This window comes from Calliphora vicina, chromosome 4 (genome assembly GCF_958450345.1).
Source record: "Calliphora vicina chromosome 4, idCalVici1.1, whole genome shotgun sequence".
NCBI classification, from domain to species: Eukaryota; Metazoa; Arthropoda; class Insecta; order Diptera; family Calliphoridae; genus Calliphora; species Calliphora vicina.
The window spans coordinates 113,312,700-113,456,878 of NC_088783.1; the positions used below are offsets into that span (position 1 = coordinate 113,312,700).

General features: G+C 29.4%; 3 protein-coding genes across 3 annotated transcripts; 1 reads left to right on the forward strand and 2 right to left on the reverse strand.

Annotated features, from left to right (window-relative positions):
- Positions 1-16,089: 16,089 nt before the first annotated feature.
- On the reverse strand, positions 16,090-65,372 carry vex (vexed). The gene is made up of 3 exons (XM_065509586.1): positions 65,342-65,372; positions 38,775-38,969; positions 16,090-16,218 (listed from the first exon to the last, which is right to left on the reverse strand). Exons 1-3 carry the CDS (start codon positions 65,370-65,372, stop codon positions 16,097-16,099), a joined length of 348 nt encoding a protein of 115 aa, XP_065365658.1. The 3' UTR covers positions 16,090-16,096.
- A 316-nt stretch (positions 65,373-65,688) lies between these two features.
- LOC135958697 (protein TsetseEP-like) lies at positions 65,689-68,278 on the forward strand. The gene is made up of 4 exons (XM_065509587.1): positions 65,689-65,723; positions 65,983-66,052; positions 67,681-67,851; positions 67,940-68,278. The coding sequence occupies exons 1-4, from the start codon at positions 65,689-65,691 to the stop codon at positions 68,276-68,278; spliced, it is 615 nt and encodes a 204-aa protein (XP_065365659.1).
- Positions 68,279-75,798: 7,520 nt separating this feature from the next.
- On the reverse strand, positions 75,799-76,325 carry LOC135958698 (uncharacterized). Its single transcript, XM_065509588.1, has 3 exons — positions 76,314-76,325; positions 76,107-76,237; positions 75,799-76,042 (listed from the first exon to the last, which is right to left on the reverse strand). Exons 1-3 carry the CDS (start codon positions 76,323-76,325, stop codon positions 75,799-75,801), a joined length of 387 nt encoding a protein of 128 aa, XP_065365660.1.
- Between the last annotated feature and the right edge of the window lie 67,854 nt (positions 76,326-144,179).

The window sequence follows — 144,179 nt, forward strand, 5'->3', positions numbered from 1 at the left end:
CTGTTCTAGTTCTGTTCTAGTTCTGTTCTAGTTCTGTTCTAGTTCTGTTCTAGTTCTGTTCTAGTTCTGTTCTAGTTCTGTTCTAGTTCTGTTCTAGTTCTGTTCTAGTTCTGTTCTAGTTCTGTTCTAGTTCTGTTCTAGTTTTGTTCTGGTCTTTTTATTTTCTTCTTAACAAAAATCTGTTGTCCGCCATAAAAATAAGGAAGAAAACAATCTGCTATAAGTTATAAACATTTAAGTTACAACTTATTACTTGAACTTTGTTTTCTGCAACAAAATAGTATCGATTCACTTGTGCTCAGACACAAACTATAAATCTCTATGACATAATAATATTAATCCGAAATGTTTCTGTTTTATTTTACTATCATTTATTACTGCTATTTTTCCTGACAACACGCTTGACAGATTTTATTTGAATTCCGATTTTTTTCTTCTTACTTTTTGCTGTAGTTGTTATGAATCTTTGTGTGGCATCATGCATGAGTACAAGTATTTAAAAGTCATAATCTTTTCATGAGATTTGCACAAGTTAAATATATAAATATATGATATAGGGGTTGGTCAGAAAAGCATAGAGGAAAGTGATAGAGGAAAAAAGGGAAATTGTTGGAAGAGACTCTTGGAAAATGTCGTTGCACTAAGTATTTTCTTGCTGCTATCCTTGGCTGTCTTGTTTATTTTCCTTTATAACTGTCATAAACGTTAAAACCTCATAAAAAAGTCATTCAGCCAACAAGCTCATGAATATACATTTCGTACACATGAATATTCTAGCTAGAAAAAGTTTTTTTTTTTTCGTTTTCAAAAACAAGTCATAATAATCGAAGAGTCCATAAAAACAACAAAACTTTTGTCAATCTTTTTTATGGTCATTGCAAAAACTTTGCATTAAACTCCCCTAAAAAAAATGAAGACAAAAACTTTTAGAGACAAAAAGCTTTTAATTAGACTGTAAAAAATTGAAAAACATTTGCTTCAATGTCTGCTGCTAAATGAAAATAATGAGAGTAAACAAACAAACATAAAGATTTAATTAAAAACTACAAAAAGTAATAAAAAAAATATAAGCCATATAGCTTTAAGAGACCGATAAAGGAGTTTTTATTTTTGCTGTGATAAGAGGGGAGTATGCAGGTGAAATTGTTATTGAAATAATAAAAAGTTAAATGGCTGCTTGAAAACATTTTAAATAACAGAAGTTCAGTTGTATTTACATTTTTTTTGTTTGCAGGGGAATACTGGCCAATTGCTTTTATTGCTGGGAAAGTAACATTTACATTTAATATTGGTAAATGAATATATTTATGCTGGTTTTATTTTCACTTATTTGCTCAATTGCCAGCATTGATGGTAAAAATAAGGGTTTTTTTAAATGACAAAAAAATAAGCAGAAGGGACAAACTTTAGCACGAAGAAAGGTAAAGAGGATTTACAATCATACAATATTTTTAAAAAGAACTACAAATCTTAGCTTTAGTTTACTTTTTAAATGAGTTCAATAACTTTATTGGTTCAAAAGTTATAGCGGTTTATTTAAAACAACCTATAAATTAATCATACGCCACCTATTGAGATCAACCATAAATATGGTAATTTGTAATATTTACTTAAACTATTGTTTAAATTGAAAAACTTTGTTTTAGACTATTATAAAGCAGGACATAAGCTAATAGAAAATTTAATTTTGCAACCACTGTGTTTGAATAAACATAGAGTTACACTGTAACCAACATGGCCTTCTTGAGTGATAGAGAAAAATATTGAAAATTTTATAAATTTTATGAAACTTAAAGGATTTGTTTAATTTTAATTGTAATTTTTAATATTATTGCTGTAATATAAAGAAAACTTAAAATAATTTTATATGTTTCACTTAATTTAAAAAAAAATAAAAAGAAAAAAATTTTTAGGATTCTTTTAATTTTAATAAATAATGAGTTTTTTAATAAATATTGAAATAACAACTATTATCTATTGAAAGCCAAATGTTTTTAGTTTAATTTTCATTTTCATTTATTTTAATAACTATTTTAATTAAAAAATTATAGCTATTTATTTAGCATAACCTCTAAATTAATATTAATCATAGGCCTTGTATCTTTAAATTACATTTTTAATAAATTTATATATTTATTGTTATTAGCTAGAAATGTTTGCAATGGAAAACAATTACTTAACGTTATTATTACTTAAATATAAATAAAACTTAAAAGGATTCCAAATTCCTTTTAAAATTTAAAAAAAAATAAATTTAAAATTTTTTTTAATTTCTGTATTCTTAACAAAAAAACAGGTTTTTACTAAAAACTTAAAACAAAAACTTTTACTTATTTTAAGCCTAATGTCTTGGCTTTAATTTTCAGTTTCATATATAATAAAATGATTTATATTTAATATTAAAATTTAATTTTTTTTAGAAATTTAATTTTTCAAAAATAAAAATTTTTCCAAAAACTAAATTTTTTTCGTTAATTTTGTTAATGATTATTAATATTTTTTTAAACTCAAATAGGGCCATAGGTCTTGGCTTTCATTGTTTGAAGGAATTTAATCACTAGCTGTTTTAGTTTAAAAGTTATAACGGTTTTTCTAACACAACTTCAGAATTATTATTAATCATACGTCCTGGTGTTTAAAAAACTAATTTTTAATTTAGCTTAAATTCGGTAGAACAAATTATATTAATTGTTATGAAATGTCAATATATGTTAATTTCTTCGTAATTTGGTGTTTTCTAAATGATAATTTTGCAAAATTTAAGAAGATTTTTTTGCCATAAAACACTGTTATAAAGGACTCAATTTTAAATTCTAAACTGTATGTCTAAAAAACTAAAGTTTCTCTTTTAAGAAACGTCTTGAGTAAATTATTGTTAAAAATAAAGGTTAATACATTAAATTGCTTTATGTTTGGAATTTAAATTTAAAATTTTTTAAAATTAAAATTTTCAAAAAATTAAAAAATTTTAAAAATGAAATTTTTTCTTAATTTTGTTAATGAGCTGTAATAATTTTTTTTACTAAAATAAGCTCTAAGGTCTTGGCTTTCATTAATAAAACGAATTTTATTTGTAGCTCTTTTAGTTCAAAAGTTATAAGGCTTTATTTAACACAACCTCGGAATTATTATTAATCATACGTCCTGGTGTTTTAAAAACAAATTTTTAATTTAACTTAAATTCGGTAGAACAAATTATATAAATTTTTATGAAATGTCAATATATGTTATTTTCTTGGTAATTTGGTGTTTTCTAAATGATAATTTTGCAAAATTTAAGAAGATTTTTTTGCCATAAAACACTGTTATAAAGGACTCAATTTTAAATTCTAAACTGTATGTCTAAAAAACTAAAGTTTCTCTTTTAAGAGAAATCTTGAGTAAATTATTGTTAAAAATAAAGGTTAATACATTAAATTGCTTTATGTTTGGCATTGAAATTTAAAATTTTTTAAAATTTAAATTTTCAAAAATGAAAAATTTTAAACAAATTTAATTTTTTTCTTAATTTTATTAATGAACTGTTATAAATTTTGATACTAAAATAAGCCCTAAGGTCTTAGCTTTCATTAATAAAACGAATTTTATTTGTAGCTCTTTCAGTTCAAAACTTATAAGGCTTTATCTAACACAACCTCGGAATTATTATTAATCATACGTCTTGGTGTATTAAAAAACTAATTTTTAATTTAACTTAAATTCGGTAAAACAAATTATATAAATTTTTATGAAATGTCAATATATATTAGTTTCTTGGTAATTTAGTGTTTTCTAATTAAAAGTTTTGCAAAATTTAAAATTATTTTTGTCGAATCTAAAAATTTATTTTTTTTAGTTTGCCCTTTTCTGTATATTGATTTGTATATTGTCCTCTAGGTAACTGATAACATGTTTTTTTCTTTGCTGTTTTGCATTTATTTGGAGTTTATCGAACACAGCTGCTAGTGACACCATAAAAACATTTTGTTTTATATATTTTGTTCTGCGTTTTTGTTTGTATTTAATTGAACTCATAAAAATTTGAAATTGTAATGTTTTTGTTGACAAAATCATATAATTTTTTTTTAAATGAATTTTAATTCTATACAAATGAAAACAAAATAAATCGAAATTATAAAAACATTTGGGGTACGTAAAACAAAAACAATAAAGAACAGCAGTAAACAGTGTTAAATGTTGTTAAACAATTTATTTAACAACTTTATGGCAGTTATTGTTTTTTAAGTCCCTGGAAAATTAAAAACAATTAAAGAAATATGGGTAATAAAGGCAACCAAAGGGGGAGAACTTAATATGGCTTTATTTTCAGTCACTTTTTAATTTAATATTTTAATTTCTAAATAAAATTTCTGTTTTATTTTTGAGCTTAAATTATAATGGCTTTAAGTTAGTTTAGTTAGGATTTTCAAGATGAGTTTGTTGTCTAAGTATATTTGTATTTATATTTGGCAGAAGATGATATATGGCTTCCGGCTTTTAAGTATATTAACTAAGTGAAGTATATAAATATACCATAAACACGACAACATGTTGTCTTACTTGCAACACATTTAAACAGTGGCAGCTACAGATTTTTTTTATATTTTCCTACTAAAACAGATTTTCTTATTTTGTCCTTTACTGTTTCATTTTCCTGTTTAATATCTGAGTGTGTCAGCTTAGCAAATCTTTGTGTGTGTTTTTCTACATTTGTTAAGTTTCTTTCTGGTTTCATTTTCTCTGTATCATTTGAAAAATTGGGTCATCCTTAGGGAAAACTTAAATACCAACATCTTGTTTAATATTTACAAAAAAAAAACCCAAACCCAGTTTATTATAATACCCTTCAGCATGAGTGATAAGTTTGTCAGGCCGTTTGTAATTTCTACATTTTTTTTTTTTATAGAGCCCTGTTTTTCTGGCCGTCTGTATGTTGAAATCAACTTTCCGTAGTCCACAAATTACTTATATACATGATTAATACATCAATATATCCGCTATAGTTCAACTTAGATTGCTATTGAAAAATCGAGAAAATCGTCCAACAAATGGCTGAGATATAAGCTAAAAACTGTGACTATCATGATTTCAAAAAAAAAAAAAATTCATCAACATTTTTTTTTCACCAAAAATGATCAGAGAATTAATTTGATCTTTTTAAAAAAATAATCGAATAATTATTCGAATAAAAAACCGATTAAGTTGAAAATGAATCGAATAAAAATCCAAATAATAGAAATAAATTATGAAAAAAGCTAAAAACTGGGACTACCCAAATTTTTCACAGTCTAATTTGGTTTTTGAGAAAAATAACCGAATAAATATTCGAATAAAAAACCGATTAAGTTGAAAATTAATCGAATAAAAATCGAAATAATAGAAATAAATTATGAAAACTTATTTTCTAATTTTCCGAATAAAATTATTCGAATAAAATTTTTTTTCCAAAAAATAGCCGGGAAATTTTTTTCTCTTTATTAAATCATGAGAATTATTTTGAATTTTGCCAAATAACCGAATAATTATACGAATAAAAAACCGATTAACCGATTTTTTATGAAATTAATATTCGAAGAAAACCGATTAATTGTGAAAAATTGTGAAAACAAATATTTTTTAAAAATTTATTCGTATTAAAAACCGAATAAACGAATATTTATTGACGCTTCTATTCAATTATTATAATTTATCAATTCTATTTAATTCTGCATTGTCAGACAGAATTAATTTGGTTTTTTAAAAAATAATCGAATAATTATTCGAATAAAAAACCGATTAAGTTGAAAATTAATCGAATAAAAATCGAAATAATAGAAATAAATTATGAAAACTTATTTTCTAAAGCTTATATTATATAATTACTCCCATACAGATTTTTTTTTAAAAAAGCTCTTAAAATTATTCGAATAAATTTTTTTTTTCGAAAAAATAGCTGGGAAATTTTTTTTCTCTTTTTAATTTCTTTATTAAATCATGAGATTTTTTGAATTTTCCCTAATAACCGAATAATTATTCGAATAAAAAACCGATTAACCGATTTTTTTTATGAAATTAATATTCGAAGAAAACCGTTTAATTGTGAAAACAAATATTTTTTGAAAAATTTATTCGTAAAAAAAACCGAATAAACGAATATTTATTGACGCTTCTATTTAATTAATATAATTTATCAATTCTATTTAATTCTGCATTGAAAGACAGAATTAATTTGGCTTTTTAAAAAAATAACCGAATAATTATTCGAATAAAAAACCGATTAAGTTGAAAATTAATCGAATAAAAATCGAAATAATAGAAAGAAATTATGAAAACTTATTTTCTAATTTTCCATACAGATTTTTTTTTAAAAAAGATCTTAAAATTATTCGAATACATTGTTTTTTCGAAAAAATAGCTGGGAAATTCTTTTCTCTTTTTAATTTCTTTATTAAATCATGAGATTTTTTTGAATTTTCCCAAATAACCGAATAATTATTCGAAGAAAAAACCGATTTTTTATGAAACTAATATTCGAAGAAAACCGTTTAATTGTGAAAAATTGTGAAAACAAATATTTTTTGACAAATTTATTCGTAAAAAAAACCGAATAAACGAATATTTATTGACGCTTCTATATAATTATTATAATTTATTAATTCTATTTAATTCTGCATTGAAAGACAGAATTAATTTGGTTTTCTAAAAAAAAATTATCGAATAATTATTCGAATAAAAAATCGATTAAGTTGAAAATTAATCGAATAAAAATCGAAATAATTAATATAAATTATGAAAAAAGCTTATATTATATAATTACTCCCATACATATTTTTTTTAAAAAAAGCTCGTAAAATTATTCGAATAATTTTTTTTTTTTTAAACAAAAATAGCTGATCAATTTTTTTTCTCTTTTTAATTTCTTTATTAAATCATCAGAATTTTTTTGAATTTTCCCAAATAACCGAATAATTATACGAATAAAAAACCGATTAACCAATTTTTTCATGAAATTAATATTCGAAGAAAACCCTTTAATTGTGAAAACAAATATTTTTTGAAAAATTTATTCACAATAATTCAGAAAAGTAGTCGAAAATTTATTCGAATAATCGAAAAAAAATTTGGTTTTTTGAAAAATAATCGAATAATTATTAGAATGAAAAACCAATTCGGTTGAAAATTAAAGTTTTGCAAAAAATGTCTCTTCTAAATTTTTATTTGTTATTTAAAAATCATAAATTTTTTATAAAAATATTATTCGAATAATTTAGAAAATACTCGGAAATTTATTCGAATAAAAACCGAATAATCAAAATTTCCTAAAAATAACCAAATTTTTGTATAGAAATATTATAATTATTTTGATAATTTGCTTAAAAATCTCAAATAATTATTCGAAATAAAACCGAATAATCGAACAAATTTAAAAAAAAAATTAAAATTTTTTTTCACCATATTTTTTTAGACTCAATTTTTTTCTACCAAATTTGTTTTTGTTCATCTAAAAATATTGTTTAATGTGAAGGGTATATAATATTCAGCACTGCCGAATATTCTACTCTTACTTATTTTTATATTTGTGAAATGTGAAAATATTTCGTTTTTTTTCTTCCTTTTTTAAGATTTCTTTTTCCCTTAATTTCACTTTTTAATTAAGATTTAAGTTATAATTTCTGTGGGGCAATATTTGGTTTCTTTTATTGCGGTTTTAACAAGAGATTTCATTGTTTTGTTTTAAGCTTAAAACAAAGTAGTTACTGGGAAAAAGGAAACAAAAAATTTTCTTTTTGAAAAAAGTTATTAGTACAGAAAAAACCTCTTAATGAAAGTGTAATAATGAGAGATTAAAAATATATTAAAAAACGAATATTTACAAAGGCTGGGAAATTAATAATAAACAATTAAATTAGCTATATAAAACCAATTTTTTTTTGAAAACAAAAGAAGCAGAAATCTTGGCAATAATAAATATTATACACAATAATTACTGAATTAAACGAATACGGATATTTTTATTGGTCTATTCAAATTCAAAGAAATCCGAATAATTATTCAATTATTTATGAAAATTCAAAATAAACAAATCTTTTATTATAACACAAACAATGAAAATATGTTTAGGTATTTTTTTCAATTAAATATTCGAATAAATTTCCGACTATTTTCCTAAATTATTCTAAGTATTTATGATTTAAATATTACAAATAAAAAATAAAATTTTACGATTATTCGGTTTTTCATTCGAATAATTATTCGAGTTTTTTTTTGTGAAAATTATTCTGAGTATTTATGATTAAAATATTACAAATAAAAAATAAAATTTTACGATTATTCGGTTTTTCATTCGAATAATCGGATAATTATTCGAATGAAAAACCAAATTATTTTGTGAAAAATCTGTATATTTTTAATTAAAGAATAAAAAAAAATTTCATAGTTTTTTTTCCATTATTCGGTGTTTTATTCGATTAATTTTCAACTTAATCGGTTTTTTATTCGAATAATTATTTGGTTTTTTATGAAAAAATCTAAATAAATCAAATCTTTTATTATAATACTAAAAAAGATAATATTTTAAAAGATTTTTTTCGATTATTCGAATAAATATCCGACTATTTTCTAAATTATTCGGTTTTTATTCGAATAATAATTATATCGTAAAAAAGTTTTATAGTTTTTTTTTCATTATTCTGATTTTTATTCGATTAATTTTCCAATTAATCGGTTTTTTATTCGAATAATTATTTGATATTTTATGAAAAAATCAATTTATAATTTATATAATTTATATATAAAACAAAAAAATATATTATTTTCAGCAATTTTTTCGATTATTCGAATAATTTTCAAACTATTTTTCTAAATCATTCGATTTTTATTCGAATATAATTGTCATAAAAAAATATAAATATTTTTGATCTAAAAGTTACGTATAACAAACTAAACTTTTTTTAAATTTTAAATTTTTTTTCGATTATGTATTCGGTTTTTTTATTCGAATAAAGTTTTGAGTTTTTAAGCAAATAATCAAAATAATTATACTATTTCCATATAAAAATTAATAATAGGTTATTTTCAGGAAATTTAGGTTATTCGGTGTTTATTCGCATAAATTTTCGTGTATTTTCTAAATTATTCGAATATTAATTTCTCAAAAAAGATAACTATTTTGCGAAGATTTTTTGAAAAGCTTTAGAAAATAATAGAATTTATTTCTATTTTTTGTTTTTTTATTCGATTAATTTTCATTCGAATAATTTTTTATTCGAATAATTATTCGATAATTTTTTTAAAAAACTTTTTAATTCTGTCTTTTAATGCAGACTTAAAAATAGAGCTGTTTAGAACAATTGTAGCAATATATTTGACAAATTATAATAATTGAATAGAAGCTCATGCATTCGGTTTTTTATACGAATACATTTTCCAATCTTTCAATATAAAAAAATATTTGTTTTAGGAAATTTTTTGATTAATTTCTTTTCCTTTGAATAAATTTCTAAGTATTTTCTCAATTATAAGGATTTTATTCGAATATTATTTTCATAAAAAACCGGTTAATCGGTTTTTTATTCGAATATATATCCAAGTTTTTTTATAATTAAACAGAATATTTATAATTATAAAATATAAGCTTTGAAAACTATTCGAATAATTTTAAAATTAATCGGTTTTTTTATTCGAATAATTATTCGGTTATTTTGGAAACATTTTAAATAATTCTGATGATTCAATATGGAAATTAAAAAGAGAACCTTTTTTAAATTTTCCAAAATTTAAGATTTTTTCGATTATTTTTTTATTCGAATAAATTTTCGAGCTTTTTTGTAAAACAAACTGTATAGGTGTAATTATATAATGTAAGCTTTAGAAAATATGTTTGAATAATTTATTTTTATTATTTGGTTTTTTATTCGATTAATTTTCAACCTAATCGGTTTTTTATTCGAATAATTATTCGATTATTTAAAAAAAAAACCCAATTTAATTCTGTCTTTAAATGCAGAATTAACAATTTTTCTGAATAATTATAATAATTGAATAGAAGCGCCAATAGTTATTCGTTTATCCGGTTTTTTATACGAATACATTTTTCAATCATTCAATATAAAAAATATTTATTTTAGGATTTTTTCCGAATAAATTTCTAAGTATTTTCTCAATTAAACGGTTTATATTCGAATATTATTTTCATAAAAAAATCGGTTAATCGGTTTTTTATTCGAATAAAATTTTTACAAAAAATATTTGTTTTATGAAATTTTTTTATTATTCAGTTTTCATTTGAATAAATTTCTAAGTATTTTCCCAATAATACGGCTTTTATTCGAATATTATTTTCATAAAAAAACCGGTTAATCGGTTTTTTGTTCGAATATTTATCCTAGTTTTATAATGAAACTAAATATTTATAATTATACAATATAAGCTTTGAAAACTATTCGAATAATTTTAAAATTAATCGGTTTTTTATTCGAATAATTATTCGGTTATTTTGGAAAAATTTAAAATAATTCTGCTGATTCAATATAGAAATTAAAGCGATACATTTTTGGCAGAAAAATTTCCCAGATAATTTTTCGATCGGTTAATCGGTTTTTTATTCGAATAAAATGTTTACAAAAAATATTTGTTTTATGAAATTTTTGTATTATTCAGTTTTCATTTTAATAAATTTCTAAGTATTTTCTCAATTATAAGGTTTTTATTCGAATATTATTTTCATAAAAAACCGGTTAATCGGTTTTTTATTCGAATATTTATCCTAGTTTTATAATGAAACTGAATATTTACAATTATACAATATAAGCTTTGAAAACTATTCGAATAATTTAAAAAGTAATCGGTTTTTTATTCGAATAATTATTCGGATATTTTGGAAAAATTTAAAATAATTCTTCTGATTTAATATAGAAATTAAAATGATACATTTTTGGCAAACAAATTTCCCAGCTAATTTTTCGATCGGTAAATCGGTTTTTTATTCGAATAAAATATTTACAAAAAATATTTGTTTTATGAAATTTTTTTATTATTCAGTTTTCATTTGAATAAATTTCTAAGTATTTTCTCAATTATAAGGTTTTTATTCGAATATTATTTTCATAAAAAAACCGTGTAGTCGGTTTTTTATTCGAATATTTATTCTAATTTTATAATTAAACAGATTATTTATAATTATACAATATAAGCTTTGAAAACTGTTCGAATAATTTAAAAATTAATCGGTTTTTTATTCGAATAATTATTCGGTTATTTTGGAAAAATTTAAAATAATTCTGCTGATTCAATATAGAAATTAAAAAGAGAACTTTTTTTAAATTTCCAAAATTTAAGATTTTTTCGATTTTTATTTCGTTTTTTTATTCGAATAATTTTTCGAGTTTTTTTGTAAAAAAACTGTATAGTTGTAATTATATAATATAAGCTTTAGAAAATAAGTTTGAATAATTTATTTTAATTATTTGGTTTTTTATTCGATTAATTTTCAATTTAATCGGGTTTTTATTCGAATAATTATTCGATTATTTTTTAAAAAAACCAAATTAATTCTGTCTTTCAATGCAGAGTTAACAATTTTATCTGAATAATTATAATAATTAAATAGAAGCGTCAATAGTTATTCGTTTATCCGGTTTTTTATACGAATACATTTTTCAATCATTCAATATAAAAAATATTTATTTTAGGAATTTTTTGATTCGGGTTTCATGCGAATAAATTTCTAAGTATTTTCTCAATTAAACGGTTTATATTCGAATATTATTTTCATAAAAAATCGGTTAATCGGTTTTTTATTCGAATAAAATTTTTACAAAAAATATTTGTTTTATGAAATTTTTTTATTATTCAGTTTTCATTTGAATAAATTTCTAAGTATTTACTCAATTATAAGGTTTTTATTCGAATATTATTTTCATAAAACAACCGGTTAATCGGTTTTTTGTTCGAATATTTATCCTAGTTTTATAATGAAACTGAATATTTATAATTATACAATATAAGCTTTAAAAACTATTCGAATAATTTTAAAATTAATCGGTTTTTTATTCGAATAATTATTCGGTTATTTTGGAAAAATTTAAAATAATTCTAATAATTCAATACAGAAATTAAAACGATAAATTTTTGGCAAAAAAATTTTCCAGCTAATTTTCGGAAAAAATTATTCGAATAATTTTTCGAGCTTTTTTGTAAAAAAAAACTGTGTAGGTGTAATTATATAATATAAGCTTTAGAAAATAAGTTTGAATAATTTATTTTTATTATTTGGTTTTTTATTCGATTAATTTTCAATTTAATCGGTTTTTTATTCGAATAATTATTCGATTATTTTTAAAAAAAACCCAATTTAATTCTGTCTTTCAATGCAGGATTAAAAATAATTTAATTATTATAATAATTGAATTGAAGCGTCAAAAAATATTTGTTTATTCGTTTAATTATACGAATAAATTTTTACAAAAAATATTTGTTTTATGAAATTTTTTGATTATTCTGTTTTCAATTGAATAAATTTCTAAGTATTATCTCAATTATAAGCTTTTTATTCGAATATTAATTTCATAAATAATCGATTAATCGGTTTTTTATTCGAATAATTATTCGAAAATTTTCGAAAAAAATTCAAAAATTTCTGATGATTGTAAATTTTTCATGTTTTCCATTTCTTTAAACATATCCTTTAAACTTTAATTTCAATCCACTTATTCAGCTGGCTGAATATGCTATTAAGTTGTGTTTTATCAGCTTTTCATGTTCCTGATTTTACAAGAAATTCTAATACAGTTGTATCTTTTCAAACCTAAATAGCAAAAAAAACTGATTTTACGCCAATTAAATTTCAATTTGTTTTGGTCCTTCGCTTCCTTGTATTTTTTTTTGTTGGTTGGTAGGTTCTACAAATATTTAAAATCTCCTTAGAGACAACAGGCTTAAATTATATTGTGTTTAATATTGTGACAAATAAGAAGGGTCAGTTTAAAGCCTCATTAAGGAAATATAAAACAGAGGAAGGATTTTTTTCTCACAGAAAATAAGCAATTTATTTTCAGTGATTTAAACAAATGTACGCAATTATTGCTGGCAAATATTTTCCGGTAAATTTCCAAATGATTGTGTATCCTTTGTATATCAAATAATAAAGTCTTGAGTGTATCCTTTCCTGGAGTATTGGCTAAGTTATAGCTGGTTACTTGTAACTTCTTTGCTTTTGTTTATTCTTTATTAAGCATAATTTTTTTGTTGAAAGTTTTTTTTTTTATCATTTTTTTCTTGTTGCAACATGTTGCATGTTATTATGGCTGTCGGTGCTAAAGCAAAAAAATATTATGAAGAACTTTTTAATCTAAACTGCTAAAAACAATGCAGTAAGAAAACTATTTGCATGATGAAGATGATGATGATGATGATGGTAGAGAGTTAAGAGCAGACCATATGACATTATGACAGTTTAAGTTTCCAATTGTTTGCTACAGATAATAAGAAAAAAAAAACTAAAAGTAATGTATGGAATAGGGGGACAAACGTTGGGTCATTGCAACAAATGGTAAAAGTTTTACATGCTATTGAAGAGGAAAACAAGACAGTGGAGCTGGAATTTATGAATATAAGAAAAGGATCTTAAATTTAGTGTGACAATAACTCAGTATACTTTAGATAAGATTGAAAAATTTTTTTCGGAAAAAAATTTTTTTAGTGAAAAAAATATGTTTGTTGTTTTCTCAAATAACTTGAAACATGTAAAATGAATGTGACATGGTTTTGTTGATATTTTCACCAAGAATTTATATTGTAGATCCTTTAGATAAGAAGTTGGCCATATATCCTTTTTTGGTACTTAAAGAAATTTATATTTTTTTTAATATTTTGAGATCTTTCCAAACGAATATTTAAAATTTTAAGAACAAACAAAAATTAAAATTTTTTTGAAAAAATAAAGTTCTACAAAAACTTTATTAAAACTTCAAATCACTTAAAACTAAGAATATAAATGGCAAATGGTATCATTAATATGTTTACCAAATTTTGTGCAATTTGGCCTTATACATAAAAAGTTTGTCATATATCCTTTTTTTGAAAATTTTGAAAAATTTTAAAAAATGGTTTTATATTAATTTTATTTTCATTTCTAACATGAAAACATTAATAAATATTTATTTCTCTTTAGATGTTGCCCAGTAAATTTGGTTTTCAAATGCCAGCAATTGCTTTGGTCCTTACTTTCGTTACAAAAGTAATTAAAAATTGTTATAGAATCCTTGTTCTTGTCTCAAATAACTTGAAACTTGTAAAATGAATGTGACATGGCTTTGTTGACATTTTCACCAAGAATTTATATTGTAGAGCCTTTAGATAAGAAGTTGGCCATATATCCTTTTTTGCTACTTAAACAAATTTTTATTTTTTTTATATTTTGAGATCTTTCCAAACGAATATTTTAAGTTTTAAGAAGAAACAAAAATTGAAAATTTTTTGAAAAAATAAAGTTCTACAAAAACTTTATTAAAACTTCAAATCACTTAAAACTATGAATATAAATGGCAAATGGTATCATTAATATGTTTACCAAATTTTGTGCAATTTGGCCCTATACATAAAAAGTTTGTCATATATCCTTTTTTTGGACATTTTGAAAAAATTTAATAAAATGATTATATATTATTTTTTTTTTAATTTCTAACATGAAAACACCAATAAATATTTATTTCTCTTTAGATGTTGTCCAGTAAATTTGTTTTGAAACGCCAGCAATTGCTTTGAGCTTGCTTTCATTACAAAAGTAATTAAAAATTGTTATAAAATCTTTGTTGTTGTCTCAAATAACTGGAAACTTGCAAAATGAATGTGACATGGCTTTGTTGACATTTTCACCAAGAATTTATATTGTAGATCCTTTAGATAAGAAGTTGGCCATATATCCTTTTTTGGTACTTTAACAAATTTATAATTTTTTTTAATATTTTGAGATCATTCCAAATGAATATTTCAATTTTTAAGAAGAAACAAAAATTAAAAATTTTTGGAAAAAATAAAGTTCTACAAAAACTTTGTTAAAACTTCAAATCACTTAAAACTAAGAATATAAATGGCAAATGGTTTCTTTAATATGTTTACCAAATTTTGTGCAATTTGGCCTTATACATAAAAAGTTTGCCATATATCCTTTTTTTGGACATTTTGAAAAATTTAAAAAAATGATTATTTATTAATTTTATTTTCATTTCTTACATGAAAACATTTATAAATATTTATTTTTCTTTAATTCTCCCACTGTTTCTCTTTAAATCAAAAAACTTTTTGTTTCATTTCCTTTTGTTCTGTTTTTTTTTTACTAAATTTAAAGTTTCATTTGCAAGTTTCATGCATAAAACTGTCTCCTTATTTCTGGTAACTTCTTGCAGTAGTAGCTTCTTTCAACACTAGTGTTATTGTTGTTGTATTTTTTGTCTTTTATAACTTTTTTGATTGTATTGTTTTTTTTGTATAGTTTGCTCATAAAATTGCAAAAAAAAACTAGAAAAATTTTCTACAATTTGTATTGGTTTTAACTTCATTTCTGTTTTTGCCATTGTAGCCGGCTAAGTAACATTCTAGGGATTTTTTTAATTTTTTTTTTACTTTCGTCCACTGGTTGCTGTAAAAGAGTCCAATTTTTTTTGCTTTAAAATGTCTTTCAACATTTTACAACAGCATTGATTGCTTGTTGCAATTTTGGTTTCAAGCTTATTGAAGCTTAACCCTTATAGAGAATTTTATATGACAAAAAAAAGGAAACGGATGCTGTATAAGAAAGCATGAAGAGACAGGGAAGTTGCTATTTTTTTTGTGTCTTTTTTTGATATTATGATTATTTGAAATTGTTTTTTAAATCCTTTTTATATGTAGTTTTTCTCTATTTCCATTTCCATTTCTCTATCTCTATTTAATAGTGATTCCTACAATTAACCTTATTTTTTTCTATTATTATGTTCTGTTAAGCAAATTGTTATTGTAGTTTTATATCCGTTTTACAGTAGTTTTCGATTTTATTGCCAGAAATGAAAAATTATTGTTACATTTATGGGATATTAGAAATTGTTTTCAAATCCTTTTTAAGATGTATTATAAAGGAAATTAAAAAAAACATTTAAAATACTTACTCTTGCTCTCTGTTATGCTGGTAGGTTTCTCTGTAGTGGTTGCGTAAATTGCGTCTGACACTGCTGTCATTTACATGATGCTGGTGAGTCAAGGAAGCCGGCAGCAGTAAAGCAGTTTCTAAAATTAATAATAAAAAAATACACAGAAAACCTGGTTAGTTGCAAACAAACTAATTTTCACTTCATTAAATTTACATGTCCCTCTTTCCCTCTCCCTCTCTCTTTCTATCATATTATAATAATAATGACTTTCTAAAGCAGGCTGTGCATTATAGTGAGTTTGTTTATTTCTAACCACAACAAAAACCGTTCTAATAATATCCTTAATGTTTAAAAAGAAAACCTCTCTATCGTTATATGCTGCTCATCATCTGATATGCATATTAATATGCAGTTATATTTATGGAAATTTGCATATATACCACCATTTGATTACGTTTTTACAAACACACCCATTTACCCATGCAATTTTCCACAATATTTACTCGCTCTCCCGCTCCTTTTTTCCAGCTAAAATGCTAATTTTGCCAACGACATTCAATTTAAATGTCATAAAATACAGACATGTTTTTGTCATGTGCTAGAGCGTAATAATAATACAAAAATAGCTGTTAATTTCAAGGAAAATTTAGAAAAAAAATAGAAAACCTTTTAAATAGCTAAATAACAATGGCAGTTTTATAACAAAACACTTAATTTAAATAACAAATTATTAAAAAAAAAATAGCAAAACTCGAGTTATATTTATAAATATATAACAAAAATGTTTCTAAATTGGAAAAAAATTTTAATAAATTTTTTTTTAAATTTTGTTTTAAAAAAAATGCTTATAAAATCTTTGTTGTTAACTCAAATACTTTGAAACTTACAAAATTAATGTGCCATGAACATATTAACATTTTCACCAAAAATTAATGTTGTAGGTTCTTTAGTTCAAAAGTTGGCCATATATCCTTTTTTGGTACTTTACTTAAATTTTCGAAATTTTTACCTGAACTTTAATGAATTTTTTTTTTAATTTTTATAAGATCTTTGTTGATATAATTTTAGAAATTTATGAAGAATTTTTATTTTTTTTTTACTTTTTTACCTCTAAACAATAGTTATAAAATTTTTGTTAATATCTCAAATACATTGAAACTTACAAAAAGAATGTGACATGGTCATATTAACATTTTCATCAAAAATTTTTATTGTAAATACTTTAGATAAAAATTTGGTCATATATCCTTTTTTGGTACTTGAACAAATTTTAAATTTTTTTTTAATATTTTGAATCTTTTTAATAAAATATTAAAATTTTTAGAAGCAAGACAAAAATCCAAAGTTTTTTGCAAAAATAAAGTTTTACAAAAACTTTGTTAAAACTTCAAATCTTTTAAAACTAAGAATATAAATGGCAAATGGTCTCATTGTTATGTTTACCAAATATTGTGCAATTTGGTCATATACATAAAAAGTTTGTCATATATCCTTTTTTTGGAAATTTTTAAAAATTTACAAAAATGTTTATAAATTAATTTTATTTTCATTTCTTACATGAAAACACCAATAAATCTTTATTTATCCTTAGAGGTTGTCCCATAGATTTGTTTTTCAAATGCTAACAATTGTTTTGATCCCTGTTTTCATTACTAAAGTAATTAAAAATTGTTATAAAATCTTTGTTGTTGTCTCAAATAACTTGAAACTTTAGAAATTAATGATACATGGTCATATGGACATTTTCACCAAAAATTTATATTGTAGGTCCTTTAGATAAAAAGATGGCCATATATCCTTTTTTGGTACTTACAAAAATTTATATATTTTTTAAAAATTTTTAAAGCTTTCTTAAAGAATATTTGAATTTTTAAGAAAAAAATAAAAATTTAATTTTTTTTCCGAAAATAAAGTTCTACAAAAACTTTGTTAAATCTTCAAATCACTTAAAACTAAGCATAGGAATGGGAAATGGTCTCATTAATATGAATACCAAATTCTGTGCAATTCGGTCATATACATACAAAGTTTGCCATATATCCTTTTTTTGGAAATTTTTAAAACTTAACAAAAATGGTTATATATTACTTTTAATTTAATTTTTAATCCAATAAATCTTTATTTCTCCTTAGAGGTTGCCCCATAGATTTGTTTTTCAAATTTCAACAATTAATTTGATCCTTGTTTTCATTACTAAAGTAATTAAAAATTGTTATAAAATCTTTGTTGTTGTATCAAATAAGTTGAAACTTACAAAATTAATGAGACATGGTCATATGGACATCTTCACCAAAAATTTGAATTGTAAGTCCTTTAGATAAAAAGATGGCCATATATTCTTTTTTGGTACTTTCTTAAAGAATATTTAAATTTTTAAGAAAAAAATAATTTTTTTTTCGAAAATAAAGTTCTACAAAAACTTTGTTAAATCTTCAAATCACTTAAAACTAGGAATATGAATGGCAAATGGTCTCACTAATATGTCTACCAAATATTGTGTAATTACGTCATATACATAAGAAGTTTGCCATATATCCTTTTTTTGGAAATTTTTAAAAATTAACAAAAATGGTTATAAATTAATTTGATTTTCATTTCTTACATAAAAATACCAACAAATCTTTATTTCACCTTAGAGGATTCCCAAAAAAAATTGTTTTTCAAATGCCACCAATTGTTTTGATCCTTGTTTTCATTACTAAAGTAATTAAAAATTGTTGTAAAATCTTTGTTGTTGTCTCAAATAACTTGAAACTTAAGAAATTAATGATATATGGTCATATGGACATTTTCACCAAAAATTTATATTGTAGGTTCTTTAGATAAAAAGATTGCCATATATCCTTTTTTGATAAATAAATAAATTTATAGTTTTTTTTTATTATTTTGATGTATTTTTAAATGAAGATTTAAATTTTTAGGAAAAAAATTAAAATAATATTTTTTTCCGAAAATAAAGTTCTACAAAAACTTTGTTAAAATTTCAAATCACTTAAAACTGGGAATACGAATGGCAAATGGTCTCACTAATATGTCTACCAAATATTGTGTAATTACGTCATATACATAAGAAGTTTGCCATATATCCTTTTTTTGGAAATTTTTAAAAATTAACAAAAATGGTTATAAATTAATTTGATTTTCATTTCTTACATAAAAATACCAACAAATCTTTATTTCACCTTAGAGGATTCCCAAAAAAATTTGTTTTTCAAATGCCACCAATTGTTTTGATCCTTGTTTTCATTACTAAAGTAATTAAAAATTGTTATAAAATCTCTTTTGTTGTCTCAAATAACTTGAAACTTAAAAAATTAATGATACATTGTCATATGGACATTTTCACCAAAAATTTATATTGTAGGACCTTGAGATAAAAAGATGGCCATATATCCTTTTTTGGTACTTACAAAAATTTATATTTTTTTTAAAAATGTTTAAAGCTTTCTTGAAGAATATTTAAATTTTTAAGAAAAAAAAAAATTAATTTTTTTCGAAAATAAAGTTCTACAAAAACTTTGTTAAAACTTCAAATCTTTTAAAACTAAGAATATAAATGGCAAATGGTCTCATTGTTATGTTTACCAAATATTGTGCAATTCGGTCATATACATAAAAAGTTTGTCATATATCCTTTTTTTTCGAAATTTTTAAAAATTTACAAAAATGGTTATAAATTAATTTTATTTTCATTTCTTACATGAAAACACCAATAAAGCTTTATTTATCCTTAGAGGTTGTCCCATAGATTTGTTTTTCAAATGCTAACAATTGTTTTGATCCTTGTTCTCATTACTAAAGTAATTAAAAATTGTTATAAAATCTTTTTTGTTGTCTCAAATAACTTCAAACTTAAAAAATTAATGATACATGGTCATATGGACATTTTCACCAAAAATTTATATTGTAGGTCCTTTACATAAAAAGATTGCCATATATCCTTTTTTGGTACTTACAAAAATTTATATTTTTTTTCAGATTTTTAAAGCTTTCTTGAAGAATATTTAAATTTTTAAGAAAAAAATAAAAATTTAATTTTTTTTCGAAAATAAAGTTCTACAAAAACTTTGTTAAAACTTCAAATCACTTAAAACTAGGAATATGAATGGCAAATGGTCTCATTAATATGTCTACCAAATATTGTGTAATTAGGTCATATACATAAAAAGTTTGCCATATATCCTTTTTTTGGAAATTTTTAAAAATTAACAAAAATGGGCATATATTAATTTCATTTATCTTTATTTATCCTTAGAGATTGCTCTATAAATTTGTTTTTCAAATGCCAAAAATTGCTTTGCTCAATTTTTTCATTACTAAAATAAATAAAAATTGTTATAAAATCTTTGTTGTTGTATCAAATAACTTGAAACTTACAAAATTAATGAGACATGGTCATATGGACATTTTCACCAAAAATGTATGTTGTAGGTCCTTTAGATAAAAAGATGGCCATATATCCTTTTTTGGTACTTACAAATATTTATATTTTTTTAAAAATTTTTAAAGCTTTCTTGAAGAATATTTAAATTTTTAAGAAAAAAATAAAAATTTAATTTTTTTTCGAAAATAAAGTTCTACAAAAACTTTGTTAAATCTTCAAATCACTTAAAACTGAGCATAGGAATGGAAAATGGTCTCATTAATGTGAATACCAAATATTGTCTAATTTGGTCTTATACATAAAAAGTTTGCCATATATCCTTTTTTTTGGAAATTTTTAAAAATTAACAAAAATGGTCATATATTAATTTGATTTTCATTCTTTTATAAAAACTTCCACAAATCTTTATTTCTCCTTAGAGTTTGCCCAATAAATTTGTTTTTCAAATGCCAACAACTGTTTTGATCCTTGTTTGTGGAGTAATTACGTTTGGCAAATTATAATTTTAAATAAGCTGTTTTAAGCTGTAATCATGTTAGTTAAAATCCTTTCATTGTGCGGTTTAAATCATCTAACTTTTGATGATTTTTATCCTTATAAGAAGTCAACTTAAGCCACCAAAATTATAACATTTAATTACATTCTTACCTAAAAACACACGTTTAAATTTAAACACACATACAGAGGCCAAAGGAAGACAATAATTTTTGGTAAATATGTCTTTTTGCCACAAGCGAAATATGTCATTTTATAACACAAACACATACATTTTATTAGGGTGGCTGTGTGTAAGTTTTACAAAAAAAAGCTATTACTTTTTGCAGATTGTTAGGTGAGTAGGTGGAAGTGTGCTGTTACACATGCTGCTTTAATATGTGTATGTAGCTAAATATTTGTAGGTCTATTATATAAAGTAAATGTCTGTGTATTTTTTATGGGTCTCTGTGTGTGTGTGCGTTCGTTTGTTTATATGTTGATTTAACAATTAATTTTATGACGTTAATGAGTCCTTTTTTTTCTGCAAACGTTTCAGTTTTTCTCTTACTAGCCACATAGTAGTAGTTGTTGTTGTTGTTGCTGTTTTATATGCTTAACTCAAACAAACGCTTTTAGTGGTTTTTAGACCTTAACGTTAATTATAACTTATATGAGGTCTAAAAACAAATGCTTATTTATTTATACATACACACACGCATACATGTCTATCCCTCTCTACGCCAGGAAAGCTTACTAATTGTTTGTTTATTTGCCACAGCATGTGTGTGTGTGTTTGTTTAAGCTTATAAACTTAGCCAGCCTTATAATTCGAGTATTAACTCATAAAATTACCATTTTGTAATAATCAGGCTCATCATCTACAAGTCCTTGCTTTTGTTTAATAATGTTTATTATAAAACAGCAATGAAATGTTTATCTTATTTGCTTGTTTGTCAGCAATTAACTTAAAGTTAAGATTGCCTATTTTATGGCGCTGGGGGTTTACACGAGATTTATAAATCTTTAATGGCTAGTGTGTGTACGAATATATGAATGTAAGCGCCACATAACTTTATATATTAAAGTAATTTAAGATAAATATAAGAAATGTATTTAGCAGAATTGCTATTTTCACAAATATTTTACTAATTCAGCTAGCTGAATTGCCGGTTTGTTAAAATTTGTTTATAATTTTGATAGAGTAATGCATTTGAGAGCTAAATTTTAATTTTCAAAATTTTACAAACAAAAGGATATATGGCGAGCTATCGTTCCATAAGACATTTTTTCAAAATTTCTTTTGGTACATTCAAAGCGCCTGATTTGGCATTCGTTTTCATAATTTCAAAACTTTTGCTTAAGGTTTATAAAATTTATAGCCGTTTTTATACTAACATTTTATGTATTTGCTTCATTCATAGTGTTTATAAACCGGATAACCGGTTAACCGAAAAACCGGTTTTTCTTTGAAATCTCGGTTTTTTGCGAACCGGTTAATTTAAAATGTTGATTTTCGGTTAACCGGTTTATCCGGTTTTTATCACTCGGTTAACCGGTTTTTAAAATTTTATATTCAATTGTCAAAATAATCAAATTCAAAACTCAAAATTCAATAGAAAATATCAAGAAATTTTGTTTTTGAGCAAATGAATACTTGATTTAATTATGAAATAATTGAAACCAGTTCAATATGTGACAAATATTTGAATTGAAACGGTTTAAGAAATAGTTTTTTCTGTGTATGTATCTCAATTCCATTTGACGGAGATAATAATTTTGAAATTTTTACAAAATGGACTTTGCACTTTTGTATATTTATAGTTATTTAATATTAACCATTATTCCTGGCTACTAAAAACTAAAAATTTCAAAGTTGTGTATACTTTATTGGACATTTAATGTTTTCTACATATATATGACGGTTAACCGGTTTAACCGGTTTTTTCGATGTCGGTTAACCGAAAAACCGGTTTCCTAAAAAATGCCAATTTTCGGTTAACCGACAAACCGGTTTTTTAAAAAGTCGGTTTTTTATAAACACTATTCATTCATTTTAAATATGTATTTATTAATGTTTCATTACCGCATTTGTAAGCTATGTTTTTATTTTCAAGATTTTATAAAAAAAGGATATATGGCGAGCTTTTTTTCCATAAGACATTTTTCCAAAATTTCTTTTGTTACATTTAAAGCATCTGATTTGGCTATCGTTTTCATAATTTCAATACATTTGCTTAAGGTTCATAGAATTTACAGCCGTTTTTATATTAACCTTTTAAGTATTGGCTTCAATCATTTTAAATATGAATTTATTAATATCTCATTACCACATTTTTAAGTTTAGTTTTAATTTTCCTGAACTTATTAAAAAAGGATATATGACGAGCTTCTTTCCCCTAAGACATTTTTTAAAAATTTCTTTTGTTACATTAAAAGCACCTTATTTGGCTTTCATTTTCATAATTTTAAAACATTTGCTTAAGGTTCATAGAAATTACAGCTGTTTTTTTACTAAACTTTTAAGAATTTGTTTTAGTCCTTCCAAATATGTATTTATTAATGTCTCTTTACCACATTTGTAAGCTAAGTTTTAATTTTCCAGATTTTTCAAAAAAGGATATATGGCGAGCTACCGTTCCATAAGACATTTTTTTAAAATTTCTTTTGGTACATTTAAAGCACCTTATTTGGCTTTCATTTTCATAATTTCAAAACATTTTCTTAAGGTTTATAAAATCTACAGCCGTTTTTATAGTAACATTTTAAGTATTTGCTTCAATCATTTTAAATATGAATTTGTTAATGTCTCTTTACCGCATTTTTAAGCTAAGTTTTAATTTTCCAGATTTTTCAAAAAAAGGATATATGGCGAGCTTTTTTTCCATAAGACATTTTTCAAAAATTTCTTTTGTTAAATTTTAAGCACCTTATTTGTCGTTCGTTTTCATAATTTCAAAACATTTGCTTAAGGTTCATAGAAATTACAGCCGTTTTTATACTAAACTTTTAAGAATTTGTTTCAGTCCTTCTAAATATTTATTTTTTAATGTCTCTTTATCGCATTTTTAAGATTATTTTTAATTTTTAAGAACTTTTTAAAAAAGGATATATGGCGAGCTTTTTTTCCATAAGACATTTTTCCAAAATTTCTGTTGTTAAATTTTAAGCACCTTATTAGGCTTTCATTTTCATAATTTCAAAACATTTGCTTAAGGTTCATAAAAATTACAGCCATTTTTATATTAACCTTTTAAGTATTTACTTCAATCATTTTAAATATGTATTTATTAATGTCTCTTTAACACATTTTTAAGCTAATTTTTAATTTTTAAGAACTTTTTAAAAAAGGATATATGGCGAGCTTTTTTTCCATAAGACATTTTTCCAAAATTTCTTTTGTTAAATTTTAAGCACCTTATTTGTCGTTCATTTTCATAATTTCAAAACATTTGCTTAAGGTTCATAGAAATTACAGCCATTTTTATATTAACCTTTTAAGTATTTGCTTCAATCATTTTAAATATGTATTTACCACTAACACCACAATGATTTTATTGATTAAAAAAAATTTTTTTGTATTTTTTCATTTTTAAATTGACAAATATGTACATTTTTGCTTTACAAACCACTATTGTTGAAGCTGTTTGTGTACCAAATAAATAAATACCGAATATTGAAATATAAAAATTGTTGTGTACGCATTCATATATTTACAAATAAATATTTTACATATAAATAGTCTTATTGTTTATATTATTTACATTGTTATTATTTATTTACTTTAGTGGTTTATGAACATAATAAAGAATAAATTTTCTATACAATAAAACACACAATCAGAAAAAAAAAAACAATTTATATACAAACAAACACATGACACATACTCGCAAAATATGTAAAATAATAAATGCTAATACTCCTACACATTCCTTCATATACATACATACATACCTACACTCACTTAATGGTAAATATTTGAAAAACAAACCAAACCAAAAAAAACTGTTATGAGAAATAGTGGGAGAGGGAGTAAAGATGGCGAAAGCAGTAGAGAGGTAATAAAGTAAACAAATGTTATTTTTACATGCAAATAATTCGTAAACAATCACTTATATACAAACATACCTACATATGTAAACACACGTGTTTGTAACTGTTCAGTGTTCACATGGTAGAGAGAGTGAGAGAGATAGTGAGAAAGCGAATAGTCATGAAAATATTTTTATTTGTTTGTGGTTCTCTTTGGGTTGATTTTTATTACATACTGCTTACGTTTCTGTTGTTGTGATGATTGCAAATAAATGTTTACATTTATTTATTTATCATACTCGTGAGTATGTGTTGTTATATTTGTTTGTATATAAATGAGAGTTAGTATGTTTGTGCTACAAAGTGAAAGTGTTGTTAGTGTTGGTCTATTAAGCAACTGTATGTAAAAGTGTAAGTTAAAAGGTATTGTTGTTGTTGTTATTATTATTGTTGAGTTATAAACAGTAAAAATATGCTGCTTATTTGGCTGCAGGTTCAGAAAGAACTTGAGGCTATTTTGGTGTGAGGTAAGGTTGGCAAATTTCAAAACAAAATCATGCGTGTCTGAAAAGAATCGTGTAAACCATGTAATTGTCGCTAACACACAGGGATTTCTCAAGTAAAAAATTAAAAAAAAATAAGATTTTGTGAGAAAGTGTTTAAAATAAATAATAAGGAATTTTTTTAAGGATTTCAGGGAAATAAAAAGAAAGTAAAGTAACTGGAACATCATAAGAATAATATAAATAATCTCTAAAATTTACGTAAAACATCATTGTACTTTCAAATATTTTCAAAGAACACTAAAATTTTAGGTTTTTAAAAATTTTCCAAAAAAAGGATATATGGCGGGCTACTCCACTTTACAACCTACATTTCTAAATCTTAGTAGATAAACTAAGGACATGATTTTCTAAACTTTTTAGTAACAAAACTCTAATTTTCATAATTTCCATAAAAAGGATATATGGCGGAATTCTCTAATATTGTAATTACCGTAATAATTTTTAACAATTGCACTAATAACATGATTCTCTAACCATTTCCATAAAAAAACTATTTTTTTTCAAATTTATGAATAAAGGATATATGGCAAAATTCTATATTATAGAATTTTCCAAAAATAATTTTCTGTGTGAACACTAACTATTTGTTTTTATAACCATTTTCATAAGAAAATTTTTAATTTTGATAATATTCAAATAAAGGATATATGGCGAAATTCCTTAATATTAAAACTACATTAACATTTCTTAGCAATCACACTAATGACATGATTTGCTAAACATTTCCATAATAAAAATTTAATTTTGATGATTTTCAAAAAAAGGATATATGGAGAAATTCTCAATTTGTTGAACTACATCAAAACATTTTTATAGGCACTCTAATGACTTGATTATGTAACCATTTTCATAATAAAATTCAGATTTTTGTTAATTTTCAAAAAAAGGATATATGGCGGAAATCTATATTATTGGAGTTAAGCAAATCATTTTTGGCAGACATACTAATGACATGATTTTCTAACCATTTATATAACAAAAACGTAATTTTGACAATTATCAAAAAAAGGATATATGACGAAATTCTCTATTTGTTGAAGTACATCAATACATTTTTATAGGCACTCTAAAGACTTGATTATGTAACCATTTTCATAACAAAATTTGGATTTGGTTAATTTTCAGAAAAAGGATATATGGCGAAATTCTATAATATTAGAAATACACTAATATTATTAAGCATATACACTAAGGACATGATTTGCTAACCATTTTCATAAAAAAATTAATTTTGATAACTATCAAAAAAAGGATATATGGTGAAATTCTTTATTTGTTGAACTTCATCAAAATATTTTTATAGGCACTCTAATGACTTGATTATGTAACTATTTTCATAAAAAAATTCGGATTTTGTTAATTTTCAAAAAAAAGGATATATGGCGAAATTCCATAATCTTAGAACTACACTAATATTTCTTAGCATACACACTAAGTTAATGATTTGCTAGCCATTTTAATAAAAAAAATTTAATTTTGATGAATATCAAAAAAAGGATATATGGCAAAATCATCTATTTGTTGAACTACATCAATAAATTTTAATAGGCACTCTAATGACTTGATTATATAACCATTTTCATAATAAAATTTTAATTTTGAAAAATTTCAAAAAAAGGATATATGACGAAATTCCATAATATTAGAACTACACTAATATTTCTCAGCATGCACACCAAGGACATGATTTGCTAACCATTTTCATAACAAAAATAAAATTTTTAATACTTATCAAAAAAGGATATATGGCGGGAAGCTGTACTATTTGATTTACAGAAATAATTTTTTTACTGGCAGACTAAAGGCAAGATTGACTAAACATTTTCATAACATAAATTAGAAAAAGGCTACACTAAGAACTATTGGCAGACTGTTTAAACATATTAAAAAACGATATGAAATGAATTCTATAATATTTTGAATGTAGTATATAAAGGATATATAGAAAGCTTTCTTGTTATTGAAGCAATATTAAAGATATCTAATATTATGATTGATTACACCATAATATATTCATTTACCAAATTTTGTAACAATTGATCGAATTTTTTTTTTTTTTTTTTTTAAATTTTAAAAAATAAAATTAAAATTAATAAAAAGTAAATATCATGAGATACCTTTATAAAGCTGTAGGTGTAAGTTTTTCTTAAAAAACTTGAATTAAAGCAGGTTTCAAAAAAAGGATATATGGGAGGATTCGTTGTCATTGGTGCAATTTCAAAAATATTTGGTATAATAATAGAGCACACCATGTGCTATTCATATACAAAATTCGGTAACATTTCATAAAGTTTTAGAAATTCAGCAGAAGTTTAAAGAAAAACAAAAAATAAAAATAAAAAAAAATTATGAACAAATTGCTTATTATAAGTTATATTTTGTATTTTTGCATAAAAAAAATTTAATTTTTGTAAGACTGAAAAAAAGGATATATGAAGAGCTTCTTAGTTATATAAGCGATTTACATGAAATTTGGTAAAATTAATCAGGTCATTTTAAGGTATTCATTTGCCGAATATGGTTTGAATATATCAAATATTAAACATTTTATTATAATTTAAACAAACAAAAAATATAAATTTTTAAAACTTTTATCTTTAATTAAAACCACTGTGCTTTATATTGTGTGTATCACATCCCCTCCCCCCCTAACACAGATTTCCAGGCATATTATTATACGCGAATAAATAAAATATAATTGAAGTTAGCGAGCTTTAGCATTGTATCAAGCAAATCGACTCGAAATGGGATTTTAAGGTAAAATTGATGATAAATTTTGTGGCATTATTATTAGACTACTCGTACATATATACGCTTAAAATGGTAAAGCTGTAAACGAGTGTTTATGTGTTATAGATTTGAAAATCATAACAGGCTTTGGTTAGAGGGGAATTTTCATATAAAATTTTTATAAACAAACTAAATCTTATTTGTCTACTCATTTTAATATAAATAAAAATAAACGTGCCAGCTTAAGGGGTGTTTATTTTGTATGTGCTAAATGGAAAAAATAAAATATATTTGTTTAAATATCATGATTTCAACTATAAATTGTTAAAAAATCTAAAGAAAAACGTTTGCTATCATTAAACTCCTTAAAGTATGCTTTATTATTTTAAATTAATATTTAATATGACTCAATAAAAAAGAGCATTGTTATTAAACAACCTTGACTTAAGCCTTATTTATCTAGACATATGTTTTCCTTTAAAAATATTGTTTTCAAGCTCTTTAACACCTTTATTATCCACCATTTTTAAATAACATTAAACTTTAAATGCCTCATAAACATTAATTGTTTTTCCTTTTCTGGCAAATTGTTTTACTTTAATGTTGTTTGTGTTGTGTTGTTTTTTTTCATAGCCTACTATTAGGCTTTTATTTGACGCAATTATCATTAGCTGAAATGCTCATATACAAACACAAACACACAAAAAAACAGCGAAATTTCTTTGACATCAAAAACAAGCTGAAGCAAGAAAAGGTAAATATGTATGTCAACATATAAAATTAGCATAATTTTCTAAGCACAAGCTAATTTCTTAAACACCTTAGCTGTAGAGGGGAATGAATACAAATAATAAAAACAAACAAGCAACTAATTTTCTCTGTGCATTTTATGAGCGAATTATTAAAATTTAACATGCACACAATGTAGTGTTAAGGAGAGAATGGTAAAAGAGCATACAGCTAATAACATTTACTACAACTTAATTTGCCTAAAAGTAGGCTATGAAAACAATGGTAAACAATAAAGCAGGTAAGTTTTTATATTCCAATTAAAGTTAAAGGAAAATAATACTAATGAACTTTTTGGCTAGTCTGCAGTCTAGTCAAATCTATAGTCTATAGTTTCGTCTATAACTCGTCTATAATCTTGTCTCTAGTCTCGTCTCTAGTCTAGTCCACAATCTTGTCTCTATTCTCGTCTATAATCTCATCAATAGCCTTCGTCAAGATTTTCATCTATATTTTTGTCTCTAGAATTGTCTATAGACTTCTCTATAGTCTTGTCTATAATATTGTCTCTAGTCTCGTTGAAAATTTCGTTTACAGTTTCGTCCATATTTTAATTTTTGGTCTCGTCTATGGTTTTGTCTATAGTCTCGTCTCTATACTCGTCTATAATCTAATATTTAGTGGTGTTTCTAGTATCATAAATTCTCTATAGCTTCGTTGATAGTCTTGTCTATAGTTTTGTCCAGAGTCTTGCCTATAGCCTCTTCCAGAGTCAAGTCTAGAAAGCCTCGTCTATAAAGACTCGTCTATAAAGTCTTGTCCATAGTCTCAACTATACTCTATTCCAGAGTCTCGTCTAATGTTTTGTCTAGAGTGTCGTCACTAGTCTCGTCTCTAGTCTCGTCTCTAGTCTCGTCTCTAGTCTCGTCTCTAGTCTCGTCTCTAGTCTCGTCTCTAATCTCTTATCTAATCACGATTCTAGTCTCGATTCTAGTCTCGTTTCTAGTCTTGTCTCTAGTCTCCCTAATTGCTTCGTCTCTAGTCTCGTTTCTAGTCTCGTCTCTTGTCTCGTCTATAAACTCGTCTCTGTTCTCGTCTCCAGTTTCGTCTCTAGTGTCGTTTCTAGTCTACTCCAATCTCGTCTCTACCCTTGTCACTAGTCTAGTCTCTAGTCTCTAGTCTCTAGTCTCGTCTCTAATCTTCTCTCTAGTCTCGTCTCTAGTCTCGTCTCTAGTCTCGTCTCTAGTCTCGTCTCTAGTCTCGTCTCTAGTCTCGTCTCTAGTCTCGTCTCTAGTCTCGTCTCTAGTCTCGTCTCTAGTCTCGTCTCTAGTCTCGTCTCTAGTCTCGTCTCTAGTCTCGTCTCTAGTCTCGTCTCTAGTCTCGTCTCTAGTCTCGTCTCTAGTCTCGTCTCTAGTCTCGTCTCTAGTCTCGTCTCTAGTCTCGTCTCTAGTCTCGTCTCTAGTCTCGTCTCTAGTCTCGTCTCTAGTCTCGTCTCTAGTCTCGTCTCTAGTCTCGTCTCTAGTCTCGTCTCTAGTCTCGTCTCTAGTCTCGTCTCTAGTCTCGTCTCTAGTCTCGTCTCTAGTCTCGTCTCTAGTCTCGTCTCTAGTCTCGTCTCTAGTCTCGTCTCTAGTCTCGTCTCTAGTCTCGTCTCTAGTCTAGTCTCTAGTCTCGTCTCTAGTCTCGTCTCTAGTCTCGTCTCTAGTCTCGTCTCTAGTCTCGTCTCTAGTCTCGTCTCTAGTCTCGTCTCTAGTCTCGTCTCTAGTCTCGTCTCTTGTCTCGTCTCTAGTCTCGTCTCTAGTCTCGTCTCTCGTCTCTAGTCTCGTCTCTAGTCTCGTTTCTAGTCTCGTCTCTAGTCTCGTCTCTAGTCTCGTCTCTAGTCTCGTCTCTAGTCTCGTCTCTAGTCTCGTCTCTAGTCTCGTCTCTAGTCTCGTCTCTAGTCTCGTCTCTAGTCTCGTCTCTAGTCTCGTCTCTAGTCTCGTCTCTAGTCTCGTCTCTAGTCTCGTCTCTAGTCTCGTCTCTAGTCTCGTCTCTAGTCTCGTCTCTAGTCTCGTCTCTAGTCTCGTTTCTAGTCTCGTTTCTAGTCTCGTTTCTAGTCTCGTCTTTAGTCTCGTCTCTTGTCTCGTCTCTAGTCTCGTCTCTAGGCTCGTCTATAGTCTCGTCTCTAGTCTCGTATCTAGTCTCGTCTCTAGTCTCGTCTCTAGTCTCGTCTCTAGTCTCGTCTCTAGTCTCGTCTCTGGTCTCGTCTCTAGTCTCGTCTCTAGTCTCGTCTCCAGTCTCGTCTCTAGTCTCGTCTCTAGTCTCGTCTCTAGTCTCGTCTCTAGTCTCGTCTCTAGTCTCGTTTCTAGTCTCGTCTCTAGTCTCGTCTCTAGTCTCGACTCTAGTCTCGTCTCTAGTCTCGTCTCTAGTCTCGTCTCTAGTCTCGTATCTAGTCTCTTGTCTCGTATCTAGTCTCTAATCCCGAATCTGGTCTCGTCTCTAGTCTCCTCTCCAGTCTCGTCTCTAGTCTTGTCTCTAGTCTCGTCTCGTCTCGTCTCGTCTCGTTTCGTTTCGTTTCGTTTCGTTTCGTCTCTAGTCTCGTCTCTAGTCTCGTCTATAGTCTCGTCTCTAGTCTCGTCTCTAGTCTCGTCTCTAGTCTCGTCTCTAGTCTCGTCTCTAGTCTCGTCTCTAGTCTCGTCTCTAGTCTCGTCTCTAGTCTCGTCTCTAGTCTCGTCTCTAGTCTCGTCTCTAGTCTCGTCTCTACTCTCGTATCTAGTCTCGTCTCTAGTCTCGTCTCTAGTCTCGTCTCTAGTCTCGTCTCTAGTCTCGTCACTAGTCTCGCCTCTAGTCTCGTCTCTAGTCTCGTCTCTACTCTCGTCTCTAGTCTCGTCTCTAGTCTCGTCTCTTGTCTCGTCTATAATATCGTCTCTAGTCTCGTCTCTACTCTCGTCTCTGGTCTCGCCTCTAGTCTCGTCTCTAGTCTCTTTCCAAAACTATAGAAAATCTGCCATAAAATGAATTATTCAAAATTGATTTCTTTCCCCTAGTTTATAATAAAACTGACACATTTCACTTGTCATCATTAAATATTACTCATATGTACTTTGCTCTCAAATAAAGCAAAGCAAAAGCACTAACAGTGAGAAATATTTGTTCTTTTCAACATTGTCCATTAACTGAAAGTGTAAACAATTTGTAAAGCCATCTATAAATGTTATTTCTCCCCTACTTGGAAATAGTTGAGGAGAGAAAGAGAGAGAGATGAAGAACACTTAAGCTGTTAAGAATAATTGCACTGAAAGCAGTATCTTGGAAATACTTGCACAATTTCAAACACTTTTACTCGCCAGCAACCAACTGACCTTTATAAATATTCAAAGGACAATTGCCAGATAAGTGCATTTAAAGTTTAAAGGATTTTTCCTATAAAAATCTTGTATATATAAAAAGGGGAAGTCTAGAGAGAGGTGTTTAATTTCCTGCAACATTTTAGCTTTCAACAAAAAAAGAAACTGACAAGATTATTAATGTCTTTGGGGGAGGAAAATGAAGACGCCAACACAATCCAGTAAAAAATGAACAAAAAGTGTAGTAATCCAATCAAGTAAATATCAATAATCTAACACAAATGCTTCAACAAAAGCTATACAAATTTTAAAGGGTAAAACATAAAGAGTGTTAATCTAAAACTGAAAAATGTTACGATAAAATCTTGAAGTAAAACACCTCATATTTCAACCTCCTGTAGAACAACAATTACTGCAAAAAAATCCCTATAATATTTATAATGGCTTCAAGCTAAATTAAAAAAAATACACATACACCCCTTCAACAAAAATCAACATTTACTCCCACATACTCTACCAAAGACTCTCTTCTATATATAAATGTGTATGTGACCGGATAAGAACTGAGTTTATAGTGTCAGTGTTAGAAAATTTTAAAGCCAAACAAAACACTAGAAGAAACCATTTCAGTGAGTGAGAGTGTGTGCATTAAAAAAAATTACAAACTCAACTTTTTTCTTTACTTTAAAAACATTTCTAGTATAAAACGTTTTATTGCTACATCTTGTTAACTCTTATTCATACAATAATTTACTTGAGCCAAATAGTCAGACAGTTAGACATAATAATAGACTGAAATTCTAACACAATGTGTTTGTTCGTCGAACTAGTTAGACGTTTGTTCATTTAAAAACATTCATTCATTTACTGCCAAGACAGAGACTGTTATTTTTAATGGCTTCATAACTGCAGGCATTAAATACTGTTTCAAGACTTCTATATTATATTTGTGCTTTTACAAGTTTAAGCTAAATGTAGCAGTTTCTTATGGCTCAATCAATGAAAAGCAGAAACTTGAAGGTGCGAAAAGGTCTAAATATTCAATTCTAGTCATAGTCTAGTCATAGTCTAGTCATAGTCTAGTCATAGTCTAGTCATAGTCTAGTCATAGTCTAGTCATAGTCTAGTCATAGTCTAGTCATAGTCTAGTCATAGTCTAGTCATAGTCTAGTCATAGTCTAGTCATAGTCTAGTCATAGTCTAGTCATAGTCTAGTCATAGTCTAGTCATAGTCTAGTCATAGTCTAGTCATAGTCTAGTCATAGTCTAGTCATAGTCTAGTCATAGTCTAGTCATAGTCTAGTCATAGTCTAGTCATAGTCTAGTCATAGTCTAGTCATAGTCTAGTCATAGTCTAGTCATAGTCTAGTCATAGTCTAGTCATAGTCTAGTCATAGTCTAGTCATAGTCTAGTCATAGTCTAGTCATAGTCTAGTCATAGTCTAGTCATAGTCTAGTCATAGTCTAGTCATAGTCTAGTCATAGTCTAGTCATAGTCTAGTCATAGTCTAGTCATAGTCTAGTCATAGTCTAGTCATAGTCTAGTCATAGTCTAGTCATAGTCTAGTCATAGTCTAGTCATAGTCTAGTCATAGTCTAGTCATAGTCTAGTCATAGTCTAGTCATAGTCTAGTCATAGTCTAGTCATAGTCTAGTCATAGTCTAGTCATAGTCTAGTCATAGTCTAGTCATAGTCTAGTCATAGTCTAGTCATAGTCTAGTCATAGTCTAGTCATAGTCTAGTCATAGTCTAGTCATAGTCTAGTCATAGTCTAGTCATAGTCTAGTCATAGTCTAGTCATAGTCTAGTCATAGTCTAGTCATAGTCTAGTCATAGTCTAGTCATAGTCTAGTCATAGTCTAGTCATAGTCTAGTCATAGTCTAGTCATAGTCTAGTCATAGTCTAGTCATAGTCTAGTCATAGTCTAGTCATAGTCTAGTCATAGTCTAGTCATAGTCTAGTCATAGTCTAGTCATAGTCTAGTCATAGTCTAGTCATAGTCTAGTCATAGTCTAGTCATAGTCTAGTCATAGTCTAGTCATAGTCTAGTCATAGTCTAGTCATAGTCTAGTCATAGTCTAGTCATAGTCTAGTCATAGTCTAGTCATAGTCTAGTCATAGTCTAGTCATAGTCTAGTCATAGTCTAGTCATAGTCTAGTCATAGTCTAGTCATAGTCTAGTCATAGTCTAGTCATAGTCTAGTCATAGTCTAGTCATAGTCTAGTCATAGTCTAGTCATAGTCTAGTCATAGTCTAGTCATAGTCTAGTCATAGTCTAGTCATAGTCTAGTCATAGTCTAGTCATAGTCTAGTCATAGTCTAGTCATAGTCTAGTCATAGTCTAGTCATAGTCTAGTCATAGTCTAGTCATAGTCTAGTCATAGTCTAGTCATAGTCTAGTCATAGTCTAGTCATAGTCTAGTCATAGTCTAGTCATAGTCTAGTCATAGTCTAGTCATAGTCTAGTCATAGTCTAGTCATAGTCTAGTCATAGTCTAGTCATAGTCTAGTCATAGTCTAGTCATAGTCTAGTCATAGTCTAGTCATAGTCTAGTCATAGTCTAGTCATAGTCTAGTCATAGTCTAGTCATAGTCTAGTCATAGTCTAGTCATAGTCTAGTCATAGTCTAGTCATAGTCTAGTCATAGTCTAGTCATAGTCTAGTCATAGTCTAGTCATAGTCTAGTCATAGTCTAGTCATAGTCTAGTCATAGTCTAGTCATAGTCTAGTCATGATATAATTCATTTTCCTTGCAATTACTCTGTCTTGCTTTAAGTTGTTCTTTAGTGTCAGTTGAAGTGTAACTGTTGTAATTTCAAATTGAACTGCTGGTGGCTCTACTCCTGCTGGCACCCCTTCCATTTTATCTTTCAGCTCCATATAAGTCGACAGCCCGGCAAATATTTTGTTTACGAACGATATGAGCAGCTATAAAATTAAACACAAACTCACACGGCTGCACACCATTCAACATTAATAACAATTGCAACGAATTTATACAATTTGCACTTTTAGTTTAGAATAACAAAATGTGCTTGAACGTTACACATTCACCCAGTCAAACACTCATTATTGTGGAGGATGTTTCGGTTGGTGTGTGTTTGTGTGTGAGTTTTCCAAACATCTCATTTTAATTCATCCCTGTTTATAGATTAAAATACATTCAAGCATAAAAGCTTTAACAATGTTGACTCAGTGCTTTTACGTCAAGGTTCCTTTGGTGAACAAGCGTGCAACGAGTGAGTCAGCCAACCAGTCCAATGATGATGATGATGATGATGATGATTGTTGTGTTAAATTTTATGGAGGAGTCGGAGATGGTTGAGCTGTTGTTGGTTGTACTTATAATGGTTCAAGGTTTTAGTGTAAATATATTGGTGAAATAAAAGACGAATTAATTTAAATTTCAATGATTGAGTGAAATTTTGCAGATAAGTATAAGACAGGTTAGAATGAAGGTAGGTTTCAAGGAAATATGTAAGTATTATTGAAGGATATGAATGTTATTAAAGAAAATTTATGTTAGAAATATAAGTTGGAGGAACATTTTAATGAATAGAGTAGAGGTTGGAAAATGCTTGATTAATTTTAGTATTTCTTAACGTTTTCTTAAGTATTTCTAAATGGCCCGCCTCAGAAATTATTATTTTTAATATCGATTTTTATGATCGATATCGCATTTTGTTCCTATTATATGTGACTTTGCGATAGAGTAATAAATCTTAACAATTTCTGCAGTTTTCGATTTTTTATGATTTTTTTAAAACAAAAATTTTTTTTATTTTCACATAAAAAATATATTTTTATCTTCAAATTTGTTATTATAACTCCGAAATTACTAAGCCGATTGAAATCCAATATATAAGTGAAAATTTGTATATAACATGGGGAAAATGCTTTCATTATTCAATTTATCGAAAGAAGAACATTAACTACTCAATTTTATGTATATCAAACAAAAAACTAAAATTTTGTGAAAATGAGCGAATTCACTTAATTGTGAATAAATTCGAAGAGAATTTATCGATTTTTATGATCGATATCTTATTTTATTCCTATTACATGTAGTTTTGCGATAATGTAATAAATTTGGACAACTTTGTCCGTTTTCGATTTTTTATGATTTTTTTAAAACAAAAAAAATTTTATTTTCACATAAAAAATATATTTTTTTCTTCAAATTTGTTATTATAACTCCGAAACTACTGAACCGATTGAAATGCAATATATAAGTGAAAATTTATATATAACATCGGGAAAATGTTTTCAAAATTCAATCAATCGAAAGGAGAACATTAACTACTCAATTTTATGTATATCACACAAAAAACTAAAATTTTGTGAAAATGAGCGAATTTACTTAATTGTGAATAAATTCGAACACAATTCATCGATATTTATGACTGATATTTTATTTTGTTCCTAGTACATGTGGCTTTGCGATAAAGGAAAAAATTTGTACAACTTTGGCCGTTTTCTATTTTTTATGATTTTTTTAAAACAAAAAAATTTGCTATTTTCACAAAAAAAATATATTTTTGGCTTCAAATTTGTTATTATAACTCCGAAATTACTGAGCCGATTGAAATGCAATATATAAATGAAAATTTGTATATAATATGGGGAAAATGTTTTCAAAATTCAATCAATCGAAAGAAGAACATTAACTACTCAATTTTATGTATATCAAACAAATAACTAATATTTTTGAAAATGAGCGAATTCCCTTAATTGTGAAAAAATTCGAAAAGAATTCATAGATTTTCATGATTGATATTTTATTTTCTTCTTATTACATGTAGCTTTGCGATAGAATAATAAATTTGGACAGTTTCCGCCATTTTCGATTTTTTATGATTTTTTTAAAACAAAAAATTTTGCTATTTTCGCATAAAAAATATATTTTTGGCTTCAAATTTGTTATTATAACTCCGAAACTACTGAGCCGATTGAAATGCAATATATAAGTGAAAATTTATATATAACATCGGGAAAATGTTTTCAAAATTCAATCAATCGAAAGGAGAACATTAACTACTCAATTTTATGTATATCACACAAAAAACTAAAATTTTGTGAAAATGAGCGAATTTACTTAATTGTGAATAAATTCGAACACAATTCATCGATATTTATGACTGATATTTTATTTTGTTCCCATTACACGTAGGTTTGTGTTAAGGTTATAAATTTGCACAGTTTTTGCCGTTTTCTATTTTTTATGATTTTTTTAAATCAAAAAATTTTTTTATTTTCACATAAAAAATATATTTTTGGCTACAAATTTGTTATTATAACTCCGAAATTGCTTAGCTGATTGAAACGTATTATATATGTGAAAATTTGTACATAGCATCAGGAAATTGTTTTCAGAATTCAATTAATCGAAAGAAGAACATTAACAACTCAATTTTATGTATATCAAAAAAAGAACTAACATTTTGTGAAAATGAGCGAATTCACTTAATTGTGAATAAATTCAAAGAGAATTCATCGATTTTTATGATTGATATTTTTGTTTTATTCCTAATACATGTAGCTTTGCGATAAAGTAATAAATTTGAACAATTTCCGCCGTTTTCGATTTTTCATGATTTTTTAAACAAAAAATTTTGCTATTTTCACATAAAAAATATATTTTTTGCTTTAAATTTGTTATTATAGCTCCGAAATAACGGAGCCGATTAAAACGCAATATATAAGCGGCTTAAAGGCCATACATGTAGCTTTGCGATAAAGCAATAAATCTGAACAATTTCCGCCATTTTCAATTTTTCATGATTTTTAAAAAAAAAAAAAATTTTTTATTTTCACATAAAAAATATATTTTTTGCTTCTCCTCAAGAAACACAAATATATATTTTTTAATGATTTTTTTATTAGTTTTCTGTTCGAAAATCACACAAATTAAACGTTTTTGGAAATTTATTTTTCTATTTTTTCATTAGCTCCTTGTTTTTTTTTTCGCTTACAAGATTTAATAATAGTTTTCCATTATAAAAGATTTAATTAAAAAATACATTTATTAAATGACAACCACCCGCAGAGCCTGACATTTTTAAGTGTGCCAGCAAATAGCAACAACACCTTTTCAACTGTTTACCACACCCTGTACAGGAAAATTTATATGAAACAATTTTAATAATATAAAAATAAGTGGCATTAATAACACGCAACATGGCTGTAGAGGTGGTTGCTGGTATGTTTTTATAATAGAGCTGACGATAATGACTCTAACGTTGATGACTCGGATGGCTTAATGACACAATGCCTGTGCTATCAGCAAACATGTAGACACCAATGTTAAACAGTGAAGCAGCTCGATTGAACAGCGATTAATGTCAGCCTTGTTAATAATTGACAGTTTTGTTACGCTTTATGTATAATTGTGGCTTTTTTTTACTCCGGCCAAATTAAATTTAATTGTTTTTTGTGTTAGTTAGTACTTACCACGTAATATTTTCTTATCATGATGGCCATGACAGTGGAAACCTTGACAGCCACGTTTTTGTATTAAGACAGGACAATGTTTGCCACCATTTTGGGCCGGCTGTAAAACTTGACGTGTGCGCGTCATGATGCCAGAGCCACAGGCTAAACTGCAGTCACTCCACTGGCCCCAGTCGCTGACCTGGCAGTCAAGTACTAAAAAGAAATGTAAAGAATAAGAATAAAAATATTAGTTTGAAATCAATATTAAACATTTTTAAGTTCTAAACTATAACAAGTGTATGTCTAAGTATTGGCTGGTGTTTTGCTTTAACTTTTAACAAGTTTTTTTCTTTGTTAGAAAATACAAAGAAAACTCAGTTTAAAAGCTAATTGATTTTAATACCCTACACCCTTAATATAAGTTTGCCATTCAGTTTGTAATATCTAAATTTTTCATCGTTATAGAAAGTGGAGTGGACATAGAAATTTTTAAACTGTATGTTGAAATCAACTTTCCGTAGACCCCAACTAACTTACATACATGATTTATACATCAATATAACCGCTATAGTGCCGGTTCGGTTGCTATTAAAAATCGAGAAAATCGGCCAATAAATGGCTGAGATATAAGCAAAAAACCAGGACTACCTCGATTTTGGAATTATTATTGATATATGGATTACTTATTAATATACACAGTTAATATGGATATCTACTGATAGGTATTTCAAAGACCTTTCCAACGACGTATAAAACGCCCTAGTAATTCGGCCCGACAATGGGTCAAAACCGGGAAAAATATTTTTACTCCGATTTTTTTTTTTAAAAAAAAAATTTTTTTTACCTTAACATTTTTTCACCCTCATTTTTATACCCTTCAGCATGAGTGGCAAGGATATATACAAGTTTGTCATTCCGTTTGTAATTTCTATTTAAAGGATTTTTAAAAAAAAAACTTTTAAGTGAAATTACAAAATTTTTTTAGACATTTGTTTCTCCACATAATTAATAATAACTTAAAAAGGGTTAGTCCCATATTATTAAAATAAACTTAAGACAATTTAAATTTATATAGCCTTTAATTCCCTTATATACTGCATTTTAATCGGCTTAGTAGTTTTGGAGTTATAATAACAATTTTAAAGCAAAAAATATATTTTTTATGTGAAAATAAAAAATTTTTTTGTTTTAAAAAAATCATGAAAAATCGAAAACGACAAAAATTGTTTAATTTTATTGCTGTATCGCATAGCCACATTTAAAGGGAATACAATAAAATATCAATCATAAAAATTGATTGATTTCTTTCGAATTTATTCACAATTAAGTGAATTTGCTCATTTTCACAAATTTTTAGTTTTTTGTTTGATATAAATAAAATTGAGTAGTTAGTGTTCTCTTTTTGATTGATTAAATTTTGAAAACATTTTCTGCATACTATGTGCAATTGTTAGCATAGATATTTCGTTTCAATCGGCTTAATAGTTTCGGAGTTATAATAACAAATTGAAGCAAAAAATATATTTTTTATGTGAAAAGCTAAAATTTTTTTGTTTTAAAAAAATCATAAAAAATCTAAAGTGGTGGATATTGTTCAGATTTTTTACTTTGTCGCAAAGCGACATTTAATAGGAACGAAATGAGATATCGATCATAAAAATCTATAGATTATTTTAAAATTTTTTCACAATTAAGTGAATTTGCTCATTTTCACAAAATTTTAGTTTTTTGTTTGATATACATAAAATTGAGTGGTTACTGTTCTTCTTTCGATTGATTAAATTTTAAAAACGTTTTTCCCATGCTATGTGCAATTGTTCACGTATATATTTCGTTTCAATCGGCTCAGTACTTTCGGTGTTATAATAACAATTTTAAAGCAAAAAATATATTTTTTACATGAAAATAAAAAAAATTTTTGTTTTAAAAAAATCATGAAAAATCGAAAACGGCAGAAGTTGTTCAGATTTATTACTTTATCGCAAAGCTACATGTAATAAGAACAAAATAAAATATCGATCATAAAAATCCATAGATTCTCTTCGAATTTTTTAACAATTAAGTGAATTAAGCTCATTTTCACAAAATTTTAGTTTTTTGTTTGATATACATAAAATTGAGAGGTTAATGTTCTTCATTGGATTGATTGAATTTTGAAAACATTTTGCCCATTTCATATACAAATTTTCACATATATACTGGATTACAATCGGCTCAGTAGTTTTGGAGTTATAATAACAAATTTAAGCAAAAAATATATTTTTTATGTGAAAAGCTAAAATTTTTTTGTTTTAAAAAAATCATGAAAAATCGAAAACTGCAGAAATTGTTCAGATTTATTACCTTATCGTAAAGCTACATGTATTAAGAACAAAATAAAATATCAATCATAAAAATCCATAGATTCTCTTCGAATTTATTCACAATTAAGTGAATTAAGCTCATTTTCAAAAAATTTTAGTTTTTTATTTGATATACATGAAATTGAGATCTTAATGTTCTTCATTCGATTGATTGAATTTTGAAAACTTTTTTCCCATTCCATATACAAATTTTCACGTTTATATTGCATTTAAATCGGCTCAGTAGTTTCGGATTATAATAACAAGTTTTAAGCCAAAAATATATTTTTTATGTGAAAAGCTAAAATTTTTTTGTTTTAAAAAAATCATAAAAAATCTAAAACTGCATAAATGGATCAGATTTATTCCTTTATCGCAAAGCCACATGTTATAGGAACAAAATGAGATATTAATTATAAAAATCGATTTATTCCCTTCGAATTTATTCACAATTAAGTGAATTAAGCTCATTTTCACAAAATTTTAGTTTTTTGTTTGATATACATAAAATTGAGTAGTTAATGTTCTCTTTTTGATTGATTAAATTTTGAAAACATTTTCCTCATGCTATGAGCAATTGTTCACATATATATTGCATTTCAATCGGCTCAGTAGTTTCGGAGTTATAATAACAAATTGAAGAAAAAAATATATTTTTTAGGTGAAAATAGAAAATTTTTTGGTTTTAAAAAAATCATGAAAAATTGAAAACGGCAGAAATTTTTCAGATTTATTACTTTGTCGCAAAGCTACGTGTATTGAGAACAAAATCAAATATCAATCATAAAAATCCATAGATTGTATTCGAATTTATTCACAATTAAGTGAATTTGCTCATTTTCACAAATTTTTAGTTGTTTGTTTGATATACATACATATGTACATAAAATTGAATAGTCAATGTTAATAATTATTGATCTATATCTGCATTATTTGTTATTATAGTTATCTAATAATGATAGACATTACCAAGACCATTCCAACAACGTATAAAACGCCATAATAATTCGAACTGAAAATGGGTCAAAATCGGGAAAAATATTTTTACTCCGAGTTTTTTTTTCGCCAAAAATTTGCTTTTGCCTAAAATTTTTTTCAATAATAGTATTGTTAAAACAAAAAAAAACTAAATTTAAAAATTTCTAAAAAAAATTTTTTTTGGAATTTCTTGCAAATAATTTTTTTTCATCAAAAAATATTTTCAATCTTTATCTTAAATTATACTCTGGTCAACGATATATAATATTCGTCACAGCCGAATATAGCACTCTTACTTTGTTTAGTTGCAAGTTATTTTCAGGCGCCTTAAATTATACTATACTTTTTGCACTTAAATCATTTCTTTACAACTCAGGCGTATGAGTGATATTTTCATATGAATATAAAACTGCAAATAACTCAAAATAAAACTTTTTTCCATATTAATCGCTGGGTTTTTGCCACTACTACTATTTCCACTAAAGTAAACTATTTGCAAATTCCGTTTAATTTATGCAACATCAAGAAAGAAAAAAACAAACTTGATTTTATTTTAATGTAATTATTTATTCAAAAAAATTATTTTGACATTTGACAGTAATGAAACTAACTCATATATACACTCACATACTCAGGCAGTTAAACAAATTTAATAAACATGAAATATTAAACAAACAACTTGATTAAATAAAACCTTGCCTTTCCCTCTCTCGCTCTACCTGTGCAACACTAGTTTTGGCAGCTCTTCACTAGTCATTATAAATTGAGCTCTTATGTGAAACCTTCCGCACAGCTATAATATTTATGAAAAACGTTTTTGCAACACTTTTTTTTTTGTTATACCCAGACTTAGCAAAAAGCTTGTAAACTATTACTGACATTCTATGTTGTAATTATTTCGCATATACATATGCGTAATATGTATTCATATGCTTGTTTTTAGTATATGTACATTTGTTTATGAGTTGCTGCCACATTTTTGTTTATTTTACATATGCATGCTTTTAAATGTTGCATAAAATTTATTAAATGTGTTTTTTTTTTGTGTGTGTCATCATTAATTTATGTGTAAATTTTACTCTTTTGACAATATTTATAATAATTAGAACTAAAATTAAAGCTTAACTTGTATATGTTGTCTTAAAATTAGATTTTAAAATAAAATTTTCTATAAAAAATTTAAAGCTAGAGCTTCTCCACTCTCTAGTCCAGTCTCTAGTCTAGTCTCTAGTCTAGTCTCTAGTCTAGTCTCTAGTCTAGTCTCTAGTCTAGTCTGTAGTCTAGTCTCTAGTCTAGTCTCTAGTCTAGTCTCTAGTCTAGTCTCTAGTCTAGTCTCTAGTCTAGTCTCTAGTCTAGTCTCTAGTCTAGTCTCTAGTCTAGTCTCTAGTCTAGTCTCTAGTCTAGTCTCTAGTCTAGTCTCTAGTCTAGTCTCTAGTCTAGTCTCTAGTCTAGTCTCTAGTCTAGTCTCTAGTCTAGTATCTAGTCTAGTCTCTAGTCTAGTCTCTAGTCTCTAGTCTAGTCTCTAGTCTAGTCTCTAGTCCAGTCTCTAGTCTAGTCTCTAGTCTAGTCTCTAGTCTAGTCTCTAGTCTAGTCTCTAGTCTAGTCTCTAGTCTAGTCTCTAGTCTAGTCTCTAGTCTAGTCTCTAGTCTAGTATCTAGTCTAGTCTCTAGTCTAGTCTCTAGTCTAGTCTCTAGTCTAGTATCTAGTCTAGTCTCTAGTCTAGTCTCTAGTCTAGTCTCTAGTCTAGTCTAGTCTCTAGTCTAGTCTCTAGTCTAGTCTCTAGTCTAGCCTCTAGTCTAGTCTCTAGCCAAGTCTCTAGTCTAGTCTCTAGTCTAGTCTCTTTTCTAGTCTCTAGTCTAGTCTCTAGTCTAGTCTCTAGTCTAGTCTCTAGTCTAGTATCTAGTCTAGTCTCTAGTCTAGTCTCTAGTCTAGTCTCTAGTCTAGTCTCTAGCCAAGTCTCCAGTATAGTCTCTAGTCTAGTCTCTAGTCTTGTCTCTAGTCTAGTCTCTAGTCTAGTCTCTAGTCTAGTCTCTAGTCTAGTCTCTAGTCTAGTCTCTAGTCTAGTCTCTAGTCTAGTCTCTAGTCTAGTCTCTATTCTAGTTTCTAGTCTAGTCTCTAGTCTAGTCTAGTCTCTAGTCTAGTCTAGTCTAGTCTCTAGTCTAGTCTCTAGTCTAGTCTCTAGTCTAGTCTCTAGCCAAGTCTCCAGTATAGTCTCTAGTCTAGTCTCTAGTCTTGTCTCTAGTCTAGTCTCTAGTCTAGTCTCTAGTCTAGTCTCTAGTCTAGTCTCTAGTCTAGTCTCTAGCCAAGTCTCCAGTATAGTCTCTAGTCTAGTCTCTAGTCTTGTCTCTAGTCTAGTCTCTAGTCTAGTCTCTAGTCTAGTCTCTAGTCTAGTCTCTAGTCTAGTCTCTAGTCTAGTCTCTAGTCTAGTCTCTAGTCTAGTCTCTAGTCTAGTCTCTATTCTAGTTTCTAGTCTAGTCTCTAGTCTAGTCTAGTCTCTAGTCTAGTCTAGTCTCTAGTCTAGTCTCTAGTCTAGTCTCTAGTCTAGTCTCTAGTCTAGTCTCTAGTCTAGTCTCTAGTCTAGTCTCTAGTCTAGTCTCTAGTCTAGTCTCTAGTCTAGTCTCTAGTCTAGTCTCTAGTCTAGTCTCTAGTCTAGTCTCTAGTCTAGTCTCTAGTCTAGTCTCTAGTCTAGTCTCCAGTCTAGTCTCTAGTCTAGTCTAGTCTCTAGTCTAGTCTAGTCTCTAGTCTAGTCTCTAGTCTAGTCTCTAGTCTAGTCTCTAGTCTAGTCTCTAGTCTAGTCTCTAGTCTAGTCTCTAGTCTATTCTCTAGTCTAGTCTCTAGTCTAGTCTCTAGTTTAGTCTCTATTCTAGTTTCTAGTCTAGTCTCTAGTCTAGTCTCTAGTCTAGTTTCTAGTCAAGTCTCTAGTCTAGTCTCTAGTCTAGTCTCTGGTCTAATCTCTAGTCTAGTCTCTAGTCTATAGTCTAGTCTAGTCTCTAGTCTAGTCTCTAGTCTAGTCTCTAGTCTAGTCTCTAGTCTAGTCTCTAGTCTAGTCTCTAGTCTAGTCTCTAGTCTAGTCTCTAGTCTAGTCTCTAGTCTAGTCTCTAGTCTAGTCTCTAGTCTAGTCTCTAGTCTAGTCTCTAGTCTAGTCTCTAGTCTAGTCTCTAGTCTAGTCTCTCAGCTACATTCTACTCCATTCTGTTTATTGTCCTGTTGTAATTATTTGTCTTATAGCCATGATCTAGATTGAGAATCTACAATAGTTCTTTAAAATGTGAACTGTCACCAACACATCTTTTATAAAATTGTACTGTTTCACAAAAATTGAAAATCACTCGTGCGTATGAGTAATATGTTTTAAATTTCACCAGAAAATCAAGCATATTTTTAGGATGTTTTGTTTTTTTTTTAATTTTCGAAAAAAAAAATGTTCATTTCGTTGATTGTTTTTTACTGTCACATCAAATTCATAGCTTTGTTGAACTTAAACACAAGTTTATGATTAAACGTAAAAAACGTGAACTTGTTTTACAAAACTTTACGCTCTAAATACACTATTGTTGTTGTTTCTAATTTTTAGAAAAACCCTGCCTCCATACACACCCATTGCAAACATTGACTTCGTGGAAAATAACAAACCTAAATAACAGAAAATAGAAATCAGGGTAATTTAAAGTGATATTTTGTAAGAGCACATGTGTGTAACCGCCTTCGACGTCTCCTTCTTCTTTACGGCAAAAAGTTCAAAATTCAAAGTTTGTTGCTGGCTGCTGTTGTAACTGTTTAGTGTTCAGTCTATTCCTAACGAAACGTGAAGAGATAGAGAGGCGGTTTTTGCCAGAACAAGTGCATTTGCTGTAAAGAGTGTATGTATTGTGTTGTTGCATTGTTGCTGTGCATTTAACACATCACTGAGTTTGAACAAATGTTTTTGGTTGCACACGCAGCATTTATGTCCTTGACATAAACAAGCAACAGCAGCAACAGCAGCACCAACAACAGCCAACACAACACGCAGTGTATGTTAGCAACAACTTTAGCATCAATACAATGCTAAAGCACAGCATTTAGTGTTTAAATATGGAGTGTTTATGTGCAGAGAATATTTGAGCCAAAACGTGGAAAAAAAATCTGTGTTTTTAAGTAAATATATAGATAGATGTAAGTGTGTGAGACTGTTCTTTTTTGGCAGACTGCAGCAACAACAAAAAATCTGTAAAATTACAACAATGACACAAAAGCTCTAATATCAAATTGGCTTCATCAGAGCATAAGTAGCTGTCTTTTTTTGTTTTTGCCTAAAAGCCAACTACGAATTTAAGGCAATATTTGTTTTTGTTTGCATGTTGCAACAATGACAAAGTGCAACTTAACAAAAAGGTAATGGAAAACATTTGAATGCCTTTGAAAGTAATGGTACTTGAAGCGTGTTTTGTTATTTGACAAAAGAAAACAAGTTAAAGGGTTTGAAATACGAGGGAGCGGCAGAAATTGTAGAACATAGTAACTAGTATGAACGAAGGAAAAAGAATAGAGACTAGACTAGAGACGAAACTGCAGACTAGACTAGTGACTAGACTAGAATAAAGACTGTAGACTAGACTAGAGACTAGACTAGAGACTAGACTAGAGACTAGACTAGAGACTAGACTAGAGACTAGACTAGAGACTAGACTAGAGACTAGACTAGAGACTAGACTAGAGACTAGACTAGAGACTAGACTAGAGACTAGACTAGAGACTAGACTAGAGACTAGACTAGAGACTAGACTAGAGACTAGACTAGAGAATAGACTAGAGAATAGACTAGAGACTAGACTAGACTAGAGACTAGTCTAGAGAATAGACTAGAGACTAGACTAGAGAATAGACTAGAGACTAGACTAGAGACTAGTCTAGAGAATAGACTAGAGACAACACAAGAGACTACACTAAATAATAGAACAGAGATTAGACTAGAGACTAGACTAGAGATTAGACTAGAGATTAGACTAGAGACTAGACTAGAGATTAGACTAGAGACTAGACTAGAGATTAGACTAGAGATTAGACTAGAGACTAGACTAGAGACTAGACTAGAGACTAGACTAGAGACTAGACTAGAGACTAGACTAGAGACTAGACTAGAGACTAGACTAGAGACCAGACTAGAGACTAGACTAGAGACTAGACTAGAGACTAGACTAGACTAGAGAATAGACTAGAGACTACACAAGATACTACACTAAATAATAGACCAGAGATTAGACTAGAGACTAGACTAGAAACTAGACTAGAGACTAGACTAGACTAGAGACTAGACTAGAGATTAGACTAGAGATTAGACTAGAGACTACACTAGAGACTAGACTAGAGACTAGACTAGAGACTAGACTAGAGACTAGACTAGAGACTAGACTAGAGACTAGACTAGAGACTAGAATAGAGACTAGACTAGAGACTAGACTAGAGACTAGACTAGAGACTAGACTAGAGACTAGACTAGAGACTAGACTAGAGACTAGACTAGAGACTAGACTAGAGACTAGACTAGAGACTAGACTAGAGACTAGACTAGAGACTAGACTAGAGACTAGACTAGTGACTAGACTAGAGACTAGACTAGAGACTAGACTAGAGACTAGACTAGAGACTAGACTAGAGACTAGACTAGAGACTAGACTAGAGACTAGACTAGAGACTAGACTAGAGACTAGACTAGAGACTAGACTAGAGACTAGACTAGAGACTAGACTAGAGACTAGACTAGAGACTAGACTAGAGACTAGACTAGAGACTAGACTAGAGACTAGACTAGAGACTAGACTAGAGACTAGACTAGAGACTAGACTAGAGACTAGACTAGAGACTAGACTAGAGACTAGACTAGAGACTAGACTAGAGACTAGACTAGAGACTAGACTAGAGACTAGACTAGAGACTAGACTAGAGACTAGACTAGAGACTAGACTAGAGACTAGACTAGAGACTAGACTAGAGACTAGAGACTAGACTAGAGACTAGACTAGAGACTAGACTAGAGACTAGACTAGAGACTAGACTAGTGACTAGACTAGAGACTAGACTAGAGACTAGACTAGAGACTAGACTAGAGACTAGACTAGACTAGACTAGACTAGAGACTAGACTAGTGACTAGACTAGAGACTAGACTAGAGACTAGACTAGAGACTAGACTAGAGACTAGACTAGAGACTAGACTAGAGACTAGACTAGAGACTAGACTAGAGACTAGACTAGAGACTAGACTAGTGACTAGACTAGAGACTAGACTAGAGACTAGACTAGAGACTAGACTAGAGACTAGACTAGAGACTAGACTAGAGACTAGACTAGAGACTAGACTAGAGACTAGACTAGTGACTAGACTAGAGACTAGACTAGAGACTAGACTAGAGACTAGACTAGAGACTAGACTAGAGACTAGACTAGACTAGAGACTAGACTAGAGACTAGACTAGAGACTAGACTAGAGACTAGACTAGAGACTAGACTAGAGACTAGACTAGACTAGAGACTAGACTAGTGACTAGACTAGAGACTAGACTAGAGACTAGACTAGAGACTAGACTAGAGACTAGACTAGAGACTAGACTAGAGACTAGACTAGAGACTAGACTAGAGACTAGACTAGAGACTAGACTAGAGACTAGACTAGAGACTAGACTAGAGACTAGACTAGAGACTAGACTAGAGACTAGACTAGAGACTAGACTAGAGACTAGACTAGAGACTAGACTAGAGACTAGACTAGAGACTAGACTAGAGACTAGACTAGAGACTAGACTAGAGACTAGACTAGAGACTAGACTAGAGACTAGACTAGAGACTAGACTAGAGACTAGACTAGAGACTAGACTAGAGACTAGACTAGAGACTAGACTAGAGACTAGACTAGAGACTAGACTAGAGACTAGACTAGAGACTAGACTAGAGACTAGACTAGAGACTAGACTAGAGACTAGACTAGAGACTAGACTAGAGACTAGACTAGAGACTAGACTAGAGACTAGACTAGAGACTAGACTAGACTAGAGACTAGACTAGTGACTAGACTAGAGACTAGACTAGAGACTAGACTAGAGACTAGACTAGAGACTAGACTAGAGACTAGGCTAGAGACTAGACTAGAGACTAGGATAGAGACTAGACTAGAGACTAGGAGAGACTAGACTAGAGACTAGACTAGAGACTAGACTAGAGACTAGACTAGAGACTAGACTAGAGACTAGACTAGAGACTAGACTAGAGACTAGACTAGAGACTAGGCTAGAGACTAGGCTAGAGACTAGGCTAGAGACTAGACTAGAGACTAGGCTAGAGACTAGACTAGAGACTAGACTAGAGACTAGACTAGAGACTAGACTAGAGACTAGACTAGAGACTAGGCTAGAGACTAGACTAGAGACTAGGCTAGAGACTAGGATAGAGACTAGACTAGAGACTAGGAGAGACTAGACTAGAGACTAGACTAGAGACTAGACTAGAGACTAGACTAGAGACTAGACTAGAGACTAGACTAGAGACTAGGATAGAGACTAGACTAGAGACTAGACTAGATCTAGTCTAGTCTATTTTCTAGTCTCTAGTCTAGTCTCGAGACTCGACTATAGACTCGACTATAGACTCGACTATAGACTAGACTATAGACTCCACTATAGGCTCGCCTTGTCTATCGTATAATCTTGTTCATGTGTGTCTCTTCTCTTAATTTTTTTATTTATTAAGTTGTTCTGTTGTTCACTTCTATCTATTAATACTTTTATCCCTTTGCTAAAGCATTTTCCTTTCATAAATTTATACATTTATCACTTTAATTACTCGGACTGCAGCAAACAAATTTTCGCTGGCAAATTTTAATTTGTTCCCCTTTGTTTTTTGGCCACCATGACAGGGGCGAAACAAGTAGTAGTTTATTTTTATGAAGTATCAGTATTAAAATTCAAAGGACTTCTTATTCTGCCAGCCATGTTTGTAGGCTGTTTCATGTAACGAGTGATTTGCATGCAACTAAAGTGGTAAAAAATATTTTAAAAAACCAACAGCTATAAAATGGATTTCTTTTTTATGGTAATTTTTTGTTATACACAACAACTGGCCTGATAAGTTTGATGTAAAAAAAATGTAGTATATGAAAAATTTTGTTTTTTTTTGGACGGGTGGCTAGAAACCAAAAAACCAAATCAACTAACGAAACAATCAGCAGTTGTGCAACATTTTTTTGTTTTGTACTTTTGTTTATTGGTCAATTCAGCAGATAAATTGTAGAGAAAATAAGAAAAAAATTTTGGACTATTATTGAAATACTTTTAGAATTAATTGAATTTCTAAGTGGTGAATAGAGGAAAAAAGGGAATAAGTTTATTTATTTGAGAGCTTAAAATTCTAATGAAATTTATAGTTATTTAAAATAATATTGCTTTAAATTTTCCTTAATAATTTATTTGTTGAAAAATGTCTCTAAGTACCTGCCTCTCTTTTTTTTGCAGACAAAAAGCTGTTGTTTTCTTAGAAATGTTTTGCTATAAGTTGAAGTATAATGCACTTTTGCACTTGACATCCAAGACAGCATAAAGTACTGTAGGACAAATAAATAACATACAACACAATGGCAATAGAAGACAATCATATTATTGTTGTTAGTAAAAAAAGGACAATAAAAAAAAACTACCACAATTGTGAGACTAATATACATTTTATGACTTCCTTTTTTGGGAATAAAACATACAACAATGACAATAGCAATACGTTTACAAAATACACAGACAAAAAGAGTCAGTCAGACATGTACACATTTATGCATTTACTGCCAAAACACTCTCTTGCTCACATACAATTAATGAGTGACATATAGTGAGCGACTGTCTGTGACAGGGTTTGCTGACATTTAAACCGGAAATGCTACATTTGTATGTAAATTTCCGTTGTGACGAAGAGCGCTAAAAAAGCAGCGCATTGTACATTTTAGGGGAAGGAAAGGAAGGAAGAATAAAGCAATATATTTTATTAAACCAGCACATTGCAAGCAATTTAAACTGTAGCGGAATAATAATTTGAAGCTTTAAGAGGGAATTTTTGTTTAGTTTTTTTGGGAATTTAATTTTTAATAATGGTTTTCTTTATAATTAAGTTTACAATACGTTTTATATAACAATTTGTATGAAATAGTTAAATTTAAGGTTTCCCCAGACAGGGAATTTTTGCATGGGATTTTGGGAATTTAATATTTAACCGGTAATTTGTTTAAAACGCAGTTTTGAATACATTAGGTAAAGAATTTTGTTAAAATATTTAAAAATTAGCCGATAAGAAACTTCCCCGGAAAGGGAATTTTTGCTTGAGATTTTGGGAATTTAATTTTTAAACGCTAATTTGTTTAAATACCAATTTTCAATACATTAGGTAAATAATTTTGATAAAATATTTAAAAATTAGCCGGTAAGAAACTTCCCCGGAATGGGGATTTTTGCTTGAAATTTTGGGAATTAAATTTTTATTAATGATTTTGTTATTTATTAAGTTTACAATACGTTTTATATAACAATTTTTATGAAATAGTAAAATATTAGGTTTCCCCAGACAGGGAATTTTTGCTTGGGATTTTGGGAATTTAATTTTTAAACGCTAATTTGTTTAAAACACAGTTTGGAATACATTAGGTAAAGAATTTTGTTTAAATATTTAAAAATTAGCCGGTAAGAAACTTCCCCGGAATGGGGATTTTTGCATGGGATTTTGGGAATTTAATTTTTATTAATGATTTTGTTATTAATTAAGTTTACAATACGTTTTATATAATAATTTTTATGAAATTGTTAATTTTAAGGTTTCCCCAGACAGGGAATTTTTGCTTGGGATTTTGGGAATTTAATTTTTAAATGCTAATTTGTTTAAATAACAATTTCCAATACATTAGGTAAAGAATTTTGTTAAAATATTTAAAAATTAGCCGGTAAGAAACTTCCCCGGAATGGGGATTTTTGCTTGAGATTTTGGGAATTTAATTTTTAAACGCTTATTTGTTTAAATAACAATTTCCAATACATTAGGTAAAGAATTTTGATAAAATATTTAAAAATTAGCCGGTAAGAAACTTCCCCGGAATGGGGATTTTTGCTTGGGATTTTGGGAATTTAATTTTTAAACCCTAGATTGTTTAAAATCCAGTGTTGAAAACATTAGATACAAAATTTTGATAAAATATTTAAAAATTATCCAGTAAGACACTTCCCCGGAATGGGGATTTTTGCTTGGGATTTTGGGAATTTAATTTTTAAATGCTAATTTGTTTAAAAACCAGTTTTGAATATATTATGTAAAGAATTTTGTTAAAATATTTACAAATTAGGCGGTAAGAAACTTCCCCGGAATGGGGATTTTTGCATGGGATTTTGGGAATTTAATTTTTGAACGCTAATTTGTTTAAAAACCAATTTCTAATACATTAGCTGAAGAATTTTGATAAAATATTTAAAAATTAGCCGGTAAGAAACTTCCCCGGAAAGTGGATTTATTTTTGGGATTTTGGGAATTTAATTTTTAAACGCTAGATTGTTTAAAATCCAGTTTTGAAAACATTAGATAAAGTATTTTGCTAAAATATTTAAAAATTAGCCGGTAAGTAACTTCCCCGGAAAGAGATTTTTTTTGAGATTTTGGGAATTTAATTTTTAAACGCTAGAATGTTTAAAATTCAGTTTTGAAAACATTAGATAAAGTATTTTGCTAAAATATTTACAAATTAGCCGGTAAGAAACTTCCCCGGAATGGGGATTTTTACATGGGATTTTGGGAATTTAATTTTTAAACGCTAATTTGTTTAAAAACGTGTTTTGAATACATTAGATAAATAATTTTGTTAAAATATTTAAATATTAGCCAGTAAGACACTTCCCCGGAATGGGAATTTTTGCTTGTGATTTTGGGAATTTAATTTTTAAACGCTAAATTGTTTAAAAACCAGTCTTGAATATATTATGTAAAGAATTTTGTTAAAATATTTAAAAATTAGCCGGTAGGAAACTTCCCCGGAATGGGGATTTTTGCTTTAGATTTTGGGAATTTAATTTTTATTAATGATTTTATTTTTAATTAAGTTTACAATGCGTTTTATATAACAATTTTTATGAAATAGTCAAATTTAAGGTTTCCCCAGTCAGGGAATTTTTGCTTGGGATTTTGGGAATTTAATTTTTAAACGTTAATTTGTTTAAATACCAATTTCCAATACATTAGGTAAAGAATTTTGTTAAAATATTTAAATATTAGCCAGTAAGACACTTCCCCGGAATGGGAATTTTTGCTTGTGATTTTGGGAATTTAATTTTTAAACTCTAATTTGTATAAAAACCAGTTTTGAATATATTATGTAAAGAATTTTGTTAAAATATTTAAAAATTAGCCGGTAAGAACTTTCCCCGGAATGGGAATTTTTGCTTGTGATTTTGGGAATTTAATTATTAAACGCTAATTTGTTTAAACAGAGTTTTTAATACATTAGGTAAATAATTTTGTTAAAGTTTTTAAAAATTAGCCGGTAGAATGGGGAAACATATGTATTTTAGTAATATTAATTCCCTAATCCCTTAAAGGGATTTTGGTTTGGTTTTTGGGAATTTAATTTTTAAGTGTCAATTTGTTTAAAAAGAAGTTTTAAATACTTTTTATAAAGAATTTTATAAAAATATTTCCATATTTTAGAATAATAAGCTTCCCCAGAAAAGGGAATTTTTGCTTTTGTTTTTGGGAATTAAATTTTTAATTGCCAATTTGTTTAAAAATAAATTTTAAATATGTTTGATGAAGAATTTTTATAAAATATTTAAATATTTAGTAATAAGAAGCTTCCCCGGAAAAGGGATTTTTGTGTAGTTTTTGGGAATTTAATTTTTCAGTGACAATTTGTTTAAAAAGTAGTTTTATGCATTTATTATGAATAATTTGTGTAAAATATTTAAATAAATGGTTTCCCCGGAAAGGGGATTTTTGTGTAGTTTTTGGGAATTAAATTTTTCAATGGCAATTTGTTTCTAAAGTAGTTTTATGTATTTTTTATGAATAATTTGTGTAAAATATTGAAAAATAAGAAAATAAATGAGTTCCCCGGAAAAGGGATTTTTGTTTAGTTTTTGGGAATTTAATTTTTCAATGGCAATTTGTTTCTAAAGTAGTTTTATGTATTTTTTATGAATAATTTGTGTAAAATATTTAAAAATAAGAAACTAAATGGGTTCCCCGGAAAAGGGATTTTGGTTTAGTTTTTGGGAATTTAATTTTTGAGTGCGAAATTTTTTAAAAAGCAGTTTTATGCATTTATTATGAATATTTCGTGTAAAATATTTAAAAATAAGAAACTAAATGGGTTCCCCGGAAAAGGGATTTTTGTGTAGCTTTTGGGAATTTAATTTTTGAGTGCGAAATTGTTTAAAAAGTAGTTTTATGCATTTATTATGAATCATTTGTGTAAAATATTTAAATAAATGGTTTCCCCGGAAAGGGGATTTTTGTTTAGTTTTTGGGAATTTAATTTTTCAATGGCAATTTGTTTCTAAAGTAGTTTTATGTATTTTTTATGAATATTTCGTGTAAAATATTTAAAATTAAGAAAATAATTGAGTTCCCCGGAAAGGGGATTTTTGTTTAGTTTTTGGGAATTTAATTTTTGAGTGCGAAATTGTTTCTAAAGTAGTTTTATGCATTTATTATGAATAATTTGTGTAAAATATTAAAAAATAAGAAAATAAATGAGTTCCCCGGAAAAGGGATTTTTGTTTAGTTTTTGGGAATTTAATTTTTGAGTTCGAAATTGTTTAAAAAGTAGTGTTATGCATTTATTATAAATATTTCGTGTAAAATATTAAAAAATAAGAAAATAATTGAGTTCCCCGGAAAGGGGATTTTTGTTTAATTTTTGGGAATTTAATTTTTATGTGCGAAATTGTTTAAAAAGTAGTTTTATGCATTTATTATGAATAATTTGTGTAAAATATTTAAAATTAAGATACTAAATGGGTTCCCCGGAAAAGGGATTTTTGTTTAATTTTTGGGAATTTAATTTTTAAGTTGGAAATTGCTTAAATAATAGTTTTGTAGACTTTTCATGCACAACCTTAAGTCTTTGTAAATTAAATCTTTGCTTTCTTTTCTTCTTTTTTTTCTTCTTCATTTGTCACAAGAATAACTTAACATGTCATTGTAATGCCCGGGCTTAACTACACTCATACAAATGCAAGAAAACAAAAACACTCATACTTTTGCATATTTATATTTACAATTCACCGCCCCTAAAAGTAGACTGCGAATAAAATAAACAAAGACAAAATAACAAGCAAAACCGGATGACTGACAATGACGATTGCCAGAGCTTTTGCCGAGGTATGGTAAACAGTAGAGGCGACAGGCGGTGCTAAGAGGAACTGTTGATATATGGTTACCAATCATCATCATCTTCATCAGCAGCAGACGTATGAGTACAATAATAATAAAAAAATTTAAGAAACTTGCAAATAACTGAATATGGAAGCATCAAGGAGCATGAGTTGATTGCATATACAAGTACACAGTATCAAGGAGAATAGGGACTTCAAATAGTTTTTGACTGATAAAACAGCAACGGCAGTTTGCTACCAATACAACTGACTGTCTTACTGACTATTTGTCAACACAGCTGCACTTTAATAAATTGATAGGGAGTGTGGAGAGCAGCCCTCTATATAAATTGAAAAACAAGGGTTATGTGAATTTATGGTGGTGGTAGGAAATTGAAATTATTGTAATTAAACTATGAGATATTCAGCTAACAGAAAAATCAGCAATTCATTTAAATATCAATAAGAATTATAAGTTTGTCATTCTGTTTGTAATTTCAAATTTTTTCATATGATACACCATAAAGCCATATCCTTTTGTGTGTTGAAATCAGCTTTCCGCAGCCTACAAATAACTTATATACATGATTGATACATCAATATATCCGCTATAGTTTCGGTTGGTTTGGTATTTAAAATCGAGAAAATCGGTCCACAAATGGCAGAGATATAAGCAAAAAACCACGACTACCTCGATTTTTTCCCAATTTGTGTATCTATATCTGGATTATCCTTAATATAGACAAAATGGATATCTAATGATAGATATTTCAAAGACCTTTCCAATGACTTATATAACTATATAGTAAGTCGGACCTACAATGGGTCAAAATCGGGAAAACTATTTTTTAACCCGAGTTTTTTTTTCACAAAAAAATATTTTTAATTTTTATCTTAAATTATATTTTGGTGCAAGATACTTTAAAATTTTACATAAATTTCAAATATTTTTTAATTGAAACATTTTGTCCTAAGGAAATATAAAATTTTCTTAATATTCTTCTATCATTTACTGCAATTATTATGTAGTTTTGTCAGCACAAAATAAAAATAATCACCCTCTAGATAATTGTCTCTTAAAAACTTGCTGAAAAATACTTTTTATGCATTATTTGCAAGAAAAACAGAAAAAAGAAACACAAAAAATAAGAAATTACTTATAAAAGATTTTCATTTTATTTTAAAAATATTTTTCAAATTAAAACTTTTTGATAATTTTACTTAAACATTTTCAATGCAGTTTTCTTTTGTATTTAAAACAGCTAGACAAAAAAAAATACAACACACAATTATACTTGAGGCTTAATGCCATTTTTGTAAATAGTTTTTGTATGTTTAATTTCTTTTTTATGCTCAAACATTTTCTCTACAATTTTCTTATTTGTTTTGTTAACAATGATTTGGCAAATTATCACAAATATTGAAAAAAAAACTTACAGAAACAAAAGAACTAAAAATTGTGGTGAAATGACATTTAAAAGCTTGTTAAAACATGAGAAATGCTTAATTACATATTTAAAAAATGAAAATCATATTTTTATACCAAACACTTGTAATAAAATTTTAAACGAAAAAAATTTAATTCCTAAAATCCAAGCAAAAATCCCCATTCTGGGGAAGCTTCTTATTCCCTAATATTTAAAATTTTTTTACAAAATCTTAATAAAACACCCACAAAAAATGTTTTTAAGTAAATTGCCACTTAAAAATTTAAATTCCCAAAAACTTTGAAAAAATCCCCATTCTGGGGAAGCTTCTCATTAATTAAAATTTAAATATTTTGTTAAAATTCTTAACAAAAAAGTGTACAAAAATACTTTTGAACCCAAAGGCACTAAAAAATTAAATTCCCAAAAACTTTGAAAAAATCCCCATACCGGGGAAGTTTCTTATTACTTCATATTTAAGTAGTTTTTACTAAATCTTAATAAAACACCTACAAAAAATGTTTTTAATTAAATTGGCACTTAAAATTTTAAATTCCCAAAAACTTTGCAAAAATCCCCATTCCGGGGAAGCTTCTCATTAGCTAAAATTTAAATATTTTGTTAAAATTCTTAACATAAAAGTGTACAAAAATACCTTTGAACCCAAAGGCACTAAAAATTTAAATTCCCAAAAACTTTGAAAAAATCCCCATACCGGGGAAGTTTTTTATTACTTAATATTTAAGTAGTTTTTACTAAATCTTAATAAAAAAAACCTTCAAGAAAAGTTTTTAAGTAAATTGGCACTTAAAAATTAAATTCCCAAAAACTTTTCAAAAATCTCCTTTATGGGATTATAACATTTTTCTGCTAAAATACATATGTTTTTGATAAATAAATATTTGGCAGCTGTAATTATAAAATTTTAAACAATTCTAAGCTTTAAAATTGAATTCCCAAAAAGCAAATAAAAATCCCCATTCTGGGGAAGCTTATTATTCCCTAATATTTGAATAGTTTTGTAAAAATGTTTTTAAAAAGTATTCAAAACTTCTATTTAAAGAAATTGGCACTAAAAAATTAAATTCCCAAAAACTTTTCAAAAATCTCCTTTGTGGGATTATGAAATTTTTGTGCTAAAATACATATTTTTTGATAAATAAATATTTGACAGCTGTAATTATAAAATTTTAAACAATTTAGAGTTTTAAAATTGAATTCCCAAAAAGCAAATAAAAATACCCATTCTGGGGAAGCTTATTATTCCCTAATATTTAAATATTTTTGTAAAAATTTTATTAAAAACTATTAAAAACTTATATTTAAACAAATTAACACTAAAAAATTAAATTCCCAAAAACTTAACCAAAATCCCCTAAATGGGATTAACACATAATTTGCATTAAAATACGTATTTTTTCTCCTAAATACTTATTTGACATAACTATGTATTAAATTTTATACAAATCTGAGCATTAAAATTGAATTCCTAAAATCAAAGTAAAAACCCTGATTCTAGGGAAGCTGATTATTTGCACAAAATTAAATCATTTTATATAAATTATTTATAAAAAGTGTTCTAAATGATTATTTCAACCTAATGATACTAAAAAATTAAATTCAGAAAAACTTTTCAAAAATCTCCTTTGTGGGATTAAGAAATTTTTCTACTAAAATACATATTTTTTGATAAATCAATATTTAACTGTTGCAATTATAAAATTTTAAACAATTTTGAGCTTTAAAATTGAATTCCTAAAACCTAAACAAAAATCCCCATTCCGGGGAAGCTTCTCATTAGCTAATATTTAAACATTTTGTTAAAATTCATAACAAAAAGTCTTCAAAATGACCTCTTAAACTAAATGGCACTAAAAAATTAAATTCCCAAAAAGTTTTCAAAAATCTCCTTTGTGGGATTAAGAAATTTTTCTCCTAAAATACATATTTTTTGATAAATAAATATTTGACAACTGTAATTATAAATTTTAAACAAATTTGAGCTTTAAAATTGAATTCCCAAAAACCAAAATAAAAATCCCCATTCTGGGGAAGCTGATTATTTGCCAAAATTAAGTCATTTTATATAAATTATTAATAAAAAGTGTTCTAAATGATTTTTTCAACCTAATGGAACTAAAAAATTAAATTCCCAAAAACTCTTCAAAAATCTCCTTTGTGGGATTAAGAAATTTTTCTACTAAAATACATATTTTTGGCAGCTGTAATTATACATTTTTTAATAAGTTTGAGCTTTAGAATTTAATTCCCAAAAACCAAATAAAAATCCCCATTCTGGGGAAGCTTATAAATCCCTAATATTTAAATATTTTTGTAAAAATGTTATTAAAAAGTATTAAAAACTTCTATTCAAACAAATTGGCACTTAAAAATTAAATTCCCAAAAACTTTTCAAAAATCTCCTTTGTGGGATTAAGACATTTTTCTACTAAAATACATATATTCTGATAAATAAATATATGACAGCTGTAATTATAAAATTTTAAACAAGTTTAAGCTTTAAAATTAAATTCCCAAAAAACCAAAATAAAATCCCAATTCTGGGGAATATATTGGAAAAAAAATTCCCAAAAAAAACTTAAATAATTATTCTTAAATTGATAAAACTAAAATTTCTAGTAAAATCAGAAATTTTTATCAATAGTTTAGGCTTTAAAATTTAATACCTAAAAATCAAACATTTTTTTATTGCTAAATTTGGCTTTTAAAAAAAATTTTCATGGAAAACTTTTTCTGACACATTTTTCCGGTTACTTACTTTTTTTATGTGAGTTTTTTTTTGATACCAATATTTTTGCCAGTATAAATTACACTTCCGGTCAATTTTTAGTTGACTTTCGTTGTTAAAGTTCTAAAGGAAGTCAAGTTCATTTATGACTGACTGACTTTTACATTTTGTGATGCAAATTTTTTTTGATGATTTCTTTTTTGGAAGGGAAATTTTTTTACGCATAAAGTGCTGCAATTGGAATTCTTTTTTTCTGATTTTTTTCAATGTAAATTTGTTATAAATTGCTAACGATATTGTGTTGATTGAAATATATAAATTATTTTGGGAACACAAAAAGTTGCAACATTTAAGAGTTAAAGATTTAAAAATTTAAATTTTATTTTCCTTTCGTACATATTCTAGGCTAGTGCCTTAACTACATTTATTTTAATATTTTTATATTTTTTCTTGAGACATGTGTGGTGGCTCTTTTAAAATCCATATTGTTTTTCCTGCAAGCGAATGGCACAAGTTTTATCTACATCTCAGTTAGAAAAACACGTACAAGTACGTTCGAACTATTGACTGCCTTCTTTCCATTGCTCTAACCGAGTTTAATGTACTTTTGTACTTTTTATTTGTTTTTCCCCTACTTAAGGGAAAATCTTGTAAACTTCTTTAAAAGTCTCAAACTAGTTGAAAACAAATAAGAGAGCTTTATTTTCGGCTGTGTCGAATCTTAAAAACCATACACCAAAGTATCCTTGAAACTAGAATGAAAATATTTTTTGGTAAAAAAATTTTTTTTTTATAAAATTTTGTTTTCCAAAATCTTTTTTTTTTATAAATTTTTTTTGTAGAAAAATGTTCTTATTAAAAAAAAAAATTTTTTATAAAAAAAATTTTGGAAAAAAAAAATTTTTAAAAAAAATGTTGGAAAAAAAAATTTTAGAAAAAAAAATTTTTTGTTCCAAATTTTAGAAAAAAAAATTTTGTTCCAAATTTTGGCCAATAAGCGTTTAATTTCGATCTGTGATCACTCATATTTCTGATATAAAATCGATTTTTATATAAAAACTCAAAATATATAAAATCGCTAATAACTTGACCAATAAGCGTTTAATCAAGAAAAGGGACTAGATCTGTGATCAATCATATTTCTGACCAAAAATATTTTTTTTATAAAATTTTTTTTTCCAAAATCTTTTTTTTTATAAAATTTTTTTAGCTGAAAAATGTTATGTAAAAAAAAAATTTTATAAAAAAAAAAATATTTGAAAAAAAATTTTTAAATAAAGATTTTTATTTAAAAAAAATTGTTGTTCCAAATTTTGGCCAATAAGCGTTTAATTTCGATCACTCATATTTCTGATAAAAAATCGATTTTTATATAAAAACTCACAATATCTAAAATCGCTAATAACTTGGCCAATAAGCGTTTAATCAAGAAAAGGAGCTCGATCTGTGATCATTCATATTTCTGAACAAAAATCGATTTGAAATTTTTTTTTCCAAATTTTTTTTTTTACAAATTTTTTTTCCAAAATCTTTTTTTATAAATTTTTTTAGCTGAAAAATGTTATTAGTAAAAAAAAAATTTTATAAAAAAAAAAATATTTGGAACAAAAAAATTTTTTTAAATAAAAATTTTTATTTAAAAGAATTTTTTGTTCCAAATTTTGGCCAATAAGCGCTTAATTTCGATCTGTGATCACTCATATTTCTGATAAAAAATCGATTTTTATATAAAAACTCACAATATCTAAATTCGCTAATAACTTGGCCAATAAGCGTTTAATCAAGAAACGGTGCTCGATCTGTGATCACTCATATTTCTGAACAAAAATTGATTTTTTATTTAAAAACTCACAATATTTAAATTCGCTAATTAACTTGACCAATTAGCGTTTAATCAAGAAAAGGAGCTCGATCTGTGATCACTCATATTTCTGACAAAAAATATTGTTTGCTAAAATTTTTTTTTTCCAAAATTTGTTTTTATAAAATTTTTTTTTCAAAATCATTTTTTTATGTTATTTATGTTATTAGTAAAAAACAAATTGTAAAAGAAATTTTATAAAAAAAAATATTTGGAACAAAATTTTTTGTTCCACAATGGGTCAAAATGGGCAAAAATGTTTTTTAACCCAATTTTTTTTTTCACCAAAAAAAAAATTTTCACTAACAAAATTTTTCAGCAAAAAAGAAAATTTAGAACAAAAACTACACCAATAATGAAAGTATTTTTTAGTAAAAAAATTTTTATTTAAAAAATCGAGATAGTCGTGGTTTTTTGCACATATCTCAGCCATTTGTGGGCCGATTTTCTCGATTTTAAATAGCAACTGAACCGGGACTATAGCGGTATACTAATATATGAATCATATATATAAGTTATTTGGGGGCTATGAAAAGTTGATTTCAATATACAAACGGCCAGGCGGATATAGCTACATATATGAAAAATATAAAAATTACAAACGGAATAACAAACATGCCAGTCATGGTGTAGGGTATACAAATAGAAAGAAAATCAGTTGCTGTTTTAAAATATCATGTATTTGCTGGCTTTCAACAGTATTTATTCTTGTTTTTTTTTTCCGTTTCTGACTGCCATTTACATTAGACTTGTCTGCCTAAGATTCGTGCTCTATCAACATCATACATTTATTTTTCTCCTCACATTTAGTGGCTTCAGCTGTTCTAGGCAGGCTTTTTGGGTATACGAGTTGTAAAAACAAAATAATAAAAAAATAGAAGAAATGTAATGTTTTATTTATAAGACGTGTTATTTCACATGATATTTTGCGGTTGATTACATTGAGTTGCTGCTGGCAGCTACAAAAGATACTAAGAGCAATATGTTTGCTGCTCATTTCTTATTGTTACAAAATTCTCTAGCTATTATTGAGTTTATTTTGGAGATGGTTTTTGTTGTTATTGTTCTTTGAATTTAAGGTGCATGGCATAAGTAATTGGCGTTCGTGATAAAGAATATTAGACAAAAGATTGTTTTGAAATTAAAAATTAATAATAGAAATTTTGGGCTAGATAGCTAAAAGAAAGACGCAGCAATTTATTAAGTTATACTTAAAGTGCCAAGAACTTAAATTGTTTAGAATTTGTGCAAAAATAAACCCAATCCCATTAAATTGGATTTTGCTTACGATTTTGGGAATTTAATTTTTTAAAATATTAAATTTGACTACTTTCTCTTGACAATTTTAACAAAATATTGCAACATTAAGAACAAAATAAGCTTCCCCAGATTGGGGGGGATTTTTATTTTAGTTTTAGGAATTCAATTTTAAAGCTCAAACTGTTGTTTTTTACTTTTTACTTTTTAAAAAATATTCAAATATTAGGGAATAATAAGCTTCCCCAGATTGGGGATTTTTCTTTGATTTTTGGGAATTCAATTTTAAAGCTAAGTGTCTAAAATTTTATAATTACAGCTGTCAAATATTTATTTATCCAAAAATATGTATTTTAGTAGAAAAATTTCTTAATCCCACAAAGGAGATTTTTGAAAAGTTTTTGGGAATTTAATTTTGTAGTGCCATTAGGTTGAAATAAATCATTTAGAACACATTTTATAAATAATTTATATAAAATGATTTAATTTTGGGCAATACGGAACTTCCCCAGAATCAGGGTTTTAACTTTGATTTTAGGAATTCTATTTTAAAGCTCTAAATTGTCTAAAATTTTATAATTACAGTTGTCAAATATTGATTTATCAACAAATATGTATTTTAGTAGAAAAATTTCATAATCCCACAAAGGAGATTTTTGAAAAGTTTTTGGGAATTTAATTTTTTAGTGCCAATTTATTTATATTGAAGTTTTGAATACTTTTTAATAACATTTTTACAAAAATATTTAAATATTAGGGAATAATAAGCTTCCCCAGATTGGGGATTTTTATTTGGTTTTTGGGAATTCAATTTTAAAGATCTAAATTGTCTAAAATTTTATAATTACAGCTGCCAAATATTTATTTATCCAAAAAATATGTATTTTAGTAGAAAAATTTCTTAATCCCACAAAGGAGATTTTTGAAAAGTTTTTGGGAATTTAATTTTTAAGTGCCAATATGTTTAAATAGAAGTTTTGATTACTTCTTCATAACATTTTTACAAAAATATTTAAATATTATGGAATAATAAGCTTCCCCAGAATGGGGATTTTTATTTTGGTTTTTGGGAATTCAATTTTAAAGCTCAAAATTGTTTAAAATTTTTTAATTACAGCTGTCAAATATTTATTTATCAAAAAATATGTATTTTAGTAGAAAAATGTCTTAATCCCACAAAGGAGATTTTTGTAAAGTTTTTGGGAATTTAATTTTTAAGTGCCAATTAGTTTAAAAGGTCATTTTGAATAGTTTTTGTTATGAATTTTAACAAAATGTTTGAATATTAGCTAATGAGAAGCTTCCCCGGAATGGGGATTTTTGCTTAGGTTTTAGGAATTCAATTTTAAAGCTCAAACTTGTTTAAAATTTTTTAATTACAGCTGCCAAATATTTATTTATCAGAAAAAAATGTATTTTAGTAGAAAAATGTCATAATCCCAAAAAGGAGATTTTTGAAAAGTTTTTGGGAATTTAATTTTTTAGTGTAAATTTGTTTGAATAGAAGTTTTTAATAGTTTTTAATAAATTTTTTTTAAAAATATTGAAATATTAGGGAATAATAAGCTTCCCCAGAATTGGGAGTTTTATTTATTTTTTGGGAATTAAATTTTAAACCTCAAAATTTTTTAATTACAGCTGTCAAATATTTATTTATCAAAAAATATGTATTTTAGTAGAAAAATTTTATAATCCCACAAAGGGGATTTTTGAAAAGTTTTTGGGAATTTAATTTTTTAGTGCCAATTTGTTTAAATAGAAGTTTTGATTAATTCTTAATAACATTTTTACAAAAATATTTAAATATAAGGGAATAATAAGCTTCCCCAGATTGGGGATTTTTAGTTGGTTTTTGGGAATTCAATTTTAAAGCTCAAATTTGTTTAAAATTTATAATTACAGCTGTTAAATATTTATTTATGCAAAAAATATGTATTTTAGCAGAAAAATGTCATAATCCCACAAAGGAGATTTTTGAAAAGTTTTTGGGAATTTAATTTTTTAGTGCCATTTTGTTTAAAATGTAATTTTGAACACTTTTCATAAATAATTTATATAACATTATTTAATTTTGGTCAATAAGCTGCTTCCCCAGAATTGAGATTGAAGGAGATTTTTATTAAGTTTTTGGGAATTTAATTTTTAAAGGCCAATTGGCTTAAAAAGTTATCTTTTAATCATTTTTATAAACAATTTGCATAAAAGCTTTAAATATTAGGCAATAAATAGTTTCCCCGGAATGGGGATTTTTAATGGGTTTTTAGGAATTAAATTTTAAAGCTCAGAATTGTAATTTTTTGTATGTGTCTATAACGAAAATTGTTTTTTTATTGCTAAAAAATTTATGGCAGACATATTAATGTCAGACATATTAATGTTGGACATATTTATGTCAGAGATATTTATGTTAGACCTATTTATAGTATCACTAACAACTAAGACATAATTCTAACCTTATTTTGATAGAATTAGCAACAAATTGATACAGAATTTTGTCTGTACTAGTGTCTTTGGTAAAGTGAGACATAATTATGTCTACATTAGTCCTGCAAGAAAAATTCTGTCTCTAGACATACTCAAGACAGATATTCCTTTTGCATATTTGTCTTACTAATTTGTACATCTTCTGTATTTTCTAACATAATTTATTAAACCTCTTTTGTAATTTAATTTATTTCCCTTTAACTCTCTCATTAATTTCTCTGGCTGCCATCAGCTTTTAACAATTTAATAATTTACCCAGAGATTTTCAAACTAAAATCCCACCATTCAACTATAGTTTATAGAAAGAAACTGCTATTACTTCATTTTTACTAAGAGACCAAAGAACGAAAGAAGGAAAAAAACCAACAACTATTTTGTTTTGTATTAAATAGTAAATAGCAACTTAGCTGGTGCTTAATGCAGGCAAAGAGCCTTAACCATGATGATGCCCGGAATTCATTTGGGCAAGTAACCATGGCAAATGGTGACGACGAAGACCAAGACGACAAGTATGCAGGAGGACAATAATAAAACAAATTAAATATATATTCCTGCTGCTGCTGCTTGTTGCATCTTAAAGTGAAGGCATCCTTCTTTAATAGCTAAGTACTTTAGTGTAAAGGAGCCACAGGATCTGTTGCTGCTTGCCAGAAAACAGATGTTGTAATATTTAGCTGTTAAACAGATTTTTAAAGGAGGAGTTTTTTTCATCTCTTCTTTTTTTATTTTTGGTATAAAAAATGACAACATTTTTGCATTATGTTAAAGAGATAAGCGGAACCATCATCAGTTTCATCTACCACAATCAAACAGACATCCTCCTCATCATCATCATCATGTACAGATTTTTAACATTGTCAGCAGCACTCATTCTCTACAGTTTTGTGACCAGAGGATTTCTTGAGGATAGTGTAGCCTGCTGCTACTGATGATGATGAAGATGTCGACAATGATAATAAAGATTATATACATTGTATTGCCACTTAAGTAGTTAAGATGTTCTGCTATTTCAATTCTTTTTCCTTTTAACAATGTCGCCAAGGACTAAAGGAATGTTTCACAACAAAAAAAAATCCAGAAAAGAAAAGAAATATATTTAAAAAAATTCCTTTTATTGAATTATTTATGAGGAAAAAATTAAGAAAATAAGTAATACTTCACATGGTTTTGTAGTTTTGTATAATGGATTCTTTTTTTAAAAAAATAAAATGAAATAATAAAATAACAATTTGCCATTAAGAGCTTAAAATAAAATCAAATAATCTGCACAGATTTCAACTCACTAAACAGAACATGTTTCTAACTTTAGTATTCAACTATTATTTGTCATTTTTCAAATTAAATTTTGTTACAAATTCTTTTATAACCAACTCAAACCGAACATAATTATGTATGATCATACAAACAACAAACACAGTCTGGCCTGTTTGGTTTTTCATACATAAATTAGTGGACTGACTACAAGAGAATTTCCAAATGTATTTGTTATAATTATAATTTAGTAAGGTAGTTAGTTCACATCACAGCAGTTCTGGGTGAAGGTCCCGACAACCTGCATTGGAACCGGAACTAAACCTGAACTTGAAATAGTTCCTGAACTAGAACAGAACTAGAACAGAACTAGAACAAAACTAGAACAGAACTAGAACAGAACTAGAACAGAACTAGAACAGAACTAGAACAGAACTAGAACAGAACTAGAACAGAACTAGAACAGAACTAGAACAGAACTAGAACAGAACTAGAACAGAACTAGAACAGAACTAGAACAGAACTAGAACAGAACTAGAACAGAACTAGAACAGAACTAGAACAGAACTAGAACAGAACTAGAACAGAACTAGAACAGAACTAGAACAGAACTAGAACAGAACTAGAACAGAACTAGAACAGAACTAGAACAGAACTAGAACAGAACTAGAACAGAACTAGAACAGAACTAGAACAGAACTAGAACTGAACTAGAACAGAACTAGAACAGAACTAGAACAGAACTAGAACAGAACTAGAACAGAACTAGAACAGAACTAGAACAGAACTAGAACAGAACTAGAACAGAACTAGAACAGAACTAGAACAGAACTAGAACAGAACTAGAACAGAACTAGAACAGAACTAGAACAGAACTAGAACAGAACTAGAACAGAACTAGAACAGAACTAGAACTAGAACAGAACTAGAACAGAACTAGAACAGAACTAGAACAGAACTAGAACAGAACTAGAACAGAACTAGAACAGAACTAGAACAGAACTAGAACAAAACTAGAAACTGAACTAGAACTCGAACTAGAAACTACACTAGAACTGGAACCTTAATTAGAACGTGAACTGGAACTGGAGCTAGGATCTGAACTAGAAACGGCACTAGAATCTGAACTAAAACCTGATACAGAACCTGTACTAGATCTTAAACTAGAACTCAACTAGAACCTCAACTAGATCCTCGAACTCGAACCTCAACTAGATCCTCGAACTCGAACCTGAACTAGATCCTGAAATTGAACCTGAACAGGAACCTGATCTAGAACCTCAACTAGAACAAGAACCGCAACTAGAAGCTCAACTCGAAGCTGAACTAGAACCTAAACTAGAACCTGAAGTAGAAAATGAACTAGAACCTCAACTAGAAATTCAAGTAGAATTTGCACTAGAACCTGAGTAAGAAGCTGAACTAGATCCTGAACTAGAACCTCAACTAGAACCTGAACAAGAACCGCAACTAGAACCTCGAAATTCAATTAGAATTTGAACTAAAACCTGAACTAGATCCTGAACTTGAAACTGAACAAGAACCTGAACTAGAACCTCAACTGGAACAAGAACCTCAACTAGAACCTCAACTCGAAGCTGAAGTAGGACCTAAACTAGAACCTGAAGTAGAAACTGAACTAGAACCTCAACTAGAAATTCAATTAGAATTTGAACTACAACCACAACTAGAAGCTGAACGAGATCCTCAACTGGAACAACGACTGCAACTAGAATCTGAATCTGAACCAGAACATCAACAAGAACCTCAACTAGAACTTCAACTAAAAGTTGAATTAGAACCTGAACTATAACCTCAACTATAACAAGAACCGCAACTAGAACCTCAACTAGAACTTCAATTATAATTTGAACTAGAACCTCAACTCGAAGCTGAACTATGACCTAAACTAGAACCTGAAGTAGAAACTGAACTTGAACCCGAACTAGAACCTGAGCTAGAACCTCAACTAGAAATTCAATTAGAATTTGAACTAGAACTGAACTAGAAGTGAACTGGAACCTGAACTAGAATCTGAAGTAGAACAAGAACTGCAACTAGAACCTGAACTAGAACCTCAACTACAACCTCAACTAGAACTTCAATTATAATATGAACTAGAACCTAAATTAGAATCTGAACTAGAACCTGAACTAAAACCTGAACAAGAAACTTAACTAGAACAAGAACCGCAACTAGAACCTAAACTAGAACCTGAACTAGATCCTCAACTAGAACCTCAATTAGAAATTCAATTACAATTTGAACTAGAATCTGAACTAGAACCTCAACTAGAACCTGAACGAGAAACTGTCTTAGAACCTGAACTAGAACATGAATTAGAACCTCAACTAGAACCCGATGTATTGATGTATGACTTCAAAATGCGGCATTAACAAAAGCGTAGTATGCGGGAAGTTTTGCTTGACTGCTTTCGCTCACCAAATCATATGGTGAATGTGTTCCATCGGCTTCAATGTGCGAGAGATAGTTTGTGGGTTTTAGAAGTGGTGATTTTAACAAGGAAGACAAAAATGGCACAGGCCTGCCAAAAAACAGTTTGAAGATTAAGAACTGTAGGCATTACTCTATGAAGATTGTTGTAAAATTCCACAAGAGCTGGCAAAATAAATGGAAGCTACTCAAGCTGCATTTGACTGCCATACGAATTGAAGCCGAATGACCTTGAAAGACTATTTTGCATGGCTGAAATATAGTTTAAACGCTATAAATGGAAATCATTGTTATACCGAATCATTAATTGCGATTAAAAATTGATGCATTATGACCGGTCAATAAATCGAATTGATAACAAAGCCAAATATTAAGGACACGAAGGTAATTTTCTGGATTTATTGGGAGCCTATTTATTATGAGCTGCTGAAATCTTACTAGGCCATCATAGAGAACCTCAATCGAACGCATCTGATTCGTTTGAAGCGAGCATTTAATCTGACTACACCCTAGATTACTGAGAGACACTAATGAGACAATTGACTTCACACTACATTACCTGGGATGTATAAAGTAACCAATTGACTTTACAATGGTTGCAATAAAGAGCACATTCCTGTAAAATTATCCAAAAATACATAAATTGTATTTAGCTAAGTAATTAGACATTAGTGTAAATTACTGTCTAAAAGCGATACATTGACTTGTTTAGCAGTCATTGCAGAACTGCTGGGTTGTGAAAAGTGTGGCAAAAAAACACCCAAATTCATGTTCTCATTGGTAGGTATATTGCGGTTTATAACACCCTGTTTTTTTGTTGATGGGCTTGGAAACACACACGACATTTTTTGTACAAAAGAACTAGAGTGACAACCTAAAATGCAATGGCAACTGAATCCCCCAAATGTTAAATATACAAAGGACACTCACTGCAAATTCAAGTAAAATTCACAAACATTACACTATTTTTGTCTCTGAGGATTAGTCAGAGAGAGACAGAGAGAGAGAGGGGATACAAATGTTGTACTGTTTTTAATATGCAACAAATCTCTACTATTGCGGCTTTGGTGCAAGGACACTAAACTACAGGCGAAAAAAAAAATAACTATTTACAACCACTGCGGTATGTGGTGTTTAATACAACAAAACTTGTATAATTTTTCATAATTTCATTCAGTAAATACAATGCAAAAATGTTCCGTAGTTAGTTTTGAGAAAATAATTTTAGTTTTCTGTTTTCAGTTTGTTTGTTTGTCATTTGCTTAATATAAACAAAGTGTGTATTTTTGTTTAAAAAATAGTTAATGTAGATTTGCAACAAAACAGCAAAATTGTTTTTTAAACCAAAAAGCTGGCTAACATGAAAGTTTCCATTGTTGAGATGAAATTATAAAATAATAATAGAAAAATTTGTAAAGAGAATATATGGAGTCGACGATTTCTGAAAGAAATATGTTGTTGTCTGCTAAGAGAGAGCCTGACATTATTATGTCTGACATTATTATGTCTGACATTATTATGTCTGACATTATTATGTCTGACATAATTATTTCAGACATAATTATGTCTAACATAATTCTGTTCTTGTTTCATAATGACTCTATTGTGGATCTTGAATACTTTCACACATCTTATATATTTGCGTTTCAAATTTTTCGATTGTTAATGGTAGATAAATGCAGCAACTCCTAACAAATATTCAAAATTTCTGTAAAATTTAATTATTTTTAAATGACAATATATGTTTGTACACAACAACCTTAAAACCTTGATTCTTTTTTTAATTTTAAACAACATTAACAAAGTTTGTTCTTAATATAGTCATGTACTTTTAACCACGAATGCAATTTATAGTTTAAGCTTTTGAACATGTTTGTCACAAATAGTACCCTACAAACTGATAACAATTACACTGCTGCATTCGTTGAATTCTAAATCAGTTATATCCTTCATCATGAGTGGCATGTTTGTCAGTCCGTTTGTAATTTCTATATTTTTCATTTGCAACCCCACAAAGTATATATATGGTCTGGATCGTTATAGATACCGAAGTTCATATAGCCATGTCTGTTCTTTAGGATCGAATGCTATTTAAAATCGGCCCACAAATTGATGAGATATAAGGAAAAAATCGGGACAACCTCGATTTTAACCTTTGTTTTTCACAACCGAATCTATTATGCAGACCATTCTCCAACAAACCGAAACTTTTAAATTTTAATCTATAGATAAATATTAGGATTTTTATAATCTTAAAAAAAATCAAATAATTTTTGGTGTATATTCACTTTTTAGGCTCACTGTATATCTGGATTACTAAGTCATTAATATAGACAATATGGATATCTAATGATAGATATTTCAAAGTCCATTGCAACGATGTATATAAGTCTATAGAAAGTTGGACCTAGTAATGGGTCAAAATCGGCAAAAAAAAAATTTTTCAAAAAAAAAAAAAAAAAATTCATAAATTTTCTTTCACTAATAAATTAAAAAAAATAATTTTTTTTTGAAAACAAATTAAAAAACAATTTGACAAAAAAAATTTTGGTAAATTTTGTTTACCTAAAAATATTTAAAACTAGTTGACCGCCCCAGCTTCAATGTTAGTTCTTCAAGAACTAATGTTAGTTCTTCAAGTTTCTCCAACCCACATACACCTGCCTGTTCTTATTTATTTGCTAATAAAATATCTAAATTTGTACTGCATAATTTAGGGAGCTTTTTTATTACAGTTGACAGGACTCACAATAAAAAAATTTCCGAGTTTTACACCGAATTTTTTAAGTATTTTTCTTTTCTTTTATTCGATTTCGAATCGAATAAAAAAATCAGCAAAATCTCTCCAGCCGTTCTCACGTGATGCCATTACATACATGGACCATTTCATTTTAATATATATATATAGATTTGTATTTTAAAATATAATGGCGTGAAAGGAATATAAGATTCGGCACAGCCGAATATAGCTCTCTTACTTGTTTTAGTTCTAGTTTAGGTTCTAGTTCCTGTTCTAGTTTAATTATAATACAGTTCTAGTTCTGGTTCAGGTTCCAGATCAGGTTCTAGTTCAGGTTGTACTTCAGGTTCTAGCTTAGGCCCAATTTCAGGTTCCAGTTCATGATCTAGTTCAGGTTATAGTTCAAGTTCCAGTTCAAGTTCGAGATCTAGTTCGGGTTCTAGTTGAAGTACTAGTTCAGGTGCTTGTTCAGTTTCTAGTTCAGGTTCTAATTCAGGTTCTAATTCAGGTTCTAATTCAGGTTCTAGTTCTGGTTTCAGTTCAGTTCCAGTTATGTTTCTAGTTCAATTCCTAGTTAATTCCAGTTAAGGTTCGAGTTCAGTTTGTAGTTGAGGTTCAAGTTCATGTGCTAGTTCAGGTTCTAGTTTAGGTTCTAGTTCAGGTTGCAGTTCCGGCTGTAGTTCAGGTTCTAGTTCAGATTCTAGTTCCGGTTATAGTTCAGGTTCTAGTTCAGGTTCTGTTCAGGGTCTAGTTCAGGATCAAGTTTAGGTTCTAGTTCAGGTTCTAATTCAGGTTCTAATTCTGGTTTTCTTCCTGTTCTGGATCCGGTTCTAGTTCAGGTTCCAGTTGAGATTATAGTACAGGATGTAGTTCTAGTTCAGGTTCTTATTCAAGTTCAACTTCTGGTTTTCTGGTTGTAGTTACGGTTGTTGTTCCGGTTGTAGTTCTGGTTCTAGTTCAGTTCTAGTTCAGTTCCAGTTCAGTTCTAGTTCAGTTCTAGTTCAGTTCTAGTTCAGTTCTAGTTCAGTTCTAGTTCAGTTCTAGTTCAGTTCTAGTTCAGTTCTAGTTCAGTTCTAGTTCAGTTCTAGTTCAGTTCTAGTTCAGTTCAGTTCTAGTTCAGTTCTAGTTCAGTTCTAGTTCAGTTCTAGTTCAGTTCTAGTTCAGTTCTAGTTCAGTTCTAGTTCAGTTCTAGTTCAGTTCTAGTTCAGTTCTAGTTCAGTTCTAGTTCAGTTCTAGTTCAGTTCTAGTTCAGTTCTAGTTCAGTTCTAGTTCAGTTCTAGTTCAGTTCTAGTTCAGTTCTAGTTCAGTTCTAGTTCAGTTCTAGTTCAGTTCTAGTTCAGTTCTAGTTCAGTTCTAGTTCAGTTCTAGTTCAGTTCTAGTTCAGTTCTAGTTCAGTTCTAGTTCAGTTCTAGTTCAGTTCTAGTTCAGTTCTAGTTCAGTTCTAGTTCAGTTCTAGTTCAGTTCTAGTTCAGTTCTAGTTCAGTTCTAGTTCAGTTCTAGTACAGTTCTAGTTCAGTTCTAGTTCAGTTCTAGTTCAGTTCTAGTTCAGTTCTAGTTCAGTTCTAGTACAGTTCTAGTTCAGTTCTAGTTCAGTTCTAGTTCAGTTCTAGTTCAGTTCTAGTTCAGTTCTAGTTCAGTTCTAGTTCAGTTCTAGTTCAGTTCTAGTTCAGTTCTAGTTCAGTTCTAGTTCAGTTCTAGTTCAGTTCTAGTTCAGTTCTAGTTCAGTTCTATTTCAGGTTCCAGTTCAGAATCCAGTTAAGGTTTCACAACAAGTTCTAGTTCAGGTTCTAGTTCAAGTTCCAGTTCAAGTTCTAGATCTAGTTCCGGTTCTAGTTGAAGATTTAGTTCAGGTCCATGTTCAGTTTCTAGTTCAGGTTCTAATTCAGGTTCTAGTTCTAGTTCAGTTCCAGTTCAGTTTCTAGTTCAGGTTCTAGTTACCTTCCAGTTAAGGTTCGAGTTCAGCTTGTAGTTGAGGTTCAAGTTCATGTTCTATTTCAGGTTGTAGTTCAGGTTCTAATTCAGGTTCTAGATCAAGTTTTAGTTCAGGTTCTGGTTGAGGTTCTAATTCAAGTTCTACTTCAGGTTCTAGTGCCGTTTCTATTGCAGGTTGTGGTTCAGTTTCAGTTCAGGTTCTAATTCAGGTTTTAGTTCTTGTTCTAGTTCAGTTACAGTTCAGTATCTAGTTCAGGTTGTAGTTTCATTCCAGTTCAGGTTCGAGTTCAGCTTCTATTTCAGGTTCAAGTTCAGGTGCTAGTTCAGGTTCTAGTTCAGGTTTCAGTTCCAGTTCAGTTCCAGTTCAGTTCCAGTTCAGTTCTAGTTCAGTTCTAGTTCAGTTCTAGTTCAGTTCTAGTTCTGTTCTAGTTCTGTTCTAGTTCTGTTCTAGTTCTGTTCTAGTTCTGTTCTAGTTCTGTTCTAGTTCTGTTCTAGTTCTGTTCTAGTTCTGTTCTAGTTCTGTTCTAGTTCTGTTCTAGTTCTGTTCTAGATCTGTTCTAGTTCTGTTCTAGTTCTGTTCTAGTTCTGTTCTAGTTCTGTTCTAGTTCTGTTCTAGTTCTGTTCTAGTTCTGTTCTAGTTCTGTTCTAGTTCTGTTCTAGTTCTGTTCTAGTTCTGTTCTAGTTCTGTTCTAGTTCTGTTCTAGTTCTGTTCTAGTTCTGTTCTAGTTCTGTTCTAGTTCTGTTCTAGTTCTGTTCTAGTTCTGTTCTAGTTCTGTTCTAGTTCTGTTCTAGTTCTGTTCTAGTTCTGTTCTAGTTCTGTTCTAGTTCTGTTCTAGTTCTGTTCTAGTTCTGTTCTAGTTCTGTTCTAGTTCAGTTCTAGTTCAGTTCTAGTTCAGTTCTAGTTCAGTTCTAGTTCAGTTCTAGTTCAGTTCTAGTTCAGTTCTAGTTCAAGTTCAGTTCTAGTTCAGTTCTAGTTCAGTTCTAGTTCAGTTCTAGTTCAGTTCTAGTTCAGTTCTAGTTCTGTTCTAGTTCTGTTCTAGTTCTGTTCTAGTTCTGTTCTAGTTCTGTTCTAGTTCTGTTCTAGTTCTGTTCTAGTTCTGTTCTAGTTCTGTTCTAGTTCTGTTCTAGTTCTGTTCTAGTTCTGTTCTAGTTCTGTTCTAGTTCTGTTCTAGTTCTGTTCTAGTTCTGTTCTAGTTCTGTTCTAGTTCTGTTCTAGTTCTGTTCTAGTTCTGTTCTAGTTCTGTTCTAGTTCTGTTCTAGTTCTGTTCTAGTTCTGTTCTAGTTCTGTTCTAGTTCTGTTCTAGTTCTGTTCTAGTTCTGTTCTAGTTCTGTTCTAGTTCTGTTCTAGTTCTGTTCTAGTTCTGTTCTAGTTCTGTTCTAGTTCTGTTCTAGTTCTGTTCTAGTTCTGTTCTAGTTCTGTTCTAGTTCTGTTCTAGTTCTGTTCTAGTTCTGTTCTAGTTCTGTTCTAGTTCTGTTCTAGTTCTGTTCTAGTTCTGTTCTAGTTCTGTTCTAGTTCTGTTCTAGTTCTGTTCAGTTCAGTTCAGTTCAGTTCTAGTTCTAGTTCTAGTTCTAGTTCTAGTTTTAGTTTTAGTTCTAGTTCAGGTTCTAGTTCAGGTTCTAGTTCAGTTCAAGTTCAGGTTGTAGTTCCGGTTTTGTTTTGTTCTCTTCTATTTCAGTTCTATTTCTGTTTTAGTTCTATTATAATTATGTTTATATAGCGTATAATCGGTGTCTTCTACTATCACTTTTAAATAATTTTGTTACTTATTTAGCATGTTTCTAATAATACACCAGTTAAAACTTGTTTGTTTTTTGCGATACAAAAACAAAACTTTTCTATAAACTTAAAATGAGACAACAAAACTCTTAAGAACTGTTAAGCAAGAACATGGCAAGAGAATTTGCCAGTCAGTTTTGCTAAATAAAAAGCCACCACACAATTGTTGTGCATTTAAATGGTTATAAAATGGAACAAGTATAGAATAATAATAATGACAATAATACAAGTATAACAAGTATAAAAAGAAAGTTAAAACAATAAAAATCCATAAACTTTTGCAATTTATAATTTGTATATTTGTTCACACAAAAAAATGTGAGACAAAAACAAAAAAAAATAACTTAAAAATACTTAAGAAAAATAATGTTAAGATTACAGTTATTTATGTGGAACTAAAACTTAAACAGAGATTAGTTAAACTTGATAGTTAACCAGCTAAAGATTTTAAATCACTGCTGGATAAACGAGTGTCAAATGAAATGGAACTTGCAGGCAGAGTTTGTGTTATTTTGAAAGAAGCTCGATAGCCATTTTGATCCGCCACATAATTGACTATTAGATTGGTAGATGTATCGGGGTAATAGGTATTAATTGAGCCTTTTACTATAGGATGGCCACCCAAGGGATCTAGGGTGATTAGTTCGGTGCGTTGACTGTTGGGTATGGAGAGGCTGAAATGAACAGTTTAGGCTTTAGTTTTGTTATATTTTCATTAGTTTTTTAAAAATAAATTACCTCACACGATACTCTTTATTGTCCCCTTTAAATAATTGCTCATTTTCTGTTCGCAGTTGTGGTAAATTTAATTCAATTCGATCACTTTGGCCGTACACTTTGTACAAATTTAGTAGAAAAATTAAAAAAATCTAAAAGATTGCAATTACGTATTAAATAACTTTTTTTTATATGTAAACATTTATTTTTAACAAAATTATCTCTCACTTTAATTAGCATGTTGCTCTGGCACACATCACTTTATAACTAAATTGTTCATGAATATGAAATATGAATTTGCTTTCAAGAAATCATTAAGATTTTGGTGGCTTTTGTATTGTTTTCTGAAAGGTCTTTTTATTTATAATTATTTTGTATGATTATTTCATAATTGTGCAAACAACAACAGCAAAGTGCATTTCTATCTAAAAGTTTTGAAGTAAAATTGAAAGCAATGTTAGTAATTTGTGTTTAATCATTTCTTGTTAATCATATAAACTTATATTTTTGTTATTTTTTTATTCTTATGTTCAATTATTAACCATCAATCATTCAAATCATCAATAGTCTAAAGCGTTAGATAAAAATCACAAACCACTCAAGTGTTTAAACATGGTACTTGAAGCTGCAGCCAGATTGGTTACTCACGTTTTTATTTTTATAGCTTGTTTAGCTCAAGTGTTTAATAAATATTTTGCTAAAAAAAACTGTTTAAACAAAGAGTATTTCAGGCATGACCTTAGACAATACATACTGAATGTATAAACGTTGAGTGAAATAAAAAAGTCATTAGCAAATTAATTGAAATAAAAGCTCAAGAAATATCCGGAATTGCAAATACTAAACTCACGGTAGAGACTCATTTGAATTCTAGAACAGAATTAGAACAGAACTAGAACAGAACTAGAACAGAACTAGAACAGAACTAGAACAGAACTAGAACAGAACTAGAACAGAACTAGAACAGAACTAGAACAGAACTAGAACAGAACTAGAACAGAACTAGAACAGAACTAGAACAGAACTAGAACAGAACTAGAACAGAACTAGAACAGAACTAGAACAGAACTAGAACAGAACTAGAACAGAACTAGAACAGAACTAGAACAGAACTAGAACAGAACTAGAACAGAACTAGAACAGAACTAGAACAGAACTAGAACAGAACTAGAACAGAACTAGAACAGAACTAGAACAGAACTAGAACAGAACTAGAACAGAACTAGAACAGAACTAGAACAGAACTAGAACAGAACTAGAACAGAACTAGAACAGAACAGAACTAGAACAGAACTAGAACAGAACTAGAACAGAACTACAACAGAACTACAACAGAACTACAACAGAACTACAACAGAACTAGAACAGAACTACAACAGAACTAGAACAGAACTAGAACAGAACTAGAACAGAACTAGAACAGAACTAGAACAGAACTAGAACAGAACAAGAACAGAACTAGAACAGAACTAGAACAGAACTAGAACAGAACTAGAACAGAACTACAACAGAACTACAACAGAACTACAACAGAACTAGAACAGAACTAGAACAGAACTAGAACAGAACTACAACAGAACTACAACAGAACTAGAACAGAACTAGAACAGAACTAGAACAGAACTAGAACAGAACTAGAACAGAACTAGAACAGAATTAGAACAGAACTAGAACAGAACTAGAACAGAACTAGAACAGAACTAGAACAGAACTAGAACAGAACTAGAACAGAACTAGAACAGAACTAGAACAGAACTAGAACAGAACTAGAACAGAACTAGAACAGAACTAGAACAGAACTAGAACAGAACTAGAACAGAACTAGAACAGAACTAGAACAGAACTAGAACAGAACTAGAACAGAACTAGAACAGAACTAGAACAGAACTAGAACAGAACTAGAACAGAACTAGAACAGAACTAGAACAGAACTAGAACAGAACTAGAACAGAACTAGAACAGAACTAGAACAGAACTAGAACAGAACTAGAACAGAACTAGAACAGAACTAGAACAGAACTAGAACAGAACTAGAACAGAACTAGAACAGAACTAGAACAGAACTAGAACAGAACTAGAACAGAACTAGAACAGAACTAGAACAGAACTAGAACAGAACTGGAACAGAACTAGAACAGAACTAGAACAGAACTAGAACAGAACTAGAACAGAACTACAACAGAACTACAACAGAACTACAACAGAACTACAACAGAACTACAACAGAACTACAACAGAACTAGAACAGAACTACAACAGAACTACAACAGAACTACAACAGAACTACAACAGAACTAGAACAGAACTACAACAGAACTAGAACAGAACTAGAACAGAACTAGAACAGAACTAGAACTGAACTAGAACTGAACTAGAACTAGAACTGAACTAGAACTAGAACACAACTAGAACAGAACTAGAACCTAAAGTAGGAACTGAACTAGAACCTCAACTAGAATCTAAAGTAGGAACTGAACTAGAACCTAAACTAGAACCTGAACTAAAGCCTGAACTAGAACCTAAAGTAGGAACTGAACTAGAACCTAAAGTAGGAACTGAACTAAAGCCTGAACTAGAACCTAAAGTAGGAACTGAACTAGAACCTGAACTCCAACCTGTACTAGAACCTGAACTAGAACCTAAAGTAGGAACTGAACTAGAACCTGAACTAGAACCTAAATTAGAACATAAATTAGGAACTGAATTATAACCTGAACTAGAATCTGAACTAGAACCTGAACTAGAACCCAAAGTAGGAACTGAACTAGAACCTAAACTAGAACCTAAACTAGAACCTGAACTAGAACCTAACCTAGAACTTAAGTAGGAACTGAACTAGAACCTGAACTAGCTCCTAAAGGAGGAACTGAACTAGAACCTTAAAAAAAACCTAAATTAGAACCTGACCTAGAACCTAAAGTAGGAACTGAACTAGAACCTGAACTAGAACCTAAATTAGAACATAAATTAGGAACTGAATTATAACCTGAACTAGAATCTGAACTAGAACCTGAACTAGAACCCAAAGTAGGAACTGAACTAGAACCTAAACTAGAACCTAAACTAGAACCTGAACTAGAACCTAACCTAGAACTTAAGTAGGAACTGAACTAGAACCTGAACTAGCTCCTAAAGGAGGAACTGAACTAGAACCTTAAAAAAAACCTAAATTAGAACCTGACCTAGAACCTAAAGTAGGAATTGAACTAGAACCTAAACTAGAACCTGGACTAGAACCTGAACTAGAACTTAAACTAGAACCTAAACTTGAAGCTAAACTAAAACGTGAAATAGAACAAATAGAACTTAACCTTAAACTGAATTTGATTTATTAATTTTTTTTGTTTTTAATTGTTTCCCCTAATAGCATTTATTTCTTATTTTCCGTTGCTCTCTATATAAAGGTGATTGTGTGAGTAATTTGCTTAAATTTATTACTGCATAATAATTTATGGCAAATAAATTATGTTTAAATTTGTTAAATTATAGCACAGCACATACAATTGTAGAAATTAATTTTATTATTTTATTTTTATGGCATTTGGCATGCAATAGCAACAATTATTTAAAATCGATTTTACTTGCCACAAAATTATATAATCTGGCAATAAAAGTTTCTAAGAGTTATTGTGTGTTATTAGAAATAGAAATAAAAACTAATTGTTAAACAAAAAAAAAAAACGATTTGTAACCAATCAAATGGAAATTAATTGCTAAAAGATTTTTATGTTTAGTTGGGAAGGAAAAGTAAGAAAAATATAACATTTTAAATTCATTATTTTATTTAATTTTTTTAATGGTTTCAGTGTTAACAAATTTAATTTTTAAAATAAATTTTTAACAGCTTTATTAAGTTATCCTTTATTTTTATTCTAGCTTAAGCAAACAGCTTTTTAAATAATATTTTTTTTGCAATTTTTAAATTTTTTTTCTGTTCACATTTTTAAATTAAATTGAATGAAGTCAAGTGTACGATAACAGTTTTTATACTCTTGTTTTATATTTTGTAATCGAATATTTTGTATGTTTTTTTTCCTGTGAACCATAGAAAAAATAAGGTCGCCATGTTAAACAAATAAGAGAGCTATTTTTGGCTATGACGAATTTTATATAACCTTTTTTAAAGTATAATTTATGATTGTAATAATTTGTAAATTGTTTTTAAAAAAAAAAAAAAAATTTTTATGAAAAAAAAAAATCGGCTTAAAAAATATTTTTTGACCCACTGTAGGTCCGAATTTTTTTGCGTTATATATGTCGTTGGAAAGGTCTTTAAAATATCTATTACATGATATCCATATTATGTATATTAATGACTTAGTGAACCTGATATGGATGAAACAAAATTAGGTAAACAAAATTGAGGTAGTCGTGGTTTTTTGCTTATAACTCAGCCATTTGTCAGCCGATTTTCTCGATTTTAAATAGCAACCGAACCGGGACTATAACGGATATATTGATGTATGAATCATTAATGTAAGTTGTTTGAGTGCTTTGGAAAATGGATTTCAACATACAGAAGGATAATAATAAATCATGTGAAAAATTAAAAATGTAGAAATTACAAACGGAATGAAAACTTGTATATACCCTTCCAATTCAAGGTGTAGGGAATTAAAAAAAACAAACTTTTATACTATACACAAAACAAAATTTATATTAAAACCATGTATGTTGTTGTATATTTTTACAAAGGACCTTTTTTGTAGTCACTGGTTTTTTGTTTAAACCAACCTTTTTTTGTTAGCAAATAAACAACGATAATAACAGTAACACAAGCAACAACAGCAACAATATAAAATATGTTTACACATGTTTGTACATGGACAAATAATTTACATATGTAACAAATTTTCAATATAAAAAGTGAAAAATACCTCTAAAGACAGGATGGTGGAAATTAAGGGAGAAAAAAATAAAGTTCGGCCAAACATGTCTTCGGTTTAAGTACAGTTCTAGTTTAGTTCAGGCTTCACTCTAGTATCGTTCCATTGTTATTGTTTTTTCAGACTCCTCTTACATCTACCACCCTGCGTATCAACCTGCACAGTGGTTTATAAACATTTTATTTTGTAAATAATTGGAAAATTTCAAATTGTTAGCATTAAGCTTTTCTAAACCACTGTGCACTGTTTCAAATAAACACACACTTAAGTCCATTGTACATAAATATTTAAATACTGTTACCATATTAAGCAAAATGTACAACAAATTTATTGAAAATCTTTTTTTTTTTTTTTTTTTTTTTTTTTTTTTTCAATCAATGGGAAAAACCAATTTTTGCATTTAGGACTAAAGCATACAATAAGTACAGGAAATAAAAAAAACCCTACAAAGGGGTCAACTATCAAATTTGGCAACTCATTTTCAAATGAACTCGTACAACTGTCAGCAACAATACATAAACACTCATTCGAGCCTTTAAATTCAAATTAATTTTTCAGCAAATTTGTGGCTGGCAAATGGGAAAGAAATAAAAAAGGATAATCTTAAGAGACTAAACAAATGGAAGTTCAATATGTTTTTTGTTACGATAAATGGAATACCATGAATGATAAGCCATACAATTTCACTTTATCAACAATTTTGGTCAACTATGACAACAACAAAAATAGATCAAAATTAAATACTAGAAAGTAAAATTAAAGAAATTGAAAATATCATTTGTAAGACTTTGTTAAATTTATTGAAAAATCAGTTCTAGTTCAGGTTCTAGTTAATGTTCTGGTTCACCAAAGACACGAGACTAGAGACGAGACTAGAGAAGAGACTAAATATAAGACCATAAATGAGACAAGACTACAGGCAAGACTAAAGACGAGACTACAGACGAGACTACATACGGGACTAGAGACGAGACGATACTAGACACGTGACTAGAGACGAGACTAGAGACGAGACTATAGACGAGACTAAAGACGGGACTAGAGTCGAGACGAGATTAGAGAAGAGACTAGAGACCAGACTAGAGACTAGACTAGAGACGAGACTAGAGACGAGACTAGAGACGAGACTAGAGACGAGACTAGAGACGAGACTAGAGACGAGACTAGAGACGAGACTGGATACGAGACTAGAGACGAGTCTAGAGACAAGACTGGATACGAGACTAGACTAGAGATGAGACGAAACTAGACACGAGACTAAAGACGAGACTAGAGACAAGTCTATATACGAGACTAGACTAGAGACGAGACTAGAGACGAGACTAGAGACGAGACTAGAGACGAGACTAGAGACGAGACTAAAGACGAGACGAGACGAGAGAAGAGACTAGAGAAGAGACTAGAGAAGAGACTAGAGACGAGACTAGAGACGAGACTAGAGACGAGACTGGAGACGAGACTGGATACGAGACTAGACTAGAGCCGAGTCTAGAGACAAGACTGGATACGAGACTAGACTAGAGACGAGACGAGACGAAACTAGACACGAGACTAGAGACAAGACTATATACGAGACTAGACTAGAGACGAGACTAGAGACGAGACTAGAGACGAGACTAGAGATGAGACTTAAAAAGAGACTAGATATGAGACTAGATATAAGATCCTAAATGAGGCCATAAATGAGACAAGATTACAGAAGAGACTAGAGGCAAGACTAGATAAGAGACTAGACTAGTGACGAGACTAAACTAGAAACAAGACTAGATATGAGAATAGACTAGAGACGAGACTAGAGACGAGATTAGAGACGAGACTAGAGACGAGACTAGAGACGAGATTAGAGACTAGACTAGAGACGAGACTAGAGAAGAGACTAAAAACGAGACTAGAGACGAGACTAGATATAAGATCCTAAATGAGACCAGAAATGATACAAGACTACAGACGAGAATATTAACGAGACTAAAGACATGACTATATACGAGACGAGACGAGACTAGAACTAGAGACTAGATGTAAGACGATAAATGAGACGACATTAGCTACGATTGAAAATCTTGCTAATCGTTATGGTTCAGTTCTAGTTCAGGATCTACTTCAGGTTCTAGTTCAGGTTCTAGTTCAGCTTCTAGTTCAGTTCTGGTTCAGGCTCTAGTTTAGGTTCTAGTTCAGGTTCTAGTTCAGGTTCTAGTTCAGGCTCTAGTTCGGGTTCTACTGCAGGTTCTAGAGCAGGTTGTAGTTCAGTTCTACTTCAGTTCTAGTTCTATTCTAGTTCAGTTCTAGTTCAGGTTCTAGTTCAGTTCTAGTTCTAGTTCAGTCCTACTTCAGTTCTAGTTCAATTCTAGTTCAGTTCTAGTTCAGGTTCTAGTTCAGGTTCTACTGCAGGTTCTAGTGCAGGTTGTAGTTCAGTTCTAGTTCAGGTTCTAGTTCAGTTCTAGTTCAGTTCTAGTTCAGTTCTAGTTCAGTTCTAGTTCAGTTCTAGTTCAGTTCTAGTTCAGTTCTACTTCAGTTCTAGTTCAGGTTCTAGTTCAGTTCTAGTTCAGTTCTAATTCAGTTCTAGTTCAATTCTAGTTCAGTTCAGTTATAGTTCAGGTTATAGTTCAGGTTCTAGTGCAGGTTGTAGTTCAGTTCTAGTTCAGTTCTAGTTCAGTTCTACTTCAGTTCTAGTTCAGTTCTAGTTCAGTTCTAGTTCAGGTTCTAGTTCAGGTTCTACTGCTGGTTCTAGTGCAGGTTGTAGTTCAGTTCTAGTTCAGGTTCTAGTTCAGTTCTAGTTCAGTTCTAGTTCAGTTCTACTTCAGTTCTAGTTCAATTCTAGTTCAGTTCTAGTTCAGGTTCTAGTTCAGGTTCTACTTTTGGTTCTAGTGCAGGTTGTAGTTCAGTTCTAGTTCAGGTTCTAGTTCAGGTTCAACTGTAGGTTCTAGTTCAGTTCTAGTTCTAGTTCCAGTTCCAGTACTAGTTCTGTTTTGGTTTTATTACAATTGCACCATCTATCCTAGATTTTTCATGCTTTCCCTATAACAGCAAAATCACGTTTTTATGCCAAATTGTTTATTTGCGTTCATTTCTCTTCCACCTGATAAATAATGTGTTAAAAATATTTCTATTTTCCAGACATGCCATGCATGTCAAAAGTTAATTTACAGAAATTGTTACAGTAACAAAAGGCAAAACTATAATGTAATTTTGGGCTAAAACTGTTTATAAAAACCTCCTGACATCATTCAATTTATTTTAAAAAAACTGGATTATTACTTTAAAACCTTAAAAACTTTAAATCAAAATATTAAAAGCCTAAGAATTTCTTAAGCCTCCCAGCAGCTGTCCAAAGAACTTATTGTTTTACAATTCGTTTCTGTTTTTTTTTGTAAAATTTAAAATATCTAAAAAAGTAAATTTAAGTTAGTTTAATCCTATTTCAAGTTCTTTACTTTGTAATCATATTTATTTACTTAAACAATTAAATTATAAATTCATTATAATATTAAACAAAAATTTCATACATATTAAAGACTTTTAGCAAGTTGTGTTGGCTTTTGCTTTGTTGGAATTATTCATCATAAATATTTTTTTGGTTTTTCTTTTTTTACATTAAAAAACAATAAAGTTTATTTTAATACAACACCAAGGGATTTTGGCCAACAGTGAAGAGTAAGAAGTGGGTTTTTTGCAGTTTTTTGTGTGGTGGAAACAACTTTGGGAGACTAAAATGGGGGAAAAATAATAACGAAATAAATGGTAAAGTCACATTTAAAATGCAGTACTTTTAAAATATTTATTCAGTTCTAGTTTAGGGTCTAGTTCTGTCCAAGTTCTGTTCTAGTTCTAGTTATGTTCTAGTTCTGTTCTAGTTCTGTTCTAGTTCTGTTCTAGTTCTGTTCTAGTTCTGTTCTAGTTCTGTTCTAGTTCTGTTCTAGTTCTGTTCTAGTTCTGTTCTAGTTCTGTTCTAGTTCTGTTCTAGTTCTGTTCTAGTTCTGTTCTAGTTCTGTTCTAGTTCTGTTCTAGTTCTGTTCTAGTTCTGTTCTAGTTCTGTTCTAGTTCTGTTCTAGTTCTGTTCTAGTTCTGTTCTAGTTCTGTTCTAGTTCTGTTCTAGTTCTGTTCTAGTTCTGTTCTAGTTCTGTTCTAGTTCTGTTCTAGTTCTGTTCTAGTTCTGTTCTAGTTCTGTTCTAGTTCTGTTCTAGTTCTGTTCTAGTTCTGTTCTAGTTCTGTTCTAGTTCTGTTCTAGTTCTGTTCTAGTTCTGTTCTAGTTCTGTTCTAGTTCTGTTCTAGTTCTGTTCTAGTTCTGTTCTAGTTCTGTTCTAGTTCTGTTCTAGTTCTGTTCTAGTTCTGTTCTAGTTCTGTTCTAGTTCTGTTCTAGTTCTGTTCTAGTTCTGTTCTAGTTCTGTTCTAGTTCTGTTCTAGTTCTGTTCTAGTTCTGTTCTAGTTCTGTTCTAGTTCTGTTCTAGTTCTGTTCTAGTTCTGTTCTAGTTCTGTTCTAGTTCTGTTCTAGTTCTGTTCTAGTTCTGTTCTAGTTCTGTTCTAGTTCTGTTCTAGTTCTGTTCTAGTTCTGTTCTAGTTCTGTTCTAGTTCTGTTCTAGTTCTGTTCTAGTTCTGTTCTAGTTCTGTTCTAGTTCTGTTCTAGTTCTGTTCTAGTTCTGTTCTAGTTCTGTTCTAGTTCTGTTCTAGTTCTGTTCTAGTTCTGTTCTAGTTCTGTTCTAGTTCTGTTCTAGTTCTGTTCTAGTTCTGTTCTAGTTCTGTTCTAGTTCTGTTCTAGTTCTGTTCTAGTTCTGTTCTAGTTCTGTTCTAGTTCTGTTCTAGTTCTAGTTCTAGTTCTAGTTCTGTTCTAGTTCTGTTCTAGTTCTGTTCTAGTTATGTTCTAGTTATGTTCTAGTTCTGTTCTAGTTCTGTTCTAGTTCTGTTCTAGTTCTGTTCTAGTTCTGTTCTAGTTCTAGTTCTGTTCTAGTGCTGTTCTAGTCCTTTATAACTTCATACATTCTCTTTTAAACAATTGCATACTCTGAGGGGCTTATTATTTTAATATTAGCATACATTTGGGACTCACAAAAAAAAGTCTAAAAAAATGTTCTTTAATACAAGTATTTCGCGTTCGTTTTTGCTTTATTTTCTAAGAATAACTTAAGGAATTTGCCAGCAAAAAAGAAAAATACATAAATATAATAAAATTATGCATTAAGATGTTTAAAAAAAGCTCTAAAGAAAATTAAATTATCAAAATGTTTTTTGGAGAAAACAATAGACAAAATGTGACCATAAATGTTTGGCTAAATTGAAGTAGTTTTTAAGATTTGTTTCTTATAAAAAAGAGGCCAGGAGGAGAATTGGAAATTTATATTTTATCCTGTTTTAATAGTTAAGTGTTTTAAAATAAATCCCCTATAGTATGCTATGACTTTTAATTTAATTTAATCACATTTCACCCCTAACTTTTAAAATTTTCCATTTCCCCTTATCAAAATTTATAATTTTCCAATATTTATTGCTTTCCCTCTCTGTAGCAAAAAGGTTTCTTATAAATTGTTCTATAAATCACCTTAAAATTTTGTAATTTCCGTTTTAGTTATTTTATATCTTGTTGCTCTAAAAGTAATACGCGTAGACAGATTAAAATTCCAAAAAAAAATGGAAAATCTTTTCAATAAATATTTATATTAAACCACTTCTCTTGTTTTCTTTTTTTTCTTTTTGTTTGTTCAGTCTGTTTGTTTTTCAGCAAATTCCCCTTATCGATTTCAGTATTTTAATAAACATGTATGCAGCATAAATACTTGATTTTAAATATATTGTGGTTGTTCTTTATTGCTACCAACCCGCTCCTAGAGTGAAGTGTGTGTTACGTGCGTGTGGTAAACCTCAAACAGAATGTAGTGTTATGGAATATATTCAGCATAGAAAGTTCAAAATGGGGCGCTACTTTAGGGCAGGCATACAAGAGTCCAAGGACTGACTAGGAGGCATAAAATGTAACCTCATAGACCAGAGATCCCAATAGGAAACTGAAATATATCGGCGGATATTCAGAGTTATTGTCACAACTTATCTCTTTGTTATTAAAAAAATCTCTTCTATTTCAGTCTTCTATCCTCTAAAAACCAAGGAAAATAACACTCATTCACCGTAGCTCATTTTTGTATTCACCACTGCCTTTCCAATTAATTTTCTTTTCGTTTTGCCTTTTGGTTTTAAAATATTTATTGAATTTCTTAATTTTCAACTTGCTCACGTATTTCTTCTCTATAGAGTCTAACATGAATCTCTATGTGTCTGTCTGTCTGTGCTTTTTGCAATTTATAAGGATGTTCGTGTGCGTGCCCCTAAAAACATGTGTATGGCTTTATAAAAGTGTTTGTATGTTGTAATTGTGAAAAGTTTAAATCATGCAACATAAATATCTCTAGTTATAACAAATTTATGAATTTCTTAGAAATATTTGAATCAGAAAAATACTAGATATAAGATAATTCATAATGGGTAGAAAAATCTATATGAAATTAGAAGAAATTAGAGACGATATTGGAGATGATATTAAAAACTTGATTAGAGGAGAGAAAATTTACGAAACTAGAGACGAGACTAGAAACGAGACGAGACTACAGAGGAGACAACAGACAAGACCAGAGACGAAACTAAAGACGAGACTACAGGCGGGAATACAGACTAAACCACAGATGAGACTAAATCCGAGGCTAGAGAAGAGACTAAAGACGAAAATAGGCGAGACTAGAGGATAGACTAGAGACGAGACTAGAGGCGAGACTAGAGACGAGAGCAGAGACGAGAGTAGAGACGAAACTATAGACGAGACTATAGAAGAGACTAGAGAAGAGACTAGGGATGAGACTATAGAAGAGACTATAGAAGAGACTAGAGACGAGACTAGAGACGTGACTAGAGACGAGACTAGAGACGAGACTAGAGACGAGACTAGCGACGAGACTAGAGACGAGACTAGAGACGAGACTATAGAGACGAGACTAGAGACGAGACTAGAGACGAGACTAGAGACGAGACTAGAGACGAGACTAGAGACGAGACTAGAGACGAGACTAGAGACGAGACTAGAGACGAGACTAGAGACGAGACTAGCGACGAGATTAGAGACGAGACTAGAGACGCGACTAGAACGGAACTAGAGACGAAAGTAGAGACGTGACTAGAGACGAGATTAAAGACGAGACTAGAGACGAGACTAGAGACTAGAGACGAGACTTGAGACGAAAGTAGAGACGAGACTTGAGACGAAAGTAGAGACGAGACTATAGACGAGATTACAGACGAGACTAGAGACGAGACTAGAGACGAAACTAGAGACGAGACTATAGACGAGATAAAAGACGAGACTAGAGACGAGACTAGAGATGAAAGTAGAGACAAGATTATAGACGAGATTAAAGACGAGACTAGAGACGTGACTAGAGACGAGACTGAAGACGAGACTAGAGATGAGACTAGAGACGAGACTATAGACGAGATTAAAGACCAGACTAGAGACGAGACTAGAGACAAGACTAGAACGAAACTAGAGACGAAAGTAGAGACGAGACTATAGACGAGACTTAAGACGAGACTAGAGACGATTCTAGAGACGAGACTAAAGATGAGATTAAAGACGAGACTATAGACGAGACTAAAGACGAGACTAGAGACGATACTAGAGACGAGACTAGAGACGAGATTAAAGACGAGACTATAGACGAGACTAGAGACGATACTAGAGACGAGACTACAGACGAGACTATAGACGAGACTAGAGACGATACTAGAGACGAGACTAGAGACGAGATTAAAGACGAGACTAGAGACGATACTAGAGACGAGACTAGAGACGAGATTAAAGACGAGACTATAGACGAGACTAGAGACGATACTAGAGACGAGACTAAAGACGAGACTAAAGACGAGACTAGAGACGATACTAGAGACGAGACTAGAGACGAGATTAAAGACGAGACTAGAGACGAGATTAAAGACGAGACTATAGACGATACTAGATACGAGACTAGAGACGAGATTAAAGACGAGACTATAGACGAGACTATAGACGAGACTATAGACGAGACTATAGACGAGACTATAGACGAGACTAGAGACGATACTAGAGACGAGACTAGAGACGAGACTAAAGACGAGACTAGAGACGATACTAGAGACGAGACTAGAGACGAGATTAAAGACGAGACTATAGACGATACTAGATACGAGACTAGAGACGAGATTAAAGACGAGACTATAGACGAGACTATAGACGAGACTATAGACGAGACTATAGACGAGACTATAGACGAGACTAGAGACGATACTAGAGACGAGACTATAGACGAGACTATAGACGAGACTAGAGACGATACTAGAGACGAGACTAGAGACGAGATTAAAGACGAGACTAGAGACGATACTAGAGACGAGACTAGAGACGAGATTAAAGACGAGACTATAGACGAGACTATAGACGAGACTATAGACGAGACTATAGACGAGACTAGAGACGATACTAGAGACGAGACTAGGGACGAGATTAAAGACGAGACTAGAGACGATACTAGAGACGAGACTAGAGACGAGATTAAAGACGAGACTAGAGACGAGACTATAGACGAGACTATAGACGAGACTATAGACGAGACTATAGAGGATACTATAGACGATACTAGAGACGAGACTAGAGACGATACTAGAGACGAGACTAGAGACGAGACTAGAGACGAGATTAAAGACGAGACTATAGACGAGACTAGAGATAAGACTAGAACGAAACTAGAGACGAGACTAAAGACGAAACATAAGACCAGGCTACAGGCGAGAATACAGACTAAACTACAGGTGAAACTAAATTCAAGCCTAGAGACGAGACTAGAGTCGAGACTAGAAACGAGACTAGATACGAGACTAGAGACTAGACTAGAGACTAGACTAGAGACGAGACTAGAGAAGATAACTAGACGATAACTATATTTCAGAACGAAACCAGAGACGAAAGTATAGACGAGACTATAGAAGAGACTACAGACGAGACTAGAGATGAGACCAAAGTCCATAAATGAGACATAACTAGAGACGAGACGTGACTTGGGACGAAAGTAGAGAAGAGACTAGAGACGAGAATATTAACGAGATTATAGAGAGAGTAGAGACTGGGATAGAGATTAGAGACGAGGCTAGATATAAGACCTTAAATGAGACAAGACTAGAGACGAGAGTAGACTAGAAAAGAGACTAGAGACCAAACTAGACCAGACTGGAGATGGGAATATTAACGAGACTATTGACAAGACTATATACGACGCTAGAGACGTGACTAGGGAAGAGACTAGTAACGAGACCAGAGACCAAACTAGAGACGAGACTAGACACCAGACTAGAGACGAGACTAGATACAAAAGTAGGGGCGGGGATAGAGACGAGGCTATATATAAGACCTTAAATGAGACCAGACTAGAGAAGAGGCTCAACACGAGACTATAGACGAAAATATATAGAGGAGAATTGAGAAGAGTCTATAGATAGGCTACGTAGGCATGACTATAGACAAGATAAGACATGAGACTATAGACGAGAGGAGATTTGAGACGATATTAGAAATTAGACAATAAAAGAGACTAAAGGCGGGACTATAGAAGAGATTTTAAACTAGGTTACAGACGAGATGAAGCTAGAGACGAGACTAAAGACGAAACTTGAGATTAGACTTAAAGACGAGACTATACATGAAAATAGAGACGAGACTAGATTCGATACTTGAGAGTAGAGACAAGACTATAGGCTTCAAGACTTCAGACGAGAATATAAACCAGACTACGGAAACGTAGGCAATACTGTGGACAATACTAGAGACGAGATTATAAGTTAGACTATCAGGCGAACCTATAGACGAGACAAGAGGTGTGTAGAGGATAATTGTGACCAGACTACATATGAGATAGGCAAGACTACAAAGGAGATTAGAGGTGACATTAAAGACGAGAATATTGATGATGCTAGAGATGAGAGTTGATTAAGTTGTAGACTTTAGGCGCAGCTATAGACTTGAATATGGAAGAGATTTTAAACGAGACTACAGACGACATAATTGATAACATTAGAGGTGAAGCTAGAACCGGGATTAGAGAGGAGACTAAGTCTAAACAAAAGTCTACATTATAGCTTAAACAATAATATAAATTATAGTCTAAACTTTATCAATATAATTTTTTTTTATATCAGCATATTTTCACTCTTTTACTTAACTGCATATATTCATTCATTAATTACACAGTACAACACATGATTTTGGGACTCAATTCTGACAATTGCACGTGAAAGTAGCCCCAAAAATAAGAACTTCTGCATCATTAGTTTTGTCAAGTTGGCTGCCGTAATAATTTAATGACCATACGAATTTTTTTTCCTCAATGTGGATTTTTATCACTTTTTCTATATATTAGCACGGTTATATCTCATATACCGTACGGAATATCTCTTTTGTGGCTGAAGCAAAGTTGTAGATATTGAATAGTAGAAAAAAAGTACGGAACATACCTACCCGAAAAAGGTGCACCCAGTGCCTTAAAAATCGCAAAAATGCCCTTTTTTAACCAATTTTTCACCTTTTTTGCTCAATAACTGGATTACAAATCCAATTATGGACCGATCACCATGAAATTAGGTCGTGTGATTTGTGTCTATGTGAAAGTTATTTATCATGAATTTTGTATGTATACCATCATTTTTATAAGATTTATTCACTTTAAAGTGATTTTCGGAAGCGGGTCTTATATGGGAGCTATGAATAATTATGGACCGATCATAATAAAATTTTTTGACATGAATTGTATATATATAAAACTTATTTTGAGCGAAATTAGTGTAGATACATATATAAATTAAACATTTATGACCGATAAAGTCCAATTTCGGGAGCGCATTTGTATGGGGGCAAGGTGAAATAATGAACCGATTTCAGCCAATTTCAACAGGCTTCGTCCTTGGTCCGAAAAAATTATATGTACCAAATTTTTTTATGATCGGTCCATAATTAGTCATAGCTCCCATATAAGACCCGCTTCCGAAAATCACTTTAAAGTGAATAAATCTGTTAAAAATGATGGTATACATACAAAAGTAATGATAAATAACTTTCATATAGACACAAATCACACGATCTAATTTCATGGTGATCGGTCCATAATTGGATTTGTAATCCAGTTATTGAGCAAAAAAGATGAAAAATTGGTTAAAAAAATTTAAAAAATGGGAATTTTTGCGATTTTTAAGGCACTGGGTGCACCTTTTTCGGGTAGGTATGTTCCGTAATTTTTTTCTACTATTCAATATCTACAACTTTGGTTCAGCCACAAAAGAGATATTCCGTACGGTATACGAGATATAACCGTGCTAAAATATAGAAAAAGTGATAAAAATCCACCTTGAGGAAAAAAAATTCGTATGGTCATTAAATTATTACGGCAGCCAACTTGACAAAGCTAATGATGCAGAAGTTCTTATTTTTGGGGCTACTTTCACGTGCAATTGTCAGAATTGAGTCCCAAAGCAATGAACTGAAAAATGTTGTACTGTGTTATTCACAATACTCTTATCCTGCCATGTGTATTAACATGAAATATTTTACAGTTTATTGGCAAAATTTTCTATACAAAACTTAATAACCAACTAAAGCAAGTTATTTATGTTTAAGCACTTAAGACATTTATTAAAGGTATTTGGTAATAAGCTAAACAAAAAAACAATATAGGAATATTTGAACACATTATCTATTAATAATACACCTTTAAGTAATGATGCTCAAGTATTTTATGAAGAATTTACAGAATTTATTAGAATATTTTCATAGGAATTTAATTTATTAGCAAACCATTAACAGTATTTAAATTTAACTTACGACAAGGGAAATCCAGAGAATTTTAAAGATATTAATTTCAAAATTCTTACCTAAAATGAGAAGAGAAAATAAAAAGGAGGTTATTAATGAATTTTGAGGTTTGGTAGGGTACTAAATAAAATGAAACAATTTATTAATATTTTGTAAAATGAGCAACTTGAATTGGCTTTAAATTAATTCAATTTTGATAGGAAATTTAAGGATATGTTAAATTTTCAATAGAAAATGCGACCTTATTTTGAAATTTCTATTGATAATTCTACGATATTGTAGCTTTTCTATGGATAATTTCTGGCTGATTTGAGTTTTCTCAAAAAATCTTTTTAAAATGCAATGAATAGAGGCAAATAAATGTTAAAATTAAAGTGTGTCAGTCGGTTTTGGTTCATTGAAGCGTTATTATCCCGTTTTATATTTCACAATTCAGCTCTGAAAGTCACTGTTTTTTCTCTACCTAAAACCAAAAAAGGTTAAGGGAAAAAAGTGTTACGACATTGTAATCAGTTTTTAGCAACAGACATGTTACAGCAACAAAAAATAATAACAAAAACCACTATAAACTTTAAACTACTCGTAGTACATTAAAACAAACAAAAAAAATCTAACCCAGACCCCACAACACGATCCATTCCTCTATCTCTCTCTCGCTCCCTCTCACTGTGTTACCTACACTCATAATCAAACATTGTGCTTTGAGTGTTGCATATTTGTAGGAGTAAGTATTATAACAGCTAAAACAACAACACTAAAATGTATTTAAAGAAAAATCCCACTAACAACAACAACAACCATAAATCATTTATGGCGAAAAATACAAAAGGCAACCAAAACCAAAACGTGTGTATGTAAAAGGGCGTTTTTTTTAAAACTCTTCCTTGTTGTTTTTTTGCGGATTTTTTGTGATGTTTTTATTATAGAACTTGAACTAAACAATTCACTTTATGCCAGACATTGTTGCTGCTGCCTGAAACATTGTGTTATTGGAGGGAGTTTTTTTTTGCAATCAAAAATATATTACAAAACAAATAAAATACTTTATTATAATGGAAATTACTTGTAGTTGAGACAAAATGTAAATGCGAAAAACACAAAATATAACAGAAATTATGAAAAATTAACCCCTTATCTATGTTCAAAGGGAACAATTTTGTTGTATGATAAAGGAAATCTGGACAAAAAAATAAATAGATAGACTAACCATTTGAAAGATAATAAAGGCGAAGTGGTCTATAGTCTCGTCTATAGTCTCGTCTATAGTCTCGTCTATAGTCTCGTCTATAGTCTCGTCTATAGTCTCGTCTATAATCTCGTCTATAGTCTCGTCTGTAGTCTCGTCTATAGTCTCGTCTGTAGTCTCGTCTATAGTCTCGTCTATAGTCTCGTCTACAGTCTCGTCTATAGTCTCGTCTATAGTCTCGTCTATAGTCTCGTCTATAGTCTCGTCTATAGTCTCGTCTATAGTCTCGTCTATAGGCTCGTCTATAGTCTCGTCTATAGTCTCGTCTATAGTCTCGTCTATAGTCTCGTCTATAGTCTCGTCTATAATCTCGTCTATAGTCTCGTCTGTAGTCTCGTCTATAGTCTCGTCTATAGTCTCGTCTATAGTCTCGTCTATAGTCTCGTCTATAGTCTCGTCTATAGGCTCGTCTATAGTCTCGTCTATAGTCTCGTCTATAGTCTCGTCTATAGTCTCGTCTATAGTCTCGTCTATAGTCTCGTCTATAGTCTCGTCTATAGTCTCGTCTATAGTCTCGTCTATAGTCTCGTCTATAGTCTCGTCTATAGTCTCGTCTATAGTCTCGTTTATAGTCTCGTCTACAGTCTCGTCTGTAGTCTCGTCTATAGTCTCGTCTATAGTCTCGTCTATAGTCTCCTCTATAGTCTCTTCTATAGTATCGTCTATAGTCTCGTCTATAGTCTCGTCTATAGTCTCGTCTATAGTCTCGTCTATTGTCTCGTCTATAGTCTCGTCTATTGTCTCGTCTATAGTCTCGTCTATAGTCTCGTCTATAGTCTTGTCTATAATCTCGTCTATAGTCTCCTCTATAGTCTCCTCTATAGTCTCGTCTGTAGTCTCGTCTATAGTCTCGTCTATAGTCTCCTCTATAGTCTCTTCTATAGTATCGTCTATAGTCTCGTCTATAGTCTCGTCTATAGTCTCGTCTATAGTCTCGTCTATTGTCTCGTCTATAGTCTCGTCTATTGTCTCGTCTATAGTCTCGTCTATAGTCTCGTCTATAGTCTCCTCTATAGTCTCCTCTATAGTCTCCTCTATAGTCTCCTCTATAGTCTCGTCTATAGTCTCGTCTATAGTCTCGACTATAGTCTCCTCTATAGTCTCGTCTATAGTCTCGTTTATAGTCTCGTCTACAGTCTCGTCTGTAGTCTCGTCTATAGTCTCGTCTATAGTCTCGACTATAGTCTCCTCTATAGTCTCCTCTATAGTCTCCTCTATAGTCTCGTCTGTAGTCTCGTCTATAGTATCGTCTATAGTCTCGTTTATAGTCTCGTCTACAGTCTCGTCTGTAGTCTCGTCTATAGTCTCGTCTATAGTCTCGACTATAGTCTCCTCTATAGTCTCCTCTATAGTCTCCTCTATAGTCTCGTCTGTAGTCTCGTCTATAGTCTCGTCTATAGTCTCGTCTGTAGTCTCGTCTATAGTCTCGTCTATAGTCTCGACTATAGTCTCCTCTATAGTCTCCTCTATAGTCTCCTCTATAGTCTCGTCTGTAGTCTCGTCTATAGTCTCGTCTATAGTCTCGTCTGTAGTCTCGTCTATAGTCTCGTCTATAGTCTCGACTATAGTCTCCTCTATAGTCTCCTCTATAGTCTCCTCTATAGTCTCGTCTGTAGTCTCGTCTATAGTATCTTCTATAGTCTCGTTTATAGTCTCGTTTATAGTCTCGTCTACAGTCTCGTCTGTAGTCTCGTCTATAGTCTCGTCTATAGTCTCGTCTATAGTCTCGACTATAGTCTCCTCTATAGTCTCCTCTATAGTCTCCTCTATAGTCTCGTCTGTAGTCTCGTCTATAGTCTCGTCTATAGTCTCGTCTATAGTCTCGACTATAGTCTCCTCTATAGTCTCGTCTATAGTCTCGTTTATAGTCTCGTCTACAGTCTCGTCTGTAGTCTCGTCTATAGTCTCGTCTATAGTCTCGACTATAGTCTCCTCTATAGTCTCCTCTATAGTCTCCTCTATAGTCTCGTCTGTAGTCTCGTCTATAGTATCGTCTATAGTCTCGTTTATAGTCTCGTCTACAGTCTCGTCTGTAGTCTCGTCTATAGTCTCGTCTATAGTCTCGACTATAGTCTCCTCTATAGTCTCCTCTATAGTCTCCTCTATATTCTCGTCTGTAGTCTCGTCTATAGTCTCGTCTATAGTCTCGACTATAGTCTCCTCTATAGTCTCCTCTATAGTCTCCTCTATAGTCTCGTCTGTAGTCTCGTCTATAGACTCGTCTATAGTCTCGTCTATAGTCTCGTTTATAGTCTCGTCTACAGTCTCGTCTGTAGTCTCGTCTATAGTCTCGTCTATAGTCTCGACTATAGTCTCCTCTATAGTCTCCTCTATAGTCTCCTCTATAGTCTCGTCTGTAGTCTCGTCTATAGTCTCGTCTATAGTCTCCTCTATAGTCTCTTCTATAGTATCGTCTATAGTCTCGTCTATAGTCTCGTCTATAGTCTCGTCTATAGTCTCGTCTATTGTCTCGTCTATAGTCTCGTCTATTGTCTCGTCTATAGTCTCGTCTATAGTCTCGTCTATAGTCTTGTCTATAATCTCGTCTATAGTCTCGTCTATAGTCTCGTCTATAGTCTCGTCTATAGTCTCGTCTATAGTCTCGTCTATAGTCTCGTCTATAGTCTCGTCTATAGTCTCGTCTATAGTCTCGTCTATAGTCTCGTCTATAGTCTCGTCTATAGTCTCGTCTATAGTCTCGTCTATAGTGTCGTCTATTGTCTCGTCTATAGTCTCGTCTATAGTATCGTCTATAGTCTCGTCTATAGTCTCGTCTATAGTCTCGTCTATAGTCTCGTCTATAGTCTCGTCTATAGTCTCGTCTATAGTCTCGTCTATAGTCTCGTCTATAGTCTCGTCTATAGTCTCGTCTATAGTCTCGTCTATAGTCTCGTCTATTGTCTCGTCTATAGTCTCGTCTATAGTATCGTCTATAGTCTCGTCTATAGTCTCGTCTATAGTCTCGTCTATAGTCTCGTCTATTGTCTCGTCTATAGTCTCGTCTATAGTCTCGTCTATAGTCTCGTCTATAGTCTCGTCTATAGTCTCGTCTATAGTCTCCTCTATAGTCTCGTCTGTAGTCTCGTTTATAGTCTCGTCTACAGTCTCGTCTGTAGTCTCGTCTATAGTCTCGTCTATAGTCTCGACTATAGTCTCCTCTATAGTCTCCTCTATAGTCTCCTCTATAGTCTCGTCTGTAGTCTCGTCTATAGTCTCGTCTATAGTCTCGTCTATAGTCTCTTCTATAGTATCGTCTATAGTCTCGTCTATAGTCTCGTCTATAGTCTCGTCTATAGTCTCGTCTATTGTCTCGTCTATAGTCTCGTCTATTGTCTCGTCTATAGTCTCGTCTATAGTCTCGTCTATAGTCTTGTCTATAATCTCGTCTATAGTCTCGTCTATAGTCTCGTCTATAGTCTCGTCTATAGTCTTGTCTATAATCTCGTCTATAGTCTCGTCTATAGTCTCGTCTATAGTCTCGTCTATAGTCTCGTCTATAGTCTCGTCTATAGTCTCGTCTATAGTCTCGTCTATAGTCTCGTCTATAGTCTCGTCTATAGTCTCGTCTATAGTCTCGTCTATAGTCTCGTCTATAGTCTCGTCTATTGTCTCGTCTATAGTCTCGTCTATAGTATCGTCTATAGTCTCGTCTATAGTCTCGTCTATAGTCTCGTCTATAGTCTCGTCTATAGTCTCGTCTATAGTCTCGTCTATAGTCTCGTCTATTGTCTCGTCTATAGTCTCGTCTATAGTATCGTCTATAGTCTCGTCTATAGTCTCGTCTATAGTCTCGTCTATAGTCTCGTCTATTGTCTCGTCTATAGTCTCGTCTATAGTCTCGTCTATAGTCTCGTCTATAGTCTCGTCTATAGTCTCGTCTATTGTCTCGTCTATAGTCTCGTCTATTGTCTCGTCTATAGTCTCGTCTATAGTATCGTCTATAGTCTCGTCTATAGTCTCGTCTATAGTCTCGTCTATTGTCTCGTCTATAGTCTCGTCTATAGTATCGTCTATAGTCTCGTCTATAGTCTCGTCTATAGTCTCGTCTATTGTCTCGTCTATAGTCTCGTCTATAGTCTCGTCTATAGTCTCGTCTATAGTCTCGTCTATAGTCTCGTCTATAGTCTCGTCTATAGTCTCGTCTATAGTCTCGTCTATAGTCTCGTCTATTGTCTCGTCTATAGTCTCGTCTATAGTCTCGTCTATAGTCTCGTCTATAGTCTCGTCTATAGTCTCGTCTATTGTCTCGTCTATAGTCTCGTCTATTGTCTCGTCTATAGTCTCGTCTATAGTCTCGTCTATTGTCTCGTCTATAGTCTCGTCTATTGTCTCGTCTATAGTCTCGTCTATAGTCTCGTCTATAGTCTCGTCTATAGTCTCGTCTATAGTCTCGTCTATAGTCTCGTCTATAGTCTCGTCTATTGTCTCGTCTATAGTCTCGTCTATAGTCTCGTCTATAGTCTCGTCTATAGTCTCGTCTATAGTCTCGTCTATAGTCTCGTCTATAGTCTCGTCTATAGTCTCGTCTATAGTCTCGTCTATAGTCTCGTCTATTGTCTCGTCTATAGTCTCGTCTATAGTCTCGTCTATAGTCTCGTCTATAGTCTCGTCTATAGTCTCGTCTATAGTCTCGTCTATTGTCTCGTCTATAGTCTCGTCTATAGTATCGTCTATAGTCTCGTCTATAGTCTCGTCTATAGTCTCGTCTATAGTCTCGTCTATTGTCTCGTCTATAGTCTCGTCTATAGTCTCGTCTATAGTCTCGTCTATAGTCTCGTCTATAGTCTCGTCTATTGTCTCGTCTATAGTCTCGTCTATAGTATCGTCTATAGTCTCGTCTATAGTCTCGTCTATAGTCTCGTCTATAGTCTCGTCTATAGTCTCGTCTATAGTCTCGTCTATTGTCTCGTCTATAGTCTCGTCTATAGTCTCGTCTATAGTCTCGTCTATAGTCTCGTCTATAGTCTCGTCTATAGTCTCGTCTATTGTCTCGTCTATAGTCTCGTCTATAGTATCGTCTATAGTCTCGTCTATAGTCTCGTCTATAGTCTCGTCTATAGTCTCGTCTATTGTCTCGTCTATTGTCTCGTCTATAGTCTCGTCTATAGTATCGTCTATAGTCTCGTCTATAGTCTCGTCTATAGTCTCGTCTATAGTCTCGTCTATAGTCTCGTCTATAGTCTCGTCTATAGTCTCGTCTATTGTCTCGTCTATAGTCTCGTCTATTGTCTCGTCTATAGTCTCGTCTATAGTCTCGTCTATAGTCTCGTCTATAGTCTCGTCTATAGTCTCGTCTATTGTCTCGTCTATAGTCTCGTCTATAGTATCGTCTATAGTCTCGTCTATAGTCTCGTCTATAGTCTCGTCTATAGTCTCGTCTATTGTCTCGTCTATAGTCTCGTCTATTGTCTCGTCTATAGTCTCGTCTATAGTATCGTCTATAGTCTCGTCTATAGTCTCGTCTATTGTCTCGTCTATAGTCTCGTCTATTGTCTCGTCTATAGTCTCGTCTATTGTCTCGTCTATAGTCTCGTCTATAGTCTCGTCTATAGTCTCGTCTATAGTCTCGTCTATAGTCTCGTCTATAGTCTCGTCTATAGTCTCGTCTATTGTCTCGTCTATAGTCTCGTCTATTGTCTCGTCTATAGTCTCGTCTATAGTATCGTCTATAGTCTCGTCTATAGTCTCGTCTATAGTCTCGTCTATAGTCTCGTCTATAGTCTCGTCTATAGTCTCGTCTATAGTCTCGTCTATAGTCTCGTCTATAGTCTCGTCTATAGTCTCGTCTATAGTCTCGTCTATAGTCTCGTCTATAGTCTCGTCTATTGTCTCGTCTATAGTCTCGTCTATTGTCTCGTCTATAGTCTCGTCTATAGTATCGTCTATAGTCTCGTCTATAGTCTCGTCTATAGTCTCGTCTATAGTCTCGTCTATAGTCTCGTCTATTGTCTCGTCTATAGTCTCGTCTATTGTCTCGTCTATAGTCTCGTCTATAGTCTCGTCTATAGTCTCGTCTATAGTCTCGTCTATAGTCTCGTCTATAGTCTCGTCTATAGTCTCGTCTATTGTCTCGTCTATAGTCTCGTCTATTGTCTCGTCTATAGTCTCGTCTATAGTCTCGTCTATAGTCTCGTCTATAGTCTCGTCTATAGTCTCGTCTATAGTCTCGTCTATAGTCTCGTCTATAGTCTCGTCTATTGTCTCGTCTATAGTCTCGTCTATTGTCTCGTCTATAGTCTCGTCTATAGTCTCGTCTATAGTCTCGTCTATAGTCTCGTCTATAGTCTCGTCTATAGTCTCGTCTATAGTCTCGTCTATAGTCTCGTCTATATTCTCGTCTATAGTCTCGTCTATAGTCTCGTCTATTGTCTCGTCTATAGTCTCGTCTATAGTATCGTCTATAGTCTCGTCTATTGTCTCGTCTATAGTCTCGTCTATAGTCTCGTCTATAGTCTCGTCTATAGTCTCGTCTATAGTCTCGTCTATTGTCTCGTCTATAGTCTCGTCTATTGTCTCGTCTATAGTCTCGTCTATAGTATCGTCTATAGTCTCGTCTATATTCTCGTCTATAGTCTCGTCTATAGTCTCGTCTATTGTCTCGTCTATAGTCTCGTCTATAGTATCGTCTATAGTCTCGTCTATAGTCTCGACTATAGTCTCGTCTATAGTCTCGTCTACTGTCTCGTCTATAGTCTCGTCTATAGTATCGTCTATAGTCTCGTCTATAGTCTCGTCTATTGTCTCGTCTATAGTCTCGTCTATTGTCTCGTCTATAGTCTCGTCTATAGTCTCGTCTATAGTCTCGTCTATAGTCTCGTCTATATTCTCGTCTATAGTCTCGTCTATAGTCTCGTCTATAGTCTCGTCTATTGTCTCGTCTATAGTCTCGTCTATTGTCTCGTCTATAGTCTCGTCTATAGTCTCGTCTATAGTCTCGTCTATAGTCTCGTCTATAGTCTCGTCTATAGTCTCGTCTATAGTCTCGTCTATAGTCTCGTCTATTGTCTCGTCTATAGTCTCGTCTATTGCCTCGTCTATAGTCTCGTCTATAGTCTCGTCTATAGTCTCGTCTATATTCTCCTCTATAGTCTCGTCTATAGTCTCGTCTATTGTCTCGTCTATAGTCTCGTCTATAGTCTCGTCTATTATCTCGTCTATAGTCTCGTCTATTGTCTCGTCTATAGTCTCGTCTATAGTCTCGTCTATAGTCTCGTCTATAGTCTCGTCTATAGTCTCGTCTATATTCTCGTCTATAGTCTCGTCTATAGTCTCGTCTATTGTCTCGTCTATAGTCTCGTCTATAGTATCGTCTATAGTCTCGTCTATTGTCTCGTCTATAGTCTCGTCTATAGTCTCGTCTATAGTCTCGTCTATAGTCTCGTCTATAGTCTCGTCTATTGTCTCGTCTATAGTCTCGTCTATAGTCTCGTCTATTGTCTCGTCTATAGTCTCGTCTATAGTATCGTCTATAGTCTCGTCTATATTCTCGTCTATAGTCTCGTCTATAGTCTCGTCTATTGTCTCGTCTATAGTCTCGTCTATAGTATCGTCTATAGTCTCGTCTATAGTCTCGACTATAGTCTCGTCTATAGTCTCGTCTATTGTCTCGTCTATAGTCTCGTCTATAGTATCGTCTATAGTCTCGTCTATAGTCTCGTCTATTGTCTCGTCTATAGTCTCGTCTATTGTCTCGTCTATAGTCTCGTCTATAGTCTCGTCTATAGTCTCGTCTATAGTCTCGTCTATAGTCTCGTCTATAGTCTCGTCTATAGTCTCGTCTATATTCTCGTCTATAGTCTCGTCTATAGTCTCGTCTATTGTATCGTCTATAGTCTCGTCTATTGTCTCGTCTATAGTCTCGTCTATAGTCTCGTCTATAGTCTCGTCTATAGTCTCGTCTATAGTCTCGTCTATAGTCTCGTCTATAGTCTCGTCTATAGTCTCGTCTATAGTCTCGTCTATTGTCTCGTCTATTGTCTCGTCTATAGTCTCGTCTATAGTCTCGTCTATAGTCTCGTCTATAGTCTCGTCTATTGTCTCGTCTATAGTCTCGTCTATTGTCTCGTCTATAGTCTCGTCTATAGTCTCGTCTATAGTCTCGTCTATAGTCACGTCTATAGTCTCGTCTATAGTCTCGTCTATAGTCTCGTCTATTGTCTCGTCTATAGTCTCGTCTATAGTCTCGTCTATAGTCTCGTCTATAGTCTCGTCTATAGTCTCGTCTATAGTCTCGTCTATTGTCTCGTCTATAGTCTCGTCTATTGTCTCGTCTATAGTCTCGTCTATAGTCTCGTCTATTGTCTCGTCTATAGTCTCGTCTATAGTCTCGTCTATAGTCTCGTCTATAGTCTCGTCTATAGTCTCGTCTATAGTCTCGTCTATAGTCTCGTCTATAGTCTCGTCTATAGTTTCGTCTATTGTCTCGTCTATAGTCTCGTCTATAGTCTCGTCTATAGTCTCGTCTATATTCTCGTCTATAGTCTCGTCTATAGTCTCGTCTATTGTCTCGTCTATAGTCTCGTCTATAGTATCGTCTATAGTCTCGTCTATAGTCTCGACTATAGTCTCGTCTATAGTCTCGTCTCTAGTCTCGTCTATAGTCTCGTCTATAGTCTCGTCTATAGTCTCGTCTATAGTCTCGTCTATAGTATCGTCTATAGTATCGTCTATAGTCTCGTCTATAGTCTCGTCTATAGTCTCGTCTATAGTCTCGTCTATAGTCTCGTCTATAGTCTCGTCTATAGTCTCGTCTATAGTCTCGTCTCTAGTCTCGTCTATAGTCTCGTCTATAGTCTCGTCTATAGTATCGTCTATAGTCTCGTCTATAGTATCGCCTATAGTCTCGTCTCTAGTCTCGTCTATAGTCTCGTCTATAGTCTCGTCTATAGTCTCGTTTTTAGATTTCTAGATTCTACTCCTTTAAATTTTTGTTTCTCTCTTAGTTTCTAAAATACAATTCTAATTCATTCCTTTAAATGTTTCTTCCTATTATTTTTTCTTCCGAAATTTGTCAAATAGCAAACTGCCATCATAAATAATAGCGAAAGAAACCTTTAAAATAAACTTTCAGTTTTCTTGAGAAATTTTCTACCCACATTCGCTAACACTTTTGCTTTATTTTCTAAAGTTATCAAGCGTAGAAAAATAAAATAAAAAAAAATATGAAATGTAAAGAAGAAAGAAAAAGTAATTTGTTTCGGTTATTTCTTTTACACAATTGTGAACAATAAATGTTGAAATTTATGAAATGAACGCGAGTTGGTAAAAAAGTTTAATAAGTTTAAGAGTGTAAATGATGTATGATTTATGACAAGTTTTCTTTTAATTTCAGTTTTTTTCCCAGTGTTAAGGGAGGAGGAAGAAAAAAAATAAACAGATTTATTGGTGGTTTATTTTTAAAACGACATTTTTACCTAAATTTTTATAATGTTATTTATGTACTTAAAAACTTAAATTGCCTGAGTTTTGTTTTTTTTTTGACTTCTCATCTGGCCTTCGTTGGCTTTTGAAAACTTTTGGTTATGGCTGTCAACAGTTGAAATTCCAGAAATTTGTGCTTTGTTGGCTAATTGCAGAAAGAAGTTCAATGGTTAGTGGCAATAATGTCAAAGATAAATGCTGAAATATTTACATATTTACATTCGTGGAAATTTAAGGCCAAAGAAACCCTAGTTTTAGCTCATATGTATAGCCAATTATAAATGAAAAATACCAAATTTTAAGACGAAATTATTGAAACTTACAAAATTTAATGTTTTTGGGAGATTTTAAAAAAGTAGTAAGTTTAGTATTTGTTTCAAATAGTAGTAAAAACCAGAAATATCAAATAAATTCAAGATTATTGCAAAAACTAATACAAGTTAAATTAAAATAAGCTTTGAAATATTATTTTAGAACTTTTCTCAAATAGTAGTAAATTTAATACTTTTTTTTAAAATAGTAGTAAAAATAAAAACTAAACAAACATTCAAAACTAATGGCAGAAATAATTGAAATTTACATTATTTTAAGTCTAAAGTTTATTTATGTCCTTGTTTGTAATTAGGAGTAGATTTGGTACTTTTTTGAAAAAAGTAGTAAAAATCAAAATTCAAAATAATTGTCAAAAATAATTAAGACTGACAAAATTTTAGGTTTAAAATATTATTTTTATAATTTTACTAAATAGTAGTAGATTTGGTACTAAGTGAAAAAAGTAGTAAAAATCCAAAAATAACTTGAAATCTAAAATTTCCTTTAAAATTAATTGAAATTTATAAAATTTATTATTTTTGGCACTTTTTAAAAATAGTACTAAATTTAGTACTTTTTTAAAAATAGTATTAAAAACCAGAAATAACCAAAAATTTCAAAATTAATGTGAAAAATAATTGAAACTGACAAAATTTTAGGATTAAAATATTATTTCTATAATTTTACTAAATAGTAGTAGATTTGGTACTAATTGAAAAAAGTAGTAAAAATCCAAAAATAACTAGAAATCTAAAATTTCCTTTAAAATTAATTGAAATTTACAAAATTTATTATTTTTGGCACTTTTTAAAAATAGTACTAAATTTAGTACTTTTTTAAAAATAGTAGTAAAAACCAGAAATAACCATAAATTTCAAAATTATTGTGAAAAATAACTCAAACTAATAAATTTTTTAGTTTAAAATTTTATTTTATTACATTTTTTAAATAGTAGTAAATTTTGTCCTCTTTTAAAATAGTAGTAGACATCAAAATTAACCAAAAATTCAAAATAATTGTGAAAAATAATTGAAACTGACAAAAATTTAGGATTAAAATATTATTTTTATAATTTTACTAAATAGTAGTAGATTTGGTACTAATTGAAAAAAGTAGTAAAAATCCAAAAATAACTTGAAATAGAAAATTATCTTTAAAAAAAATAAAAAATTTTCGAAATTCATTGTTTTTTGGCACTTTTAAAAATAGTAGTAAATTTAGTACTTTTTGAAAAATTTTAAAATTTTTGATATTTTTCCAGAAAATTTTAACTTTTAGCTTAAAAAAGATTTTATTACATCCTTATTGTAGGCTTTAAATAATTTCACTCAATTTGATGTTCTCCTTCTCACTAATTTCTAAAATCTTCCATAAACATTCCTTTATAATTAATCATTATTTATAGATTAAATATTTTAATTACATTAGGAGTTAAACAGATTAAAGCAAGGGGTTGTTTTAGCGTTAAAATCCATTGGCTGCAAAACACTTTGATTTATTTCCAATTACTTATATTCATCATAAAAAATACTACAAATCTATAATTTATAATTAATTTAAAATTCTCCAGCTTCTCTAGCGTTATTAAACTCAAGTTAAAAATAGATTTCTACAGAACAAATACTAATAAATCTATAAAATTCTTAATGTCTTACAGAGAAGATAAAATGACTGGCTGGCTGATTACTGGTGGGGAAAACTTTCGAGGGAAAATGGAAAGACAAGAAATAATTTATGCAAATTATACTTGTGCTACAATAGACAAACCAAAAAAAGAAGCATTCCAATCTGTATGGCAAAGAGGGGGGAGTTGGAAACAAAAAGATACCATTTTCTTAAAGCAAGGTAGTAATAAAGATGATGATGATGGTGGTGGTAGTACGAAGACATGGTGGCGTATACTTGTTATTAAACCTCTATAATGTTTGTTAACGAGACTTTGTAAGAGCATGTAACTATATGTGTATAAGTATCTGTTGTGTTGCTACATGTATTTATTTGTCGTTTGTTGTAAACAATTACATACATGTTGGAGGCAAAAGAGAAATTGCTTGTCGATAACACACAATATCTACCAACAATAAATAACGCGTTTACTACATTAAACGAGGGGAGCTGCAATAATTTTCTGAAAAAAACATTAAAATTTTCTATAATTTTTAAGCAGAATATGATTAAATCACTTTTTAAAAATAGTAGTAGATTTAGTACTTTTTGGAAAAAAAGTAGTAGAAATCAGAAATAGCTGAAAATGTTTAAATAGTATGAAAAATAATTTTAACGTTTATAATATTTAGTTTACAACATGATATTAGTACTTTTTTAAATAGTAGTAGATTTAGTACTTTATTAAAATTAGTAGTAAGCAACAAAAATTTAAAATTTTTACAGAAATGATAATAAATTACCAAATTTTTGGTGCGATATATGATTTAGGAAGTTTTTGTAAATAGTAGTAGATTTGGTACTTTTTTAGGAATGGTAGTAGATATCTGAAATTTTCCAAAAATCTTAAAAATAACTGAAACAAAAAAAATTTTTAGTATAAAATATGATTTTAATACTTTTACGAAATAGTAGTAGATTTAGTACTTTTTTGAAATTAGTAGTAAATGACAAAACTATATAAAAAAATCAAAATTTTCCCAAAAATTTTTATAACTTAATAATTTTTTGGTCATAAACATGATATTCGTACTTTTTTAAAATAGTAGTAAATTTAGTACTTTTTTAAAAAGAGTAGTAAAATTCCAAAACAATTGACAATTCTTGAGAATTCTCCAAAAATTATTTAAATTTACAAAATATTTCAGGGAAAACTGGATTTTAGTGCCTTATTTATTTAGTAGTAGATTTAGTACTTTTTTAAAAAGAGTAGTAAATAACCAAAATAGATAAAATATTACTCAAAAATTATTACAAAATACAAGCTTTTTGTTTATAAACATGATTTGAGTACTTTTTCCAAATAGTAGTAAATTTAGTACTTTTTTAAAAAGAGTAGTAAAATTTAAAAACAAATGAAATTTCTCTAGAATGCTCAAATAAAAAAAAAAAACTATTTTCTGTACTTTTTGAAATTAGTAGTAGATTTAGTACTTTTTTAAAATTAGCAGAAAATTACAAAAATAAATAAAAATTTCTCAAAAATTATTACGAGATACAAGATTTATGTTTATTAACATGATTTGAGTACTTTTTGTAAATAGTAGTAAATTTAGTACTTTTTTAAAAAGAGTAGTAAATAAACAAAATAGCTAAAATATCACTCAAAAATTATTATAAAATACAAAATTTTTTTTATAAACATGATTTGAGTACTTTTTCTAAATAGTATTAGATTTAGTACTATTTTTCAAATAGTAGTGAAAATCAGAAATAACTAGAAATTCTTGAATAATCTAATAAAATTATGAAAATGGACAAAATAATTAGTAACCCATGATTTGAGTACTTTTTCCAAATAGTAGTAGATTTAGTACTTTTTTTGAAATAGTAGTGAAAATCAAAAATGCCTAGAAATTCTTGAATAATCTAATAAAATTATGATAATGGACAAAATAATTAGTTATCCATGATTTTAGTACCTTTTCCAATTAGTAGTAGATTTAGTACTATTTATAAAATCGTTTGTATTTGGCCTTTTTCGAGTGTATTCTCTTAGGATGTTGTATTTATATTCAGCAGCTACTACTGCAGTAGTTTGTTGTTGTTGTTGTCTAATAACATTATTGTTGTAGTACTAGTATTTAGTAGAAGTGAATGTTTTTTTTTTATTATTTACCCTTATAATCGTCGATGTTTTGTACTTGTTTCATATTAATTTATATGGAAACAAGTGGGTTGGTTGTAATACATACAACAGCAACGTCCAAATTAAATGTTAGTTAAATGAATGAATGGGGAAATAGTCTTGTAGGGGGTTGTAGGGATATTAAAGGATTCCAATATAAATTTGGTACATACAAATTATTTGGTATTTCATTTACAATTGTTTGCTGCTATTATAATAACAACTATAATAACGGAAACTAGAAAAAAGGAACACGAATATCTTGCCTTTTGGGGGTGAAACAAAATTTCCTATGCCAGCTTCTTAGCCTGGGTAATATGCTTTTGTTTATAACTAAATTTTATATAAACAAATCCTTAAAGTAGGCAATATTTATTGGAAATTTTGTGAGCTAACAAGAGGGGGAGTAGGGAAATTTTTCTCAAGTTATTAGTAAAATAAACTTGGAATTTTCCAGGGAATTTTACAGATAAATAACTTTTACTACTATTTCACAAAAAGTATTAAATCTACTACTATTTAGAGAAAATGCTAAAATCATGTTTAATACTAAATATTTTCTAAATTTGCATTATTTTCGAGAATATTCTAGAATTTCTAGTTATTTCTGATTTTTACTACTATTTTTAAAAAAGTCCTAAATCTACTACTATATAGGAAAAGTACTGAAATCATGTTTTACAGTAAATATTTTATACAGTTTAATTATTTTTGAGAATTTTCTTAATTTTTGCCTTATTTTTGTTGTTTACTGCAAATTTAAAAAAGTACTAAATCTACTACTATTTACAAAAAGTCCTAAAATCATATTTATTACTAAATATTTTTTTAATTTGCATTATTTTCGAGAATATTGTACAATTTATAGTTATTTCTGATATACTACTATTTTTAAAAAAGTACTAAATCCACTACTATTTAGGAAAAGTACTGAAATCATGTTTTACCATAAATGTTTTGTACGTTTCACTTATTTTTGAGAATATTCTTAATTTTTGACTTATTTTTGTTGTTTACTGCTAATTTAAAAAAGTACTAAATCTACTACTATTTACAAAAAGTCCTAAAATCATATTTATTACTAAATATTTTCTTAATTTGCATTATTTTCGAGAATATTCTAGAATTTCTAGTTATTTCTGATTTTTACTACTATTTTTAAAAAAGTACTAAATCTACTACTATTTAGGAAAAGTACTGAAACATGTTTAATATCAAAAATCTTGTAAATTGTTGAAACATTTTAATTTTTTTTAGTTATTTTTGTTGTTTTCTCCTAATTTAATAATAGTACTAAATCTACTACTATTTTGAAAAAGTACTGGAATCGTGTTTTTAGATAAATATTTTAAACATTTCACTAATTTTTGAGAAAATTCTTAATTTTGTTACTTTATTTTTTGAACTTAAGATAGTACTAAATCTACTACTATTTGAAAAGTGCTAAAATTAAGTTTAATACTAAATATATTTTTTTAATTTCAATTATTTTTTATGAATATTTAAGAATTTTTAGCTATTTCTGATTTTTACTACTATTTTTAAAAAAAGTACTAAATCTACTACTTTTTAGCAAAAGTGCTTAAATCATAATTAACGCAATTCTTTTTATAGTTTAATTTATATTTGAGAATATTTCTGGTTTTTACTACTATTTTTAAAAAAAGTAGTAAATTTAGATATTTTCAATTATTTTGTTAGACTTTTTTATGATTTTTAGTCTAGGAAATCTGTACCCTCCTAATATTAACCTGAATAGTTTCTTGTTTTCTTTTATTTGTCTAACTTTTTCTTGTTTCTTGTCTTTTAAGGAAATTTGTGAAATTGGTTTTTCTCAGTTGTGGTAATTTCTTTAAGATTTCTTTTTCATCCCCCCCAAACATTGTTATTTTATATGTAGAGCTCACTACTACTTTTCTAAAAACAAACACAAACTCTCACACAAATAAATTGTTTATTGATAAAGGTTTTCATCTCATTAAGGTTAAAGGATATTTGATTACCTGTAGTGTATGTGGCAGTACAGGAATCATTTAGGTACGTGCAGCAGTAGTGTGTAGTATTAGATATTGAACTAAAAGTGTAACCACTTAAATACACTTTAACGTCTACTTAATATTTCAACACTAATACGCCTCACAGCACACACACTTCAATAGATGCAAAGCATACATGCTTGCTTGATTTTGATTAATTTTAATGCGATTTATAAAGCAGTCATACTAACTCTACAGGCAAATACTGTTTTCATAAAAGTAAACACAACCACTATATATTTAAATACTTTTCAAGTGCGATTTATTTATCAATTGATATTTATATGATTTTTGTAAAATGTATTTGATAACTAGGTCATTGTAGGTGTTATTTATTTTGAAAAGCCACACAAATGCTCTTAGAAAGTTAAATTCATTCAACCAAAAATTAAAACAAAAAGGAAAAATACTATGGAAATAGTTAATTAATTAGTAAATCAATCAAACAGGCTTTTTGTTTTTGAAATGAGGCAGTAATTTTATGCTTAGAATACAATAAAAGACTAAATTTCAAGGTAAATTATAATAAAAACTATAAATTTGTCTATATAAGATTTAAAAGCAAAAAAAAAAAAATTATTCTTAAAAATTATTCGAATAAAATAATCGAATAAATTATTCGAATAATCGTTTAAACATAATAATATTTTGTTAAATATACTAAATTTTTACTTTATTATACAAAATAAATGATTCCAGTAAATTATTCGAATAAATTATTCGAATAAAATTATTAATTATTCGAATAATCCGCTAATCATACATAGAATTTTAAACGAATAATAAAATTCACTTCATTTTAAAAGAAATTATAATAAAATCTATGAAATTTTCTATACAAAGATTTTTAAAAAAACATGTATCCTCAAAAATTATTCGAATAATCGGTTAAACATACTAATAATTTGTTTAATATGTATACTAAATTTTTTCTTTATTTTACAAAATAAATGATTCGATTAAATTAATCGAAAAAAATATTCGAATAAATTATTCGAATAAAATATTCGAATAAATAATTCGAATAAAATTATAAATTATTCGAACAAAATTATGAATCTTTTGAATTAAAGTAAATTATTCTGGAAAATCAATCGAATAAAATATTCGAATAATCGGTTAATCATACTTAGAAATTTGAACGAATAATGAAATTCACTTCATTTTCAAAAAATATAATAAAAACTATGAATTTTTCTGTATAAAAATTTTTTTAAAAAAAAGAAATTATTCGAATAATACAATGTAATCATATACTGAATAAAATTCTAAATTATTCGTATTAATTTAAATTATTCAAGAAAATCAATCGAATAAAATATTCGAATAATTTGTTAATCATTCTCAGAAGTTTGTTCAAATGCTTCCATCAAAAAAATTTCTATCCTCAAAAATTATTCCAATAAAATAATCATATAATTTATTCGAATAATCGATTAAACACAATAATTTTTTACAAAATAAATAATACGAATAAACTATTCGAATAAAATTTTAAATTATTCAGGAAAATCAATCGAATAAAATATTCGAATAATTGGTTAACAATTCTAAGAATATTGTAAAAAAAAAAAATTTCCCAAAAAATTATTCGAATAAAATAATCGAATAATTTATTCGAATAATCGATTAAACATAATAAAAATTCTCAGAATATTGTAAAAAAAATTCTATCCTCAAAAATTATTCGAATAAAATAATCGAATTATTCGAATAATCGATTAAACATAATAATTTTTTATTCGAATAAAATTATAAATTATTCTGGAAAATCTATCGAATAAAATATTCGAATAATTGATTAATAATTCTCAGAATAATGTAAAAAAAAATTGTATCCTTAAAAATTATTCGAATAAAATAATCGAATTATTAGAATAATCGATTAAACATAATAATAATTCTCAGAATATTGTAAAAAAAATCTATCCTCAAATATTATTCAAATAAAATAATCGAATAATTTATACGAATAATCGATTAAACATAATAATTTTTTGAAAATAAATAATACGAATAAACAATTCGAATAAAATTATAAATTATTTAAGAAAATCAATCGAATAAAATATTCGAATAATTGGTTAATAATTCTAAGAATATTGTAAAAAAAAAATTTTCCCAAAAAATTATTCGAATAAAATAATCGAATAAATTATTCGAATAATCGTTTAAACATAATAATACTTGGTTACATACACTAAATTTTACAAAAAAAAATAATACGAATAAATTATTCGAATAAAATTATAAATTATTCAGGAAAATCAATCGAATAAAATATTCGAATAATTGGTTAATAATTCTTAGAATATTGTAAAAAAAATTCTATCATCAAAAATTATTCGAATAAAATAATCGAATTATTCGAATAATCGATTAAATATAATAATTTTTTGAAAATAAATAATACGAATAAACTATTCGAATAAAATTATGAATTATTCAGGAAAATCAATCGAATAAAATATTCGAATAATTTATTAATAATTCTCAGAATATTGTAAAAAAAATTCTATACTCAAAAATGATTCGAATAAAATAATCGAATAATCGATTAAACATAATAATAATTCTCAGAATATTGTAAAAAAAATTTATCCTCAAAAATTATTCGAATAAAATAATTGAATAAAATAATCGAATAATCGATTTAACATAATAATTTTTTGAAAATAAATAATACGAATAAACTATTCGAATAAAATTATTCAGGAAAATCAATCGAATAAAATATTCGAATAATTGGTTAATAATTCTCAGAATATTGTAAAAAAAAAAATTTCCCAAAAAATTATTCGAATAAAATAATCGAATAATTTATCGAATAATCGATTAAACATAATAATGATTCTCAGACTATTGTAAAAAAATTCTATACTCAAAAATTATTCGAATAAAATAATCGAATTCTTCGAATAATCGATTAAACATAATAATTTTTTACAAAATAAATAATATGAACAAACTATTCGAATAAAATTATAAATTATTCTGGAAAATCAATCGAATAAAATATTCGAATAATTGGTTAATTATTCTCAGAATATTGTAAAAAAAATTCTATACTCAAAAATTATTCGAATAAAATAATCGAATTATTCGAATAATTGATTAAACATAATAATTTTTTACAAAATAAATAATACCAATAAACTATTCGAATAAAATTATAAATTATTTAATAAAATCAATCGAATAAAATATTCGAATAATTGGTTAATAATTCTCAGAATATTGTAAAAATAATTTAATCCTCAAAAATTATTCGAATAAAATAATCGAATAATCGATTAAACATAATAATAATTCTCAGAATATTGTAAAAAATGCTATCCTCAAAAATTATTCGAATAAAATAATCAAATTATTCGAATAATCGATTAAACATAATAATTTTTTGAAAATAAATAATACGAATAAACTATTCGAATAAGATTATAAATTATTCTATAAAATCAATCGAATAAAATATTCGAATAATTGGTTAATAATTCTCAGAATATTGTAAAAAAATGCTATCCTCAAAAATTATTCGAATAAAATAATCGATTAAACATAATAATGATTTTCTGAATATTGTAAAAAAATTCTATCCTCAAAAATTATTCGAATAAAATAATCGAATATATTATTCGAATAATCGATTAAACATAATAATATTATTTTACAAAATAAATGATACGTGTAAATTATTCGAATAAAATTATAAATTATTCAGGAAAATCAATCGAATAAAATATTCGAATAATTGGTTAATAATTCTAAGAATATTGTAAAAAAAAAAATTTCCCAAAAAATTATTCGAATAAAATAATCGAATAATTTATTCGAATAATCGATTAAACATAATAATAATTCTCAGAATATTGTAAAACAAATTCTATCCTCAAAAATTATTCGAATAAAATAATCGAATTATTCGAATAATCGATTAAACATAATAATTTTCTGAAAATAAATAATACGAATAAACTATTCGAATAAAATTATAAATTATTCAGGAAAATCAATCGAATAAAATATTCGAATAATTGGTTAATAATTCTCAGAATATTGTAAAAAAAATTCTATCCTCAAAAATTATTCGAATAAAATAATCGAATAATCGATTAAACATAATAATGATTCTCAGAATATTGTAAAAAAATTCTATCCTCAAAAATTATTCGAATAAAATAATCGAATTATTCGAATAATCGATTAAACATAATAATTTTTTGAAAATAAATACTACGAATAAACTATTCGAATAAAATTATAAATTATTCAGGAAAATCAATCGAATAAAATATTCGAATAATTGGTTAATAATTCTCAGAATATTGTAAAAATAATTTAATCCTCAAAAATTATTCGAATAAAATAATCGAATAATCGATTAAACATAATAATGATTCTCAGAATATTGTAAAAAAAATTGTATTGTATTCAGGAAAATCAATCGAATAAAATATTCGAACAATTGGTTAATAATTCAGAGAATATTGTAAAAAAAATTCTATACTCAAAAATTATTCGAATAAAATAATCGAATAATCCATTAAACATAAAAATAATTCCCAGAATATTTTAAAAAAATTCTATCCTCAAAAATTATTCGAATAAAATAATCGAATAAATTATTCGAATAATCGCTTAAACATAAAATTTTTTTACAAAATAAATACTACGAATAAAATTATAAATTATTCAGAAAAATCACTCGAATAAAATACTCGAATAATTGGTTAATAATTCTCAGTATATTGTAAAAAAAATTCTATCCTCAAAATTTATTCGAATAAAATAATCGAATAAATTATTCGAATAATCGATTAAACATAATAATATTATTTTACAAAATAAATGATACGTGTAAATTATTCGAATAAAATTATAAATTATTCAGAAAAATCAATCGAATAAAATATTCGAATAATTGGTTAATAAGTCTAAGAATATTGTAAAAAAAAAATTTTCCCAAAAAATTATTCGAATAAATTAATCGAATAATTTATTCGAATAATCGATTAAACATAATAATAATTCTCAGAATATTGTAAAAAAAATTCTATCCTCAAAAATTATTCGAATAAAATAATCGAATAAATTATTCGAATAATCGATTATTTTTTATATATAAAATTTTACAAAATAAATGATACGAGTAAATTATTCGAATAAAATTATAAATTATTCAAGAAACTCAATCGAATAAACCAAAAAAAATGTATCCTCAAAAATTATTCGAATAAATTTTTCGAATAATCTTTAAAACATAATAATATTTTGTTTAATAAACTAAATTTTTACTTTATAAATTATTCGGGAAAATCAATCGAATAAAATATTCGAATAATCGGTTAAAATATATCCTCAAAAATTATTCGAACAAATTTTTTCGAATAATCGGTTAAGCATAACGATTTAAAACCAAAAAAAATGTATCCTCAAAAATTATTCGAATAAATTTTTCGAATAATCTTTAAAACATAATAATATTTTTTTTAATAAACTAAATTTTTACTTTATTTTACAAAATAAATGAATCGTGTAAATTATTCGAATAAATGATTCGAGTAAAGTATTCGAATAAAATTATAAATTATTCGAATAAAATTATAAATTTTTCGAATAAAATTTTAAATTATTCAGGAAAATCAATCGAATAAAATATTCGAATAATCATATTTAGAGTTTTGTTTAAAAAAAATATATTAAAAACTATGAAATTTTCTGTATAAAGATTTAAAAACAAAAAAATATGTATCCTCAAAAATTATTCGAATAAAATAATCGAATAAATTATTCGAATAAAATTATAAATTATTCGTATTAATTTAAATTATTAGTTAGAAAAAAACTGAACAATAAAAATATAAACCAAACAAGTAATCGAATAATTATTAAACCGAATAATCGGTTAACCGTGCGATGGTTAAATGGTAAATTTTATGATTTTCTTTTTCATTGTCACAAAACTGCTTCTAATTAAAGAAAAAAAAACATTTTTAATAGAAATTATTCGAATAAATTTTTATCTGATAACCGAATAATCTTTTAAAAACCTAATTTTTATGAATTACTTTCCATGCTCAGATAATTACAGTTAATGTGAATTAAACAGGACATTTTGGAGTACAAATCATTTGAATAATTGGTTATTAAAAAACGCTATTGGGAAAAATATAATTTCTAATCATATATTTTTGTATAACTATCTATTAACTAAGATGATAAACAGCTTTTTGTAATTATTTTATAGTTTTCCGTTTTCCATGAATTTATTTTGCAATATATATTTTGTATAGTCATCTTAGGGTTTTAACTCAAATGTTCATTGTTTTTCCCCAAAAATTATTAATAACTTTTGTACATAATTTTCTGTTTATCATCAATTCAATTGTGCTCACATCAAAACCACCTGTTTCTAACCACAACAACAGCAAACAAAAAAAAAATTACCAAAAAACCATTAAAACCCTCCCTAGAGTAGTTACACAAAAGCCTTAGAAGAAAAAGCGTGAAATTCTAAGCCGCATATCATTAAAAATTTCCAAAAATTTTATCAAGTGAAACACGACACAACCAACAAACGTTAAATATTTGTTTACAGCTGAAACAAATAGGCAGGCATACGTATACTTAACACACAATTATATGCACGTATAGCTATACATTCACATACATCCGTTTCCTCTATGTAAAATCTTTGAATCTCTCCCCAACTCTGGCTGTAGAAAACATAATATTTAACAGAGAAAATGCAAACTGAATCATCATCATCTCAACAACAAGAACAACCTTGTCTGTCTACAACAGTTCAAAACACTTTGCTCTTTATTCACACACATCCATCCCCACACTCACTCTCACTCTCATTCTCCACATAATTTTCCGGTTTCTTTGTTTGCTATCTCATCATTTCAGCACTCTCTCATGCTCACTCTCACACTGTATTCACTCATCTAACTGTGTTTATTTATTTGTTTATTTTCGTTGTTGTTGCTGTTTATTTTTAGGTGTTTGTGTGTTTATTGTGAGGGTTTTTTCACGTTTTCGGATTTATGACTGATTTATGATGTAAAATTGAAATCATGAAAAATGATTGGAATAGAATTTGTAAGAAATAAATTTTATATTCCTTTTAACAAGTATTATGTTGAAGCAATGAAAACAAACAACAAAAATTTATATATTATTACTTAAAAGATTAGGTTTTTAGCTGTGTTTATGTTAAATCAAGATGATAAATAGGAATTAATTAGTTATGGGAAGAAATAAAAAGAACAAAAAAAATAGGAAGTTAAAGGAATGAACTGGGAAGAGATTAAACAAATTTATTGAAAAATTATTATGGAAAATGTAAGAAAAATTTATTTTTTTGGTAAATTTTTTTTGAAGTTTTTTGTTAAATAAAAAAATTGTTCTAGTTTTTGTTTATTTTTAATTATTACTAACACAAACTATAAATATAACTCAAAAATTTAGATTTTTAGAAAACCGGTTAACCGATTAATCGCAAAATTTTTTTGTATTTTTACAATTGAATTGTATTTATACTCTTTGTTAATGAAAATTATAAACAAAATTTAAAAAAAAAATTTTTTTAAATAATCGGTTAACCGATTAATCGAATAAAATTTTGTAAATATTAAAAATAATTAAAAAATTTACTAATAAGCCAAAAAATAAAGCAAACAATTATAAAAAAATCTATTAGATAAAAAACGATTAATCGGTTAACCGATTATTCGATTAAATTTTTTTTAAATTTTCTAAAAATGTTCAATATAATTTCATTAATTTCTTTGGTAATGGAAATAAAAAAAACAGAACTAAAATTTTTAAATTTTGTGAATCGGTTAACCGATTATTCGAATAATATTTTCATATTTATGTTCCAGAATTGCTTAAACTAACTAAATTGAGTTAAATGAACAGTTAAAGAGTTAAAAGGAAGAAAACGAAATAAAAATAATCGAGTATATAAAAACCGATTAATCGATTATTCGATTAATTTTTATAATTTAAATGAAAAAATAAAAATTATTTTATTTAAAAGTAAATTAAGCTGTTTATTAAGAATTTTAGCCAAAAAAAAGCAAAAAAATAAAATTTATTGAAACGGTTAACCGATTAATCGAATAATTTTTAGGCATTTTGACTAATAATTGCTAATAATTTACAAATTTTGGTTTATTCAGGGTCCTATAAGGTGAAAAATTATAAATAAAACTCAAAAATTTAGAAAATTAATCGAATAATCGGGTTAATTGAAATAAAAAACCTCTATAAAGGCCTAAATTAAATCTAACTTTCATTTAAAGGTTTAAAATTATTTGTTCATGAACCGGTTACTCGATTTTTTTTGAACGATTAACCGGTATTCGATTATTTTTTTTTTAAATTTCCCATATTTTCATGAGTCATGAATTTTATTTAATTTTCTTTAATTATGCATTACTTTTACAAGAACCGGTTACTCGATTATTCGAATCTTTTTCTTTTGGAATTTTTGTAATAAAAAACCTCTATAAAATTCTAAATTAAATCTATCTTTCATTTAACGGTTAAAATTTATTCATTCATGAACCGGTTACTCGATTTTTTTTGTTGAACGATTAACCGGTATTCGAATATTTTTTTTAAAAAAAATTCCTTATTTTTATTTTTAAAAACAGAAGCTTTGCATTATATTAAATTTTCTATTAACATCGATTATTTTCTCAAGAAGCGGTTACTCGATTATTCAAATATTTTTATTTTTGAAATAAAAAATTACTTTATTGCTTAAATTGATAACTTTAATAAATAAATGCTCTATAAAACTCTAAATTAAACCTAACTTTAATTTAAAGTTTAAATATGACTTATTCATGAACCGGTTACTTCATTTTTTTTTAACAATTACTCGATTATTCGAATATTTTTTTTTAAATTTTCCATATTTTTATGTTTAAAAACAGAAGTTATAAATTTTATTTAATTTTCTTTTAATATGAATATTTTTTTTAAGAACTGGTTACTCGATTATTGGAATATTTTTTTTTTGGGAATTTTTGAAGTAAAAAATTACTTTATTGCTTAAATTGATAACTTTAAATAATAAATGCGTTATAAATGTCTAAATTAAATCTAACTTTAATTTAAGGGTTAAAAATATATTTTTCATGAACCGGTTACTCGATTTTTTTTCAACGATTACTCGATTATTCGAATATTTTTTTTTAATTTTCCATTTTTTCATGTTTAAATACAAAAGCCATACATTTTATTTAAATTTTCTTAATATGAATTATTTTTTAAACCGGTTACTCGATTATTCTAAAGCACTAAATTGCTTAAATTAATAATTTTAACAAATTAATGCTCTTTAATGGTCTAAATTACATCTAACTTTCATTTGCAGGTTAAAAATTATTCATTCATGAACCGGTTACTCGATTTTTTTTCAACGATTACTCGATTATTCGAATATTTTTTTTAAAGTTTAATTATTTTTATGTTTAAATACAGAAGCTACGAATTATATTAAATTTTCTTTTAATATGAATTATTTTTTCAAGAACCGGTTACTCGATTATTCGAATATTTTTTTTTAAATATTTCTTTATTATTTAAATTGATAATTTTAATAAAATTTCTATAAAAACTAAATAAAATGTAATTTCCATTTAATGGTTAACCGATTATCCGAATATTTATTCTAAACTACTGCTTTAAAACTTACAATTATGTAGCTTTTTGGCTGACTTTAGTTTACAAAACTCATTTTTATATAAATGGTTTTATTGGTTAACCATTCACTCGTTTGAAGTTACATGTAACACCTGGTTTATTATCAAATTTTAAACATTTTTTTTTATTATTTTAACCCTTAGACCAACCATTCATTAGAAAACCTTTTTCTTTCAAATTAATTATTTTTAATTTAATTCCCTGCTGTCAACTTTCGACCACATTGTTCCACTTAAACGAAAGAAAAACTAAAATAAAAACCATTAATAATGGTTTTCCTTTTTCGTCTCAACATCAAAATCAATACCAATTTAAAACATTACAACAGCTCTTCTCTTCTTTTGTTTTTTTTTTAATATAAAAAACTTAAAGTGTTACAACCACAAAAACAAGTAAAACATGCTTAAACTTGTTGTAACAGACAAAAAAAAACTCACAAAAATATAAAAGTTTGAAAATTTTTCTCTGCAACCCAAAGGTGCTACCAAATATTTTTTTAAACACAAACTATATATTGTGGCTATTGGAAAAAAAGGTTAACCAAAGTTTTAAGGTTTTGTTATTCTTCTGTACAACATGAAGCATTTCCTTGTTTGATAAAATATCATTCTTCTATTTTCTACTTATAATAATCTGCCATTAATCTTGTTTGGCTAACATCCCAGGGGCATGATGTCCAATCTAGCACACATAATACACATTTTAAATCAATGATAATTTCAAATTAAAAACTTTTTTACATTTGACATGCACACACATTTAGAGGGTTTTGTTTTTGGCATTTCCACAAATAGTTTTGTAGCAAAACTACAATTGACCACAAAGTGAGAGAGTTAGAGATAATATGCGAAGCAGCACACAAATTCGTACACACATACTTGTACCACATCATTAAACATGATTAATTTTCTATTCATGATTCAGCTTAAATAAACCATAAATATACAGTTGAAGAACATACACACATACACTTATGTAACTATTCACACACCCACAACAAAAACCAGAAGAGGATATTAACAAATATAATGTTAACATTAAGAAATACAAGTGTATTAAATATTAATGAACAGGGAAACCGAAAAGTTTTATTTAAATTAGTCATAATCTAGTCATAGTCTAGTCATAGTCTAGTCATAGTCTAGTCATAGTCTAGTCATAGTCTAGTCATAGTCTAGTCATAGTCTAGTCATAGTCTAGTCATAGTCTAGTCATAGTCTAGTCATAGTCTAGTCATAGTCTAGTCATAGTCTAGTCATAGTCTAGTCATAGTCTAGTCATAGTCTAGTCATAGTCTAGTCATAGTCTAGTCATAGTCTAGTCATAGTCTAGTCATAGTCTAGTCATAGTCTAGTCATAGTCTAGTCATAGTCTAGTCATAGTCTAGTCATAGTCTAGTCATAGTCTAGTCATAGTCTAGTCATAGTCTAGTCATAGTCTAGTCATAGTCTAGTCATAGTCTAGTCATAGTCTAGTCATAGTCTAGTCATAGTCTAGTCATAGTCTAGTCATAGTCTAGTCATAGTCTAGTCATAGTCTAGTCATAGTCTAGTCATAGTCTAGTCATAGTCTAGTCATAGTCTAGTCATAGTCTAGTCATAGTCTAGTCATAGTCTAGTCATAGTCTAGTCATAGTCTAGTCATAGTCTAGTCATAGTCTAGTCATAGTCTAGTCATAGTCTAGTCATAGTCTAGTCATAGTCTAGTCATAGTCTAGTCATAGTCTAGTCATAGTCTAGTCATAGTCTAGTCATAGTCTAGTCATAGTCTAGTCATAGTCTAGTCATAGTCTAGTCATAGTCTAGTCATAGTCTAGTCATAGTCTAGTCATAGTCTAGTCATAGTCTAGTCATAGTCTAGTCATAGTCTAGTCATAGTCTAGTCATAGTCTAGTCATAGTCTAGTCATAGTCTAGTCATAGTCTAGTCATAGTCTAGTCATAGTCTAGTCATAGTCTAGTCATAGTCTAGTCATAGTCTAGTCATAGTCTAGTCATAGTCTAGTCATAGTCTAGTCATAGTCTAGTCATAGTCTAGTCATAGTCTAGTCATAGTCTAGTCATAGTCTAGTCATAGTCTAGTCATAGTCTAGTCATAGTCTAGTCATAGTCTAGTCATAGTCTAGTCATAGTCTAGTCATAGTCTAGTCATAGTCTAGTCATAGTCTAGTCATAGTCTTGTCATAGTCTAGTCATAGTCTAGTCATAGTCTAGTCATAGTCTAGTCATAGTCTAGTCATAGTCTAGTCATAGTCTAGTCATAGTCTAGTCATAGTCTAGTCATAGTCTAGTCATAGTCTAGTCATAGTCTAGTCATAGTCTAGTCATAGTCTAGTCATAGTCTAGTCATAGTCTAGTCATAGTCTAGTCATAGTCTAGTCATAGTCTAGTCATAGTCTAGTCATAGTCTAGTCATAGTCTAGTCATAGTCTAGTCATAGTCTAGTCATAGTCTAGTCATAGTCTAGTCATAGTCTAGTCATAGTCTAGTCATAGTCTAGTCATAGTCTAGTCATAGTCTAGTCATAGTCTAGTCATAGTCTAGTCATAGTCTAGTCATAGTCTAGTCATAGTCTAGTCATAGTCTAGTCATAGTCTAGTCATAGTCTAGTCATAGTCTAGTCATAGTCTAGTCATAGTCTAGTCATAGTCTAGTCATAGTCTAGTCATAGTCTAGTCATAGTCTAGTCATAGTCTAGTCATAGTCTAGTCATAGTCTAGTCATAGTCTAGTCATAGTCTAGTCATAGTCTAGTCATAGTCTAGTCATAGTCTAGTCATAGTCTAGTCATAGTCTAGTCATAGTCTAGTCATAGTCTAGTCATAGTCTAGTCATAGTCTAGTCATAGTCTAGTCATAGTCTAGTCATAGTCTAGTCATAGTCTAGTCATAGTCTAGTCATAGTCTAGTCATAGTCTAGTCATAGTCTAGTCATAGTCTAGTCATAGTCTAGTCATAGTCTAGTCATAGTCTAGTCATAGTCTAGTCATAGTCTAGTCATAGTCTAGTCATAGTCTAGTCATAGTCTAGTCATAGTCTAGTCATAGTCTAGTCATAGTCTAGTCATAGTCTAGTCATAGTCTAGTCATAGTCTAGTCATAGTCTAGTCATAGTCTAGTCATAGTCTAGTCATAGTCTAGTCATAGTCTAGTCATAGTCTAGTCATAGTCTAGTCATAGTCTAGTCATAGTCTAGTCATAGTCTAGTCATAGTCTAGTCATAGTCTAGTCATAGTCTAGTCATAGTCTAGTCATAGTCTAGTCATAGTCTAGTCATAGTCTAGTCATAGTCTAGTCTAGTCATAGTCTAGTCATAGTCTAGTCATAGTCTAGTCATAGTCTAGTCATAGTCTAGTCATAGTCTAGTCATAGTCTAGTCATAGTCTAGTCATAGTCTAGTCATAGTCTAGTCATAGTCTAGTCATAGTCTAGTCATAGTCTAGTCATAGTCTAGTCATAGTCTAGTCATAGTCTAGTCATAGTCTAGTCATAGTCTAGTCATAGTCTAGTCTAGTCATAGTCTAGTCATAGTCTAGTCATAGTCTAGTCATAGTCTAGTCATAGTCTAGTCATAGTCTAGTCATAGTCTAGTCATAGTCTAGTCATAGTCTAGTCATAGTCTAGTCATAGTCTAGTCATAGTCTAGTCATAGTCTAGTCATAGTCTAGTCATAGTCTAGTCATAGTCTAGTCATAGTCTAGTCATAGTCTAGTCATAGTCTAGTCATAGTCTAGTCATAGTCTAGTCATAGTCTAGTCATAGTCTAGTCATAGTCTAGTCATAGTCTAGTCATAGTCTAGTCATAGTCTAGTCATAGTCTAGTCATAGTCTAGTCATAGTCTAGTCATAGTCTAGTCATAGTCTAGTCATAGTCTAGTCATAGTCTAGTCATAGTCTAGTCATAGTCTAGTCATAGTCTAGTCATAGTCTAGTCATAGTCTAGTCATAGTCTAGTCATAGTCTAGTCATAGTCTAGTCATAGTCTAGTCATAGTCTAGTCATAGTCTAGTCATAGTCTAGTCATAGTCTAGTCATAGTCTAGTCATAGTCTAGTCATAGTCTAGTCATAGTCTAGTCATAGTCTAGTCATAGTCTAGTCATAGTCTAGTCATAGTCTAGTCATAGTCTAGTCATAGTCTAGTCATAGTCTAGTCATAGTCTAGTCATAGTCTAGTCATAGTCTAGTCATAGTCTAGTCATAGTCTAGTCATAGTCTAGTCATAGTCTAGTCATAGTCTAGTCATAGTCTAGTCATAGTCTAGTCATAGTCTAGTCATAGTCTAGTCATAGTCTAGTCATAGTCTAGTCATAGTCTAGTCATAGTCTAGTCATAGTCTAGTCATAGTCTAGTCATAGTCTAGTCATAGTCTAGTCATAGTCTAGTCATAGTCTAGTCATAGTCTAGTCATAGTCTAGTCATAGTCTAGTCATAGTCTAGTCATAGTCTAGTCATAGTCTAGTCATAGTCTAGTCATAGTCTAGTCATAGTCTAGTCATAGTCTAGTCATAGTCTAGTCATAGTCTAGTCATAGTCTAGTCATAGTCTAGTCATAGTCTAGTCATAGTCTAGTCATAGTCTAGTCATAGTCTAGTCATAGTCTAGTCATAGTCTAGTCATAGTCTAGTCATAGTCTAGTCATAGTCTAGTCATAGTCTAGTCATAGTCTAGTCATAGTCTAGTCATAGTCTAGTCATAGTCTAGTCATAGTCTAGTCATAGTCTAGTCATAGTCTAGTCATAGTCTAGTCATAGTCTAGTCATAGTCTAGTCATAGTCTAGTCATAGTCTAGTCATAGTCTAGTCATAGTCTAGTCATAGTCTAGTCATAGTCTAGTCATAGTCTAGTCATAGTCTAGTCATAGTCTAGTCATAGTCTAGTCATAGTCTAGTCATAGTCTAGTCATAGTCTAGTCATAGTCTAGTCATAGTCTAGTCATAGTCTAGTCATAGTCTAGTCATAGTCTAGTCATAGTCTAGTCATAGTCTAGTCATAGTCTAGTCATAGTCTAGTCATAGTCTAGTCATAGTCTAGTCATAGTCTAGTCATAGTCTAGTCATAGTCTAGTCATAGTCTAGTCATAGTCTAGTCATAGTCTAGTCATAGTCTAGTCATAGTCTAGTCATAGTCTAGTCATAGTCTAGTCATAGTCTAGTCATAGTCTAGTCATAGTCTAGTCATAGTCTAGTCATAGTCTAGTCATAGTCTAGTCATAGTCTAGTCATAGTCTAGTCATAGTCTAGTCATAGTCTAGTCATAGTCTAGTCATAGTCTAGTCATAGTCTAGTCATAGTCTAGTCATAGTCTAGTCATAGTCTAGTCATAGTCTAGTCATAGTCTAGTCATAGTCTAGTCATAGTCTAGTCATAGTCTAGTCATAGTCTAGTCATAGTCTAGTCATAGTCTAGTCATAGTCTAGTCATAGTCTAGTCATAGTCTAGTCATAGTCTAGTCATAGTCTAGTCATAGTCTAGTCATAGTCTAGTCATAGTCTAGTCATAGTCTAGTCATAGTCTAGTCATAGTCTAGTCATAGTCTAGTCATAGTCTAGTCATAGTCTAGTCATAGTCTAGTCATAGTCTAGTCATAGTCTAGTCATAGTCTAGTCATAGTCTAGTCATAGTCTAGTCATAGTCTAGTCATAGTCTAGTCATAGTCTAGTCATAGTCTAGTCATAGTCTAGTCATAGTCTAGTCATAGTCTAGTCATAGTCTAGTCATAGTCTAGTCATAGTCTAGTCATAGTCTAGTCATAGTCTAGTCATAGTCTAGTCATAGTCTAGTCATAGTCTAGTCATAGTCTAGTCATAGTCTAGTCATAGTCTAGTCATAGTCTAGTCATAGTCTAGTCATAGTCTAGTCATAGTCTAGTCATAGTCTAGTCATAGTCTAGTCATAGTCTAGTCATAGTCTAGTCATAGTCTAGTCATAGTCTAGTCATAGTCTAGTCATAGTCTAGTCATAGTCTAGTCATAGTCTAGTCATAGTCTAGTCATAGTCTAGTCATAGTCTAGTCATAGTCTAGTCATAGTCTAGTCATAGTCTAGTCATAGTCTAGTCATAGTCTAGTCATAGTCTAGTCATAGTCTAGTCATAGTCTAGTCATAGTCTAGTCATAGTCTAGTCATAGTCTAGTCATAGTCTAGTCATAGTCTAGTCATAGTCTAGTCATAGTCTAGTCATAGTCTAGTCATAGTCTAGTCATAGTCTAGTCATAGTCTAGTCATAGTCTAGTCATAGTCTAGTCATAGTCTAGTCATAGTCTAGTCATAGTCTAGTCATAGTCTAGTCATAGTCTAGTCATAGTCTAGTCATAGTCTAGTCATAGTCTAGTCATAGTCTAGTCATAGTCTAGTCATAGTCTAGTCATAGTCTAGTCATAGTCTAGTCATAGTCTAGTCATAGTCTAGTCATAGTCTAGTCATAGTCTAGTCATAGTCTAGTCATAGTCTAGTCATAGTCTAGTCATAGTCTAGTCATAGTCTAGTCATAGTCATAGTCATAGTCTAGTCATAGTCTAGTCATAGTCTAGTCATAGTCTAGTCATAGTCTAGTCATAGTCTAGTCATAGTCTAGTCATAGTCTAGTCATAGTCTAGTCATAGTCTAGTCATAGTCTAGTCATAGTCTAGTCATAGTCTAGTCATAGTCTAGTCATAGTCTAGTCATAGTCTAGTCATAGTCTAGTCATAGTCTAGTCATAGTCTAGTCATAGTCATAGTCTAGTCATAGTCTAGTCATAGTCTAGTCATAGTCTAGTCATAGTCTAGTCATAGTCTAGTCATAGTCTAGTCATAGTCTGGTCATATGCTTTTCATACATTATTTATGGAGTCGTCTTTTTCCAAAAATGTTCTCATAGTTTTTGTTCTATTTTTACTTTTAATTATTTTGTGGTTAAAAACCTCATAATTAAATTTCTTGTCTAATTTGATGAGCTAGCACAAATTAAAACTCTGTTTATTATTCTCTAATTTAAGACATCTAACAAATATTTAGATAATTATTAAAATTTATGAAAATTTGGGTTACAAATGTTGAAAATTTGGGTTACAAATGTTTGAAGAGCATTTTGCCTACAGCAATACACTCTTTGCTATTCAAACTTTGACATTATGTTTTTGGGAAAAAACACAAAAAATTTGTAGTATATGGACAAAAAGTTTTTGTAAAAAAAACTTTTCAAACGTATATTTGTAAATGTACTTAAATTTAATTAGAATAACATACTAAATGGAAATTCTGTGGCATGAAAGTGTGGGTGCTGGTTTTGTGGGTTTTTAAACAAAATTTTACTAATTCATTAACACTAATGGTTATTTATGATGGTGACGTATGATTTATGTTGCTGGCAAAGATATCATGCATACGCCAGAGAGTCTATCACAAAATATACAGTATGTTTTATTGGAGAATTAATGTAACTTTTGTAATTTCTTTTATTTTCAGGTAAGAAATGTTGGTCTGATTTATATTTGCTTTAGTGATTTGTAAGTATTTTTTATCTTTAATTATTTTCATAAACTTCTTTTCCAATTTTAACGGTTCACCAATATTTATAAAGCAAGAAGTCATGGCATACTTTTAGGAGTTTATTAAGATTATTTTACATCGACTATTTATATGTTTTATTTAAATTTCTATGGCTTTCGTTTTTCAATACCGTTACCACAAAACTTGAAGTATACTTTTAGGCTTATAAATTAATGTATGCCAAAACCTTAGCATAGTTATAGGAGTTAATAGTAATACATAAAGAAACTCAGCATACTTTTAGTTGTGAAAAAACCTTAGCATACTTTTAGGTGTTTAAGTGTTATTTCTGAAAATACATAATATAATGCCATTTTATTTAAATACAATTTATATTTGTATAACAGCAGTATAAGAATGAAAAAACACCAACGTATAACTATAAATATTTCCAGCAGTTACATTTAGTGATTTGTTGCTAATGCAATGGTAGTAAATTTGTTTTAACTAACACAGACTTTTGCAAGAAATATAGCAAAACACCGCCTAAATATTAAACCGCAAAAAGTATATATAAATAAACAATAAAATTTATAAGTTTCCCAGGGTCTATGGCTGCTGCAAATATAACTCCAGCCTTGTTTAATATCTGCTACAACTTGCTGCTAAATCTCTGGAGTGTAAGAATACAAACGAAGTTAAGAAGGGAGAAAAATTATTGTTTATTTCCAACCCAAACTTACAGTTGTAGTACATTAAAATACTTGCTAAGTTTTGTTTTAAAGAAACAATATACAATAAAACAAATTGTCCCTGTTGCTGCAATAGCAGCAATAGATAAAACTGCTGTAGTTATAATTCTTAAACAAGATGACATGATACAATGCTCCAGGGTTTTGTTACATTTTTGGGACGTGCCACAACTACAAGCAAATAAAAATTACTTGAAAATAAACGACAAAAAATACACTTAAAGAAATTGTAGAAGACGGAGAAAGCCCGCCTTGTCCTAACCTGCAATCCATTATCCCTACTTAATTGATGTCTAGTTTAGCCTGTGTGACCTTTTTATTCTAGTAATTTTTATTAATTTATCCTTGTCTTCTAAAATAAACTCCCATTTCATTTCTACTCTGTCATTCGCCTACAAGATTTCTTATCAGTTGCTGCCACGGCTAATTGACAAGTGTTTCCATACAATTTTTCCGGCCTATAAACATCACAACTAAGGGGCAGTTCTTCCCTACTCCTGCTTCTTTTTTTTACACTAAGTATGTCCAAATATTCATTATTATTTAGCTAAAAATAGAAACCAGAAAATGTTAAATAAAAGCAAAAAACAAAAATCGAATAGCAAGACAAATTATTTTATATATATAAATGTTTTTATCTTGTTGCTTCCCACCAAAAAGCATCTTAGGCCTGGTAACTTCTGCCAGCCAGTCATTCTGGGGATCTTTTATTTAGTCAGTCATTCATTCATTCACTTATTTATACGTTTATTTTGATGGTTTTTCTTATTAATCTGGTCATTGTTGTTAATTGAATTCAAATGGTTTGAATTCTTTGGAATTGTCTTTCATTTTTAGTACATGTTAATTGCCAACGAGTGATTAAGTAAAAGATATTTTTCTATTCTAATGAAAAGCAAATAGTCTGAAATCTTAGGGGTGTTTAGAGGAGACCTTATTGATTAAGAAATATTCATGAATTTCTAGCAACTAATGATTTAAATAGAGACATAAAAAATAAGAAAGAGCCACCGAAAAACCAATGATTAAACTATGACTAGACTATGACTAGACTATGACTAGGCTATGACTAGACTATGACTAGACTGTGACTAGACTATGACTAGACTATGACTAGACTGTGACTAGACTATGACTAGACTATGACTAGACTATGACTAGACTATGACTAGACTATGACTAGACTATGACTAGACTGTGACTAGACTATGACTAGACTATGACTAGACTATGACTAGACTATGACTAGACTATGACTAGACTGTGACTAGACTATGACTAGACTATGACTAGACTATGACTAGACTATGACTAGACTGTGACTAGACTATGACTAGACTATGACTAGACTATGACTAGACTATGACTAGACTATGACTAGACTATGACTAGACTATGACTAGACTATGACTAGACTATGACTAGACTATGACTAGACTGTGACTAGACTATGACTAGACTATGACTAGACTATGACTAGACTATGACTAGACTGTGACTAGACTATGACTAGACTATGACTAGACTATGACTAGACTATGACTAGACTATGACTAGACTATGACTAGACTATGACTAGACTATGACTAGACTATGACTAGACTATGACTAGACTATGACTAGACTATGACTAGACTATGACTAGACTGTGACTAGACTATGACTAGACTATGACTAGACTATGACTAGACTATGACTAGACTATGACTAGACTGTGACTAGACTATGACTAGACTATGACTAGACTATGACTAGACTATGACTAGACTGTGACTAGACTATGACTAGACTATGACTAGACTATGACTAGACTATGACTAGACTATGACTAGACTATGACTAGACTATGACTAGACTATGACTAGACTATGACTAGACTATGACTAGACTATGACTAGACTATGACTAGACTATGACTAGACTATGACTAGACTATGACTAGACTATGACTAGACTATGACTAGACTATGACTAGACTATGACTAGACTATGACTAGACTATGACTAGACTATGACTAGACTATGACTAGACTATGACTAGACTATGACTAGACTATGACTAGACTATGACTAGACTATGACTAGACTATGACTAGACTATGACTAGACTATGACTAGACTATGACTAGACTATGACTAGACTATGACTAGACTATGACTAGACTATGACTAGACTATGACTAGACTATGACTAGACTATGACTAGACTATGACTAGACTATGACTAGACTATGACTAGACTATGACTAGACTATGACTAGACTATGACTAGACTATGACTAGACTATGACTAGACTATGACTAGACTATGACTAGACTATGACTAGACTATGACTAGACTATGACTAGACTATGACTAGACTATGACTAGACTATGACTAGACTATGACTAGACTATGACTAGACTATGACTAGACTATGACTAGACTATGACTAGACTATGACTAGACTATGACTAGACTATGACTAGACTATGACTAGACTATGACTAGACTATGACTAGACTATGACTAGACTATGACTAGACTATGACTAGACTATGACTAGACTATGACTAGACTATGACTAGACTATGACTAGACTATGACTAGACTATGACTAGACTATGACTAGACTATGACTAGACTATGACTAGACTATGACTAGACTATGACTAGACTATGACTAGACTATGACTAGACTATGACTAGACTATGACTAGACTATGACTAGACTATGACTAGACTATGACTAGACTATGACTAGACTATGACTAGACTATGACTAGACTATGACTAGACTATGACTAGACTATGACTAGACTATGACTAGACTATGACTAGACTATGACTAGACTATGACTAGACTATGACTAGACTATGACTAGACTATGACTAGACTATGACTAGACTATGACTAGACTATGACTAGACTATGACTAGACTATGACTAGACTATGACTAGACTATGACTAGACTATGACTAGACTATGACTAGACTATGACTAGACTATGACTAGACTATGACTAGACTATGACTAGACTATGACTAGACTATGACTAGACTATGACTAGACTATGACTAGACTATGACTAGACTATGACTAGACTATGACTAGACTATGACTAGACTATGACTAGACTATGACTAGACTATGACTAGACTATGACTAGACTATGACTAGACTATGACTAGACTATGACTAGACTATGACTAGACTATGACTAGACTATGACTAGACTATGACTAGACTATGACTAGACTATGACTAGACTATGACTAGACTATGACTAGACTATGACTAGACTATGACTAGACTATGACTAGACTATGACTAGACTATGACTAGACTATGACTAGACTATGACTAGACTATGACTAGACTATGACTAGACTATGACTAGACTATGACTAGACTATGACTAGACTATGACACTAGACTATGACTAGACTATGACTAGACTATGACTAGACTATGAACATTTCTATGACTATGACTAGACTATGACTAGACTATGACTAGACTATGACTAGACTATGACTAGACTATGACTAGACTATGACTAGACTATGACTAGAATATGACTAGACTATGACTAGACTATGACTAGACTATGACTAGACTATGACTAGACTATGACTAGACTATGACTAGACTATGACTAGAATATGACTAGACTATGACTAGACTATGACTAGACTATGACTAGACTATGACTAGACTATGACTAGACTATGACTAGACTATGACTAGAATATGACTAGACTATGACTAGACTATGACTAGACTATGACTAGACTATGACTAGACTATGACTAGACTATGACTAGACTATGACTAGACTATGACTAGACTATGACTAGACTATGACTAGACTATGACTAGACTATGACTAGACTATGACTAGACTATGACTAGACTATGACTAGACTATGACTAGACTATGACTAGACTATGACTAGACTATGACTAGACTATGACTAGACTATGACTAGACTATGACTAGACTATGACTAGACTATGACTAGACTATGACTAGACTATGACTAGACTATGACTAGACTATGACTAGACTATGACTAGACTATGACTAGACTATGACTAGACTATGACTAGACTATGACTAGACTATGACTAGACTATGACTAGACTATGACTAGACTATGACTAGACTATGACTAGACTATGACTAGACTATGACTAGACTATGACTAGACTATGACTAGACTATGACTAGACTATGACTAGACTATGACTAGACTATGACTAGACTATGACTAGACTATGACTAGACTATGACTAGACTATGACTAGACTATGACTAGACTATGACTAGACTATGACTAGACTATGACTAGACTATGACTAGACTATGACTAGACTATGACTAGACTATGACTAGACTATGACTAGACTATGACTAGACTATGACTAGACTATGACTAGACTATGACTAGACTATGACTAGACTATGACTAGACTATGACTAGACTATGACTAGACTATGACTAGACTATGACTAGACTATGACTAGACTATGACTAGACTATGACTAGACTATGACTAGACTATGACTAGACTATGACTAGACTATGACTAGACTATGACTAGACTATGACTAGACTATGACTAGACTATGACTAGACTATGACTAGACTATGACTAGACTATGACTAGACTATGACTAGACTATGACTAGACTATGACTAGACTATGACTAGACTATGACTAGACTATGACTAGACTATGACTAGACTATGACTAGACTATGACTAGACTATGACTAGACTATGACTAGACTAGACTATGACTAGACTATGACTAGACTATGACTAGACTAGACTATGACTAGACTATGACTAGACTATGACTAGACTATGACTAGACTATGACTAGACTATGACTAGACTATGACTAGACTATTGTTTAGAAACTTGTCCAGACTATTGACTGGTTTATAGCTTGATGTAAACTAGCTTTTTTCTTATAAGTTTCTTTTTTATCTGTGTTTTTCTAATTTGTTTTCTTTAGTTACCTTCTATTTGTTTTACATTACTTTGAATTTGTTTTGGTAAATTAAACTAATGCCAAACTTTTCCTTAACTTTACAACTTTTTATTTATCTTCTCAAAAGCTATCCCATCTTGTTAATTTTTGGCCCCAGAAACTAATTGCCATAAATCACAACTCTGTTGTAGAGCCCTTAAAAATATGTGAGTCATTTTGACAATGACTTTAAGAGGCCATTTATACTTCAACACCCCTTATTAAGCTTTAAAATAATCTTGAAAAATTTGTGTTTTTTTTTAAATGACCACAAAATAACTAGAAATATGTATTTTCAGTTATTTTTTTTCTTAGAACTTTAGCAGCTTAAACTCTGAAAAAAGGAAACCAAAGAAAAAAACTGCTTACATTTGAAAATGAAGTTGAGGATTTATAAGTGGAAAATTTTTAAACTTTATTTAAGGGTTTCTTTTTTTCACCAAAACAGAAAACTTGATTACTATTAAAAAGTTTAGCTGATGAAGTTGTGAGAAAAGGGTTTAGAAATGGAATTTTAGTTTTTCAATTCAAGACAATTTGTGTGCCATAGAGGGAAAATAAAAACCATTAGAAAGTAAAAGTTATAAGAGGTTTAGTAAGGAAATAGTTAAAATAGTTAAAATAAATTATGGTCAGAATTTGGAACAAATTTTAAGGGAAATAGGAATTATGGTTTATAATAATTGTTAGAATCTTTCGAGAATTAAAAGAAAATTGTTTGCAACTTCATGCCTCATAGAAATTACTGTTACAATGTAGCTTTAGCTTAGAAAATGAATAATTTTTTAAGAACATTCATGCATACGCAAGTTTGTGTGAAAATTTGTTTAGCAACATGTTGCTAAGAATTACAAAATTTTTTTAAAGCAGCTGAAATATGTTAAAATGTTAGAAATATATTAAAATGTGGTTTTAAAATCTGAATTGTGATAAAAAAGACTTTAAAAACTTGAAGAAAAATATATTTTATGTAAAAAATGTTTAGCAACATGTTGCTAATAAGCAATTTGGCTGTAAAACAAGTAAGAGTGCTATATTCGGCTGTCACATATCTTATATTCCCTTCAACAAAGTATACTTTAAGAAAATTATAAAAAAAATTTTTGGTGAAAAAAATTTTGGTGAAAAAAATTTTTGGTGAAAAAAAATTTGGTGAAAAAAATTTTTGGTGAAAAAAATTTTTGGTGAAAAAAAATTTGTTGAATAAAAATTTAACCAAAATACGGTATTTTTCAAAATAATTAGCTTGAAAAAAAATTTTTTGGTGAAAAAAAATTTGGGTAAAAATCGAGGTAATCGATTTTTTTGGCTTATATCTCAGCCATTTATGGGCCGATTTCCTCGATTTTAAATAGAAATATAATATAAGACTATAGCGGATAGATTAATGTATCAATCATGTGTGTAAGTTACTTATTGGCTGCGGAGAGCTGATTTCAACATACAGATATCGACTATTTTAAGGGATCGCAAATCAAAAGTGTGGAAATTAGAAACGGAAAGACAAACTTGCCGCTCCTGGTGAAGGCTATAATAATATAATTGAAGATATAGCTAAGTTTGGAAACAAATGTTCTTAGCAACATGTTGCTAACAATTAAATCGTTGTTTTTTTCATTAATTTTTTTGTCAAGACTAAGGATTTCTGTATTTAAAAGAAACATTTTCAAAGGACTCTTTTCATTTATTTAATTTAAAACTAAAATTCCATTTCATCAGAATTCTTTCTAATAAAGATTTTTCCAACAAAATATTTCTTTTTTCGTCTAGAGCCTTTTTCATTAATCCCCTTTTAGTTGCTGTTGCTGCTGCTGTTCTTTTTTAGACTTTTATTGGTCATAATATGCAAATAAACTCTATTATTTTTTTTTGTTAAATAAAGATCCTTAAATTCAAGGACTTTTTTATGTGTGTGCCTTTTTTTCAGCACTACTAACAAAACAAATATATAAATTTATGCTAAAAGTTGTGTTTTTTTGTAGCTTTATTTATGCATGTTTAAAAGTGAAATAGACAAATTTATTTAACTTTTATATACATACATATGTATGTACTTTTGTTTACATACATATGTTTACGATATTAAATTAAATAAACATACCCCAACACAATAACCAAAAAGAAAAAAAAACTTAAATAGTTTTTACTGTAGTTGAGTGTATGCAAGCATAAACATGTCTATTGTAACTTTTTTCTTCTAAAGTAGGGGGTTTCATATTGTATTGCATACTTTAAGGGGGGCTAATAAAATCTTTGCTGTTGCCTTGAATGAAATCTTCCTTTAGTAAATTAACTTAATCATGTATAGTGTAATGTTGTAGATTTTTATTAGTTTTAATGACAGCTTCATTTAATTTAGTATGGTTTTAGTTTTGGGTTACTTTTTTATGCTCTATGTTTAGAAAGCATATTAATTTTTGGGATTTTTTGCAGCTTTAAAAGTAAAAGCATTTTGAGGCAGGTTTTTATTAAAATTAATAACTTTTTGTGTATGAAAATCTATAAAAATTTATGTAATTTCTTTTAGTAACATGTTGCTAAGAAAATATTTTCTCATCATAACATATTTCTTATATTTTAAAGTTCATTAGTCCAAAAATATACAAATTTTTTCTTATTTTTGTCTTTGCAACATATTGAATTTTTGTTAGCAACATGTTGCTAAGAAAATATTTTGTATGAATTTTTAATTATTTATATTGTAAAGTAATTTAAACCAAAAATTATATAAAAATCTCTCTTTTTCCCCCTTGCAACATATTGAATTTTTGTTAGCAACATGTTGCTAAGAAAATATTTTATACGAATTTTTAATTATTTATATTGTAAAGTAATTTAAACCAAAAATTATATATAAATCTCTCTTTTTCCCCCTTGCAACATATTGAATTTTTGTTAGCAACATGTTGCTAAGAAAATATTTTATAGGATTTTTTAATTATTTATGTTTTAAAATAATTTAATCCAAAAATTATATAAAAATCTCTCTTTTTCCCCCTTGCAACATATTGAATTTTTTTTAGCAACATGTTGCTAAGAAAATATTTTGTACAAATTTTGAATTATTTATAATTTAAAGTATTTTAATCTAAAAATTATATACAAATCTATTTTTTGCCCCTTGCAACATGTTGCACTTTTTTGTTCAGCAACATGTTGCCATACATTTTTTAGACATCAAAATTATTTTTTGTTTTAAATTTTTTTATTTGCCTATTTTTTGTATTTTAAAATTATTTAGTCCAAAAATATATAAAAAATGTCTTTGCAACATATTAAAATTTTGTTAGCAACATGTTGCTAGGAAAATATTTTATATGATTTTCTAACTATTTATGTTGTAAAGTAATTTAATACAAAAATTATATACAATCTCTCTTTTTACCCCTTGCAACATATTGAATTTTTGTTAGCAACATGTTGCTAAGAAAATATTTTGTTTGAATTTTGAATTATTTATATTGTAAAGTAATTTAAACCAAAAATTATATAAAAATCTCTCTTTTTCCCCCTTCCAACATATTGAATTTTTTTTAGCAACATGTTGCTAAGAAAATATTTTGTTTGAATTTTGAATTATTTATATTGTAAAGTAATTTAAACCAAAAATTATATAAAAATCTCTCTTTTTCCCCCTTGCAACATATTGAATTTTTTTAGCAACATGTTGCTAAGAAAATATTTTGTACAAATTTTGAATTATTTATAATTTAAATTATTTTAATCCAAAAATTATATACAAATCTCTTATTTTCCTCCTTGAAACATTTTAAATTTTTCTATTAGCAACATGTTGCCACACTTTTTTAGATATCAAAATTATTTTGTGTTTTTAATTTATTTATTTACCTATTAAAATTATTTACTCCAAAAATATATAAAAAATGTCTTTGCAACATATTGAATTTTTGTTAGTAACATGTTGCTAAGAAAATATTTTATAGGATTTTTTAATTACTTTTTTTTTAATTACTTTTTTCCCCTTGCAATATGTTTTACTATTTCTGTCTGCAACTTGTTGCCATACATTTTTCAAACAACAAATTTATTTTGTGTTTAAAATCATTTAATAGCATATTTTTTTATAAATAAATGTGTTAGTTTTTTGTGTTTGCAACATGTTGCTAAGAAAATATTTTTTACAAATTTCTAAGTAGTTATGCTGTAAACTAATTAAAACCAAACATTTTTTCCCTTGCAACATGTTGCTGACAAAAAAAGAGCAACATGTTGCAAGGGGAAAAAATGTTTGGTTTTAATTTAGATAACAAATTTCTGTTGTGTTTTAAAGTCATTCCATTTGTTTTACATATAGTATAACTAGTATAGTTTTAAGTCTATATTTTGTTAGCAACATGTTGCCAAGAAAAAACTTTAGTAAAATCAATTATGTCTCTCTTATAAAGCAATTTAATTTAAAAATTGCATTAAAATTTCATACTTTGCTCTTTGCAACATGTTGTCAATTTAGTTGGCAACATGTTGCTATACATTTTTCTTTGTAAATAATTTCGTTGTGTTTAAAGTCATTAATTCAGAAATAAACATTTTTGTCTTTCTAATTTTACTAATCTAAACATGTTGCATTTTGTGTTAGCAACATGTTGCTAGAAAATATAAGATAATGAATTAAATTTAAATTCTTTTCAACTCCCCCTATATTTCTTTAAATTTCCCTGATTATTTAAGGTCTTCAAACAAAGTTCTTAACATAAGCTATTTCAAAACATTTGACCTTTTTTAGTTGTGAATCTTCCGCTAGGCCTTATAATGTTGCTAAAGGAAAACTTTTTATTTTTAGTGTTTTATTACATCAAGTGTGTAATTTATTTAAACAATATGTGGTAGATTAAAGTGAACTTGTATACAGGGTTGAAATTAAAGGTGGTTATGAAAAAATCAAGGAATTAAAATGGGGAGAAAAAGGAAATTTTGCAGTTTAAAATATTAAATTTAAGTAAAAAATTTAATAAATTTTATTATGCTTTGTTTGTAATTATGCTGAGATTAAAATATTGCAGAACAAAAGCTAAATGTTGCAAAACTTGAAAGAATATTTTAAAGATTTTTTTTTTTAATTTTTTTTGTTAAAAAATGTTGCCATGAATATTTTTTAATGTTTGATATTTTTTAATATTCTAATTAATTTTAAATATCGAAAAACTGTACTAAAACCAAATATTTTTGAAATTTCTTTTTTCAGCAACATGTTGCCAATGAAGTAAACTGTGCCAAAAGCAACATATTGCTAAGAAAAATCATGGAAAATTTATTATGTGTTCTGAATAGTTTTAAAAACAACAATGTTGGCAGTTTTTGCTATTAAAATCTGGTTATTTACAAAACTTTTATTAGCCAGCAACATGTTGCTAAGCAAAAAATCTAAATGTTTACAGATGTTTAACTATATTGAAAATGTATAATACCAATTGTTTAAAAATTAAATTCAAACAAAATATGTCTTAGCAACATGTTGCAAAAGAAAATTTTAATGCAACATGCTGCAGAGAAATAATATTAATAAATAAAATAAATTTTGTAGGCAAAAAATTGGAAAACAATTTTTAAATTTTTTTCCAACAACATGTTGCTAATAAAATAAAATACTCCAACAGCAACATATTGCTAAAAGTAAATATTAATAATTAAAAAAAATTTAAGACAAAAAATTTAAAAATTTTTTAGTTTTTCGGAAACATGTTGCTAAACAAATTTTACAAGCAACAAGTTGCTAAAATGTTTTAAAAGCGTTGACTATTTTTAATTAATAATTCATAAAATTTATAAATAAAATACATTTTCGAATTATTTTTATTGCAACATGTTGCAATTGAAATATTTAGTAACACTGGCAACATGTTGCTAAGAATAATTTATAAGTTTTCATTAATCTATTAAAACTCAATTTTAAATGTAAATTATTTCAACACTTTTTGTAGCAACATGTTGCTATTTAAATAAATTCTACATATGATGATTATTATGTTTCGCAACATGTTGCTAGCAATAATGCCAACGTTATTAAATCCAAAAAGTACAATTTTTTATATCGGGAAATATATTTTTGATAAATGAAGCATAAAAACAGCATTAAAACATTTTATACCAAGCAACATGTTGCTACAAATGTTGCAAAGACTATTTCGTTATAGTTTTTTTAGATTTTCTTTAAATAAAATTGATTTCTTTGAGACTACTTTAACAACTTAGTTACTTACAGCAAATTTTCTTAACTTATTTTTGCTATTTAGCTGCCATTTTCATATTTATTGCCATAGAAATGTGTTAAATAACTTTATTTACCCTTAACATGCTAACCTCAATTTATTACCTTCCTTAACTGCTAAAGGTAGCTTCGTTTTTTTAGTGCATATTTTATTTAGTTGTACCATGTAACACCGTATTTGCTATCGGATTTAATATTTATGGTTGTCTGCATGTAATGAACTGCATTATCATGATTATTTTTTTCTTTCAACTTGCAACATTTCCCAGAATGTTGCAAAGACTTAAGGAAATAAAAGAAAAAGCTAAATTTCTGTTTTTACCTTTCATTTGAGTTGCATGAAAAACACACAGACACAAAAGTTTAATCAATAAATTGTAAAGAAAACACAACAAAAGCTACAATAAAGTAATAAATTAAGACAAAAAACAAATCGTTTATAATAGATTTTCTAGGAAATTCCCATAAAATGCTAAGATATTGCCAAGACAACCTAGTGACAGACAAGCGATTAATGTTGAAAGGATTACAAGAGATACAGAAAAAACTAAAATTTAAACTTAAAGCAAAATTAAATTTTCACAAAAAAAAAAAAACTTTAACAAACATGTTTTTTACCCAACCGCTGAATTTTTTACACGCTTTCAACACAACAACACCAACCACAAAAACCTCTACATTCAACACTTGCAGCGGAAATGCCTTGGTTGCAACAACATTTACAGCAACATGAGCATAATTTCAACATACACAGCAACAGCCACAACCAGCAACAATCAGCCAGAACCACGATTTCTTGGCCTAAACAAGAAAAGTAATTAAATCTAGTAAAAGAGTGTAAAAAACCCGGCAAAAGAAAGCAAAAACCCACCAAGAGAACCAGTGGAGCCTGTTAAATGCAACACAAACCGCAGTCAGCAGCAAAATAAAATATTACAAAATGCCAAGCACAAAAAAGCAGGAAAAAGAACATTTCTTCTTGTTGCTGGTGTTAAATGGAAATAAGGGAACATGAAAATCAGTGTACAATTTTAATATGTTTAAGATTTATAATGTTGTTTAAGAAAAAGCATTAAATTGCCCAATTTTATAAAAGGAAATTAGACATAGTCTAGTCATAGTCTAGTCATAGTCTAGTCATAGTCTAGTCATAGTCTAGTCATAGTCTAGTCATAGTCTAGTCATAGTCTAGTCATAGTCTAGTCATAGTCTAGTCATAGTCTAGTCATAGTCTAGTCATAGTCTAGTCATAGTCTAGTCATAGTCTAGTCATAGTCTAGTCATAGTCTAGTCATAGTCTAGTCATAGTCTAGTCATAGTCTAGTCATAGTCTAGTCATAGTCTAGTCATAGTCTAGTCATAGTCTAGTCATAGTCTAGTCATAGTCTAGTCATAGTCTAGTCATAGTCTAGTCATAGTCTAGTCATAGTCTAGTCATAGTCTAGTCATAGTCTAGTCATAGTCTAGTCATAGTCTAGTCATAGTCTAGTCATAGTCTAGTCATAGTCTAGTCATAGTCTAGTCATAGTCTAGTCATAGTCTAGTCATAGTCTAGTCATAGTCTAGTCATAGTCTAGTCATAGTCTAGTCATAGTCATAGTCTAGTCATAGTCTAGTCATAGTCTAGTCATAGTCTAGTCATAGTCTAGTCATAGTCTAGTCATAGTCTAGTCATAGTCATAGTCTAGTCATAGTCTAGTCATAGTCTAGTCATAGTCTAGTCATAGTCTAGTCATAGTCTAGTCATAGTCTAGTCATAGTCTAGTCATAGTCTAGTCATAGTCTAGTCATAGTCTAGTCATAGTCTAGTCATAGTCTAGTCATAGTCTAGTCATAGTCTAGTCATAGTCTAGTCATAGTCTAGTCATAGTCTAGTCATAGTCTAGTCATAGTCTAGTCATAGTCTAGTCATAGTCTAGTCATAGTCTAGTCATAGTCTAGTCATAGTCTAGTCATAGTCTAGTCATAGTCTAGTCATAGTCTAGTCATAGTCTAGTCATAGTCTAGTCATAGTCTAGTCATAGTCTAGTCATAGTCTAGTCATAGTCTAGTCATAGTCTAGTCATAGTCTAGTCATAGTCTAGTCATAGTCTAGTCATAGTCTAGTCATAGTCTAGTCATAGTCTAGTCATAGTCTAGTCATAGTCTAGTCATAGTCTAGTCATAGTCTAGTCATAGTCTAGTCATAGTCTAGTCATAGTCTAGTCATAGTCTAGTCATAGTCTAGTCATAGTCTAGTCATAGTCTAGTCATAGTCTAGTCATAGTCTAGTCATAGTCTAGTCATAGTCTAGTCATAGTCTAGTCATAGTCTAGTCATAGTCTAGTCATAGTCTAGTCATAGTCTAGTCATAGTCTAGTCATAGTCTAGTCATAGTCTAGTCATAGTCTAGTCATAGTCTAGTCATAGTCTAGTCATAGTCTAGTCATAGTCTAGTCATAGTCTAGTCATAGTCTAGTCATAGTCTAGTCATAGTCTAGTCATAGTCTAGTCATAGTCTAGTCATAGTCTAGTCATAGTCTAGTCATAGTCTAGTCATAGTCTAGTCATAGTCTAGTCATAGTCTAGTCATAGTCTAGTCATAGTCTAGTCATAGTCTAGTCATAGTCTAGTCATAGTCTAGTCATAGTCTAGTCATAGTCTAGTCATAGTCTAGTCATAGTCTAGTCATAGTCTAGTCATAGTCTAGTCATAGTCTAGTCATAGTCTAGTCATAGTCTAGTCATAGTCTAGTCATAGTCTAGTCATAGTCTAGTCATAGTCTAGTCATAGTCTAGTCATAGTCTAGTCATAGTCTAGTCATAGTCTAGTCATAGTCTAGTCATAGTCTAGTCATAGTCTAGTCATAGTCTAGTCATAGTCTAGTCATAGTCTAGTCATAGTCTAGTCATAGTCTAGTCATAGTCTAGTCATAGTCTAGTCATAGTCTAGTCATAGTCTAGTCATAGTCTAGTCATAGTCTAGTCATAGTCTAGTCATAGTCTAGTCATAGTCTAGTCATAGTCTAGTCATAGTCTAGTCATAGTCTAGTCATAGTCTAGTCATAGTCTAGTCATAGTCTAGTCATAGTCTAGTCATAGTCTAGTCATAGTCTAGTCATAGTCTAGTCATAGTCTAGTCATAGTCTAGTCATAGTCTAGTCATAGTCTAGTCATAGTCTAGTCATAGTCTAGTCATAGTCTAGTCATAGTAGTCTAGTCATAGTCTAGTCATAGTCTAGTCATAGTCTAGTCATAGTCTAGTCATAGTCTAGTCATAGTCTAGTCATAGTCTAGTCATAGTCTAGTCATAGTCTAGTCATAGTCTAGTCATAGTCTAGTCATAGTCTAGTCATAGTCTAGTCATAGTCTAGTCATAGTCTAGTCATAGTCTAGTCATAGTCTAGTCATAGTCTAGTCATAGTCTAGTCATAGTCTAGTCATAGTCTAGTCATAGTCTAGTCATAGTCTAGTCATAGTCTAGTCATAGTCTAGTCATAGTCTAGTCATAGTCTAGTCATAGTCTAGTCATAGTCTAGTCATAGTCTAGTCATAGTCTAGTCATAGTCTAGTCATAGTCTAGTCATAGTCTAGTCATAGTCTAGTCATAGTCTAGTCATAGTCTAGTCATAGTCTAGTCATAGTCTAGTCATAGTCTAGTCATAGTCTAGTCATAGTCTAGTCATAGTCTAGTCATAGTCTAGTCATAGTCTAGTCATAGTCTAGTCATAGTCTAGTCATAGTCTAGTCATAGTCTAGTCATAGTCTAGTCATAGTCTAGTCATAGTCTAGTCATAGTCTAGTCATAGTCTAGTCATAGTCTAGTCATAGTCTAGTCATAGTCTAGTCATAGTCTAGTCATAGTCTAGTCATAGTCTAGTCATAGTCTAGTCATAGTCTAGTCATAGTCTAGTCATAGTCTAGTCATAGTCTAGTCATAGTCTAGTCATAGTCTAGTCATAGTCTAGTCATAGTCTAGTCATAGTCTAGTCATAGTCTAGTCATAGTCTAGTCATAGTCTAGTCATAGTCTAGTCATAGTCTAGTCATAGTCTAGTCATAGTCTAGTCATAGTCTAGTCATAGTCTAGTCATAGTCTAGTCATAGTCTAGTCATAGTCTAGTCATAGTCTAGTCATAGTCTAGTCATAGTCTAGTCATAGTCTAGTCATAGTCTAGTCATAGTCTAGTCATAGTCTAGTCATAGTCTAGTCATAGTCTAGTCATAGTCTAGTCATAGTCTAGTCATAGTCTAGTCATAGTCTAGTCATAGTCTAGTCATAGTCTAGTCATAGTCTAGTCATAGTCTAGTCATAGTCTAGTCATAGTCTAGTCATAGTCTAGTCATAGTCTAGTCATAGTCTAGTCATAGTCTAGTCATAGTCTAGTCATAGTCTAGTCATAGTCTAGTCATAGTCTAGTCATAGTCTAGTCATAGTCTAGTCATAGTCTAGTCATAGTCTAGTCATAGTCTAGTCATAGTCTAGTCATAGTCTAGTCATAGTCTAGTCATAGTCTAGTCATAGTCTAGTCATAGTCTAGTCATAGTCTAGTCATAGTCTAGTCATAGTCTAGTCATAGTCTAGTCATAGTCTAGTCATAGTCTAGTCATAGTCTAGTCATAGTCTAGTCATAGTCTAGTCATAGTCTAGTCATAGTCTAGTCATAGTCTAGTCATAGTCTAGTCATAGTCTAGTCATAGTCTAGTCATAGTCTAGTCATAGTCTAGTCATAGTCTAGTCATAGTCTAGTCATAGTCTAGTCATAGTCTAGTCATAGTCTAGTCATAGTCTAGTCATAGTCTAGTCATAGTCTAGTCATAGTCTAGTCATAGTCTAGTCATAGTCTAGTCATAGTCTAGTCATAGTCTAGTCATAGTCTAGTCATAGTCTAGTCATAGTCTAGTCATAGTCTAGTCATAGTCTAGTCATAGTCTAGTCATAGTCTAGTCATAGTCTAGTCATAGTCTAGTCATAGTCTAGTCATAGTCTAGTCATAGTCTAGTCATAGTCTAGTCATAGTCTAGTCATAGTCTAGTCATAGTCTAGTCATAGTCTAGTCATAGTCTAGTCATAGTCTAGTCATAGTCTAGTCATAGTCTAGTCATAGTCTAGTCATAGTCTAGTCATAGTCTAGTCATAGTCTAGTCATAGTCTAGTCATAGTCTAGTCATAGTCTAGTCATAGTCTAGTCATAGTCTAGTCATAGTCTAGTCATAGTCTAGTCATAGTCTAGTCATAGTCTAAGTCATAGTCTAGTCATAGTCTAGTCATAGTCTAGTCATAGTCTAGTCATAGTCTAGTCATAGTCTAGTCATAGTCTAGTCATAGTCTAGTCATAGTCTAGTCATAGTCTAGTCATAGTCTAGTCAT

Bases quoted from the DNA above. Each gene is read 5' to 3' on its own strand.
- LOC135958697 (XM_065509587.1), top strand. From the start codon at position 65,689: ATGGCAAATGGTGACGACGAAGACCAAGACGACAA. The intron at 65,724-65,982 runs GTATGCAGGAGG...ATTATGTTAAAG, and splicing joins GACGAAGACCAAGACGACAA to AGATAAGCGGAACCATCATC. The intron at 66,053-67,680 runs GTACAGATTTTT...AACCTCAACTAG, and splicing joins CTCCTCATCATCATCATCAT to ATCCTCGAACTCGAACCTGA.
- vex (XM_065509586.1), bottom strand. From the start codon at position 65,372: ATGTTAGAAAATACAGAAGATGTACAAATTA. The intron at 38,970-65,341 runs GTAAGACAAATA...ATTTCTTTTTAG, and splicing joins TACAGAAGATGTACAAATTA to TACTTGACTGCCAGGTCAGC. The intron at 16,219-38,774 runs GTAAGTACTAAC...TATTAATTTTAG, and splicing joins TGATAAGAAAATATTACGTG to AAACTGCTTTACTGCTGCCG.
- LOC135958698 (XM_065509588.1), bottom strand. The intron at 76,043-76,106 runs GTAATTTATTTT...TGTTCATTTCAG, and splicing joins AATAAAGAGTATCGTGTGAG to CCTCTCCATACCCAACAGTC.